The following is a 144,179-nucleotide window of genomic DNA, read 5'->3' as shown; positions in this document are numbered from 1 at the left end:
GAGGTCGCCATCCTTAGGAGTAATTAAACAACATAATACGAGCTTGAATTCCGCCTTGGAATTTGGCTTAAAGCCTCGAGAAGTCAATCGAATCCATACGAGATTCCTTCCGAGTATGCATTGAATTACTTTTTCCTTTTCATTATACTTATCTTTGAAATTAGGATTCTACTCAATCCTTCTTCTTACCAAGCCTAGGCCCCACCCACAAACGCCTAAGTACTAGGGACAACTCCATCCCAAGACTGCCTACATACCCGTTTCGACACGGGATCAAGGCTTAAAGTATGTAGTTCTATTTCCTACTCTATGGTTTGATGTAAACTAATTAGTGGGTATGCAACCCTTTCCAAGGGTCAATGTCCCAGATAGTTTCTCTACGGTTGCTACCCACGGTGGTAGCACTTAAGCAAAGGCTTGAGATGGCCTATTGCTTATGGCCTAAAACAACTAGCTCCTAATACCTATCGTAAGCATCGCCCTTGACCAATTGTCAACCATCAACAATTCTTCGAGATAAAATCAATTTCATAAAAGCATTTCACTCAATCCTTCCTATAGGAGTTTACTATGGTTTAACTCAGCGAATGAAGACCATTTTAGAATTATCTTATTAGTTTATCGATCCAAGGGGGATTACCCGCCCCTTGGATTTTAACTTCCAAGTGTCCCTTATTACTCCCCGACGATTTATAGGGATGATGCCACAAACATCGTTGATGCAACTTTATTAGGCATTAAGTGCAGTAGTTCAACACGATGGCATTACCCGTAAGCGTGACCCACAGACACTGTATATACCGAACGTTGCTAGGTTTTGGTTTCCATCTTCCTTTATTTAGTTTTCTAACTAAGAAGCTTTGAAAAACATCATGCTTGAAAACAATTATGAATTGAATGTGAACAATTAGATATTGCAAAGCTTAATTAATTGAAATAACTACTTGATGAACCACGTGGACTAAAAACCATAATCAAATTATTTAATATTCAAAACTTGAAATGTAACTTGCATAATAATGACAATTATGAAACTTGCATATTAATAATTAAACATGTAACTTGCATGGAGATGGAAACATCAATAAATGTAATCAATGTATAGAAATTTGCATGAAGCGAGGGTAGTGTAAGTTACATGCAAGGTTAAGCAATGTGTTGATTGAGAATAATCGCTTATAAAGTCACTAGTCCCCAAAATAGAATTTAGCTTAGACATTTGGTTCAAATCATATTAATATGGATTAATTGCTAAGTGAATCTTAAAAAGATCTAATTATAAATTTTGGTATAACTTAATTTACTTATTATAAATTTGCTAAAATTAATTATAAATCTACTAAGGGTAATTAAATTTTAAATTTATCTAAGTTAAATTTTATTAAACTAAAATTTGGATAATTTTTTTTTAACAAAATAACAAATTGCCATGAGTTTGACTTTTTTTGAAATGGCTTTTAAAAAGGCAAGTGGGAGTGGAGACCCACGGGTCCCATCACCACTGCGGAGGTAATAACTCCGCTCCCATCTCCTGCAACGGTCCGATATTCTGTGCAACGTACGAAGTACTGTTTCGTGCACTATATCGAATATAATTCACTTTGCATAAATTTTAATAATACTATATATATATATATATATATATATATATATATATATATATATATATATATATATATATATATATATATATATATATATATATATATATGATGCCCTCCTAAATGGCATAAGGTTAGGAAATGATAAACAACACCAAAGACACAAAAACCGTTAGTGTTAGTCAATCAAAAACTAATCTAAAAAGGCATACCAAAAGAGACACTAAAAGCATGCTAATATATCTAATAAACAAAGAAAAGATTATGAGGCATCTCCAACTGCCTCTTAGCATGGCCTTAGCTTCTTCTCCCTTGTTCCTCTCCTCTCCAAGTTCCAAAATAGTGTAGCTCTCAGCAGCTTTTTGCACTATGGATGCTTATGGAGGATTGAGATTTAATATTAAGCTTCAAATATGAAATGAAAAGCCAAATACTATGCTAGTGATACTAAAATGCAAGATTTTACCAAAAAGACAAGATTTTAGTTATTCTATGCTAAATGCTCTCTAAAAATGTCTATAGCCTAAATGCATACAAGTTTTCAGGATCTGGATTATGAAGGAATGGGCTCTATTTATAGGAAAAATGGAGCAATGGATGGCCAGGATTGAAGGGTTTAATCAAGGGTCAAGCTTGAAAGTTGGGGATCCATGTGCACAATTTGCACCAATAAAATGGTGACAAGTGTCAACATAGGGTTGGGTTGAGAGAAGGGGTTGGAGGCATTGAATGCCTGGGAAGACTTCATGGTTATCTAGAAGGTAAGGGTCAAGTCTAAATTAAGATTACCCACTGGATTAGGAGTTAATCCAAGGATAAACCTTTGTACAAATGATTAAGAGATAATCATGGTCAAAGCATTAAAGGCTTGATGAGACCCTTGGGTTGGGTAGAGGTTGAGTCAAAACAAATGTTTTAACCATGTAGGAGGGTTTGGGTTAACCATTAATGGTTATTGGAGACTTTGTGGATTAAGTGGTTGAAAGTTGGAAGCCTTTAATGGCTATCAAAGACTTTGAGGATTTAAGTGGTTGAATGTTAAAAACCTTTAATGGTTATCCAAGACTTTTAGGCTTTTGAGAAGTGACTTCCCTTTGCTTAGAAATGTGACAATATTTAGGCGATGGATTAGGCTAATTAGGAAGGGGTTAGAAGAATCTAGAAGGGGATTAGATTTTGCAAGTGGATTTGGTGGGTGAGGGAAAATAGGATTTTATTTAAAATAAAAATTCATTTATTTCAATAAATGTGTGCAAGTTGCATTTGTAGGAAAATGCAAGTGGGGTGGGATAATGATTTAAATAAATGTTTTATTTAATTTATTTAAAAGAGGAATAGGGGGATATAATTAAATAAATTGATTTTATTTATTTAATTGATTGGAATTGGATTTAATGAATTAATTAAAATAAATTGAATAATTTATTTAATTAATAGGAGAATGTTTGGAGATGAATTAATTAAATATTAATTTAATTAACTGATGGCTAGTAGATTTTTAATCAAATAAATAGCTAATATTTATTTAATTAAGCTGGACAGATTTGTGTGACTACATTTGCCCCTCTTTGAGACGGTGCGGTTTTATCACGTCGTTTCAAAGAAAGAAAAATTGGTGTCAAGAAATGCCCCATAAAATGTAAATTTAATGGGTGGTATGCCCCCTCGAGAGATGGGCCGAAAAATTTCAAAAAATCAGGCGATCTTTCGAAAAAGAATGAAAATTGGCAGGGTGGTAGAAGAGAAGAAGTTAGGTATATTGGTGAAAAATAGAAGAAATTGGGGAAAACATGGAGAAATGGGGGGCTTGGAAAATTCACGGGGACCACGGCGATGAGCGGGGCGAAGTTACAGTGACGGCGAGGGGTATAAATGGGGTGAAAGGGGTGAAAACAAGATCATTTGTGACCGCGACCAGTTGAAAATAAGATCTCTGAGAGTGACATTTGGAGGAGCAAGGAGTAGCTACGATGCCGATTCCAATCACCGAGCACAGATTCGAGCGAGTCCGACGGTTCCAACGCCCAGAGGACTATGGACCAGCGGTACGCAAATTCGAAAACTTAATTTTCATGCATTTTTGATAGGTTTTTAGCTGAGTCCAAGTCAAGTCGGAGCAAGAGCGCTAGAACTCTGGTTTTGACGCTTTTTCTCCATAAACTAGCGCTATTGTGCTGCAATGGTGCTATTGTGCTCTTGTTTGAGCGCTTTTGTGTTTAATTAGCGCTACTGTATGCAAGTTTTAGCGCTATTGACTAAGTAGCGCTATTGTGGGGTGAATTGAGCGCTATTGATGTTAAAAAGCGCTATGGTATAGCTGGTTTAGCGCGTTTGTAGTTGTAGCACTTTTGTATAGCTTTTTGAGTGCTTTTGTTAGGGTAGTAGCGCTATTGTGTAAAACTAGCGCTTTTGTGGGTAAAATAGCACTTTTGCCTTAGGATAAAGAGATGTCCTAGTGTTGGACAAAATAAATCTCCTGATGCCAATGATTGATGGATGGCGAGGTGTACCGAGGGAGGGGTTCTCTAGTAGTGGGCATGACGCTGCTACATGTGTGGGCATGGGAGCACCTACCAGTGACCCGACTGGTGAGCCTTAGATTCCGTGCGGTGGATCAGCCATACATGTTTACGTACAGTGGGATGATGAGTCAGCCCCACTTGGGGAAGTTAGAGTGGTGGCGGCGAGCATTGGATGACTTAGATGCAGTGATATGGCGGCCATACTTGGAGTGTGAGCCATGGGATGATGATGTAGAGGCACTACCTTATGTGTTCATGACCTGATTCCTCATTGGGAGGACCTCATACCATGTGGAGAGACAGGTGCCTGGACGAGTGATGAGTCAGTTCGGACGGTAGTAGGGACTGCCTAGTGGATCTGGAGAGTATGCATGGGTTATTCGGGAGCGGTATGTATGGGGTCCAGTGCTATCGTATGATCAGGCACTGGCAGAGTTTCGGACACTGCAGGCGAGGCCATGGGATCTACGACCGAGGATCATTGATGCAAGGGTGACAGAGGAGTACACACAGTATCGAGCGGCGCACCCGATCCTACGTATATCGGACCCAGCTGAGCCGATCCCAACATTTGAGGATGAGAGGGGACGGGGACGAGGATGGAGAGCAGGAGGTCGAGGAGGAGATGGAGGAGGAGGAGGAGATGGAGGTGGCAGAGGAGGAGGTGGAGGAGGAGGAGGTGGGTTGGGGATGCCGAGGCAGCGAAGAGGGAGAGGTGGACTACCTCTGCAGATATCACAGGGACCTTTGATGCAGGGAGGAGTGCAGCTGAGTGGGAGGGGGATGGAGAGAGAGATCCCGATGGATAGAGGAGAGGGGATTACTGGAGAGGGTGGTGCAGGGGAGGGACATACTGAGAGGGTGATACAGGTGAGGCAGCGATGGACACCGGAGAGGGAGCTACTGGAGATCTGCGGGATCATATGATAGTTCATTTGCAGACCCGGATAGAGAGGTTAGAGGAGGAGGTAGCAGCTAGGGATGTGCAGCTATTTGCATGAGAGTCAGAGCGGACGGTGGTGCTACGGGAGAGAGATACTGCGGTGGAGAGATTGGCCGAGCTGCAGGAGAGGGTTCGGATTGGATTAGGAGCACAGGGTCCTACAGGGGAGGTGATGAGGGAGATGCGATGAGCGCAGGCAGAGATAGAGTACTGGCGGGGCTTATATGAGCAGGTTGTACCAGTTAGCCAGCGAGCTCTCAGCTATTCGCAGATGCCGCAGGCAAGATCAGAGCGATCACAGAGGATGCAGAGCAGTGGGGGTGTGATGGGTCCTTTGAGGCAGGAGAGATCAGGAGATGCCGGAGGGAGTGGGGGTTCGATGAGGCCTCCACGGAGAGATGGATCAGGTGGTGCAGGCACCAGTGGTGGAGCATGTAGAGGTGGTGGGACAACATCGGGCCAGAGCGGCATTTGAGAGAGCATTTTTGCATACATGTATTGTATCATTGTTTATTCATGGACTATATCTTGGATGGCTCTTGGTAGCCAATTTTGTAGACTTCATTGTACTCTGATATATGAGATGATATATATGAGGAGATCCCATATTGTGATGATATGCATTTGATTATGTATGGATGTTTATGCATGATGATGATTTATTGCTTAGATGGATGTGTGTATATGTATGCATTTTGATGAGATGTTTCTGTTATGCATGTTTTTATGATAATTTATGATGTGGGATACTGACATATGAATGTGATGCAATGCTTTTATGTATGGAATGCTATGATGATGATGTAGGCTTATGATGATTTTATGAACAAGATTTTGATGTTTCCTATTGCAATATAATGATGAGATGATTTATGTGATGATGTTAATGCAATGGTTGAATGAATGATGTTATGTATGAGTATGCATCTAGATGTGTGTAAATGAATGTAATATGGATAAACAAAATGTAAAGTACAAATGTTTATTTGATAATATTTAAATGAATGCATATGTAAAATGGATATATGAAATGGTATGAACCAATGATTTGTAAACAAATGGACTTATGAATCTAAATGCTTAAATATGAGAGTGTGATGATACTATAACTAATATTTTTAATAACTACACCTTAATGCAATTAAAAAGAGGATAATGAATGCGATGTGAAATGAATCCTAAAATGAGCATAATAAAATACTTTAATAATTGGATGAATGAGTGCAATGCTTGAATGTATGCAATGATAAATGATAAAGGATAATGAAATGATGATGGATAATCAACACTATATGAATGCTTAGTAAATGATTTAAAACAATCAAAGACAATTTGATCCTATGAATGAATCTAATTATTTATGATTAATGCAATGATGCAAATATTTTGATGAAAACTAAATGTCAAGAAAACGAACTATAGTAAAAAAATGACATGAATGTTTAATGCAAGATATAACTAAATGTTTAATGGAAGATGCAATTAAATATTTAATGCAAGATGCAACTAAATGTGAGGATGATATGATCATGAGGAATGCAAGGTTTGTAAGACTTTGCGTGATGCATTGATGATGTATCAGAGTACTCGATCGTGATTGTATCTAAGACTAACTTTATTGGTCATTTTTGCATGTAAATCCTACATATGAATGAATGAATGGATGGGTGATATGCAACGGAATGCAAGATATAAACAGATGAGGCGAAATGATGGTCCATAGTGCTCTATTTTCATCATTGAGCTTTAAAATGTTGGAAGAGAATACAAGCATCTTGACATAATGATTCAAGATGACCTGAGTATTCCTTTCATGGATTTTATATAGCAAGTTAATACAAATGACTTGATATAAGGGTCAAGTCGACCAGAGTATTGCTTGCGGAACAGACAAGGATTATCTCCGTTTCATGCATGACTTGGATTGTCCTCCTTGATCTTAGGCTGATCAGATCCTGAGACAAGTGCATACCGTAATAAGAAAATAAAACCTTTATCCAAATTGGATGAGGAGGAAGCAAAGAATGAGCATTGTACCTATAAACAAACAATATATACATAAAGAATAAAAGAATATGGATCCTTGGTAATGGTTCATGTCCATATGGTCGAGGTATACGCTATAGTTAGCAAGCCGTAGTGATCTATGACTACATTTTTGCCTATGATCACGTAGCTTGGTGAACTTCCCACATAGACACCATTAGTACATGCCCCAGAACTTCATCGGAAGTAATGCACAAACGATACAAAACAATGCTGAAAAGATCCCAATACAGATAAACAAATGAATGACTCACGAATCAACCAAGTTTTTGATAGCTTAACCTAATTTTCTTGTCAAAGAAAATGTCACTTTTGTCTTTGTTTTGGTAAGGAAGGATGCATCCTTGTTTAGAGACAGTTTTGGATTGTTGATGTTGATTGATAAGTGGTCATCGTGTGAGTATTATGTCAATGTTTGTTTTGTATCTGATCGGATGAATATGTACAAGGTGTTGCCATGTTTTTTTTTGTTTTTGATTTTCGATTGTTTTTCGATGTTTTTGGATTTTGTGAAACAATTTTGAATGTTTTTGGATTTTGTGAGACAATTTTGAATGTTTTTGGATTTTGTGAGACATTTTTTATTTTGAATGTTTTTGGATTTTGTGAGACATTTTTGAATGTTTTTGCTAATGAATCACCAGTAATGTAGAATCCACTTCCATCATCTAGATTGTAAGGGCATTGCCCCCAAGTTGGACATGATTTATGAAAAAGCGAGATGCCAGACGCATGAAGTACTTTCTTGGATTACAGATCAAATAACAAGCCATGGTTAGATGGATGGATGTGTGTATGTATGAATGTGATTGCAACGAACCTGAAAGATACTGGAGCCATTGCCTTTATGAGTGGCACCTGTTTGCCAGGTTTTCACCATCGCACTTACCCAAGGTGCCACCAGAGTGGTTATTCACTGTTTGGATGCATGATTTTTCTTTACTTTTTGAATGTTTTTGTATTTTCTTCAGGAAATTTTTTGAATGTTTTTGGTATTTTCTGATATGCAGGGGAGTCTGATGGTCTGCACACCTTAAGTATAAAACCGTTTGAGGTGCATGCTATTGATTGGATCTGCGAGCGGTTCTCCTTCTGAAGTAGCCAACTGATATGCCCCGAACCCGAACATAGCAGTGACAACATATGGGCCCAGCCAGTTGGATTCAAGCTTGCCCTGATGTTCTCTGTTTGGTTGGTTGCGAGGATTTTCTCGTAGAACCAGATCACCTACCTCAAATGTACGAGATCTAACTCGGTGATTGTAGCTTCTTCTCATGCGCTGCTGATAGGCTTTGAGATGGTTGTATGCAGCTTGTCGCTTCTCATCAAGTAGCTCCAAGTCCTGAAGGTGTGAGACTCTGTATGCTTCATCATCTATTAGATTATGCAAGGAAACCCGTAGTTATGGTATCTCCACCTCAATAGGTAAGATAGCTTCGGTACCATAGACCAATGAATAAGGAGTTGCGCCTGTAGGGGTCCGAATGCTAGTTCGATATGCCCATAATGCTGGATTTAGTTGAACATGCCAATCACGGCCAGCATCATTGACTATCTTCTTTAGGATTCTTAATATGTTTTTATTGGATGCTTCGGCCTGACCATTGCCTTGTGGGTAATAGGGGGTGGAAAAGCGATGTTGGATATGAAATTTCTCACAAAGTTCACGGACATCCTAATTTTTGAAAGGAAGACCGTTATCTGTGATGATGGACATGGGCACACCATACCGGCAGATGATGTAGTTGAGAATGAATGAGGCGATCTGCTTGCCGGTGACTTGGGTAAGTGGAACAGCTTCGATCCACTTTGTGAAGTATTCGGTAGTGGTAATGATAAATTTATGGCCGTTGGATGAAGATGGATGAATCTTACCCACAAGGTCAAGACCCCATTGACAAAAAGGCCATGGTGTTGTGATTGGTTGCAGTTCCTGTGCTGGTGCATGTATCAAGTTGCCGTGAACTTGACATTTCTTGCATTTCCTGACAAAGTAGTAGGAATCCTTTTCCATAGATGGCCAATAGTATCCAGCTCGCATGATCTTCTTGGCTAGTGATGGACCACTTGAGTGAGTCCCACAAATTCCTTCATGTACCTCTTCCAAAACCTTTGTTATCTCATCCTGTTCCAGACATCGAGCAGTTTGGCGAATGAAGGTTTTACGTTGGTTATTCGATTGGTTGGGAGGAAGGGTGTGATTGCAGAGATAGGTGTAGAACTCACCGTACCATGGGGATTCGGAACCAACAAGGCAACATATCATTTCAGATTCAAGGATATCATAAGCGGGGATCCAAAGCTATTCTACCAAGAACTCGTAGCGTGTTGAATTCTGTGGAAGATCTAGTAGGGATGCGATGGTAGCCATAGCGTCAGCAACTCGATTCTGATCTCTTGGTATCTGCTCAAAAGTGATAGTAGTAAATGATGTCTTTAGATTGTCCACCATTTGCTTATATGGCATGAGTTTATCATCCTTGGTCTGATACTCATCTGTTGCTTGTCGAATGACCAGTTCGGAATCGCCATATACTTGCAGTTCTTGTAATTTCCATTGTATGGCTAGCCTAAGTCTTGTGATCAAGGCCTCATACACTGCTATGTTGTTTGTGCATGGAAATGTGAGCCTGTAAGACTTTGGGATGCTATCACGTTGAGGTGTGATAAACAGAATGCCTGCCCCCGAGCCGTGCCTAGTGTATGAACCATCAAAATATAGCTTCCATGGTTGTACCTTTGTGATCATGAATATCTCTTCATCTGGAAAATTGGAAATGAGGGGATGATCACCTATGAGTGGTGCATCGGCCAACTGATCTGCAATGACCTGCCCTTTGATAGCTTTACGGTCCATATACTCGATGTCAAATTCACTTAGAATCATCACCCATTTGGCCAAGTGACCTATCAATGCTGCTTTGCTAAGTAAGTACTTGAGTGGATCAATCTTTGCGATGAGTTGTACCTTGTGCGTCAACAGATACTGCCGCAGTTTAGTAGTTGCCAGGATTACTGCTAGGCAAGCTTGCTCAATAGGTGTGTAATTGAGTTCATAGCCAACCAGTGTGCGAGAGATGTAGTATACAGCACACTCTTTGCCTTCTGCATTATGTTGTGCCAGTAAGACACCTAATGCTGTACTTGTCGCTGAGATATAAAGTAACATCGGTCTATTTGGATCTGGTGGCATCAGCAATGGTGAATTCATGAGATATTTTTTAAGCGTCTGAAATGCTTGCTGGCATCTGTCATCCCACTGAAAGTGGATGTTCTTGTCTAGCAGGTGTGTGAATGGGTGACACTTATCAGTCAATTGTGCAATGAATCTGCGGATGGATTGAAGCCGCCCTTGTAATGTCCTTAGCTGACTGATATTCTTTAGAGGTGGCATGTCCATGATTGCCTTAACCTTTGCCGGATCAACCTCAATGCCTTTGCTTGAGACAATGTATCCTAGAAGTTTCCCGGAGGTCACTCCAAAGACACATTTCTTTGGGTTGAGTCGAACATGGTATTGTTCCAGTCTATCAAAGATTTTATCTAAGATGTGGAGATGCCCATCTCTAGTAAGTGATTTTGCTAATAAGTCATCCACATAATCTTCCATCATAGTATGCATCATGTCATGGAAGATGGTGGTCATTTCTCTTTGATAGGTCGCTCCTGCATTCTTTAGACCAAAAGCCATTACATTCCAGTAGTATGTGCCCCATGGACATGTGAAGGCTGTCTTATGTTGATCTTCGGGTGTGATCTTTATCTGACTGTAGTCGGAGAAGCCATCCATGAGTGAAAGCATCGCATGTCCTGCTGTTAGATCCACTATGATGTCGATATTTGGTAGGGGGAAATCATCCTTAGGACAGGCCTTATTTAGATCTCTGAAGTCGGTACAAATGTGGATGCCCCCTTTTGGTTTGCCAATTGGCACAATGTTGGAGATCCATTCTGCATAATCAATTGGTCTAATGAAACCAACATCCAGGAGTTTCTTGAGTTCTGTTTTGACTAGCACTGCAATCTGGGGATGCATCTTTCGAAGTTTCTGCTTGACAGGTTTGGCCTCTTCTGCTACGGTGAGGTGATGCATGACTAAATCCGGATCAAGCCCAGGCATGTCTGCATATGACCATGCAAAGTTGATCTGACGCTTTTGGAAGAACTCTAAAAACTTAGGTTGTTCCTCTAGAGTGAGAAGAGATGTCAAATGTATAATATGAGGATTTTCAGGAGTCCCCACATTGTATTCTTTGGTTTCCTCAATGAGAATTGTTGATCGTTCCTGTTGTACATTAGCAGGGAGAATGTCAAACCCTTCATCCTCAAGCGCCTCAGAGAGGTTTTCACCGTCAGATACACTCTTTCTTTTTACTTTTTTCGGATCAAACAGTGCCACAGTGTGGTTTTCACTGAAAGACCCATGTTTTCATTGTTATATTTTTGCAGCTGAAAGGTTTGGCATCCGCCCCGAAGTATGCTGCGCTATTAAGTTCAATGGCGAATCCAGCTTTGTGATCCCCGCTTGGTAGGTTATCCCTTAATTCCAAAAAGTCAATGATACCTCATCGTTTTGGAAGAGGTCAAGACATGGAGGATTTGATTGGTTCCATTCGATGAGTTCAGGGTGGATAATGGGCATTACATCATCGATCAGGTTAATTTCATTAGAGGTATCAGTGAGGGTTAAGACAGTGTGGTGAAGGTTGTTGATGGTACTCTCCCTGTCAGAATTAGGTGTAGGATGAGACGTAGGGTCTGTGGAGGATATTTCCAGCTCAGGTACCCAAGTGCTCTTTATTTGTGCTTCTCCGTAAATAGGGATATCTTTGTGTGGTGGAGGTGGTGATGTGTCTTCCTCATCTGAAGTGTTAAGCTGTACAAAATCAAATTCCCACTCATGTGAGTCGGTCTCTGAATCACTTTCCAGCATCCGATTGCTATACCATACTGGGATGTCTTTTGAGTTAAATACTGCAGGCGTGATGGGTTGATGTACCTTTGTAGTGATCAGTGCTGCAGGAATTTTGATGGGGATTAAAGGATTTGTTACTGGAAGTATCGACAGTGTTGACTTAGTGGCTTCTGTTGGAACGACTGGTGCCATAGATGTTGCTGCGGGTTCTGATATAGTTGCTGCTGCTATTGGTGTTATTGATGTGATGGCTACTGTGGATGGGATTACTGGTTTGATTGGTGGGATGAAAGACATTAGTGACGGTTGCGGTGGGGTTGTGAGCCTCGATGGGGCAGTGGGGATAGTGCTTGATGGTGCTTTGATTATGAAAGGTGTCCTCTTTGTAGTAGGTGGGCAAAATGGTTTGCTGGGTTTTCCTTTGAATTTGAGTTTAGGAAGGATCTCTTTTTCAAAGCCTAGGCCTGTATTACCTTTGGGCTTGAATTCTGGCAGCAGAGGTTCATGTCGTCCTTGTTTGCAATATCCCAAAGCACTTTGACCATCATATCCCATTCTTTGCATAATGAGCAGGCCTTTGCCATACTGTTTCATAGGAAGTGTAACTTGCGGTTTATCAGTGGTGATGGGATCTTTATAGATCCATTCCGCTAGGTCCTCATCTTGTGTCTCTTCCTCTTGAATCTTTCCAAGGATGAAAGGCGTCAAGGCACATGCAGGCGTGATTAGTGGTTGCTGGAGTAACTGTTGTGGTTTACCATGTGTTCTAGGAGAAGTGGGCATTTGTCCCACACAAAAGAGTTGACTCAAGTTGTATTCTCCAAGACCTTCCTCTGCTACTTTCATTTTAAGTTTTTCTTGCTTGGGTATAGGGGTGTTTGAACTGGCAAGAGAGGCAGGACTTACATATGATGTGGAGGAAATGGCTTCCCTATTATTAGGAACAGTAATCTCCGATTGATGGTTGATATTATGACAAAAAGCAAAGGGATTTGCATCGCCCAGGATTGTGATCTCTGTACCGTTATGTGGGAACTTGATACATTGATGGTAGGTAGATGGAACAGCTTGCATGGCATGTATCCAAGGTCTCCCTAATAATAGATTATATGACAGAGGAAGGTCCAGAACCTGACAAATTATGTGCTTTACCACAGGGCCGACTCAGATTGGTAGTACCACAGCTCCTTTGGATGAACGCTCTGCATCATCATAGGCCTTGATGGTGATCTTCTTGCGAGGATCCACTGATTCTATTGCATATCCCAATGCTATGACCAACTGTAGTGTACAAATGTTTAGGCCTGCTCCATTATCTATCAAGACTCGCTTGATCCTGTGTTGGTTGATAAAGCCTTCAATGTGTAGCGAAGCATTATGAGGTTGCTGGAAGGAAGAGTTGTCACTTTCGAAAAAAGTGAGACAAGGTGATGACTTTAGATTTCCAACCATGGCTTGAAATTGGTCCGTATTCAGGTTTGCAAGGACTGACGCCTCTTGGAGTGCTTGATCCAAGATAGTTTTATGAGATGGCGATAGGCACAATAGCTCTAAAATGGATATAAGCGCAGGCGTTTTATCTAATTGTTCCACAAGATTGTACTGCTTCGGGACGGAGGTGGTGCCCTGTGGAGCTGCCTTGATGGTGACCTTGCCACGACGTGTAACAACATTGCAATTTGAGGTGGGATTTTTGAAGGTGATAGTTGCAATTTGTTCACTGGCATCATACAGATGATTTACAGTGTAGTTATACGCAGCCTGCGTATAATCAGTGGTATCAGTGCCTCACGGGGAAGTGGAAGGACCCCTTTGATCTTGTGATGGAAGTGGATTCTTGAACATCAGATGATCATTATTGGTTGTTTTTGGGTCATGTCCTTCAATTTCAATTTCTCCTCGATCAATAAGATCCTGAATGAGATCTTTCAATCGGTGACAATTACTTGTCTTGTGTCCTCTTCCTTGATGGAACTCACAGTGTTCAGTATCTCTCCACCATGCCGGTTTGACCTAAGGCTCATAGTTGGATAGTTTAGGTAGAGTGACCAAATTCTAAGAAATGAGTTGTCACAACACTGTTTCAATGGGTTCCCCTAAGGGAGTGTATGTGCGTTTTTGTTTTTGTGGACAAGGTCTTGGTTCATCATGAGATGTGATGCGACCTTGATTAGGAGGAACATTTGTGTTATTCTGAGGTGGAGGATTTTGTCCTGCAAACCGAACCACAGGTTGTGCATTTTGGATAGTTCGAGCATCCACAACCCCATTGTTGATGATATTCTTGTTCTTGTTTCAGAAGTTCGGTTTATCACTATTGAAGCGCGGGCGAGGACCATCTTTTGGTTCATTACAGATTTTGATGAGTCCTTTCTTGATGAGTGTCCTTTCACATTTTAAACCCTTGGTGATCATATCGTTAAAGGAGTCTGTGTCTTCGACATCTAGGTGAAATTCCATTTCTTCGTTTAAGTTGGAAATGAATATTTCCACTAGTTCTCGTTCAGGTAACTGAAGAGAACATCTGCTAGACATTTGGCGCCATCGTTGCAGGAATACTGAGAATGATTCACCTAGTTTTTGTTTGGTGTTGCATAGATTAGCCATGGTGATGTCGCGTTCAATGTTATAAGAGTAATGAGATAGGAACTTCTGGATGAGTTCCTCAAATGTTCTAATGTCACCTGGTAGTCGGGAAAACCATGATGTGGTTGTTCCTCCCAAACATTGGGGAAAAAGGTGCATTAGGTATGTGTCTTCATATGCCACTTCAAGACAAGCGGAATGAAATTCTCGGACATGATCACGGGGATCCCCCTTTCCTCTATATTTTTCAAATTTGGGTGTTTTGAATCCTCGGGGAAAGGGTGGCATATAAAGATTCCTATCAAACGGATAGGGACAGATGTCGTTAAGTGAGAATTGATTGGTCTTAACACCACTATGGAGTTGTTGGGCGAGATTCTCAATTTGTTGCCACAACATCTCCATTTCATTTAGAGGAGGAGGTGGTGGGTTACCTCGAGGAATGTTATATCTGATGTGATTTCTACCTCTTTCCTCCTCATGGTGACTTTGTCTTTCTGATGCTTGTCTTAATTGGGCAAGATCAAAGTCAGAGGGGAGTTTGGTTCCTTCTTGAGCGAGTTTTAAGAAGTGAGCATCCGCATTGCTCCTGAGTATTTCATCAAACAATCTGTTAAAGTGAGGGTTATGCTGAGCCCTTTCGATTGTTGCAGGAGTGGGAGTACTTGGGTTTTCGTCATATATATTTCCTCCAAGTGCTTCTTGAAATTCATTAAGATTTTCGTCTTCTTCTTCCTCAATTTCTATTTCTCGTTGCCTTGACCGTGATCGGGTTTGAGCCATTTTGCTTACAAGTTTTTGTTTGAAGTTGATTGAAGATGATGATGAGTTGTTGATGAAATGAAAGATTGATGATTGGTGATTTGTGTTGTATGTGGGTCTCTAGCACTTTAAGGTAGATGTAACCGAAATTCCTTCTTTGAATTGCTTGTTTGTTTGAGGAGTTTGGATGTGATAAGGTGTAGAGAAATCTGAGATGTGTTACAGATTTTGATTACCTAGTAATGAGAGGATTCACTCATGAACTAGTTTTACCCTACGTAGATGTGTCTCTTAGGATGAGCTTATCCTAGATGTAGAAACAATCTAAAAGTGATGTGATGTTTTTGATTCAAGCAATATTTAAAAAGGAATCTTGGGACAAGAACCTCTTAATGTTTTGAGAGTTGGGATGGATTGATGATGGAATAATGATGTATGAATGAGATGATGGATGAAACGTTTTCAACTTTCAATAAAAACTTTGTGTTATGAATGGGACAAACTCTATCTCTTCCCTTTCGGGTGTTGGTGGTATTTCTCGAGCTGTGTTGTAGGTGATGCAGACGTTTGGGAAGAAATTGGGATTAATCTTTCCTCCTTGATTTTTGTGATAACTTAGAGCTCTATATTGCATAAAAGCTCTACGGTTCAATGATTCTGAATCAAATTCGTTTGTTTTACCTTGAAGGTATAGACGCATGTGATGCAGAAAGACTCTATGTGAGACAAAGATTTGTCTATTTATATAGAAGAATTTCCTCCTTTTGATCAAAGCCTTTGAGCTTAATGGTCTTCTTTTCAAGTTGATATTCTGATGACTCTTCTTCTTTCGCAAGATGTGAAGAATGGTCATAAAATGTGACTCTTTGTTGTTTGCACTTTGTTTTTGGTATTTTTGGTTTTTTTGTTGAGAAATGTTGGATGAATACTTTGTTTTTGAAAGTGATTTTCTGATTTTTCTGTGACAAGAAAACAAAGCAAGCACACAAACACAAGAATGTTGCCCCCAAAGGCACAAATGAGTATGGGTCTAGATCAACCCAATCCTTGGACTTGTATATGACCCTTCCTTTAGATGTATTTTAAGGTGTATTTCCAAAGCCTGAAGTCGGCTCAATTTGCACTAGGTCTTTAAAACGAACACACTTCAAACACTTTTTATCCCTAAGGTCAAATGGTCAGTTGTGATAAATTTAGCCCACATCTTGATATTTCTTCGACTTTGGTACTACATACCTTATGAATCCCGCCGTGGCAGGTAAGGATGTGATATACTAAGTCTTGCACAAGCATAACAAATAGATGATCCCTGTGATGGGGGAGTCACCACTTTTATTAAGCCACAAGTGACTTTTCAAAAAGCTATGTTTCTACTCAAGGAAATATGTATGGTGAGTATCTTGGGAGCAAAACCATCTATGCTCTTGCACTAAATTATACCTCAAATATCCTCAATCAATAGAACCGGTGGGCTACTACTTAAAGGTGTTTAGTCATGTTCGATGTTTTTGGACATAAGTTCATTCTGCAATGACTCACTTAAGAGCCTTGTAACTGGTGGTGGGGCCCATTTGTCTTTTCGACCAGTTACACTGTAGGAACAGCTATACCCAAGGCTACAACTTTCGCTCTCACCTGATTTCTATAGCGGCTCGAAGGATTTACCGCTCGAGGTCGTTCCCAAGAGTATTGATCCCTTGGCAGGCCTCTCTTAAAAAGATAAAATGTGAGTGTTACTAACACTTTTCTCTTGCACCTAGGACCACGAAAGCCAAGGGAGAGGATAGTGTGTGTTAGAGGTAGGACCACTCGACTGACTTTTGTGCACAGGCGTGCCAAACACGTAAAACACTTGTTTTTTTTAATCCATCATGTCAAAATGTGGTCTAACTATTTGGAGATGTTGCTCCAACAGGCATGGTGTTCTTTTTAACTTAAAAAGCAATGTGTTGTGTAATCTAGAACTCAAAAAATCCTGGTCAACTTAATGGAAAACACGTTTGTTTTGAAGTAAAATTTGTTTTTGCAAAAATCAAAACAAGTGGTTTGTTCTTTTTACTTGCCCAAAATTGAAGTGTGGCTTGTGATTTTTAGATTTGATGCAAGGAAAGAAACTTTTGTTTGTTGATTTTAAACACCAAAATAAAGATGAATCCTAACTAGAAAACAATGAAAATTTGTTGTTTTGTGTTTTTCAATTTTATTTTTTTTTTAGCACCAAAGGACAAATTTGTGATTTTTATGGTGAGTTTTTAACCTGCATGAACAAAAACAAGTTAGTAAAATCAACGTTCAAGGGGGGGCTTCCACAAGCCTAAGAATTTCCATTTTTTTGGGGTTACAATGCAATTTTTATAACATTCTGTTGCAATAGCGCTAGTCTGCGTTTTAAATAGAAGCGCTAATTTACACAGTAGCGCTAGTCAGCGTTTACAGAAGCGCTAATTTACACAGTAGCGCTGAAAGAACAGGAGAGACAGAGAGGCAAAAGCGCTAGAATGTTTCCAATAGCGCTATAAAAATAGCATAAGCGCTAGAACAATGTCAACAGCGCTGAAAATTTTACAGTAGCGCTATTGTATGGACAATAGCGCTGAAAGAAAAAGTGTCGGTAGCGCTAGAACGTGTTGAATAGCGTCGAAGCGCGACCTGTGTGTCACTTTCAACAAGCAAACATGTTAGTTAAAAAAAAAAGATATGTTTTTGGTGCTTCGATTCACGTCGGGTTCACCAAATGATGCCCTCCTAAATGGCACAAGGTTAGCAAATGATAAACAACACCAAAGACACAAAAACCGTTAGTGTTAGTCAATCAAAAACTAATCTAAAAAGGCATACCAAAAGAGACACTAAAAACATGCTAATATATCTAATAAACAAAGCAAAGATTATGAGGCATCTCCAACTGCCTCTTAGCATGGCCTTAGCTTCTTCTCCCTTGTTCCTCTCCTCTCCAAGTTCCAAAATAGTGTAGCTCTCAGCAGCTTTTTGCACTATGGATGCTTATGGAGGATTGAGATTTAATATTAAGCTTCAAATATGAAATGAAAAGCCAAATACTATGCTAGTGATGCTAAAATGATTGATTTTACCAAAAAGACAAGATTTTAGTTATGCTATGCTAAATGCTCTCTTAAAATGCCTATAGCTTAAATGCATACAAGTTTTCAGGATCTAGATTATGAAGGAATGGGCTCTATTTATAAGAAAAATGGAGCAATGGATGGCCAGGATTGAAAGGTTTAATCAAGGGTCAAGCTTGAAAGTTGGGGATCCATGTGCACAATTTGCACCAATAAAATGGTGACAAGTGTCAACATAGGGTTGGGTTGAGAGAAGGGGTTGGAGGCATTAAATGCCTGAGGAGACCTCATGGTTATCTAGAAGGTAAGGGTCAAGCCTAAATTAGGATTACCCACTGGATTAGGAGTTGATCCAGGGATAAACCTTTGTGCAAATGATTAAGAGATAATCATGGTCAAAGCATTAAAGGCTTGATGAGACCCTTGGGTTGGTAGAGGTTGAGTCAAAACAAATGTTTTAACCATGTAGGAGGGTTTGGGTTAACCATTAATGGTTATTGGAGACTTTGTGGATTAAGTGGTTGAAAGTTGGAAGCCTTTAATGGCTATCAAAGACTTTGAGGATTTAAGTGGTTGAATCTTGAAAACCTTTAATGGTTATCCAAGACTTTTAGGCTTTTGAGAAGTGACTTCCCTTTGCTTAGGAATGTGACAATATTTAGGGGATGGATTAGGCTAATTAGGAAGGGGTTAGAAGAATCTAGAAGGGGATTAGATTTTGCAAGTGGATTTGGTGGGTGAGGGAAAATAGGATTTTATTTAAAATAAAAATTCATTTATTTCAATAAATGTGTGCAAGTTGCATTTGTAGGAAAATGCAAGTGGGGTGGGGATAATGATTTAAATAAATGTTTTATTTAATTTATTTAAAAGAGGAATAGGGGGATATAATTAAATAAATTGATTTTATTTATTTAATTGATTGGAATTGGATTTAATGAATTAATTAAAATAAATTGAATAATTTATTTAATTAATAGGAGAATGTTTGGAGATGAATTAATTAAATATTAATTTAATTAACTGATGGCTAGTAGATTTTTAATCAAATAAATAGCGAATATTTATTTAATTAAGCTGGACAGATTTGCGTGACTACAGTATATATATATGTATACATATCTATATATGTATACATATCTATATATGTATACATATATGTATACATATATGTATACATATCTATATATGTATACATATATGTATACATATATGTATACATATATACACACTTATATATACATACATATATAGATACATATATACATATATACATATCTATATATACATATATATGTATGTATGTACATATATATATATATATATACATATATATATATATATATATACATATATATATATATATATATACATATATATATATATATATATATATATATATATATATATATATATATATATATATATATATATATAGTTTTTCATTCCAGTTTATTAAATAGCATAAAAGAAGAATGTATAAATAGATATATGTATAAGAGGAAAACTGTTAATGTAAGAGTGAGAATAATACTTTAATTACAGGGATGAAAATAAAACAGAGAAATAGTTTGTTTCAGTGATGTACAGATAACCAATTTATCACAGAGCTGGGAAATACAAAGCTTTCAAAGAAGATTTTTAGGAGTTAATATTCACAGAAAGGGATTTATATTTTATTTCCACAGAGTACAACAAATTTTATATTTTATTTCCAGACGTCTTTCTATTCACAGGGCTCTTAAGGAATTAAGATTCATGAACAAATCTACATTCAGAAAGAGAAATGGATTTATTTCTACATTCACACAGAGAAGTATAAAACTAGATATAGGTGAAATAAAAATATTAATGTAAACAATGAGAATAAGGGTTTATTCACAAGAATGAATAACACAGAGGATTATTCACAGAGAGATTTATATCTTATTATCAGACATTTTCTGTTCGTAGGGAAGTAAGATTTTAATGCAAGAAAAGAAATACATTTAAATTTCCAAACCAGTAATGAATTTGAGAGAAGAAAAGTAAGAACTGATATTTTCTAAAAAAAATTAACCAAATGATAAAGCTATCTTTCACATGCAAGCAAGATTTGATATTTCTTCTCTAAAGAAAAATTAAACAAGTAAATAAGCTATCTTTCACATGCAAGTAAGATCTGATATTTCTTCTCTAAAGAAAAATTACACAAATAATAAGCTATCTTTTTCAATATTATCCCTAAAGAAGGATTTACCACAAAAGAAAATTTTATAAAGGAAGATCTAGAAGTTATATTTTGGATGATACCATTTTCTCATATGAGAATGTGAAATAACAAGAAGAGAACCTAGCTTATTGAAGTTCGATGTTGAATCCTCTCCAACCTTCTAGCTATCCTCCTTAGATCCTTCCTTGCCACTTGAGAGAAATCTTTCAAACAATTTAAGAATCCTACAACCAAAATGTAACTACCAAAGGAAGACCCTACTACCAACAACAAGCAAATTTGGGAAATTTTCTTCAAAAAAAACAATAAACTCCCTTTGAAAACTTGCATACAATTTATAAGAAAAATCCTTCAATTCCACTATCTAGAGAATTTAATTAAAAATGAGATTCTTTTCCAATATTGGACTCATGCAAATTGATTAAAAACCTAGTGGGGGGAGTTACGTGCAAGGCATTGAAGATTCCTCTAGAAGCTTCTAATTCCTCCTACAACATGTGCCATAATTGGGAGTGGGGAAATAAAATAAATTTAAAAATAATGCCTTTGAATTATATTCTCCAAGTGTGTGTGTGTGTGTGTCCATTTTTATTCTTTTATATTATTTATTCAATCATTTTCAATAGCTCAACCAAAAATTATATAATAGAATTGTATCAAATCAAAAAGTGATAAAGGAGGGTTGTGATAGGAGGAAAGTGCCATTTGCTGCGATGAATTGTACAAGGTGTAGTTTTTGATATTCCAAAAGTGTAACGGGAGAGCATACATACTTTGATTTGCTTGGGTTAAAGATGAAAATAAAAGTCAGTAAGTGATTTAATTGATCTTCAATATAACACAAAGACATAAGAAGAGAGAATACACACTGCTTACTCCAAGATACATTAAATAATGCACACTAAACGTTAAATCAAGTGTGCATCTAATATTAGTAAAATATTAATACCTTGGATAAATATAGTTATGTACAACCACAACTATGTTAGTAGTATAAATATTATCTTTGGCCAATATTTCAAGCTACACAAATGGTATTAGACTACAAAAAATGGTTGGCTGAAATTCTTAAAAATTGTTGGTGCTAGTGTGTTGGAGACTATGAAAGCACCAAAACATAGGGAAAACATGTTAATCAATGTAGGCATAAAAAAAAATTACAGAATCATTGAATAGAATAGGCATTGAAACACAATACAAAAGCGCTAAAAGAAATGCAAAAACACTAAAACCAAAAAATATTAAAAATAAATTATTATACTTAAAATGTGTAGGCGCAAATTGATAGGCTAGAAGTGTTAATCCCATCACAAAGGTGCTAAAACACAAGTCAAATGTATTGATAGACATGGAAGAAGTGTTAAGTCTAGTTGAAATGATGATTGTATGAAAAATAGGTTATTCTTACAAAATAGATATTTAAAATGACCAAAAGAAATTCAAACAACTAAAAAAAATACACAAGATTATAAACCTACAAGAACAAGAGAAAAAGATTAAAAATACTTAAAAATGTAAGCATTTAAATACAAAGCATAGCCACTGAGCATTTAAGAAGTGCTAAAATATAGAGTGAAATTGCTAATCTTGAAGTAGAAACATTAAAACATAGAACACAGGTGCTAATTTTGAGCCCAAGACAAGAGCAACTAGAAAAATTTATGAAAAATGATGGGGTTAGAACACCAGGTCTGACAGAATGAAAAAAAACAAGGATAAAATATAAAGATTCTAATATTTATTAGAATCATTTATCTTGTTTCTTCTTTTTCTCCTCCACTTGAGAAAAATTAGAGTGTACCCAATAGCTCCACTTAATGTTTTAATGGGCAGAATGTGGTTTCTTAGTAAATTAAGGAAACATAATGATAGCATATAAGTAGATGCTCAAATGGGATCAAAGGTATCCGATTTATATATTTTCCATGAGGAAAATCAAGCACCAAGATGCATTATCTTGATTAATGGAGGGCTGGGATTTGAAGGAGATGAAGGCATGGATTAAAGGCCCAACGTTGTGGAATTCTCATAAGAGGAATAAATGTGTAAGAACTATATGTGCTTACACATGTGTGAGCACATCACATGTAAGAAATAGGGTGGCTTATGAAAGGGATTTAACAACTAGGATTAAATAAATAGGGATTGAGGATGATGTTGTCTAACTCCATCTATTTTAAATAAATTGATGCGGAAAGGACATGCATTCAACTCAATAGACCAACATATATCTTATCAAGCAATTTATTGACTTACATGTGTTACATTTAATTTTTTTCAACTAGAGAATCATATTTTCTTAGATTGTGCATGTGCAGTTGAGTATTCTAAGATTTCCTATCAATTGCGTATAGGAGATTTAACTTAAGGTAATCCTATTGGAAACAAACTTAACATATAACATAATTACCTAGTGAAAAACTTAACTATACAATAGTTGCTATAGATATATGCTTCTATTGACTTTTACTATGTTGCATCCAGATGTATACAACTAATTTCTAGATGATTGTTGATAACAATTAATCACATTAGCATGAATAGAGAGATACAACTTAAGAATTAATCACATTAGCATCAATAGAGAGATACAACTTAACAATTTACTCTAATATTAGAATTAATCTAAACTATGAGTATTGTTGTTACCTTAAGTGGCCCTGGCTTGAGCAACTACAATTCCAAAATATTTGTATCAAATCTTAGAGTTCTATTGAATGAATCCATTGCTTATTGTATTTCAGAAAGAATAACACAAATTGATAACATAATATTGACTTAAAAAGTCATTAGTTACCAAATATACTAACTTACTTGACTCTAATAGAATCTAACATATATACAAGATCCTAAGAGTTTGATTATTCTTGGACTCGAAATAACTTAGAACAAATGTCAACTCCCTCAAAGACACAGGTAGATGACTTATTCTAATCCTAAGCAACAATAAGAACTTCATTATGCATAGGTGTAAGTGTTATAATCATCTTACAACTCTACATCATGAAGAAGGCAATTATAACTAGAAATGTGCGAGATTGGGAAACAATGATTTATGAACTGCGATCTACCATTACCACAAATATATCCTCATTATCATGATTGTATTTATTCCTCACAACATTAAAATTAAAATGATTTGTAAATAAACCACTACCTCCATCAATTGCAAAGGATTGAATGAGATGTAGATGATCATCATTTTGTTGTGGGTTGACATTCATCCTTTGTTGCATGTTAGTTTACTTCAAAAGCATCTCATCATCATTAATAACCATAATTAACATAAAAATCTACCATATTACATACATAGACAAATATATGCAATGATTTATCAATATAATATATATCATCCTTAATGCTTTAATACTTAAGATAGAAAAGTTTAGATAATGTCTTAAAAGTATCCAAAATGTCATCAAAATATAAAACTAAAAGGAAATGAGGACGATTTCAAGACTCATCACACCCCCTAACTAAGCATCTTGTTTGTCCTCAAACAATTTAGGGCCTTTGGTTATATTGTGGCACAATGAATCTATAGTTGATCAAATTAGTCGCTCCCCCTTGCTTCAAACAAAATCCTTTTTTGTTACGATTCTCTCTCCCATTTGACCTACTCTGATACTTCTTGTGCTTACTTCCTTCCTCACCAATGTGGAATTGGATATAGGAGAAGGGAAGGATGAAATGTTTGTGGAAACCAAGTAATCTAATTTTCAAGAGATGCCCTAATCTACCAATATGCTTTGAAAACTAATGCTACATAGTTGAAAACAAAGTGGGGCTCTTTTCTTTTTAGTTCCTTAGTCAATTAATTCATATGTTTTGTGAGAATCCTAGTTCCTCTCTACTTTCCCCTAAAGCCAATTCCTTGAATCAATTATAATATTTGTCTTTACATAACAAAACCTTTTTCCGCACCCTTGGTTTGTCTATTAACTCAATCTATTTCCCCACCATCCAACTAGGGTTTGTTGTCTCTACACTAATTTTAAGGGCAAGTGATTTCTCCCTTTCAAGATAATGTTGTAATAATAGGCCTCTTTGATGTTCATTTAGATAAATGATTGTAATGATTTCATTTGAACATCTCCCTTAAACATTAGTGGGTTCTAGGTAGTGTTATATGGGACAAATATATCATGTAAATAAAAATTAACATAGTTGGTCTTCCATGTTAAGAGTGGCCTTCAGGTAAGCAAATAAAAATGAATTTGGCATGGACAATGAAATAGGAGATCATTGATTTGTCACAACCCTCCTTTATCACCTTTTTGATTTAAATACAAAACTCTATTATATTCCTTGGATAAATTATTGAATGAATATTGTAAGGGAATAAAAATAATGAACCACACACACATGGAAAATACAAATATATTTTTAATTTGTTATTTAATTTCCCTCACCCAAATTAAGGCACATGTTGTAGGAGGAATAGGAAGCTTCTAGAGGCTTCTCCACCTCCTTGCATGTAACTCCTCCCACTAAGCCTAATCAATTTGCATGGAGGCCAAATTGGGAGAGAATCTCTTTTTTTCAATTAAAAATTAGGTAGTGGGAATTTGAAATTTCTTTTATAAAATAGGTACAAGTTTCAAAATGGGTGTTGGCTATTCCATAAGAAATTCTGCAAGTTAAATTCTCCTTTGTAGTCCATTTTCATTGGCAGCCAAGATTTTGTTGGGAGGATTTCTCTTCAATTTGGAGGATCAAGGAAGACTCTACACCATTTTGCAAGCACCCAGGTTCCTTCAAGCTTAGTTTTGTGCATCTTATTCTTGTTGCAGATTAGATTAGATTAAATTATTTTATGAAAAATGAAATTCATTTGTGTTTTGATAAGAAATTAGTTTTCAGATTTTGATAAGAAATAGATTAAAATGTTTGATAAAAAGTAGATTAAATTGTTTGATTCATTGTTTAAATTCTTGATAAGAAATTAGTTTCAGATTTTGTAGAGAATGAAATTCATTGTTGATAAGAAATTAGTTTCGGATTTTGTAGAGAATGAGATTCATTGTTTAAATTCTTGATAAGAAATTAGTTTCAGATTTTGTGGAGAATGGAATTCATTATTTAAATTCTTGATAGGAAATTAGTTTCAGATTTTGTAGAGAATGAAATTCATTGTTGATAAGAAATTAGTTTCAGATTTTGTAGAGAATGAAATTCATTGTTGATAAGAAATTAGTTTCAGATTTTGTAGAGAATGAGATTCATTGTTTTAAATTCTTGATAAGAAATTAGTTTCAGATTTTGTAGAGAATGAGATTCATTGTTTAAAATCTTAATAAGAAATTAGTTTCAGTTTTGAAAGGAGTAGATTAAATGGTTTAGGAGAATAGAGTCACTTGATGAAAATTAGATTCATTGTCTTCAGTTTATTTTTGATAAAAATTAGATCTCCCTGTGTGTACAAACAATTTTCTCTTTTCTCTGTGAACGAATCTCCCTGTGTGTATAAATAAATCATCTCCCTTCTTTGTGAACAGATCTCCCTATGTGTACAAACAAATTTACTTCTTTCCCTGTGAATAGATCTCCCTGTGTAGGAAACAAAAGAAATGAAAGAAAAAGATATAAACTATTCCTTTCTCTGTGAAAGAATCTCCCTGTGTGAAAAACAAAAGGAATGAAAAAGAAATAAACTATCTCTTTATCTGTGAATGAATCTCCCTGTGTAGAAAACAAAAGAAATGGAAAAAAAAAAAAGAGAAGAAGAACCCCTCTGGTTACTGCTTCATTTTGTCCCTGAAATTAATCTACAACATTGTCATTTATCTATTACTTACCCTACTCTGAGTAATCTTCAATAATTTAAAAAAAAATTATAATACTCCTGTATAAGAAAAATGATAATAATAATATTATAACATATATATATTTATACACACACACACACACACACACACACACATATATATATATAAATAAATAACCAAAAAGAAAGAAATCATATCGAACGTTAAGAAAAATCGCTCAAATCCCCGTAACGCACGGCGTTCCACGTAGAAAGGATGGCAGTGCATGGACGGTTACATAGTAACCGTCGCAGGGTACGAAGGGGCCCGCAGGGTCCCCTCATCCCTGCGGACCTGCGCATGCAGGGCTGCAGGGGTGATGGGACCCGTGGTCCCCACCCCGCACCCTAATTACTACCAATCAAAAAAATAAGTTATTTAATAAAAAAAAAAAAAGTTCTTTTCCTTTTTAATTGTGAATTGGAATTTTAAAATTGGATTCTTTTTTTATATATGTAAATTAATACACTATGACAGTTACTATTTGTTATATAATTAAATTTCTTTTTATTGATAGAAATGGCATTTAAGAAATAATGAATTCTTTTTTTTTGTGTAAGCTTTATGATATCGTATTTTGACTTAGGAATTTTTTTTTTTTTTTGGGCTAATATGTAGCAAGTTCATAATTAAATTGCCCTTAGTAAGTTTTGAAATTGTAGACTATATTCTTTTAAAAAATTAAGTTACTCAACCCATTAAGAATCATTGGGACACTTGATTGGTCCTTAGGGATTAACTTACAATACAAATGCTTAGATTTAATCGTTATTTTGGACTCGTTAAATCTTCTTACGTCATGCAAATTTTTTCATAGATTAATTGCTTTTATTAATGGTTCATAGCATGCGAACTATTTATAGGATAATTATATCTTTCATGCAATTACTATTATGCAAGTTTCATTGATATGCAAATTACACTTCAAGTAGTTACTTCAATTATTTACGCTTTCATTTTTGTTATTCGTAGTTAGAAAACTAAATAAAGGAAGTTGGAAAAACCAGAACTAGCAGCGTTCGGTATATATGGTGCCTCTGGGTCACGCTTACGGGTAATGTCGTCATGTTGAACTACTGCACTTAACGCCTAATAAAGCTGCATTAACGACGTCTGTGGCATTGTCCCTATAAATCGTCAGGGAGTAATAAGGGACATTTGGAAGTTAAAGTCCGAGGGGCGGGTAATCCCCCTTGGACCGATAATTTAATAAGATAACTTTTAAATGAATTTCACATTCGTTGAGATAAACCATAGTAAACCCCTCTTAGGGATGGTCGAGTTAAAAGCTCTCATGAAATTTACTTTCTTTATTTATTTATTCATCTCGAAGGGATATTGGTGATTTGCAATTGGGTGACGCTCATGATAAGTATTAGGATCTAGTTATTTTGTTTAGGCCACAAGCAATAGGCCATCTTGAGCCTTCGCTTAAGTGCTACCATCGTGGGTAGCAATCGCAGAGAAACTGTCTGGGACACTGACCCTAGAAAGGGTTGCGTACCCACAAATCAGTTTACATCAAACCATAGATTAGAAAATAGAACTACATACTTTACGCCTTGATCCCGTGCCGAAGCGGGTATGTAGGCAATCTTGGGACGGAGTTGTCCCTCGTACTCAGGCATTCGTGGGTGGGGTCTAGGCTTGGTTGAGTAAGAATCCTAAATGAAAAATAAGATAATCAATTTAATTCAATGCATACTCGGAAGGAATCCCGTATGGATTCGCTTGACTTCCCGAGGCTTTAAGCCAAATTCCGAGGCGGAATTCAAGCTTGTGTTATTTTTTAATTACTCCTAAGGATGGCGACCTCGGTGCATTCTTGTTAGAAGAATGTAGTACTTAGTGAGTGGCTCAGGACCCAAATGGTCCCGATGAGTCTAAGTCTCTGGCCAGAGCATTTCCTATCCCGTTTGGATGGATGTCTACCCCGTATGGGTAGATGCCTATCCCGTATTGGATAGATGGAAATTTTACGTCCCGTATGGACAATTGCCTAACCCGTATGGTTAGAAGCTCATCCCGAATGGATGAATGCCTAATCCTAATTGGATGGATGCCCAGAGTATGCAATTGAATAAAACATAATAAAAAAATAATAATACTCAATTTTTGTTGAATCAATTTTGGTGGGTTATTGCATGAAATAGGAAATGAAGATGGGTTATTACATGATTGATAGGCCAAATTGAAAATTCATAAACTATTCTTTCAAAAATAAGGCATAAACCCTAGCAGGTGGCTTACATCTCATAAGCTGAACAATTATGTTAGCCATTTGATTAATTTTGACCATTAATTTCTTAATTTTTGAAATTTTCCTCTCAATTTCTCTTTCATGCTACATTGTTCTTTTGTTCGCTCCTTTTTCCATTCTTCTTTTAGTTAAACAATTTCTTCCATCTTATCCCACAATTTTATTCCAGAAGTGACAAGTTTTGTTGGAGTTACAAGTTTTGTTGGAGGTTTCTCTTCTGACCAAAATTTGGAGTATTCATGTTTATTTCAATGATGATCATTTGAACCAATTTATCCAAACTTGTCCCTACTGCTAGTAAGCATGTAGCTAGTTCTCCAACTCTTTTACTTTATTATCCAACCCTATTTCCTTTTGTTGACCTACTCTTTTAATTGCTCTTCTAATTCTTTAATTTTTTGAAGAGTTGCCTGCAACTCACTAATTTACTCTTCGCCTTCACAAAAACAAATCATTTTCATCCTCCAAATGTGTTCCTTCATTAGGGTCAATAGAGGAAGCATGTTCCTCTTGTTTTATTGGATTTCAAAGAGGTTTTCTTCTTTCTTTATTGTAAAAAGGTCTTCTTTAGTTTCTGACTTCGAGCTTGTGTTGAGATATATACATTGCATACTTTTTTTATTATTACATATTTGTCTTTACCATAAAAATATTCTTCTATTTAGAATGTGTCTTTCTTCTTGTAGCCTCTTTTGGTGTTAGGTGGTGTAAACAGTGCCTTGATTTCTTGTGCCTTTTTTTTTCTTTTTGGCTGCAAAAGAGGAAGATGTACACTTCCTCTTATGTTTTTTTAAGTAATAGAGGCGTTCTCTTTGGAAACAGGGTTCTCAAACCTTTATGATGCTACGAGATACTCCCCAGAGGTTTTAGGTTGATTTTACTTCATCTATGTCTCTAGTTCATCATTGCTATGAGTAGGTGAGGCAAATGGTGGCAAGATGTTACATGTTCCTCTTTCTCTTCTTCTAGTGACTCATTTACCTCATGTGTCCTATTCTACTCATCTAGCTTGAGCCTCAAGGGTCTATCATTGTCATTTATATTATTGCATGCACAAAAATCTTCCCAAGATTTTCTCAAGTAACATCTAAGAATTTGGCATTAAGACTTCTTTTGATCAACAAGATGACTAAATAGTGATGAGATAGAGCTAACTAGTTTCCCTTCTTATATTCATCGAACATTCTTTTCTAACATATTATAAAATAAATTGGGAACACTTACAAGCCTAAGATGGCAAACATTACTTAAGAAATTAAAAGGTATTGTATGTAACAATGAATGTCTACCATCACATGTAAGTATCTAATTACATGCAAAATTGTGGCTGCTCATAACTAGGAGTTGAAATTGTCACCAGGGCATTCAAATTTAGCTTGAGCTACAATAAGATCAACTCTAATTGGAAATTCTTCCCTCATTGCAGGCAACCTAAAAACTTCTATAATTGCTACTTGTGAGGCATCAAACCTAAATCCGCTGACCATGGATTCACTATTTTGTAACGTCCTTGCAAACTGATTTGTCTAGGTAAATTATACCCATCCCCCTCACTCAATAATAGGGAAGCAATCTCCATCTATCAACATTGGTGTGTGGTCTACTGGTTCTCCTCTAATAATGTCTCCACCCATTCTGCATTTATGTAGCTCACTTCTGAATTCCCCTACAACCTTTTCATTGTTGTTCCTTATTCCCGTCCTTTTTGACTAGCTACAATTGATTGCATCAAATTAGGATCTTATTGAAATGATCTTGGGGTTATTGATATAGGGTCCAAGTGGCAACAATGTTGTTGGTACCTTCAATTGATATATCTGAAGGTGTGATTTTATTGGAGTGATAGTGTGTATGTGCGGATGATTTTATTTTATTTTTTTTGGCTGATAAAATATTCCTACAAAATATTAGCTACTAAGGCCATATATAGATGTGGGAATGGATGATTCAATGGTTATTTAAGGTGAGGTGTTCAATGTTGAATCTGGTAATACTGATGGTGGTACAAATTGTTGCTGTAAAGTTTGTAGAAACTCATCTTCATTTAATGGATTGTTTTAGAGTTTCAAATGATGCCAATTTACCATTAAATAAAATATGATGATGTCAATTGTTGTAAGTTGTATTGTTCCATTTGAAAACAAAATGTTTTATTTCATAAGGACCCAACCACCTTGTTTGCAATTTACCCTCATGTTCCTTAAATCTAGAATCATAGAGAACTCCTATTCTCCAATAGATTTTTATGTAATGGTTTGCTTCTAGTTGTAACTCATCTAGAGCATTAAGCTAGTGCAATCTATCCTTTTGAGCTTTAGAGAGATCCATTTCCAATTGCACAATTGTTTTGAGTGTTTTGTGTTCAAATTCAATGGGGAGGACAACCTTTTTCACGTATACTTGTCCATATGGTGTAAAGCTCGTAATTATTTTCTAGGTTGTCCTATAAGCCTAGACAAATTCTAAAATCCTTGTTTCCCAATATTTCCTATGTAGTTTTATTGTCTTGGTGAGGATGGCTTCAATCTCTATGTTTCTAACCTCCACTTGTTCAATTGATTGTGGGCGGTAAGGAGTTGATTTATTGTACTTGACCTCATATTCCTTGACCACATGAGCAATCATATTTGAGGCAAATTGTGGCCCTTGATTTGTGACTATCTCCCTAAGCACTCCATATATTGTGAAGATCTCCTCATATAAGAATTTTGCTACTTTTCTATCTCTAGCAAATTGTAGGGCTTTAAATTGTACCCACTTGCTAAGATAATCAACAAATACCAATATATACTCCTTATTGTTGGAAGTTGGTTCTAATGGTCCAATGCAGTCAAGATCCCACTCATCCAAGGGTGAAATTACCAATTGTAGTGTAGGGGCATTTCATCACTTGTTGTAGGTTTATCCATCCTTTGACAATGATCACATCTTCTTGTATATTGAGATGCATATTTATGTAGTATTGGTCAATAATATCTAGTATTTAGGATCTTAAGGGTTGTTATTTTGGTTCTAAAGTGCCCTACAAAAGACTCATTACAACATGCCTTAAGAATATTAGAAACTTAATCTTCCCTTATACACCTACACAACATTATTAGATCCTATGTAAAATAGATAGTCAATCACACATGAATGCGAAAAGACGTGTTCAACCAAATGATGTCTCTCTCTTGGTGATAGATGAGGAGGTGTCTTACCTACAACCAAATAGTTTTCTATATTTTCATGCCAAGGTGTGTGCATCATTAAGAAAAAGAGGTTTTCATCAAGAAAATAATCATCTGCAACTACTTTTCTTTCAATATTTATCCTGGAGAGAAAATTAGCTACCATATTTACTTTGCCCAACTTATCTATAATAGTGATCAAATTCCTATAGCAATGATATCCATCTTAGAAGACATCTACTAACCACTGGTTTGTTCATCCAGTATTGTATTGTTGTATGATTAGTATAAACAAAAATAAGATAACCAGTGATATAGACTCTAAATTTGTTAATTGTACATGCTACAAATGGCATTGCCTTTTCCATAGCAATGTAATTAAGCTCATCAACTTGTGAATTTTTACTCTTATAGTAAATAACATACTCCAAAGTTCCTTCTTTCTAGCATAAAATAACTCCTATAACAAGGCATCTATATGAATGTGAAAAGGAACTATCTAATTAGGCCCTCTCAAAACATGTTTCTTTGTGAGAGATGCTTTTAGATCCTTAAAAGCTTCTTGGCAAGTAGGTGTCCATTCATACTCAATGTCCTTAGATAGTAGGAAAAATAAGGGAGCTACTATCTTACTAAAATCTTTATGTATCTCTTGTAATATCTTGTATGGGGAAGACATTTTTTGACATCTTTATGCTTTTGTGGTACAGGTAGAGTTGAGATCACTTCTATTTTATTAGGATCCACCTGAATTCCTTTGCTTGACAAAAAGATGTCCCAAAACCACCCCTTCATCATCATCTAACATTTATCATGACTAAGAGAGAGATTATGGTCTTGGAACCTTTTAAGAACTTTTCCAAGTTTGCTAATACTTATTCATAAGAATCTCTATAGGTAGTGAAGTCATCCATATATACCTCCATAAAATCATTGGAAAAAGTATGAAAAATATACTGAAAACAACCCTTTGGAATGTTGCAAGAGAATTACATAGTATGAATGGTAGGACTGAGTAGGCATAGATACCCCATAGACATGTAAAGGTTGTTTTATCTTGATCTTCAGGGCCTATTTTAATCTGATTATAGTCATTGAACCCATCTAGAAAAGAAAAGTATTTCTTTCCTACCAATGAATCTAACATTCGATCAATAAAGGGAAAAGGGAAATGATCCTTCCTTGTGACTACATTTAATTTTGTGTAGTCAAAACATACTTTCAATTTACCTCTTTTATTAGGTACTATTACCAATGGGGATACCCACTTATTGTCTAATATTTGATATATAAATTATGCTTCCAACATTTTTTATAATTCAATTTTCATGATAACTCTGAATATTGGATCCATCCTACATTGGAGTTACCTTACTGATTTGTATTCCTCATTGATGTATATTCTATGCACACATAAATTAGGATCTATGCCTTTCATATCATTATAATCCCAAGCAAATTCAACTAAGTGAGATTGTAGCATTTTCAACAATTCAGACTATTGGGATATTGTCAATTCATTGTTGACATAAGTGTTTTTCCAAGTGACATTTCAATCGATGTTATAGAATTCATGATAGAAGAAATGATAAATTCATGGAATATTTCAATTGATAGATTAAGGTTACAACAATGTGAGAGTAATTCATGGAATATTTGTGAAGTGGGTGCAATTGTTGTCATAACTAATATATTATACAATGGGAAATTCATAATGATAAGCATTGGTCTTGTTGCGAGTCCATTTCATAAGGATTTTGCATAATACTGGCAAGAATTTCGTCCTCATCTTGAATATTCACCTTTGGGATTCATTCAATAGTCATGAGTGTTTCAAGAGAGTATTGGTCATCATCTTCTGAATTTGACCAAATACGCTACTCTAAGTTAGCATAGAGTTGTGCAGGTGAGTAGAGGACCAATTTTTTTGTTACATTTCCATTAAAAATTATCATATAGACTGACATACATTCAATAAAGGCATCTATTGTGGCCAACCATGATCATCCTAAGATTAATGGGTGTCCATCTAGGTTGAACTTAGGTTGTAGGACCATGAAATCTATTCGATATTCCCATGAGTCAAGTGTGATTACTAAATAATCAATCATAACTTTTGGTTTGACTATTGACCAATGTGTGTATTGTGACATTGTGGGTGTAGGCCTTAAATCCATTAGTTGAAGATTATTCATTATTTCTCTAGTCATCACATTTACTGTTGCTCCAAGATCAATTAGAATCTTAATGAGTGTGCCATTAATCTTCACATCTACCACAGGACTACTAAGGTTTGAATTTTTTGGGACAACTAGGTTGCCTAACATAATATCGACTAACTGTCCTATATGACATGAACAATCTAAGGGTCCTTGCATCTTATACCTAGATTTTTGAGGCATAATTGCCTTACAATTTTGGTGTAGTTTGGCACATATTTAATAGCTTAGATCAAAAGAATTTTGATACAAACATTCTTCAAATAACTCAAGAAGCCAAATCTAGGTTCAAGATGAATTTTTTGAATATTCAACCTTTCTAGAAATGAAGGTTCCTTTCTTGTGCTTCTATTTGTGGCTTATTTTGTTGAGGCTTCTCATTCATATGGTTATGAATTTCAATGGTTGGTTCTTCATCAAGAAGTTCTATAATATATGGAGATGATGGTCCAACAAGCATTTCCATTGAACGTAGGTGGACATCACTAACTTCAACAACATAGATTGGCTTCCTAATTTAAGATCAACTTTGTAAGATAGTTTGCATGTTGAAGTTGGTCCAACATGTTATACACCAAGGATATCTATTTGAAACGAGGATCTTATTTAATTCTTTGTAGTCAATACACATACTCCGAGAACCAGTTCTCTTGTGTCATTACATTAAGTTAGCCACAAGGTAGAGTACTAGAATATGGCCCCTTATTCTAGCAATCTTGAAGTTGTTTTTTGACCTCATTTTTTTTTTAAAGTGATTGTAATATGATTTTTGATAAAAGAGATTTTGGTAGGAATTAAATCTCACATTCCACATCTCTTCTTAGTGATAACCTCCTTAGCTTATTAAATATTTCCGAAAAAGATGATAAGATTCATCCAAGACTTCCAATTTAGAGTTAGTCAAAGCAAAATTATCAAATCCTCCTTTTGTATATTTCAACAAAAGTAAAAATAATTGCTTAGTTGCTCAAATTAATTTTATATCTTAATATGAGCTTCTTAATATGAAATATGTGTCTTGCTTTTAGTACTCTTTGATGTAATTGATTTCATCTTTGACCTATTTGTATTTGTTGAAACTTATCATAATAATCATGTTTAACACAAATATGGACTACAAAGCATTATGTACAAGCATAAGATTGAATTATATTTGCATCTATTTCATCAATGTATTGTAAATTTACAACATATTTAGAATTTGCATTTTTTGTTATCTATTTCTGTATACCTTGGGTGAGGATGTTCATATGTCTCAAGAGGAAGCCCTTTAACCAGTTCTTCTAAAATTAGATTGCATTGTGAATCAAAACCTACTAAGGCATTAATTGTTTTCTTTATTTGTAGTTTCGATATAAAATTGTATTTTATTCTTTAATTTTATCTTTATCTTGTGTTAAGTCATATACATCTAAACCTATCATCTTTCAAAACGAGGAATTATATATATCCAATTCATTAATGTGTTGTGCATTTCTATCAAATTGAAATTTATATTTTTTTGTTGCCCATATTTTGACTTTTTGTAACCCAACCCAAAGGATATGAGTGATGATAGTCCTATGTTTTAATACCAAGCTTCTTTTACTATTTCTTCTAAAATTGAATTGATCAAGAACTACCAAAGCATTAACCATTGTTTTCTTTACTTGCACTTTCAAAATTATAAGTTTGTTCATCTCCTAAATTTATCTTTATCTTTTTGTTGGTGAATATGCATTCAAACATATCATTTATATCAACCTATCTAATTTAATTTATTTTGTATTGTCACCATGAACTTTTTAAAGTCCCTCTTTATACTCGTTTTATTTTTAACAACTTTCAATATTTTTACATTTCAATTAATTTACAATTAGTACAATGATTTTAATCTGTCTATATACCAATATTAACATTTTTTACTTTTGGCATGCATATTATTTTGTTTGGGAGACTCTTATCACCTCTTTTACTACATGATATGTTTGGAACATGCTTCATCCTAGTCCTTGAGATTGGTTGTTACTACCCTCCCATGAATGTAGGTGGGGATCATTCAAAAAAACATGTAGGCCCATCATCTTCTTCCAAGCCCATATCATTCAATATGGCTTACCTCTGTGTAACTCTAATAATACATGATGTTTTGTTCACTTGCCTATAATATAAAGATTTAATCTTTTAATCAATTTTTTGATCTACTAGAATTAAAATTCCTACAAACTAAATTGGTCAATTCTTAACAACTACTCACATTTTCACACTTTACTATATAATTTTTCTACCATATGAAAAAAGTAACCTTTTATTTAAATTTATTTTTCTATTAATTTTATATACTTCAATATATTTTTACTATAAATCCAACAATTCCACATTAATTTTTCTATCAAGATTTTTAATTTCAATTTTTATTTCTACTTTAAATTAGGTTTGATCCAATTGCCCCACTTTAAATAGGTTTGGTCCTTTTGCCCCACTAGAAATGGTTCCTTCAAGAACTTCTCACTTTTCATATATATTTTTCTCTAACACAATACTAATTTTATTAGCTAGAGTTTTTACTAATCACTTAAAAAAAAGTTCCCTCACGTGCCTTCATATGTGCTGCTTTTGTTAACCCCACTATTGTTGATTATCAATCACATTTCAATGACTTCCCCATACAGTCACACGTACATTTTATTCTTTCATTGGGCTTTATGTGCTCTAATAACTGTGATAAAAAAATGCACTTCATAATCCACAAAATATCAAAATCACTTCGATACCAAAATTCATATTTACCCTCTTTATGTGCTCTAATAACTGTGATAAAAAAATAACCTCTTTATGTGCTCTAGTAACTGTGATAAAAAAATACACTTCATAATCCACAAAATATCAAAATCACTTCGATACCAGAATTCATATTTACCCTCTTAAAATGGTATATATATAGGAATGGATCAAAAAATGACTCAGAAATTTGCCCTAAAAACCCTATGAAGGAAAAAATTCCTCATCTACTCTTGATAGAATAAATTGAAAGAAGAAGCACAGAAGATGAAAGCAACAATAATTTTTGCTTAACTACACTATAAAACCTCCATAAACTATGAATAACTAAATTCTTCTACTTCTCTTCAATGCAACATTCAAATCTTCTATCTCATGTCAAATTACACACCCTGCACCTTTATTTATAGTTGTTGGTGATGCTGAAACATTTCTCTACACCTAATGAGTTCTTGACGCATGTAAAAAGTTCTCAAACATGGTGGAAAAAAAGTAGAGTGAGCAGATAACAATCTTATGTGTAGTGTCATGGTTCAATCAATTTGCATTCTCAAGAAAAGAAATTCTAAATTCGTTTCCCAACCATAGGCCAAACCCTTCTGAAACCGTTCTCCATTTCAGATTCCCAATTTGGATATTTCATGGATAAAGATCAACTCAGTTCACTCATAAGTTCCATTTCCACTCGATTAAATATGCTGAACACCCATTTCTGTGGACCCAAAAAACAATACTTGAACATTCCATAAAAGAAGGAAAGTTGTATACGAAATAAAAAATAAAGAATAAGATCATACTAGTGTTCTTGAGTTCATAATCTTCTAGTTTAAAGAATGAGATCTACAAGGTTATACATATTATGTTACATCAACTTTTGAAGTTTTGTGATGGAATGCCACCACCTTATACCGAAATTTTTAATTAAAATAATAATAAATGAACAATTTTCAGATCAAATGATAAGTTAGATACATTTCATCTAGTTCTTAAATTTGTAAGGAACACTGCATTCGTGAATCACAAAATTCGCTATGCTTGCGTAAGCCCTTCAGGAATGCTTTCATTTTCATGCTCCTTTCCAAGAAATTTCCGAAGTGCATAGAACACTGCTGAGTGGAATCCTGCCGCATTGTCTAGGAAAGCGAAGTGACCAGCCTACATGCAGAAAGCATGGCATGTTAGTAATCATTTTCGATGCTGCATATTTTTTCCATGATCCCTTAAAATGGCAACACAGTAGTCTAAATTTATCGAAATTATTATTATCTATAAACTTATTTTCCTTTTGCATAACTACAACAAAGCTATTGAATGGATATTTTTTCATGATTTTCATGCTATGCATCATTTATGAAACGATCAGAAGTATATCAGAAAAAAATACTAACTCGAGGAAGTCTTATGATCTCAACAGGAACATTCATATTTTTACGAGCTTCCTGTGCTCCTTCAAAGTCCATCCAATCATGATAACCATATATGAAAGTGGTTGGTACCTTCCACTCTGGTGCACTACAGAAAACAAATAGATTCAACAGCAAGCAATTCAGAAGATACGGTAGTTTAAAGTTCATCAAAATGATGTTTTCCGCTCCACAAATTACCTTAAAAGATACAGGACATCGATTGATTTTATTTTTTAAATATAGAAATCAAAATAATTGAAGGTAAATTGGAAACAGTGATGCTGAAGCTTGGGTCAGATATGTAACCATTCTAAAAGCGGTTTTCGAGAAAATGCTCCAAACGAAAATATATGCTTCAGGCACAACTCCCCAGATGCTCTTGCAGCTAATGTATGATAGAAATAATCTGAAATTTACCAGAAGAACAAGTTAGAGTCAACGCAAACAGCTTAACAGAAAACAGTGGAAGTTCATTGTCCAGTTTCCCGTCACCATACTCAGCAATACAAAGTTTTAAAAAATCTTGAATAAGGAGTCCTGAATACATGACTACCTGAAAGCAAGTTGGATTCTTCATCATTCAACATGTCACCAGCTGAGTGAGTTCCAAATCGAGAAGTTGTGTATTTTTGCACCAAATTTGGACCCCAAGGCCCTAGACCCCTACATAGACACAAATTATAAGCAATGAAAATAAAACCTTTGCAGGGCACATAACATTGCAATCGTTGCAAGACTCGGGCTAAGTGTAACAACCTATACTGTTTAGCACATCTAACTATCAAATATACAACACATATGTATCGGACCAGATAAACTCGAAAGAGTCCATCACATCTGGAGTGTTGAATTCATGAATGCCACTGAAAATCACTGAATTTACCATAAAGAAAACAAACAAGAACTGTGGAGCTCCTGAAATGTCAAATATCATTATAATGCCAGCTAACAGACTTCGATTCCCAACAACAATACAAAATACGATGCTGAAAGATTCAGATTCTGGAAAAGAAAATATATCTTAGCCTTTTGTCATGTTCCCGTATCAGTTCTGTCAATAGCTTCATCGATTTTCTTGCCTATGGAGGCAATAGTAGTTGATATGTCAATATGTAATTAATATTAATTAAGTGTTTACTCAATAAAGGTATTTAATTGTATTTAACCAATGGTAATATTTAATTGCTTATTTAAAGAATTGTAATGCCTGATCGGATGAATAATTTATAGTTAGCATTAATAATATTGATATGGGGAAGAGATGCATTGGTCTAGGGGCACAGCCCTTGCTAACTGACAGACATGTCTCTACTGATCCATGCGACCCTCAGAATAGTCATGACTATACACGGGCAGAGAAAGGGTACAAAGGACATCTTCCATCACAGAATTGAGGCATCGAAGATCCCAGAAGTTAATAATACAGAACTGCGCTCAGTTAAGGAAATTGAATTGCATCTTAAGCAATCGAATCTGTTAACAGGCAGTTTGACAGTATTGCTATTATCATCTCTGACAGCAGACAGGTATGCTGTGTCTAGTTTATTAATATTTTCTTATAGTTATATTACAATAAGTCCATTTGAGAATAAGCATATACATAGTTATAAAGTAATCAATTTCATCTGATTTTCCATTTCATCGTTAATATATAATAGTAATAGGAAATCAGTTATATAAATCAGTTATGGCTAATTCCATTATGTATGAATATATGTTCATAATACAGTGAGATATTAATATATTCATAGGGAGAGGTGTGGCGTTGTTAGGGAGAGGTGGAGTAAATCCATCCCTAGAGCTCCAAGGGTGAATGGACTGGTGTTCCTGAAATCTGGGCTTCATTATGGAGGTGGTGTCATTGCGCCCTAGACAAGTAAATCCCCATCCAGGGTTGAGGATTAGAAAAGGGAACTAAGAATTAGGGCTTGAATATAGCCAATATCAAATTATATTATGAATAATTATGATTCTTTAGTTTAATTAATTAATTTAAGGTATAATAATGCATAGTGATGTATGTTAGTCATTGGGAATTGGCAGCCTCCTAGAAGTGGACATTACAATTGGTATCATAGCATAATCCTGCCATCCTGTGAAAGGTAGTCAATGCAAACCTACCAAAGAAGGGGAACTACTTCCATCATGGGTGAACAATTAGGCAACGAAATGAGAACTTTCATGGAACAGACCCATCAAACCCTCATGAGCCAAAATGAAAGAATTGAAAGATCAAACCAAGCACTACTCCAAGCCTTGCACAACATGGGAAATTCGAAAGGAAATTTTAAGAAATTTGAAAAACAATCTGTGTTAAAATTTTTCTGAAAATCATGTTTCTCTTTGTGCGATTTTTTTTTGCCTTGCGTTTTTCCTTAAGGCAGTATTTTCTGCCCGACGTGACTCCTTTCTATGCGACAAAATCCTCTGCAACCGCTGCCATCAGCTTTGTGCCTATCGTGACCTCTCGCACAACCTTTATACACATGATTTTTTGCGTTTTTTGGCATATTGTGGCAGGTTTTCTTTTTGCAACTCTCACGATTTTTCATGTTTGTTTCCGGGGATATTTTGCGTTAGTGTCAGTGTGCACGCAACAAAATTTCTTTTACATGCAGCTCGCAATTTCTTTGCACTCTCCCGTGACGAATTCCTCTATCTTTTCATGCGATCTTTTTCGTGTTTTTTGGGCATTTTTTGTCTCTGCGACGCCATTTTGTGCGCTTTTTAAAAAAAATCGCAGCATGTGCTTTCGGGCAGCTTTGTTCTACAGATTTCTCTTTCTGTGATCTGCTTCTTTCCGTGATTTTTTCCGACCTTGCTTAAGGCTCCAAACGACTAGGGTTTTATCAAAATCCTCAAATTTTGTGGTCGGAATCAAATTTCACCTACATATTCTTTGTGGGTTTTTGCAAGGATTTCTGGGTCTTCATCAGATTTTTTTGGGTCAGCCAGAAATTTTTCTTGAAATTTGTGCCAATCATACTTCATCTATTTTTTGAAGTCCGTACCTGCATTTGCCTCCATTTTTTGCATTGGGATTTGTGCCTTGGATTTTGTTCTATTGCCTTGTTGATTTTCATTTTTCGTGCATTGGGAAGCGTGCAAGATGGCATCATTGACCAACTTAATGTTGGAAGGAAGTCAGAGATTCAATGGCAAGAATTATAACACCTGGAAGCAACGCATGTTGACAATCTTCGAATATCATCACCTTAATGATCTTGTTTTGGGAAAATTGTCTTGTCCTACTACAGCCAAACAGGACCAGGACAAGTTTGATGAGCAGAATCGGGAAGTCGTCGTTCTCCTCAAGATCTCCATCACAGATGACCCGTTGCCTCAGATTCCCTCTAGCAAATCAGCATTAGATATTTTGAAGCACTTGAAGGAATTGCATGAGACGTTCGACAAAAGCCGAGCATTCTTCCTAAAAAACCCGTTGTTCTCCATCATGATGGATGAACATATGTCCTTACATGAGCATCTCACAAAGATTAAGGACATTTGAGATAAACTCGAAGCTATTGCTCGGAAAATGGAGGAAGAGGATATGGCAGTCATTACCTTGAAGAGTCTACCAAAATCCTATGAGCACTTCATAGAAACTCTCAACGTTACCTCAACAAATGTTGATTTGAAATTTCTAGAGTTGTGCACCAAACTTCTACACCAGGATCGTTGGAAACAACAGTTTGGTAGCAGTGCCACTTCGTCCTCCTCAGAGCAAGCCTTTGCAGCCAAATCCTTTCACAAGGATAAAGGAAAATCTCAGTCATCTTAGTCATCTCAACAGAAGGGCTCTAGTAAGTCTCAAGATGGTTCTAAGAAGAAGGTTCAATGCAACTACTGTCATAAATATGGCCATATGCTAAAGGATTGTCGCAATAGGATAGCTTCTAAACAACGAAACCAAGGAGGGTCTCATCCTAAAGCCAATACCGTTGAGCACACAGAGCTGAAAGAGTCTACTTTTTACACCTTCATGGCTAAAAGACCTATAGATCATGTGAAGTCTTTTGGCTGGTATATAGATTCTAGTGCATCTCGGCATTTCACTCACAGGCATGATTGGTTTTCAGAATTCTCTCCCTATACTGATTCAATAATTTTTGGAGGAGGTGAAGAGTATACCATTGTCAGCAAAGGCAATGTTCAGATACAGTCTGGTGGGAGGAATCTCATTTTCCTCAATGTATACTACAATCCTGGCATGGAACTGAACCCTCTCTCTGTGAGTCAAATTATGCGGCATTCTCCTCAGCTTGATGTGATTTTCAATTCCCGCAAGTGTTTGATTGTTGATCATGCGAAACACACTACTGTAGTTGTTGGCATCGAGGATCACGATCTATACAAACTTGTGGATACGGGTGATTCTCTTGAGCATGCTTTTGCAGCTAAATCCTCCTCTATCACCAGTCTATGGCATGAACGATATGGTCACCTAAACATTCACTACCTTGCTCATCTTGTTAGGGAACATTTAGTACATGGCCTACCTAAAATTCAAACTCAGAATCAGCAAGTTTGTGAAGCTTGTCAAGCTAGGAGGCAGCACAAGACACCGTTCAAGGATGGTGACTATGGCGAGCCTCTAAGGTACTAAAGTTGGTCCACGTTGATGTATGTGGTCCAATGAATACACCTTCTGTTACTGGGTGCAGATATTTCTTGCTTTTTGTTGATGATTTTAGTTGTAAAATGTGGGTGTACTTTCTTAGACAAAAATCAGATGTGTTTCCTGTATTTCAAAAATTTAAGGCCTTAGTAGAAAAAGAGTTTGGTTGTTCTATTATTACTCTAAGGTTTGATAATGGGGGGGAGTTTTGTTCTATTGCTTTCTCCACTTTTTGTGATACACATGGCATATAACGTTAGTTAACCACACCACACAACCCTCAACAAAAAGGCGTTGTAGAACGTTGCAACCGCACCATTACATAAATGGCTAGGTCAATGTTGGAACACAAGAATGTTCCTAAGAAGTATTGGGCAGAAGCAGTATACACTGCAATTTATCTCCTTAATCAGTCTCCCACACATGCTATTAAGGGGAAGACTCCTCAGGAAGCCTGGACTAGTCGCAAACCCAGGATCAGTCATTTGAAAGTTTTTGACTCTTTAGCATATGTATGGATTCTAGATGCCAAGTGCTCCAAGTTGGATTCCAAGAGTCAAAAGCTTATGTTTACAAGGTACAGTGACAACCACAAGGCTTATCGGCTGATTGATGTAGACACTGATTGTGTTATCTTCAATCATGATGTTGTCTTTGATGAAGAACGAGGACCGTTTCGACTTTCCTTGTCTGAGCAGAATTCTGAGGATCATCCTTTGAAGGCTTCTGATTTGGGTGTCCGTCTTCCATTTGGTTCACTTGATGGGAGGGATGACGCAAATTTTGAATTTGATGATGCACTACTTGAATTTCCTCCGGATGATGCTAATCTTCCACCTGTTTTAGGTCCTATAACTCCTCCAGTTCCAATGTAATGTCCCTGCTAGTTAGAGATCACTATCCTGCAAAACAGATTGTTAGAATACAACAGACATATAAATATATATTTAATTTAAATTGCAATCTAACTTAAAAATACTTAATTAACATAATCATAATTTTAATCTAATAAAAAGGATACGAATGCCATACAAAGGTATGTCCTTAGGCGGCCGTGAAGCTCGCCTTCTTGGAACCCATCTTGGTTCCAAGCCCTCCAGGAAGTCGAAGGTGAATTCGACTCCTGTCTTGAATGTAATTTCTTACATCCAAGCCCTCTAGGAAATCAAAGGTTAATTCGATCCCTGTCTTGGGTGTAACCTCTTACACCCAAGCCATCCAAGGAAGACCGTATGTCCATTCCTTGCCTTGGGTGATGCATCCCACCACCCAAGTCCTCAGAGGGGACCGGCCAGATCCGTCTCTTCTTAGTCAACCAAGCCATACATATGCATATAGATACTCAGTATATACTGCGCTAGGGATTATCATAATCCCTCCTTTAGACTAAGGGAGTTTCCTCCCTATAGCCTCCATCATGTGATAACATTCATAATATATTTTTGCCTTTATTACTATTTTCCTATTCCATATTCCATATGTACATATTCCTGATTTAACATGTATTTTCTACATATTTTCCTTAAAAATGTCCATTAACCCATATTCACATATATTCCTACTAAGCATTGACATATATTCGTTAGCGTATATTAGTACAAGTTCACTAACCTACACTTTATACTTATTCCTTAATACCTAAAATCCATTCATTGATGTGTTTATTAAAGCATTTATTATCATAAATACATTAATTACATTTATTACCTACCTTTATTACCTATTGATTAGAGTAATCATTTGTTAATGCATTTATTATAATATTCATTATTTACATGCATTCATTACTTATATTATAGTATTACTTATTTACTTCCATTAAAATATACAATAATTAACATTACATAAACCTTACCTATATTCAATGCTACATGTATGTATTACATATTAATTAACTATATCCTTTCGTACTTGGTAATATTTTACCCCTTACCTATTTGCCCGCAGCAGAAGTTCTGTCCACTGAAAATCTGCACCGCTCTACCTCCCATCCTCCCCTCCTATCTCTGCGGTTGCCTCTCTTTAATACCCGTGAAGGGTTGTACCCAAAGAAACGGGGCTCGGACTCGGCAAGGCCAACTCGGACTCGGACTCGGGACTCGGCGTCAGACTCGGCTCCAGACTCGGCTAGACTCGGGAAAGTGAAAAACTCAAGAAATTTAGAGATTTTTAAATATTTAAAACTTATTTCAGACACCCTTTATTGAATACACCTTAAAGACACAATAACATCATCAAACTCGGCTCATTTGATTACATACACAGTATACATCAATCACATTAGCATAAACGCAAATTGTAGCTGAAGAAAATAACAAACATAGATATATAAATATTGTCAAATGTATACAATATTACAAAACTCATGGAATAAAAAATCCATGTCATCATATGATCATCATCAAATGTTTCATACAAATACCAAAGGTAAATACAACTACAAGTCTATGGCTTAGAGGAGCCTGCACCCTCTGGCCCCAGCCCCCTGCGAAGGCGTCTAAGGTAGGTCCTGGATGATTCGACTGCCATAGCCGCTCCCCGTGACACCATGCCATGCTCACCAACATCAGGAACATCCGTGTCACTATCTGCCTCTGAATCTCCTGTCTGTGCTCGTGCTCTCCGCTCCTCCTCTGCCATGGCTACAGTCTCAACCTCTATATCTACCTGGTCGATCCAATCAATGTCAGACTCGGAGGTTAAATTTTCTCTACTTCTATCGACGCAGTTTCCCCATATTTTTCGACGGGGGTTTGGGGGCAGCGCCCCCAAGGTGGGGTCAAGGGGCAGCGCCCCTTGCATGCTCCCTGTCGCGATACAGGGCAAGGTCGAGGGGCAGCGCCCCGCGAGGCCAAAAAAACTTATTACAAGTCTGAATTAGGGTTTCTTTGAGAGTCTTCCTTAGGGCCTGGTTTTGCTCTTGTTGCTAATTGGGTCTTGCTTGGTGAGTGAGTATCATTCTTGAAGGTCCAAGCTAGGTCAAGTTGCTGAGTGATAAAGTCTGGAATGTCATCCTGATCTTCAAATGCCCTGAAATTTGGCTAAGTCTGGAATGTCCTGATCCTGAAATTTGACTAAGTCTGGAAAACTGAAGAATCGTCCAAAAACTAGATTTTGCAATATAACTCCTGGAGGCCCGAAACCACTCTCAAACATCCTGACAGTATATATGGAATATAACTTAAAGTATAAGTGACTTTCTTCTTTCTTATACTTAAATGTTATATTCCATAAAATAATCCTGACGGAGAGACCAAAATGTCAAATTTTGCCCTTCCAAAAAAACTTATTACTTTTAAAAAAAACTTTTTAAAATGTTTTTTTTTTTGTCATTTTATTAACCCAGCCAGTAGCCGAGTCTGGGGCTCAGGACTCGCCGAGTCTGGCGAGTTTACTCTCCAGACTCGGCCGAGTCCGAGTCCGAGCCCTTGGGACTCGTTTGGCCTGACTCGGACTCGGACTCGCCGAGTTTGGGCGATTTCGGGCGAGTCTCGTTTCTCTGGTTGTACCCTTCCACGGTCCCCTTCCGCATGATGGGGTGTGGTGGTAATTGCAGCCCTCGCACCTCTTCATGCGGGGGTGATTGGGGGTGGGGCGGAGGGGGTTGTTATAATCTATTAGGGGTATAGTTACGTGTGCCTTTTTAGAATGTGTTTAAATAATTAATAACTTCCTCTTTATTATATATATTTACATGTATAGTAAATAATACCCCCTTTATTATATATTTAAAATAATAAATAAACATCCTTTATTATATTATATATATATTTAAATACATTACATATTAAATAACACTTTCCTTTATTATATCTTAAATATATTTCCTCTATTTAATATATTACTTGTATTATCGTATTAATCATGTATTTAAAATAATCTTATTTAGTTGATTCATATCCTTACATTATTAAATAACCTTACATCAGGGTGATGACGTAGGGGTTATTACATCCAAACAATTTCTCTCAATAACAATTAATTCTGGCGTCATTAAAATTAGAGAGCCTATGTAGCACAAGTAAAATAGTAAAATGCAGTCTTTACTATTAATCATTATTTATCTTATAATTTGCACTGCTCTACCAATAAACATAGGGTTTTAGAAAATAAATTTATAAATACTTTCCTTTCACTGTGAAAGAATATATTTAGCTAGCACCTTTTCTTTGCTCTCACTATACTAAATGAAATAATTTGTTTTTCTATTGTTTAGGATTTAAAAAGCATTCTAAATTATAAAGGGAGATAAATGGGAAAATCAAAATTCTAAATTGCAACATTCTAAAAAATTCTTTCACACTCACATCAAAGACAAAGAAGATATCCACTCAACAAATATTTATACAAAATGTGGAAAAGCTGCATAATAAAGTATTCCAGCTCTCACCGAACAATCTTTTGTGGAGTGAAATTGGTCTCCCAAAAATGGTTCAGTATTTTGCCCTTCCATGTTGTTTTAAACTTTACTATCCACTCATACTTTTGATCTGACTCTAAAGAGAAACCAGCAGGACCAACCAATATTAGGTGCTGAACATGCCCTGGGTGCTGCAAAAGAACAATTATTTTCAACTAGGAGATAAATATGTGGCAATCCTCAAATTTGAAAATAACTGATAAAAATATCACCTTAATAGCATATTTTGCAGCCACATAACCCCCAAGAGAATGACCTAGTAAAATGAAGTTATCTAGATTTTTGGCTTTACGCCATGCTTCAAATGAATCAATGAACCAGGATTCTGTTTCTGTTTTAATTCAAAACACCAGCATGGAATATCAAATTAGTAACAGTCTAGTGATTTATAGCACCTCAAACAGTCTGCACACATAATCCACACTGCATGCTAAGGAAAACAAAAAAAATAGGCAAAAAAGCATATTATTTTTATAAGAAATAGAAAAAACAGCTTGATATATACAGTGAATAATTTCTTTTTTCTTCTATATTTGCAACTGTCAGCACATAGGAACTCCTTACATATCAATGACCTTAACACATTAATTTATTAATTCCAACTACTCGGTTAGCCTACCTAACAATTATTCACAATATCATATTAGATGGCTTCCAAGGCCCTTTACATAGCTATTTGACCTCTTTTATATTCTTCAAAAATATGTGGCTCCTTTCTATTCAATCACGCAGTATTGGAGTCAATTTAGCACTTAATTTACCATTTTTTGAGCTGTACTATTTGTAAAGATTGCAGAATGTAAGTGTAACTGGATTCGGTGCAATTTTAATCTCTACTACATGCATACCAATTGTAGAGCTTGACCTAAATCCGCTCAATGATTATTTGGTATCATTAAAACAACCTGACCTAAATTTACTTAATAATCACTTGTATAGATTATTGCACCCTTGCACATGGTTTTGAATCTTGATCAAGTAGTGGTTGCAATGATAAAGCACCCATTAACTCTGATAACTCTGACTTTGAGAAATCCTATAAAAATCTACGTTGAAAGTTTACCATATGGTGTCTGAATATATATTCTAAAAGAAAAACATAAATATTGCATAACAAACATTATTACAAAGGAAAAAAGATAAAGTTATTTATTTTTACAAATAAAGAACTTACACCCTTACAGCCTCTATGATTAAGAGTGAAGAGAGAGAACAATCACTCGACATTTTGGAAAAATATAATTTGGCATATGATTTATCGTTTATGAAACATTGGTTTGTTAAGTTTTTATGATCAGATTAGATAGAAGATAATTCGATCAAAAGGTGCACAGCATGTACCCTGGGAAAACCCTCCAATATGAGGGAGAAAAACCCAGCTATAAATCTCTTATAATTAATGAAGTGAATGAATACAATATGGCTATCACACAGCTAGATATGAGGCCACCAACAAGGCCGATCTGTAACTATAATGGTGCCAATTATTATATTGACTTTGATCTCCTTGATGAAGATGATGAATACGCCCAAGTCTGAATGTAGTGTGAAGGAGAGCCGAAAATCTGCTGCTTCGAACTGCTGTAGATGACTCGATCTGCTTACTATGTTATTTGATACTTGTGGAGAGAGGGAGTCGATCTATATGTACCCATACGTGGGTGATTCCAAGCAACATGTCTATTCCAAGAGTCGTCTTATCATTAACCAACACGTCTCTTCACCAAGGATCCGTTTCATTATAACTAACACGTCTTTTCACCAAGGGTGGCGAGTTTAACAATTGGTTATATTTCAAAACATTTTATTTAATTTACAAATGCAAAGTCGACATCATATAAATTGAACCTATAAATGTCTAAGGCCTATAGGCCAATTAGACATTTATATTGACTATGTCGGCCTGAAGGAATCCGACCATAGCTATAATAACATTAACATGATTGAAGATAAAAGAAGTGTTCCCATAAGTGGAGGAATGCCAATAAGGGATACTTCACGGAAAAAACAATTGACAAGAGACACATGCATATGCACAATTAGGCTAAAAATTGTAAGGATATGTAATGATGCAAAGGCTATAAAATATCCAATTTACAAGCATTGTTAATTTATCAATTGTATAACAAGGTTATCAAAAGAGATTTGTACTTTTGGGCCTTTGGCCTTTTGCAACTCACTCCAAGGAGTTATATTAGAAAAACTAAATCGTGAATCTCTATTTTGGATTGCTGTTATAATATGGATGTCCATATGAAATAGTAAATCGTTGCTTCCTTAAGGTATGGTGATCTTTATATTCTAATCTTTGAAAGAATTTGCCTTTGATTGGAAATGCTATAGTCCTGAAGCCTCAGCTTCCTACATTAGCAACTCTAAAATGAATCGCCTAAATCCTCACTTAACATGTATTTGTAAGCTTGAAAATCAAAACGAAGCTGAGAAAAGAGGGTTCAGATTATATTATAACTAAGAAAAAAACAATAGCTGAATAAAGGAAAAATAGGAGAGTGGCCAACTCAACTTAATAAAGACAGAATAGAGTTTAATTTAAGACAATAGAAGGTTAACATTTGTTTCCTCAAATAAGGATTTCCAAGGTTCAAGGACGTTTCTAAGCTCCAGAAAAGGAAGTAAAATCTTGTGAATGTTGACACTAGCTGAGGAGGTTATTCTTGATTTACCTGAAATGCTTTTATATGTTTCTGGCCAACCGGGAGTAATAGGTTATTAACTTATTTACCATGTAGAATTTACATGATTGAAAACATTTTAGAAGACCGAGAGGATTCCAACTTGTTTGCTATTGTTTTCAATGCCATTTGCATGTTTCCAGGACCATTTTCATGTTTCTGACACCATTTGTCTTTCCAATACCATTTCTCGCTTTCTAATATTGTTTTTCATATTAATTATATTGTTTCCTTCAGAAGTTTATCCCAAAGCTCTTGTCATTTCCTAACCCTAGTCAGCTTCCATCATTTCCTAATCCCAGTCCTCTAGAAATCAAATACTGGTGTATAACATAGAAAGACCCACGCAGGAAATTCAGAGGATTAGAGAGGCCATAAAGATGGCCAGATGTTCTTTGCTGGAATTTGGCCCTAGTTTACTTTCACAATCCTACAACAACTTCCTATTGCAATCTGCATAAGGCCTTAATTACACAGCTTTGTTTTTCACTCAGTCCACATGGTTTGGCCCATGCATGTTAACATACTTGCAAGTAAATCTTTCTGACTTTATGCACATTTGCATGTTTTATCCGTAGTTTGAATTTGAACCATATGCTTGGGATACAAACTTTCCATTGGCAGGGATATGTGTGGAAATTCAGCATGCCCTAGAGACGGCTTCTATTTTCTTTCTTATGATTAAGGATCTTGAATGCAACAAGTGAATTTTTTATGCACCCATTTAGTCATGAACTTATTGAGTATAACACATGGGTGAAGCCACATACGATCCACTTTTAAAAGAGGGATAAGGAACAAAAGTGGCATTACTGCCTAGGATTACATTACTCAATTTCTCTATTTCTAGAATCAAACTCACTTTATTATCTTGCACATTTAGTTGTTTCTCTATGATGTGATTTCACATAAAGGCAAACAATTGTCCTTTGGATGTGCTCTCTTGGTCAAGAGACCAAAATAGGCAATGAGCTGCCCACAAGAGTATTAATAGAGTTGATCGAAGAAAAAATCAATATAACTATGTTTCTAGATGTGGAAAATGATCCTATAACAAAAGAAACTAGATATAAGCCTTAAATGGTAGTACATGATTGTCCTTTGTCTACTTAATCTACTATATCAGAAAACGTATTTTTCTCTAAAATTCTATACATCTCGTGATGGTTAGGAAAAAATTTTAAATATGGCTGCAACTGTTAAATTTTTAAATTTTTAATAGCATATTAGCATATCTATTATGATGCTTGTAAACTAAATTCAAGGATATATAAACATGATCCATAGAACCCTTTGCATCTAGGATAAAGATCAATTGATATCTTGTATGGTGTTAAGGGCATTGGATCCATTAGATTGTTTAATATATGTAGTGCATTGCACAAAAAATGTTAGATGGGCAAGAAATGGACCATGGTGTTGAGATAAACCTATGTCACTCGACAAGTGGAAACTAAGGCTTCAAAAGAGGAACCTTCATCCAATTGCCTAAAACCCCAAATTTATATGTAGGTTAATTTTACAATAACAAGCTGAAGGCAATAAATTTAGCAACATAAAATCTAAGTATCATCACCAAACAAACTACATATATAGACTGTAATGGAAGAAGAAATCCCAAGACAATCCTTTCTCACTACACTCCCCTTATATGAATAGGTGTATTGGTTTCTAACTAACATATACGTTACTATGATCCTGGTTATTGGGTTGCACTGAAACAAGTGACCAAGATTTTGCATATGTAAGTACCTAAACCATTCCATGAGCAATCTGACTGATTGTTGGAACAAGGAATAGGACACATAGAAGTGACTTTACAAACAAAAAGAAAATCAGTCTTGTTTTGAGATGGTTTTAATAAGCGATGGCCATAGCAGAGTCTTGAATAATTAAAATGTGTTCAAAAAACTAATAGACATAAGAGTTTTGATTACTTTGTCTCAAGGCACAAAGAGGCTTTACTCAGGGGATTCTACCATTCCCGAGTTCCTATAAGATACCTCAATCACTAGACCCATTGTCTATGGGGCCAACAAAATATAATTTGTAATCCATTACCAATCTCCCTTACCCAAGAATTAAATACAGCAATTCTGTCCAAGAAAGACAACAAGGCCAGAGTTTAGCATATCCTTTTAGTTGCTGCAAAAGAAGGCCATTATAGAAATATTAAATAAAAATTGGTTAATTTACTTGTTGTAATGTGCAATTGTCTAAGGACAATGTGGGTGATAATGAATAGGGCTCACCAAATTCTTTTTGAAACAATGAGTATTCAAGTGTCTAAAGAACCTATACAGCTGCCCCTAGATTAACAGAAACAGTCAAGTTCTCTCAAAAAACAAATCATAAAGAGAGTTTTTCCAGGAGAGAAATCAAATTTGAACACAACAGATGAATGTAAATACACAGCCTCAATTGGAAGATATATCATTACAAGAGTGACTTGAAATGTTGAAGACTTATATCTTCTACACAGTATAAAAAGAAAAATAAAGGCCCTTAACTAATTGATGTTCATTCTAAGAAAATGATTTCTTTGGTGTTCATGCATATCATAAAAGATACGAAAATTCCAAAGTTGAATATACTTTGTATTACTTACAGTTCATTACAAAGACTAGCTAAAAATGATTTTTCCATATAAAATTCTCACTGAGTTTCGCAGGTACAATTCCACGTTAATGACCAAGTCAACTAATTCCAATTATGTCAATTGCAAAACAAGGTAGAATGATAAGCCAATTCTTTTAGCACCAAAATGTAGAATGGAATGGCATATGAAGAAATGAAAATTAAGTAAATGAAAACAATAGAAGATAACATATTCTTATTCCAATATACATGGCATGAGGCTTTTACTCATCAAGTATTGTTGAGGATCAATTAAGAAGCACTTGCTCTTTCTTTCTAAACTTTACATTTAACATCACTGAGCCTCCACACCATTTTCAACGAAAGAAATTGTATGCAATAGGCAATGAAAAAGAGCAAAATCATCTAGAAATGACTCCTAAAAGTGAGTCTAACTTCTATCATCTTCTTGCACAGTAATTCCAGTTTCTCTGAAAGGAATGCAGAATGATTTTTAATTTCTCAGTAAAGCTGATAATCTCTACGTCAATGTAGTGATCAAATAGAAAATATTTCTTGTTCCCAAGCTGGGAGACAATGAGCCATATAGATCAGCTTATTCCGAGTCTCCTGTTTTCCATTATTTGAGTCGGCGTTTCAAACAGCATTTTGTCATTTTCTTTAACTCTTTTTGAAAAATTCAAGAAATCAATAGTGAAACAATTTATAATTCCAATTAATTGATACAGACTTTCATAATGCAGAGAATATTGCACCAAGTGTTATGTAACTGGCTTTCAATAACTGTCAACTATACATGGATTATTTATATTGAATTTCCTACTTTCCATTGCTGATCTCAGCCTTTTAAAATTGTGAGGATCATCAGAACTCAAACAAGAGAAAGCACATTTCTATTGTAGTCAAAGACGTTCATTGTGTTGATTTTGTAACTAGGTTAGGAAAATAAATAGGATTCGGAATGCCTTAAGGCATCATCCGAATCCTTATAGGGCAGGGCCCTATCTATTGTATTTATGTGTAAAACAAATAGGGCTGGCCCCTTTATATCCTACACGCCAAACATAAAAGAAACTCATGCTTCCATTATAGGGCCGACCCTATATTGAAATGTACGAAGTTAAGCCTACACTCCAAACATGTGGACCTATCCACATCATTGTTATATGCAAAAATGGTTTTAGCGCCCAAGGTTAAATGGGCCGACTTAGAGATAAGTAAAAAGATGAACCTCATATATATTCCAGCCACTTGCAAGGCTTAAAGATACATTCACATTACATTCGGATTTGAGAGGTGTGAAATATCTCTGCTCCTTATAGTGTGAATTCTTCCTCCATAGGTCAGCAAGGAAGGTGCGAAACACTTCTGTTGGTGATGCGAAATACTACAATCTGCTGCAAAGAATAGCGAACAAGCTGAAGCCCTTGAATCACACACAAATTGGCCGTTAAGAGATAAGTTTGGTTTCAGCTGATAATTGTGCCCTAGCTGGGTTGTTATTGTACTTACAATTCAATATATCATAATCAGATCTGAGGATCTGTTGTTGCTGGGTTTTTCTTCCTAGAGGGAGGTTTTCCCAGGGTACTTGTCTGTTTGTGTTCATTTTTGCTTATCTCTATTTATCAGCAAACAATCTAATTAGGAGCTAATTCTGATTTCTGGGTTCTTATATTAATTTGAAAGGCTAATTTCAACATGGTATCAGAGCTCTAGGTTCGTATAGAGGTTGTGATCAGATTTGTGCTCCTATCTAACCTGCTGTTCAAAAGTTTAGTCCTCATGGCTTCTTATATTAGGGCTGAAGATAGGTTGGAAGGTCACACAAACTACTCTTCTTGGAAGGTCAGGATAATGATAGCATTGAATGATCTTGCTGAATATGTTAGCAAGAATGCTAAGGAACTTGAGAATGAAAGTGAGAAAGAAGCTTGGAAGAAGAAGGACTTCCAAGCTCAAAGGATAATAATAGACTCCATCAAAAATCACTTGGTGCCATCCATCTCCTTGAAGAAGACCGCTAAGGAGATGTTCACCACATTGGAAAAGATGTACGAAGTCAACAATACCAGCTACATACTTGCGTTAAGGAATCAGCTCTCTTACATCAAATTAGAGAAAGAAGAACCTGTTGCTGCTTGCTTCATGAGAATCTCTGAGCTAAGAGATCAGCTTGCTACAGTTGGGAAGAGCGTTGAAGACAGTGACTTATCTATGACTGCCCTAAATGGTCTTCCTCCCTCTTGGGAACCGTTTGTTCAAGGAATCAGTGCCAGAGTTGAGCTTCCTAAGTTTGATCAGTTAATGGGAGATTGCATTCAAGAAGAGTCTCGGCTGGCTGCAAAAGGAAAGATTAAGAACCCCTATGATGAGCAACATGTCCTCTTGGCTAAGAAGGAAGGCAACCATTGGAAGAAGAATGATCTCAAGAGAAATAGAGATTTCAGATCTGCTACCCCTCATTCAAGGAAGAGACCAAGTGACTTATCTCACATCCGATGCTTCCGATGCAACAAGCTTGGCCACTTTGCAAGGGATTGTCAAACTCAGATCGAGCAAGAAGATGCAAACAAATGAAGTATCAAATCATGAAGATTTCCTCCTTTGATCTATTGGTTCGTTGATCTATCTGTTAGTTAAAATTCTGATCTTGTTGTTTTATTTCAGTAATAATATATTAGGAAACTAATCCTTACAGTTGATCTATTGGAAAATTATTGGTTTACAAGCATGATCCATGAAGGCCCACTTCAGCCCTTGCCTTCGGATCGAGATTTGAAAGTCTACTCTAACTTTCTCATTATTAAGGATACAAATTGATGAACTCTATTTAGATTTAGGATTGGTTCCAACCTTAAGTCAGGAAATTTGTTGTGGATTTATTAGCTAGAAAGGCTTTTAGAGGGAGCCTCATGTTTTCTTGATTTTGCTAAGTTCTAATCATTGTGTTTCAGATAATGAAATTGATATGTCTAAATGAATTACTTGATTATTGCAAAATGTTTGTTTTATGATGATACTAACCATGATACACTGGGTGTATCATCCACCCTCTGCGGAGTGCAAGGTGGTAGTTCTCTCTCACCCTCTGCGGAGTGCAAGGTGAGTCCACCCTCTGCAGAGTGCAAGGTGGCAGTTCTTTCCACCCTCTGCGGAGTGCAAGGTGGCGGTTATTTCTCACCCTCTGCGGAGTGCAAGGTGAGTTCACCCTCTGCGGTGTGCAAGGTGACAAATTGTCCTTCTCTGGGAGAAGTTTATGTATCCTCTGCGGTTGTGCATGATTTATGTTATATGGTTATGTATATCTTTGAGTATTAATTATTGCAGGTGTGCCTATGGAAAGGTCTCTTTCATCCTCGGTGGATGTGCATGATGAAAGATAATGGTGTTATATGCAGGTTCCCAGGAAAGTGTGAAGTTCTGAAGCGTTGGCTTCTTCCTCTGCAGGCATTGCTAGAGAAGAACATGTAAAGGTTCATTGTAATGTAATTGCGTGATCAAATCAAGAATTGTATATTGATTGAACTATTAGGGCTGGGCCCTAATCCTAAAACTTGTAAAATGCCATGGATTTGTCCATGTGAATTTGGTTATGTATTTATTTTCCTCCCTAGTTAAGAGGGAGTGTTGATTTTGTAACTAGGTTAGGAAAATAAATAGGATTCAGATTGCCTTAAGGCATCATCTGAATCCTTATAGGGCAGGGCCCTATCTATTGTATTTATGTGTAAAACAAATAGGGCTGGCCCCTTTATATCCTACACGCCAAACATAAAAGAAACTCATGCTTCCATTATAGGGCCAACCCTATATTGAAATGTACGAAGTTAAGCCTACACTCCAAACGTGTGGACCTATCCACATCATTGTTATATGCAAAAATGGTTTTAGCGCCCAAGGTTAAATGGGCCGACTTAGAGATAAGTAAAAAGATGAACCTTATATATATTCCAGCCACTTGCAAGGCTTAAAGATACGTTCACATTACATGCGGATTTGAGAGGTGCGAAATATCTCTGCTCCTTATAGTGCGAATTCTTCCTCCATAGGTCAGCAAGGAAGGTGCGAAACACTTCTGTTGGTGATGCAAAATACTACAGTCTGCTGCAAAGAATAGCAAACAAGCTGAAGCCCTTGAATCACACACAAATTGGCCGTTAAGAGATAAGTTTGGTTTCAGCTGATAATTGTGCCCTAGCTGGGTTGTTATTGTACTTACAATTCAATATATCATAATCAGATCTGAGGATCTGTTGTTGCTGGGTTTTTTCTCCTAGAGGGAGGTTTTCCTAGGGTACTTGTGTCTTTGTGTTCATTTTTGCTTATCTCTATTTATCAGCAAACAATCTAATTAGGAGCTAATTCTGATTTCTGGGTTCTTATATTAATCTGAAAGGCTAATTTCAACACATTGAGTGTGAAATCTTTTCTCACTTGAAGCTTGTGAACTTCTTAATAGCACCTATGGCTGGACAGTTCAAGTTGTGCTTAATGCACATACTATGAAATGTCAGTTCATTGAGATCAAAGCAACCCTCAAAAACATGCAAAACAAGACCATTGAACTGACAGAACTAAACAAGGATGCTAGATATGCAGTTGAGAATTCAAATACAAATGTTGGAAGTGAAAAGCTAAAATACAGAAGTGCTTTACTGAATCAAACTCATCAAGACGTAACAGACCACGTTCAAACAACTTGTGTCCAGGACAGTTCCCAAAGAGTAGCCTGGTTCTCAGACTTCATTTATTATTGCCCCTATTTCTCACTAGTTGTAGATTAAGTTGTGCTTTTACATAGAGCAAACAATTTCTTTTACTAAATGGAAGGCACTTTGTTTGTGGTAAATACTAACTATATGGGAAAAGAATGGATAATTGCAGAATTTGTAAGCAGATCGACATCATAGTTTAGTTAGCCTATGGAGTATGAGACATGAGTCAAAAGAAGAAAATTGAAAATTTGCAATTGCTTAACCTGGTTCAGCAGGTTGAAATTTAATTTTATAATAATCAAAATTAAAAGACTGTCAAGGACTGGTTGTCTTGAACACAAATTTACAATCATGGTCTATGACAGAATCCACCTTACCTTCTGTGCTTTCACATGTAAAGTCTGGTCGACTTGATGCACCCCATCTGCCAGGAAAACCCCAACAAATAATTTTAATGAGCAGTTTTCAAAGCAATCATCATGTCAAGTTTTCAGAGCATGTCATTTGATCTTACAAAATCTTTATGATGAAAGATTATGTGAGACATGCAATCTGTTGACTTACAATTTTCAATAAAAAATAAGTGATGCACAAAACACAATGATAAGCACATTAGCCACATGTGAACCATGTAGTTAGCCTCATCCAAGCGAAAACTTTACAGGAAACTTTTGGCAATTAACCAATATTTTACCATTGTTATGAAAAATAAATTTATCAAAGTACAACCCAGCTTTTTACATAAAAATTCCCTAAGTTAACCAAATTCAAAAAAGTGAAAAAATATTAATCATTTGAGTTTTTTGAGTAATAAATAATAAATTAATTTTTCACATAAAATTGAAAGTTTTAAAATGAGTGAAATTTTAAACTTTCTGCTAAAATTTTCCAACCAGGTATTGATTTAACATTTTGTCAAAAATTAGATTTACCAACCAGTAATGTTTTCCACAAGCATATACCAAATATTTAATATATATTATGTTTAACTAATTTTACCATACTAGCAAGTTTTAGTGTTTTACATGATAATGCATTAAGCATTTTTAATAATAGTAACATTACACCTGAAAACCCACGATTAATCTTGAGTAATCATGACTCGCCACATTTGCCATGCCATTTCCTGAATTTTTTAAGAAGTGGCTTTGATTTTTTTTATATACCTGTTTTGGCTCATTTTTACACACAAACAAAAAAATACAAAGCAAAAGCATCCTAAACAGTTTTGGTTTAAGGTTAGGGTTAAGTTTTTTTAATTTTTCTTTTACTTCGAATAGATTTCTTCTAGAAATTAAATTTCAATCAAAACGACCATTTTATTTAATTTCTATCCTACTGAAGGTTTTAGTGACAAACATAGTGCTGCCCATAAAATATTACGTCATGTTTCATGATAGAAAGGCCTACTATTTTAGGGCCAGCCATTTGTTTTTTACATAATCCCTCAGAGGTCAAAGTAAAATAATTGTTTTCCTATTCAAGGGTTAATAGAAACCCTGGTGCAGGAAGGCAAGCTAAATTTTGATGGTCAGCTAGTTATGTGTTTAGAGATACTTCGGGTACTTTCTTGATAGGGGGTTCCCAAAATCTTGGTACCAAACTAATAATGAAGCAAAGTGGGAGGCACTTCTAGCTAGGCTAATGTTAGTATATTATAAAGGATACCATAATGTTATGGTGGAAGGTGATTCACTGATTGTTTGATCAAGCTAGAAGCTTCGCTACATTATAGAGGAAGTCCTGATATGGATCAAGAAATTTGATTTTGTCAAGATATGTCATTTCTGAGAGAAACAAATCTGTAGACTTATTGGCTAACCGACATAGACCTGACAAATATTTCTTCTTTGGAAAGTTGTGACATGTGAGATTGGGAAGGGATTATTGAGCTCAATGAAGAGGACCATCCCCTATGATTTGAAGGTGATCCCATCATATGTCATAGGATTTCATTTATTTGCATTGTCAATGAAGGGTGATGTGTTGTGTTGGATGTGATAATTCACACATGCTTCATCCAAGCAAACTTGAGGCATCTCTTGCAATTATGATATATTATGGACAATGGGCTATGGGAATTTAAGTATTTCACATATGGTGGCTCCCCACTGGGTGTTTCTAATTGCATGGTGTGCTAGCATTTTTTGCTTTGGCTCAACGTTGGTGTTGTTGCAGTGTGTGTGAATGTGCTGGTGTAGTTTTCATGGAAGGAGGTGGCAATGGGTCTTCCGTGATCCTCTCTGCATGGGGTGCGTCTCAGAACACAGATTGAAGCAGATATTTCATTGCCTTAATGCATCTCTACTCTAAGTGGTGAAATCCATTCTAGGACAAGATGGCATTGTTGATAATGAAATACTACATTCTAGAGAAACAATATTAACATATTTCAAAGAAAAGTTGGGAGCAGTGGTGCAAATTGAATTCAGAAGAGAGAAGCTTCACTCGACTAGCCAACTCGGGAAACTCGCCTGACTCGTGGTGAGTTTTGATACTTTGGATATTGTAGAGGGTCCAAGCTTAGAGGAATAGGGTATAATGCAGCCCAAGGGAGCTTCGGTTGATCATTAGCTCAAGACAATGACGGATGACATTCTTGCCCCAATTGTGATGTCAGCAATTTAACAGAATGGTCTCAAGATTTACAACAAATGATTAAGCACTTAGTGATTCCACACAACAAAGGTTTATTGGAGGTGGTAAGTGGACACACAATCCCTCATGTGGGACATGACCTCCTACAATGCTCTATGCGATAAGAAGAAAGTATCAAAGGATATAATTGGATGGGTTGGAAGACTCAGCTATGCTGGCAAAGGTCAAGGCAACGGTAGTTTCCAGGTCTGGTGTTTATAATAGGACCTACTATAGATGGAGGACAGCTACATGCTTCTCTAATCACTGCATTGGGGTTTATCTGAAACTTCATGATTGGCTGCTCTTTGGTATGGTTAATGACCCTTGCTTTGGTAAGGTATTTGGGTGGCTTTGTGCTGTTTTGATTTCTCGGAAAAGCTGATCTATATCCCCCAACTATGCCTGTTCGGGTTGTTCATCCTGGTCTTTCTCTTTTGTCTAGCATTCTGGCTGGTCTTTTTATGTTTCTAGTTCCTTTGCTTTGCTTGTGCATTTGCCTCTTGCATTCCACTGGGGGCTGTTCACACAAGCTTCTTGTTTTCTCTTTGGTATATTTTCTCTAGTAATGTTTTAAAGCTGGGACCTATTGTGACCTTTTCACACATCACCCCATTGCTAACGGGGACCCCCTCTTTTCCGGCTTTCTGTGTTGTTAGGTTAGGGTTTTGGCTGCTTAGTGGGCAATTTTGTATTTCTCGTGCCTGAGTCTCGGAGTTTTGATCATGCCTAGTGCCATTTAGGGTTTTTGAGGTTATAGGATCAAGCACGTGAAAATTGAGATTTCTAGATGATCCTAGTTTTGTCTAAGTGTAGACCTTTTTTGGAGGGTTAACGTGTTTTTAAATGTCCTTGTCGGTGATTTTAAGTGCTAAGGTGTTTTCAGACTTTTTGGAGTTGTTTTCTCACTCCTAGAGAATTATTCAAGTTGATTACGCACTTTATCCCGATAGTTTTCCTTGTGTTACGCTCCATTTTTTGACGAATTTGCCTAAGTCCAATTGAGTTTTATTGAATTTCAGGTTTCTAAGTGGTTATGAGTGGAAAAATCATCATTTTCCGAAGTAAAATCCATATTCTAAGGGTTAAAGGGTCAAAATTCCATGCTAGAGGTGCTTTTCCCCTCATATTCCTGACTACCCATGGTTTTCCCCACTCAAAATCCGAACTGGACATGGATTTCCCCTAAAATCCATACTTGCCTCAATTTTCCACCACTGATAATCCATGTTAGGGTCATTTTTGCCCTGGAAGCCTTTGAATTTGACTAAGTGTCAGGATTTATCCTGACTAGCCACGTTTTTCCACCAAGGAGGTATGGAATGTTAATGTAAATAGCTAATGTCAGACTCCTTCAGGACCAACGCAATTGTCCAAGACAATTTCACGTCGATTTAATAAAACAATTAAAGACAACAATTAAGAGTTGTATAAATATAATGTGCCGATATCATTTAATAACCAAAACCCACCACCCTTGGTACGTGTAATGAAGAGACACGATGCTTATGGTGGACGACTCTTGGAAGAGTCGTGATGGTTAAAAGAACATATCGGGTGTATATAAGACGTGGTCTCCATCCGCCAAAGGCATCGAATGATTATTACATAAAGCAAATCAGACATATATTATTCTATAGCAGTTCCACAAACACCAGTTCGTGTTCTTCTATAACAAGACTGATTTCATTCTTCAGCAACGCGCTCTTATCATCAAAGGACATTAATTGATATAGAAGGAAGACCGATAAAGAAGAGATCATTATATAGCAGTCTTCAATTATACTATAGTTCGAATTGTTCATTGCAGTCTAGGGTGAATGCATTTTGTCACATTGCTTCAAAGTGTGAAGCATCTCATTGTAAAAACTCGTCATATTATTGAAAGTAATTGAGACTCCTTGTTGCTGGGTTTTTAACCTTCAAGAGGAAGGTTTTCCCAGGATAAACCTTGTGCAGTTGTATTTGATTTACTGTCTATCTAATCTGATCATAAAACTTAACATGGTATTAGAGCCTCGGTGAAAGAAGATCGTGGTCAGATTCTATACAACCTCTAAGTATTTTCTCATCTCTCTCCATCGAGCAATATCTCTAAGTCTCGAAAATGGTGAACGGTCTTAAAGTCGAAGATAGGCTTGAAGGCGCATCTAACTTCACCTCATGGAAGTTTAGAGTGCTCATTGCAATTGAAGAAAATGATTTTCTTCAATTCATAGAGAAGGATTTATCCGAACCTGAAGATCATGAGGAGAAACTGCAATTCAAGAAGAATGCAATCAAGGCAAAGAAGATATTAATCAACTCCGTGAGGGATCACTTGGTGCTTCTCATCTCCAAGATGACAACTGCAAGAGATATGTTCAAGACCTTGGAGGGTTTATATGAGATTAACAACGTAAGTAGGGCTCTTGCCTTGAGACAGCAACTCCACCAAGTGAAGATGGCAAAAGGAGATTCAATCATCACCTACTTCATGAAAATTTCAGAATTGAGAGATCAACTATGCGCAATTGGAGATCAAGTGATAGATAAAGACCTTGTTATGCTAGGCTTGAATGGTTTGCCTCATTCATGGAAGCCATTTATCCAAAGCATAAGTGGAAGGTCAAAATTACCTAAGTTCGATCAACTTCGTGCAGATTGTATTCAAGAAGAATCAAGATTGACTGCAAGAGGAATCGTCAAGAGTTCTCAAAATGAAGATACACATGTTCTTGCCACTCAATCTACCAAGAAACGAAAGTATTGGAAGAAGGGCAACTTCAAAAAGAATAGAGATTTCAAATCAAATTTTGCACCTGATTCTAGGAAGAGGAAGAAAGCTCTCTCTTGCATCCAGTTGTTAAGGTGTGACAAGTTTGGTCACTTTGCAAAGGATTGTTTGACAAGACCTAATCATCAAGGAGCAAACTTCAATGAAGTCTCATCTCAGAAGGAGAATGAAGATAACTCCAATGGTTTTCTTTTCATATCGACATTATCAAGCAATGTTCCTACAAACAATGATACATGGTTAATTGATAGTGGAGCCTCTCAACATATCACTGATCATCGGGAGCACCTTTCTGATCTAGTGGAGAAAGAGTAACATCTTCAAGTCATTATTGGGGATGATGCTCGCTATGTTGTAAGAAGAGTTGGTGCTACATCTCTAAAACTTGAATCTAGAGTTTCTCTACACCTAAGTGATGTATTGTTCGTACCAGGGATCAAGAGGAACCTTGTGTCTATTTCAGCCTCGGAGGATAAGGGATATCAAATTGCATTTTCTAAAGGAAGAGTTCTTGCTTGGCCTAAGAACTCCAGTATCAAGATTGCTCATGTGATCGAAAATCGACATGAGAGTTTATACAAACTCTCTACTCTCCCAGTTCAAGCTCTTATTCATGATTCTTCCAATTCCAACGAACTCTGGCACAGAAGACTTGGACATCTTCACTTCAGGGCTCTTCCATCTTTGGAGAAGATGGTAAAAGCTATTCCTAAACTTATTCATGTAAATGATGGTACTTGTAAAGATTGTGCTATGGGTAAAAATATTAATAGTCCTTTTCATAGCAGTGAAAGTAGGTCTAAAGAAATACTAGATCTTGTACATTCAAATTTATGCAGTCCAATGTCAATTCCATCCCTAAGTGGATGTTTGTATTATATAACTTTTATAGATGACTACTCTAGGAAGACTTGGATTTATTTTTTAAGATCTAAAGAGTCTAACGAAGTCCTAGGTAGGTTTAAAGAGTTTAAAGCTCTTGTAGAAAACAACTCTGGGAGGAAAATTAAAATTCTAAGGTCTGATAATGGAGGTGAATACACCTCGGGTAGCTTTCATGATTTTTGTATTGAGGCAGGGATCAAGAGGGAGTTCTGTGTTCCTTACAACCCCCAACAAAATGGGGTTGCTGAAAGGAAGAACATATCTATAGTTGAAGTTGCAGAAGCTATGATTCGTGATCAAGACCTTCAAATTTTTCTATGGGCAAAAGCCTCTAGAACAACAGTGTATGTTCAGAATGGATGTCCCCATCGGATATTACAAAATATGACTCCTAAAGAAGCCTTCTTAGGTATCAAGCCTGATATCAGCCACCTAAGAATATTTGGTTGTCCTGTGTATGTTCATATTCTCAAGGACAAGAGAACCAAGTTGGAGCCTTCTGGCAAGAAAGGAATATTTGTAGGCTACAACAAAACCTCCAAAGCCTACTGTATTTACATTCCTGAACAGAAGCAAATAGAGGTTAGCAAGAACATCACATTTGAGGAAGATGTTGCATTCAGGAAATCAAAAGGCTCATGCATGGAGATAGATGATGAGACTCCTCAAGACATGGATGTTGATCATGCTCCTGAGATTCAGAGGGAGACTACAAACCCTGATGTGAGTAATGATCCAATTGAACCCTTGGATCCCACTGATGGGCCCAGAGATATTCTTGTGTCTCGAAAGAGACCTCTTTGGGCGCAAAACACTATGCAGGAAGCAGAACAGTTTGCCGCTCCTAGAGGAACATTCAGAGAAAGCAAAAGACCACAAAGATTTTCTAGTTATGTTGCATTAATGTGTAATCTTATTGAGTCTGAACCTTCTAGTATAGAGGAAGCCACAAAACAAGAAGTTTGGAAAGATGCAATGGATGAGGAGTATCAATCCATTCTCAAGAACGATGTGTGGGATATTGTGCCTAGACCAAAAGGGAAGTTTGTTGTATCTTCCAAGTGGTTGTATAATTTAAAACATGCAGCTGATGGCAGCATTGAAAAGTACAAGGCTAGATTTGTGGCTTGTGGCTTCTCTCAACCAGAGGGAATACACTACGAAGAAACATTTGCCCCTGTTGCTCGCTATACTTCCATTAGAACCATCATTGCCATTGCAGCAACAAAGGGATGGAAGTTGCATCAGATGGATGTGAAGACTACCTTTCTCAATGGTGTGATTGAAGAAGAAGTCTACATCGAGCAACCTGAGGGGTTTGTGATTCATGGGAAAGAGTCTCATGTGTGTAAATTGAAGAAAGCCCTATATGGTCTTAAACAGGCTCCTCGGGCTTGGTATGAAAGAATTGACAGATACTTAGTGGGTTTGGGTTTCTGCAAAAATGATGCTGATCCAAACTTTTACTTCAAGGTATTCAATGGTGATATGTTGATCTTGGTACTTTATGTTGATGACCTATTTGTTACGAGAAGATCGTCTCATTGATAGATGCAAGAAGGAGTTGACTTCAAAATTTGAGATGAAGGACTTAGGACTTATGCACTTCTTTCTAGGGTTGGAGGTGTGGCAGAGGCCCAATGGGATTATCCTAAGTCAAGGAAAATATACCATCGATATCTTGAAGAGATTTGGAATGACAGATTGTAAATCTATGTCCACACCAATGGAAACTAACTTGAAGAAATTAAGGGAAGCTGCAGCTAGTTCAGATCTTGTGGATCCTACTATGTATAGGCAATTGATTGGGTCCCTGATGTATCTAGTTAACACTAAACCAGATATTTGCTATGCAGTAAGTGCACTTAGCCAGTTCATGAGTGAACCTAGACAGATACATCTAGTTGCAGTCAAGCATATCTTGAGATACTTGCGTGGCACAGTTGGATATGGCTTGAAATACTCTTCCAGTATGGCCCTGATTCTAGAAGGATATTTTGATTCAAATTGGGTAGGGAGTGTTATTGATCGAAAGAGCACTTATGGTTGTTGCTTCAGCTTGGGATCTGCTATGAATTCCTGGTGTAGCAGGAAGCAATCTTCAGTAGCTCTAAGCACTGCAGAGGCAGAATACATTATAGCATGTGTAGCAACTCGCAAACCAGTATGGCTTCATAAGCTCCTTGCAGGATTGTTTGGTCAATCATTGGAGCCTACCATCATACATTGTGATAACCAAAGCTGTGTAAAGTTTTCAGTCAATCTAGTATTTCATGACAGAACGAAACATGTAGAGATTTAGTACCACTATATCAGAGATATGGTACAAAGGAATGTTGTTCAGTTGAGATACATTTGTACTGAGGAACAGATGGCTGACATTTTCACCAAGCCTCTTGCGAAAGTGAAATTTGTGCATTTTCGAGACAAGCTTGGAATTGTGGAAAATGAAGTGCTTGCTGAGAGGGAGTCTCAGCATCAGTAATTACTTGATATATATTATAATCCATTCTTCCATGTGAGAGAAGTTTGAGGTACAAGCCCTTGTCATGCATTCTTCTCTGTGAGAGAAGTTTGAGGTATCAACCCTTGTTGAGCATTCTTCTCTATGAGGGATGTTTGAGGTATTAGCCCTTATTATGCATTCTTCTATGAGAGAAGTTTGAGGTATTAGCCCTTGTTGTGCATTCTTCTCTGTGAAGAGAAGTTTGAGGTTTCAGCCCTTGTTCCACCCTCTGCGAGTAGGTATGGTGGATCCACCCTCTGCGAGTAGCCATGGTGGATGTCACTATGTGACTCTGTTATCAAGAAGGACTCCTCCCTAGCTAAGAGGGAGTGTTAATGTAAATAGCTAATGTCGGACTCCTTCAGGACCGACGCAATTGTCCAAGACAATTTCATGTCGATTTAATAAAACAATTAAAGACAACAATTAAGAGTTGTATAAATATATTGTGTCGATATCATTTAATAACCAAAACCCGCCACCCTTGGTACGTGTAATGAAGAGACACGATGTTTATGGTGGATGACTCTTGGAAGAGTCGTGATAGTTAAAAGAACATATCAGGTGTATATAAGACGTGATCTCCATCCACCAAAGGCATCGAATGATTATTACATAAAGCAGATCAGACATATATTATTCTACAACAGTTCCACAAACACCAGTTCGTGTTCTTCTATAACAAGACTAATTTCATTCTTCAACAACATGCTCTTATCATCAAAGGACATTAATTGATATAGAAGGAAGATCGATAAAGAAGAGATCACTATATAGCAACCTTCAATTATACTATAGTTCGAATTGTTCATTGCAATCTAGGGTGAATGCATTTTGTCACATAGCTTCAAAGTGTGAAGCATCTCATTGTAAAAACTCTTGTCATATTATTGAAAGTAATTGAGACTCCTTGTTGCTGGGCTTTTTACCTTCAAGAGGAAGGTTTTCCCAGGATAAACCTTGTGCAGTTGTATTTGATTTACTGTCTATCTAATCTGATCATAAAACTTAACATGGACAAGGTTGCTGATGATGTTTGCATTCATTCCACACCTGGGTCGATTTTCCACCAGGAATTTGTGACATGATTTTGAGGATTTTTTGTTCGGATTTTTATCCAGACTCATAGCGATTTTCCACTAAGAGTGCATTTCATAATTTTGAGTCCGAATTTTCATCCAGACTGAGGTCGATTTTCCACCAGGGAGTATTTTTGTGAATGAAGAGAATTTTGAGTCTGGATCCTTTATCCATGCCCAAGTCGATTTTCCCCTCGCCCATTTTATGTGAATTTTGATGAGGATTTTTGTCCACACTGAAATCGATTTTCCCTTGTGGGGAAAATTTTGATATTTTAATGGGATTTTTTAATCCCTACTCCAATCAATTTTCCCTTATGACTCAATTTTTGACTTGAATTGAAATATTTTAATAAATGAGCCCTATTTTAATTTATTTTTTAATGATGATTGACGATTATTTAAAATTTAAAAACAAAATTAAATAATTTGCAATGAGCATTTAATGTTTTTACTCTTCTAGAAGCAAGTTAGTTTTGTTAAGCAAGTATAAGAGTAAAAGTGAGAGACAAAAGCAAGTATAAGAGAGGAGTCTCCAGCATTATTTTATTGTTAAATTTGCCAAGTGTCTCCATGCAAGGCGATTTTTCTCTCTTATTGGCGAATTTTGGCGAAGTGTTTTGGTAAAGCGATTGATTGAGGATTCTTTTCTCCTCCATTTTTTCCAGCTTAGCAACCTTTTGGTGGCTGCCATTAATGGCTTAGTGCCACGATTTTCCAAGTGTGGCGCTATTTTTGGTGTGTTTGGCGATTTTGGTGAATGGTAGCGATTTTGGTATTGGTGAACTTTGGCGATTTTTCCTCGACTCCACCATCATTGCTTCTGTTCTCAGACCTCCCTTGTGCAGATTGTGTGCAGATTGAAGTAAATTTTGAAGACATTTTCAGACTTAAGTGTTTGGCGCCATAATTGGAAAAATACGATTTTGATTTAGCAAGTGTTTGTGCCATTGTTTGGGTGGATTCCATGCATATTTGGTCTCCTCCATCACTCCCTACTTGCTGATGTGTTGCAGACCTGGGTTTATTCTCCATTGTTGCAGCTGGTTCGACCTCCATAGCTGGCTGGAAAATCAATTTTCAGACTTATATCTTGTTCCCAACTAAGTCCTGCCTTAGGCAATTTTATCCGAAGGGCTGATTGGAGGCATTCTCAATCAATTTTCAGAGTTATCTTCCATTGTTGCAGATCTGAAACTCCATTGTAGGGGGCTATCCTCAGAAAACAATTTTTTCCAGCCACTTACCTACCTTGCGATTTCACTTGGGAAGCATTCTTGCTTCATTCCGGAGTTTATTTCTGAGTATTTTATCATTCCTAAGGATGCTGGTAAGTCTGAAAACTTCATTTCCAGATTTGTCTTCAAACAAAGTTTTCATTTCCAACCCTACATACATGCTCAGATTTCTTATGTTTGCCTTGGAAGATTGATTCTCATCAAATTTGTGTAGATCTAGGTGATTGCAACATGTTTTAAAAGTTTAATTTTTCAGGTTGTCTTCAGATTTTGTTGACCTCCATTGTTGACTACAGAAAGTGTCCTCAGACATACTTTGTGTGAAAACACAACCTTTCACACCTTTCCTTAGTCACTGTTGATCTGGTATACTCCTTTGCACTTTAGTTTACACAATATCTAAGTATAAGGAGGTGTTAATGAATTTCATTAGGGTTTCATACCCTAACGTTGTCACATTTTGAATCTGATTGTTAAGTTCTACCAAGAGTGTGGACTATTTTCCTGACTTCATGCTCTAATTAGCTTAAAATCTTTAGGAAGTCAAGAATTCTATTAAGAATATTATTTATTTTCCTAAGTTCTAACTTCAAGCTTAGTACATGTGCGATGTCGAAGTCCGGATTTAAGGAAAGAAAAGAACAACAGAGGATACTGAAGACTGGATTCTATCCAGAGCCCAAGATATCATCCAGATTGAAAGGAGATTATGGATACAAACACGCATTTCCTGAACCTGAACCTGATGCAACAGTAGATGTTCGGAGTCGAAAATCAGATCCCTTCCCCAACATATGTAAACATTATGAAGAGTGGTATTTTTCATGCCGCTAGATTTCCACAGTCCACACAGTGCAGTGAGCTTATCCTGGAGTGTGCACGATGTTATGATCATTGCTCGCGAATGATCAAAACTCCCAAGGGCGTTGTTATTGCCTACCTTCCTAAGGATGTGATTGCTGAGGTGTTTGAAATTCTACGTGGAGCAGATATGAAGGATGCAACTAAGGATGAATATAAAGAGCGGTACATGAAGAAGATGGATGCGTGTAAGAGTATGATAAACAAAGAGTGGATGATTGAGCCTAGGCTTCATCATTCCAAGGCTATCAAGACACTCGTGTGCACAGACTTCAAAGAGGAATATAGTGACTTAGTATTCCTGCTTAACAGAGTGATGGGGATGCCGCAGGGTGCAATATTCGATGGATGGATGTTCTATTTCAACAAGGATTGTCCTAGAGGGACATTGGTAAATTGGTCTAGAATCATAAGAGACAATCTAGACTTTCAGCTGAGGAATGTAGAGCAGTCCAAGTAATTCGCCCTGATTTCCTACTTGATAACCTGCTTGCACGGTTCGTTTCAAACAAAGGATTGATATGCAGAGGTGAAGTCGGGAATAGACAAGGACAATTCAGGAGTCACGAGTGCTATCCCCAGCTGAACATGTATAGAATTGAAGATTATAAGAGAGTGAATGATGTATTCACCATGTACATCACACGGATGCTACAAGGCGGAATCCACAGAAGATTGTCCAAGGAGGCAACAGAGCTAATAGAGAAATATGGATTGTGGTATATTTAGTTTCCCACTTTCACGTACCTTAGGATTCATGGGTTTCAATCCGAACCCTATAGGCTTCCTAAGTATCCGTCCGACAGAATGATCTTGTTGGAAGTGGTGAGACAACTTCTAGAGTTTGATTCCATTCAGAGAGAGAAGCATAGGACAGGCATGACATTCCCTATTTCAGTTGGGAAGACATCATAAGTTTTTCAGTTTGCCTTAACTGTTAGCATTGTGAGTGAGGAGCTTGCATTCTATCGATTTGCAACCTTCAAGAAAAGAGAAAGATTTGATCCCGATAAGAAAGTTGGAAGGATCAGGGGAGAGAAGTTCATCGACAAGGTAGACATAGAAGATTATTGGGCCGACCTAATGGAAGAGCAAGTAGTGAAGAGACAAATGTGGTCCAGAATGTCAATGGATTTCATGAGGAAGTGTGAACTTTTCCTCATTCTTGATCAGGTGTTAGATGACAGGGATCATACACATCCACGGCATGAGAATGAGATGAAGAAGGCAATCTTATTGCCTAATTGGTCAGAAATCAGAAGAGATTGATCTGAATGTATTGATGAGAGAGGCCTTGAGTATCTCCCATACATGGGTAGATATTAAGATGAATAAGTTAGTTGATATGGGTGTTTCCTACACTTATGAAGAGATGAAGTTGGAAGAGTTTGCTTCCGAAGATGATCAGAGGACTATCAGTGATGTCAAGATTCATGCAGACGAAGAGAGTCAAGCTCCCAAGAGAAGGAAAAACACGTCAGGAGGAGTCAAGGGTAGAGAGAAGAAGATTGAGGAGGTGAAGAAGAAGAAACAAAAGACTATCATTCCCACACCTATCATTCCTTCACCGCCTCTCAGTATCTCATCAATTAAGGTGATTGAAATAACAGAACAAAATAAGGAAACTCAATAATGTTCCAACACAGTGATACTACCAGAAAATATTCAGGAATTACATGCCACATGTAATATCCCAGTTATTTTTTTAATTTTTTTTAAGGCCAACAATAAACATCAAAAAGAAATTAACCCGTTAAGGTTAAAAATCATAAACTGAAACATGTTGGGAAAGGAACCCTTCCACTTTCTCATCACCAAGTGCCCAATGTGGGAAGGTGAGAGCATACAATGTTGAGGGGATCATTAGCTTAAGAAACTGAAATACAATGCAATGCTTGGGCGGCAAGTCAACCCTTTCCGCTTATCCAGCGGGAAAACAAGGAAACTTGGCGGTGAACCAGCCAAGTAAGATACACAAAATAAGAATCACTCAACTGCAATATTTCAGCAGGAGGATTGCAATTACATAACAACCTCAACTCGACCGCTTATGCAACGGGAGGACCATTACACATAACTATCACTCGAGAAATTACAAATTTGCTTGATAGTAGGCGGCAAGCCAGCCTCTTCCACTTTTTCAGTGGGATGAGAATTACAAAGCAAAACTGGATAGTAGTACTACTACTTAACCTTACAAAAATAGAGATAAGAGAAGGAGAGTAATGCAGATTATCACAATAAGAACATGACTTTCTGCTAAAACCAATCTGCAGGCTGGAATTGCAAATCAGCAACCTATGAAAATGCTAAAAAGCTCATAACTTCCTCAATATACATCCAAATCACCTCAAACCAGTCCCAAACCCACAATATATCAAGTGCAACAACAACCAACCAAAACCATGTTACCAAAAACCCCTCTTTAATTTGGCACGCATCCCATTGCAAACAGATAACCCACGCCTAGCCTAAGAATTTCGATTTGGTCTAGGAAATTCAAAGCTTAATTAAAATTACTATAAACTCACAAAATGTATCGCCATTGCTGGGAAGGAGGATAGAGCTGATACCCATAACCGTCAGTCGCTTCAGCAGAGAGATGTGATTGAAAATGTACTTCAGCCACAAGCAAAACCAGCAAGTCTCTAGAATCACTTCAACACCAAAAATGACTATGGCAAGCTCTAAGAATGTAGTAGAATACAACACACAACTAGGTACTAAGTTTCAAGTATGAAACCGGGAAGCACTAGGGAGATGCACTCCAAAGCCTCAAGTTCTGTCGCCAAACCAGCAGCATAACATTACAAATTTTCAAGATGCAGCAAATGGGAGTCCAAGGCTCTTAATTATAACTTCTCACCATCAAATCTAAATGCAAATTCCTTCAAACTCAACTCCTTTCATTTGCATTTTAATTCACCTCATGTGGACCCCAAGTGTAGCGCCATTTCCCACAAGTCAAACTTCACGCCAAAGGCATGGACCCACGTTAAACAATTTGGCAAATATTAGAGATGCAATATAAAAATAATATTCCTCTAAGTAATTTCGACATCCCTTATTACAAATGAATTTCGCCCAACTTAGGAGATAATAGACATTAATCCCAAATTCCATAAATCAGTAGCAATTAATCAGATTAATTAAATATTAAACCTTAGGATAAGGAAATAATATTTAATTGCGTTACATATGACTCTCGTACTGATTACTGTCAAAACCAGGATGAAACTGAGCCAGGAAGACCACTGAACTTGTAGGATCAGGAACCTGTCCACTGCCAGAAATAGAATTATGCCATACTACCACTTACTAAAAATAGTAAGTAAAGAACTAATGCTCCGAAAAACATGATCTTCGTGCCCCATGACAAAGCATGGAGAGCTCAGTAAGACAGTATCACCAGAATAGCCATTCCTTGACTTACTAAAAATAGTAAGTCCTTGCTTCATCAATGTTGGACCCTCACTCTTCATTCCACCTAGCCTACGGGTCTCAGGAATAGGCTAATGGACCACTGGAAGGTCATCAATGAGAAGGGGGCATTATAGTCCGCCCTCCCCAAAATTGCTTGTCCTCAAGCAACTGTAAGGCTGGATGCAGTAAAATCTCCTCATTTTCGCACCAGATATTGCCTGAACTTCGCAAGGGCGTGCATTATGGCAAGCATTTCCTTGTCATAAATTGAATACAGTCTTTCAGGACCTCTCAACTTCCTGCTCTCAAAGACTATAGGATGCGTACCCTGCATGAGGACCGCACCAACACCTTCTCCAGATGCATTACACTGTAGCTCAAACAGCTTGGTGAAATCAGGCAATGCTAAAACAGGGCAGGAACTCATGATCCTTTTAAACTGCTCAAATACTGTCTGTGCCTTTTCGGACCATTCAAAAGCTCCTTTCTTTGTAAAATCTGTGAGGGGGGCAGCCAACTTTGAATATCCCTTCACAAACCCCCTATAAAATCCACACAATCCCAAAAAACCCCACAAATGTTGTTATGTTCTCAGGAGTAGGCCAATCAATGATGGCTCTAATCTTTTCAGGATCCACCTTCACACCTCCTGCACTGATGATGTGACCGAGGTAGAGCAACTCTTCCACCCCAAACTCACATTTGGACTCCTTGGCAAACAGGGATTTGGATTCCAATATGCTTAACACTTCATCCAACTATTGTAAATGTTCTTTCCAAGATTTGTTGAATATGAGTATGTCATCAAAGAATATCAAAACAAACTTCCTTAGCTGTTCTTGGAAGATTCTGTTCATGCATGATTGAAATGTCGCGGGTGCATTAGTCAAGCCAAAGGGCATGACTAGGAACTCAAAATGCCCAAAGTGGCATCTGAAAGCGGTCTTCTCCATATCTGATGCTCTCATTCTAATCTGATGATACCCCGACCTAAGGTCAATCTTGGAAAAGAACATTGCTCCATGTAGCTCATCAATGAGCTCATCAATCCTCAGAATAGGATACCGAGTCTTGATGGTTTTCTGATTCAGGGCTCTGTAATCCACACACATGCGCATGGTCCCATCCTTCTTCCTCACCAAAACAACAGCCGAAGCAAAGGGGCTTTTTCTAGGCCGGATGTAACCCATGTCAAGCAATTACTGAATTGCTTTCTCAATCTCATCTTTCTGCTTCTTAGGATATCGGTAAGGAGTAGTCATGACTAGCTTAGCTCCTTCTTCAAGCTCAATAATGTGTTCGACACCTCTCTCAGGGGGTTTGCCAGGAGGTGGGTTTTCAAACACCTTGCTACTCTTGGTTATCAAAGCTTGAATGTCCTCAGGATAGTTCCTATTCTCTTTTTGTGGTTTTGAGGGCATGACCATGATCTTATTTCTATCAGTGATCATTGCTTGAATATCTGAGGAATAGCTGCCCTTATCCACCAATGGATTGGAAGGCATTATCAAACACTTTGCTGCCCACTCCACTTGATTATGGCGGATCAGCCTTTCAATTCTTTTCAAGGATACCACTTTAAGTCCCCCATGTGGCATTCCTCTCAACACTACCTTCTTCCCTTCCGACATGAATTTCAGCTCCATGGTTTGTAAGTTTAGAGTGATCTCCCCAAGAGATCTCAGCCATTGAATTCCGAGGACTGCATCATCAATCCCACCAATGCTCACCACAAAGAAATCATCTCTGATTTCATGATTTCCCAACTTCAGAGATGTTGGAAATCATTCGGTTATAGGATATAGTGGAGTCATCTGCTACCATGACTTTGAAGCCCTCAACTTCTTCTGCCACTAATCCCCTTTTTGCCACAATCCTCTCATCAATGATGTTATGTGTTGCACCTGTGTCAATGAGAGCAATGACACAATGCTCTCCAATCACACCCTGAACTCTAAAAGATTAATTTTTATAAATGCTCGAGAGTTGAGCAACCACTCCTCTATCTTCTGACCCAAATTCAGGCCCTTCAGGAGCCTCTTCATACTCGCTGTCCTTAACTTCAGTTTGTTGTTCTGAAATTTCAGAATCTGATCCATCTGCAGAACATCACTCCATCTGATGCAAATTCCCCTTTCCATGACACTTATGTTTGGGGGCCCATGGTTCTCTGCAAGAGTAACAAAGATTTTTCAAGAGATGAAAGAAGGAGAGTAACGCAGATTTCTACAGCAAGAATATAATTTTCTGTTACAATCAATCTGCAAGCTGAAAGTACAAAACAGTAGCCCATGGAAACACCCAAATGCTCATAACTCCCTCATTTTCCATCCAATTTGACTCAAACCAGTCCCAAACCCACTGCAATTCACTCACAACAACAACCAATCAAAACCACAACGCAACAATTATTTGGCACACATCCCAACGCAAGCACAAAACCCAACGCTAGACCTGGGAAGTTCGATTTTGTCTAGAAAAATCATTGCTGAATTAAACTTGCTAAAAACTTACACAATGTATCGCCATGGCTGGGAAGGAAGGATGAGCCGGTACCCAGAATGATGGAGTCACTTGGTTAAGAGGTGTGAGCAAAATATACTTTCAGCAATCCCGTGACCAGCAACCAGAAAACACTCAAATCCCACATAGAACACTCCACAATCTGCAACTCATTCACCCACAGCATTGGGAATACAAGGACACAGCTAGGTACTATCTTGCAAGTACGAAACTTAGACTTAGCTAGGAAGTCATACTTCAAAGCTCAGATTTTCAGTAGCCAAACCGATAGCATAACGATGCAATTTTCAAAGATGTCTCAAATGAGAGCCCAAGGCTCTTATTTATAACTCTTCAACAACCAAAATCAAATGCAAATTCCTCCAAACGCCACTCCTTCATTTGCATTTCATTTCACCCAAGTGTAGGGCCACTTTTCATAAGTCAAACCTCACGCCAAAAGGGAAGGGACCCACATTAATTACTTGGCAAATAATGGAGATGCAATATAACATACTATTCCTCTAAAATATTTCGCCATCCCATAGTACACATGAGTTTCGCCAAACACTTAGGATAAAATAGGCATTAATCCCAATTTTAATAAATCGGTCGCAAATAATCAGATTAATTAAATATTAAACCTTAAGATATGGAAATAATATTTAATTATGTCGCATATGACTCTCGTACTGATTATTAACACAACTAGGATGAAACTGAGCTAGGACGACCACAGAACTGCTGCAGAATCAGAACCCTGTCTACTGCCAAAAATAGAATTGTGCCACACTGCCACTTACTAAAAACAGTAAGTCAAGAACTAATACTCAGAAAAGCATGATCATCGCGTCTAGAGGCAAAACATGGAGAGCTCAGTAGGACAGTAACACCAGAATGGCCATTCCCTGACTTACTAAAAATAGTAAGTCCTCGTTTCATCAATGCTAGACCCCTCATTCTTCATTCCACCTAGCCTACGGGTCTCAGGAATAGGCTAATGGACCACTGAAAGGTCATCAGTGAGAAGGGGACATTACATGCTCAGTCGAGGAAGGCTGAAATGGTCCTTGATCTTCATCAAAGACAACATCACGACTGAAGATAAGACGATCAATGTCTACATCAATCAGCTGGTAGGCCTTATGGTTGTCACTGTATCCTGTAAACATAAGCTTCTGACTCTTGGAATCCAACTTAGAGCACTTGGCATCTGGAATCCAAACATATGCAAGTGAGCCAAAAACTTTCAGATGCCTAATCCTGGGTTTGCGACTAGTCCATACTTCCTCAAGGCGGCGATATTCGAAAATTATAACACTGTCCAGTTATTCCTCAAGGTGGCAATATTCGAAAATTGTCAACATGCACTGCTTCCAAGTGTTATAATTCTTGCCATTAAATCATTGACTTCCTTCCAACATCAAGTTGGTCAATGATGCCACTTTGCACATTTCCCAATGCACGAAAAACTGGAAAATCTGAAAAGGCGTGAATCTAAAATAGAGGCGGAATCAGGTACAGACTTCGAAAAAGATTAAGTATGACTGACACGGATTTCGAGAAAAAAATTTGGCTGACCCAGAAAAATCCGACAAAGACCTAGAAGAGTTCTTGAAAAACCCACAAGGAATCTAAAATCTGAATGCAGATCTGATGGCTCAAAAATTGAGGCACGGAAAGCAATGCACCCAGAAAAATCTAATGACCCAGTTGAGGTCTCGTAAAACCCACCAAGAATTTGTGGTTTAAAATTTATTCCGACCAGAAAAACGAAGGATTTTGATAAAACCCTAGTCGGATCAGTCAAAAAATTTATATTTGCCACAAAAAATAGGGGTTACAACCCTAGTCATCGCCGAAAAAAATCCTCCACAATTATTTCAACGCCAAAAAAATCCTCCAAAATTATTTCCATTGCCAAAAAAATTTTGCAGAAGCTGAAAGAAAAACACGCGCGAAGAAGGAAAGACATGACACGATTTTAAAAATCGCGCAGGTCGAAATAAACCCTCACGTGAAAGCAGATACGTCGCGCGGACAAAGGGTAAAATAAAAACACAAGCCAAAGTTGCAGGTCGCGCGTGTGGGAGGAGAGGTCGCGGGTCGCGCCATAGGAGAAACGCGCAGCAAAACAAAAGCCTTCACCCAAAAGAAGCCATTGTCAGGAAAAAAAACGTAGGTCAAAGAAATACAGATCGCAAAAAAATGGGAACAAAACCCTCGTCACGCCACAGTATGCCCAAAAAAATCACGTATGAGGTCGCGATAGGCACAAAAAATGGCGGAAGTTGCAAAACTTTTTTTTTTTTTTCGAAAAACGTTTTTCAAAAACTTAAAAAATTTCTTAGAAAAACGATTTTTTCTTTTTTAAGATGGCTCTAATACCATATTACGGAAAATGTAATTGGTAAAAAACTGATTGTTGTATTTACGAATGATCATGAAGATCATTATAAAGAATTACAAGGAATTACAAAATAGAAAGTTTCTAACAAGAAACTAAAATTACAATATATCACATAATTGAGCATTAATAATTAACTTAGAAAAATATAACTGATGATACTTCCCCTCCTCATTGGTCTATTGATAAAGTTATGAAAGTTCATAATATTGGCATCTGGAAAAATGTATATTCTAAACCTCTTTTCATTTAAATTGAAATGTTAAAGTTTATGTTCGTATCTACTAGTTTTGCTCATAGCGTAGATCTTTGTTTAATTCAAGATTTCAGTTTCAGATCAATGTTAATGTTAAGAAAAAAAAATTGCAAGCTTTTTCTTTTCTTTTCTGCTTGAATAGATGTAAAAGTTGTTATTTCAAATTTGCATAGGTTGTTGCATGTTACATAAAGTGGCAGACCCGCACAACAAACTTGGAGGTGATCTTTTCAATAAGAAAAAGATTAAATTTAAAATTGCTTCTTTTTTATGGGTATGTAGGTCTTTCTGTATAATGATTAGAATGATGTTGCACCTTAATTGTCTATTAATGAAAGTCTCACATGCTTGAGCCCAGTTTTTGGTTCATAGGTGTTGTAATCCTGTCTATGGTGAATCAGTGATGATGGTAGCCGGTTGTGAATGTCTATATATAACTGCAAACATGAGTTTGCTTGGTGTTTTTCTTGGTAATTTAGATGACCAAATTGCTGGTCTGTCCAGCATTTTAATTTTTAATTAAATCTTTCTGTGTAGCTTTAATCTATGAATAATTTTGACGAATTTGAAGGTTTTGGGCCCCTTTAGCAACATTTTTTGTCTTGATCTAATGATTCAATAGAATTATAGGTTATTGCTTTGCTGAATTAAAAATGAGGCCTCTATAATAGTTATGTGTAAGGCTGATGTAGAGGAGTAAACAATGTAACATAACCGTGGATGAGTGAATGATATCAGCCATCATCCACTCATCAACATTATGGTCACATGTGAAGATAGCCCTTACTTCCTTAGAGCTACTGATTGTTTAGGGCACCACAAGGATGCTAATCTTTAATTCCAAAACCTTAAGAGATGCTATTGAGGAGGTTGGGCTAGAGAATGTGGTGCAACTAGTGAAAAATGCAATGTGTGCAAAACAACATGGAAATTGATTGGAGCAGCCTACAAACATATATGGTGGACTCCTTGTTTTGTGCATAACATGAATAATGCACTCAAAGACATGGACAAAATCAGAAGGATCAAAAAGGTGGTTAAGGATGCTAGAGATGTGCCGATGCTTAACTTCATTTGCAACCATCATACTTCACATGCACTCTTTAGGACCTTCTCTAAGAAGGAATTTTTCGAGCTTGTAGAGACTAGATATGTCTCATACTCCATTCTTTTGCACAAGAGACAATGGAATTAATGGTCATGACAACAGACTGGAATCAATGGCTTGATTCTAAGTCAGAGTAGGGGAGGAGAGTAAAAGATGGCTGAAGAGTGACACATTTTGGGCTGATGTGAGATGCATAGTTGTCATCATTATTCCAATCTTTAGAGTTATTAGATATGGGGATGCAAATGCACCTAGCCTTGGAGAGGTGTATAACTGTATTGATAGTATGCTTGACCAAATGAAGGCCATTGTACAAGAGAAAGACCCCACTTTAGAGTTCTCGAATGAACATATTTAGCCAATCATTCATTGCTGATGGAAGAAACAAAACACTCCATTGCACATAGTTCCTATACATCAAACCCAAAATGATAGTGCAAAAGCCTAGCCAAGTTACCCTTATATAGGATGTTGACATGAAGGCAAGGTTCATGAAAACCATTTAGAAGATGTATGATTTTATACAAGCTATCATCCTTCATACTGATTTGACAAAATTTGCCACTGTTAGGGGGTATTCAAATGAAGCCAAGATGAACAAGGAGACTAAAGCATAGGAGGATCTAATTCTATGGTGGACTATGCATGGATCTGATTCTTTGACAGCCACACTAGCCATCTGTTTGCTATCCCAAGCCTCTAGTTCTTTAGCTACCAAGAGAAACTAATCTACTTATAGTTTCATCCATTTTATTAAGAGGAACAAACTTACCTCTAGGAGGGCAAGAAGTTTGTAGTTGAACATAGCACCTTGTGTCTCATTGACTACAACGTGCTTATGTACAAGGAAAGACCAACAACCCAATGGGATGCAGAACCAAATGAGCCAGCATAAGTTGATGAAGAAGCAGCACAAATAGGGTTGGTAGGTATTGCTTTGGAAGAGTTTGGCATGGACTTTGGGAATGAATAATGATTCAAGGCATTGGACCATTGACCAATTGTATTTTGAGAGTAATCATTTTGAATATATATATTATTCAAAGCAATATGTTCGAGGATTTCAAAGTTTCATATGTTATTCCTTGTACATAACTATTTTCTTAAGTACTATATATATATATTTGCATTGTCATCTTCAAATCTAGGCTCTCGGTTTCCCCATCCTTAAGTCACAACCCCACATCCCACCATCCCAAGATAATAAATAACACATAGTCAAGCCTCAATTAGAAGTATGCAAAGTTGATATTGTTCTTCTCCAAGAATCTAAATTAAACAATGATGAGGGTTTTCATCGATTAAAAAGGTGGCAAAAACAGAACAGTGAATTTGTGGAAGCAAATAGTGCCTCCAAGGGCCTTGTTATCTTGTGATCTCCTATTTCTATCAAAGCAGAAATTATCGGAATAGGTCAAAATTGAGAGGTGTGTAAAATTGTAAGCCCCAATTCCAATTTGAGCTTTTTGCTTTTTAATATATGTAGGCTTGTTGGACTCATTCCCCAGAAAACAGTTTGGGAATACTTCTTGGCCTCTCTTCAACCTATGGACCACAAACTGATCATCCTTGGGGGTGACATCAATGTGATTCTACCATTGATGATAACTGAGGTGGTCTTCTTCAAAGGAATCAGTTTTATATAGATTTCCAACACTTTGTTGATAGACAACAATTGATTGATTTAACACCAAGGTATGGTACTTACACCTAGACAAACAAGGGACTAGGTTTCAGCAATATTGCAAAAAGGTTAGATAGGTTCCTAATTAGTAATTCGTTGATGAATAACAATAGTATTTAGGAAAGCTTGATTCTACCTATCTCAAGCTCTAAGCACTTTCCTATTCTTTTCCAAATTTTGGAAGACAAACCATTAGTCAGATTCCTCTTCAAATTTGAAAAAATGTGGCTTAGAGATGAATACTTTGAATCTTGCGAAATCTTGGTGGGAGAATGCACCCACGGTGAAAGGTTGAAAATGTACGTTTTGGTAAGGAAACAGAGGCAACTCAAAGGATGTTTGAAATAGTGGAGTTGGAACTCATTCAAAAATACCTTTGTTTAGAAAGTAGGAGCGGAAGGGAGCTTCTCAGTCTAAGCCTGGGTATGCAAACCTGGGAACGGATCAATAAGTTTTCCTTCAAGAAAAGGCATTGTTGGCTAAGTATTTGAAAATTCTCACGAGAGAAGAATTTTTTTGGAAACAAAAATCTAAAGAATCTTGGCTAGAGGATGGGATTCTAAAAACTCCACCAGACCTATTGCAGATTTCTCACTGTATTATATTTTAAAGGTTCCATTTTACATGCTATTAGGATACACATTTCATCTAGCATCAAGTTTTCTGTTACCTTGCAGCCAACACAAATCACTCCAAGGGTAAAAACTCATTATATAAACACCACTCCAGATCATTTGAAAGGCAATGAAGGGAGTTAGCATTATTCATAGATTCGGGTTAGCATTCGAGTTCACATATTGATTAGAGATTTTGGTGGTAAAACTAGTCATATGAGAATTTTGTTATTTGCACATTGTTGTTCACATGTATCGTTGAAGGCCAAGGCCTCATGTTGTAAGACAATTACAGCAAATTGCAATGTAATTCAAGATTGGAAATCAATAAGATCTATTTCCAGTATTCATTGTATAAATTGAGTTTCACTATGTCTGTTTATATGATTGCGTGCATGGTTGGATAATCCTTAATTGGACCCTCCACCCATGACTTATCAAGATACCCTCTAAAACAATAAAGGATATGAACCATGTGATGCTGAAATTTTTATGGCAAGGACTACAGATCAAAAGAAGATCTCTCATATAGCCTAGGACATAGTTTATTCTCTAAAATCAAATGGAGAGGTCAATTTGAGACATTCCGAAATTCAAAACAGAGTGCTAGGTGCAAAGCTTGTGTGGCTAATGTTTGCCAATCCAAACCTCTTATGGACTAAGATTCTTGGGAAGCCATCTCAAACTTTACAATGGTTGATCCTCACACGTTGAATTTTATGCTAAATTGTAGATCCATAATAACCAATCACTTGACCTTTGGAAGTCAAGCAACCTTCAAGCAAATTTTTAGGAAGAATATTGGAATGGGTACCCCTCCCTTGCTAACAAGCTTCATCTTGCGAAAGCTAAGGAAACACTTTCTCTAATGTGTGAGACTTCAAAGTCAAAAACTATCTTTTATATTCAAGTGTCAATGTGTGGTTGAAAGGAAGTGGAAAGATTGTTCAAGTTTTAAAATCCTAGTGTAAGATTTGGCTATGGAGATAGCCACCCAAGATCTAAAGGTGTAATGGAAAGCACAAAGAACCAAAAGATCAATATGACAAATATAAACCATATACCTATCAAAGAATTCATATAGAATATGATCACTGTGTGTGTACATGAATGAGCAACCCTTGGTTATATAGGCCAAAGTGACACATTGGCCAAAATAAGGTTATAACGTGTCTTAATCTTATGATATGAGACATCAAGTGAAAATTCCCTAAATGTGCCCTAAGTAAACTTGAGCAATAAAGTGTGAAAAGGACCAAATGGTGAAACCACTTAGGAATATAACCCTGTTCAAACCAAGACCTAGACTACCAAAATTGCATTATTGAATAAAAAATTGTCATGTGAGAGAACCTTGACAAAGGGAAGAGGATGATTTGACGAAATGGATTTTCTTGAAAACCAACCAATACTTTGCCAAACTTAAGTACAAAGTGGCTTCCTCTCTTCCAATCGAAGAGGAGCGGCCAACAGAAAATAGATGGAATAAGGTGTGCTTCCCTTGGAGCTTTCTCATGGGCAACCCTACATAAGAAAATCCTCATGGCTAATCGATTGAAGCAGATTGGTTATGACGGTCTCTGTTAGTGTATCTTATGCAGGGAGAGGGAAGAATCAATAAATCATCTCTTTGTAAGTTGTCGCTTCACTATGGAATACTGGAAATGATTAAGAATCAAGTTGGGATGGTCAAGAGCCCCCACTCAACAATATTCTAGATTTGTTCAAGTCGTGGCCATGGGTACAATAAAAATCAATATATTCAATTTTGTTGACCATCTGCCTCTCAATGGTCATTTGGGAAATCTTGGAGGAAAAAAATCCTTGTCTATATACTCTTTCCTAGTCAAAATTGAAATTTCAATTGTCAAAGTAGTGATGGATTGATGAAGGATAAATCAATCAAGAAGAAATATTTTTTGGGATCAACAGATAAATAAAAAATGGTTAAATCTGACAATGCTGACCATGTTTGGAGCTTGTGGAGTTAAGTCTAATTAAAATCCCAGGATGGGGTTAATTTGGTCTACTTCTCCACTTGGCCATCTCAAAATTAAACTTTGATAGAGCATCTTGAGGAAATCCCAGTCCCTCTGAATTTGATTGCATTATGTAGAATGAAGCAAATTCTCTGGATTAGAAAGCATCAAAAAAATGAACTAACAACAAAACAAAAGTGCGGGCTCTCATTCTGGGTTTGCAGGTTTGTGCAAATTTTGGACTTTCTTCAACTATTTTGGAAAGAGACTCCATAATTATTGTCAATGCCATCAAAAAGAGGTATTCTTCGAACTATATAGTGGCAAGTATCTTACAAAATGTATCACCTTTATTAGACACCTTAGACTTCTTATTGGTTCAACATTGCTACCAAGAGATCAATCAAGAAGTGGATCCATAATAAACAATGTAGTGGATAAAGATAAAGACTTAATTATTGATATTCTCCTAAAGCCTTGGAAGGATTTGGATAACACTTCAACCACCTCTCCATATCTACCAATCATAACACCTCTTAAGATGAAACAAAGGATGGCAAAGCAATGATGACCAGTGATATGTGTAAAGTGGCAGGTGAAGTAACTGTGACAGAGGTAGGTTAATCACTGCTCATTTTATTTATAGTTTCCTTCACCTGTTCAATACAGCCTCTGGATAGTTATATAAATGTAAAGAAAGTTCTTATTTACAAGTTTTTCAGTGTATAATCCCTGGCTGTTCAGCAGGGTGGGATGGTAAGTAGATGCTCCCCACATGGAGTGAATTGAGTTTGTTGAATTTACACTGCACACCTGATAAAAGGTTTGATGCAAAACCTTGCATTTATATTGTCTAAGTTTAATACAGAGGTATGGTCCCCTAGACCACAATTAATGTACCAAAAAAAACAAAACCTCCATAATTAGCCACATCATTAATTAAGAAAAAAACTTCTATGCTTTTTCTATAAGATAAGATGCATTGGCAAGGATTGTTTGACATTTGTGCTTGGTCGTGAGGTTAAAACCCCAGCAGTACAAGATTTGAACAATATATACATGAAAGGTAAAGTGAAAATCGTCGCTTGATTTTACAAAAGAGGTCTCAATTTCAACTTGATGTGCTACAGAGGTTGACCTTAATATCGCCTTGGCCTTTACCTTATATTTCTTATTTTCCTATATGTAATGGAATGATATATGATAATATGATAAATCTACTACACATATAAATTGATAGGAATTATTTTTCTATTATATTCAATATCTAACTTAAACTCAATTAACCATATGCAACCTCAAAATACCCTATCATACCCTATCATACTCAGATATTAGAATAATTACTTGTCCTTCCTACGAAAATTTCCTATTAGCAAATTCAGATTGTTTGATACCAACAAGAACTTTAAAAAAAATGCAAAATATAGTTATTAGATTACACACCCTAATTGGTCAATAGCAATGACTCTGAATCGAGTGGCAAGCACATCAAAATTACGGAAGAACAAACCCTGAGAAGCCCCATAACCATGAACCATCACCAAAGTTGGCGCACTGCTACCATTGTCAGCAGTAGACTCAAAGGTCACTGTATTAATAAATCGAGGCTCGCTACTTGAAGATCTGAACCATGACACCTTTGATCCTGGCGGTCCACTGCCAATGTTGACCTGCTCTTGCACATATGGAGTCCTGAGAAATTTAGCAAACATTCAAGTTAAATTCAGCAAAACTTAGTTCAAATTACACAAATACTTGAAGTTACAACCTAAGACATGAAATCTTACAGGAATTTTAAAAACCTACTTCAAACAATAACAGATGTTTGCAGCAATTTCCTACTACATGAACTATTAAAGGAAATTTAGTTTAAAACTGGAAAATAAATTCAAGAAGAATTCCACGAAAATTTATCTCAAATTATACAGATACTTTAAATGATAAGAAACCTTAAAGGAAATTCTTTTCGATAAGTGGACTTTCAATATTCCAATGAAATTCCACTTAATTTCCTCTTTTTTAAATAAACTAAGACATAAATATTGTATTAGAAGCAAACATCTTTAAATTATCATGATATATTCCAATATTTATTTTCTAAGCAAGGTTTCCAACATTTTCTTGAACATATCATGACTTTTTCAAAATATCTATAACCAGAAATTTCACCAATGTAAATGATTCACAATATGTCACTTGGTAATATTACAGTAAATTACCCGTGTTTATGGGGCTAGACAAGTTAATATGTCCTATGGGGTCAGGAGGGATGTCAAGTGGAAGCCTTCAAATTAGGGATGGATTAAAATCAACTTCGATGGGGCATCTAGGGGAAACCTGAGATGGGCTGGTGTTGGATGTGTGATCAGAAGTCATGAAGGAAAGATTCTAAAGATGGTGGGGAAGAGATCAGGTCCCACTACGAATAATGAAGCGGAGTTTCAAGCAGCATGTTGATGTGTGTTTTAGGCACATAACATTCAAAATAAAATACCAAAGCACTTTACCCTCTCTTGAACAAAATCACCTCAGATGCTAAGGGTAAGATCAACTAAAATAATTCCAAGGTTTATACATGGCAGGTCTTGACGAGTGGGTAACTCAATGGTCGATGTGAATTGCTGTTTTCACTTGGGGACTTGCACAAATGTTCGAATCAACTTCATAGATCATGGATAGGGAATGGGTGCGCTGATAACTTAGGATATGGCAATGTAGCTCTGGACTTGAGACTTACTAAAAAAATGGGCAAAAGGAATAGAGTTCAGGAAATCTATTCTAAGCCTAGGAATGTAGGAAATGATGAACAAATTTAGTGGAATCAAACTAGGCAAGGTCTCACAAACAGGTTTTGACACAAGCTTAGTGCAATCATCTAAGGTATACTTATTGATTTTCAAATTACTGCCATCAAACATTGACACCATCCAAGTTGTGCATATCAAGGGACACACAATAATTGAAGTTAAGCTTGCATAAATTTCCAGTTGACCACACAAGGAAGACTTACCAACGGCAAGAAGCTAGTGGTATGGATTAAGGATTCCACACAAATATACTAAACAAATCTTCCACTCAATGTAAAAAACATGAAAACAAATTCTAATCTAACTTGGAGGAATTGAGAACTTTGAATGCAAAAAGAACACTTGAAAGACAAAATCACCATCAGGTCGAACAATGATTTATATTCAAATAGCTGCAGCATATACCAACAATTCTACAAAAACTCTCTTACAAATGAGAAGCAATGAGGTATATATAGAGTCTCATACAAAATGGATGGCCAAGATTAAAACTAAATCAAGGGCCAAGATCATGCTAACGAAACCCTAGAATTGCCCAAATTAGGGTTTACATAAAAAATGGAGCCACCAACATATGGCCCAATAGAAAGATACCTAGTCATCAAATAGGGAATCTTCTAGAAGATTCCTCTCTGCACCTCTCTCTCTCCTAGCATACTCCAAGAATCTAGCCAATACAGAATCTAACTCCTCTGTGGAAATGCTAGGTAAGGTATTCTACTATAAATCAATCACGTCCAACGCATCCGAGCAAGCATCCAAAGTGTTCGCCCAATCTAGCATGAGCTTCTGCGAACCATGTACATGAATCAACAAAGAGACCAAATCATCCATTTGACTCTTCTTCAAAGAGTCCAACTGACAAAAATACATAAGTTTCATCTTGTCTCTTAATTCGGCCAAGTGTAAACCACTAGCATCATTGACATCAACCCCCAATAACTCCTCTATTGAGGTAAGGATCTTCAACTGAATATCGTGAATTGATCCTTCCATCTCTGCACAACTCAGTTGTGCGCTCTCATAAGCTGATTTTTTCATGGCCAATGAACAATACTAGCCATGGAAATCGTATCTATCTCCATTGTGCACAACATTCTCCCTGACCAACGTGGACTTATGAACCTTTTTCAAAGCCTTGAGGCGTGGAATAGTCTTCTCTTGAATAGGCCTGAATTCTTCCCAAACTCCTCCAAAATATTGGATTCTGAACATGAGCCCTGTTGTCCTGTCAAATGCTTGGGCAAACTGAGTAAGGAAATCATCCACCTGTCTCTTTGTATTCTCAATCCATTTCTCCACCTCCGAGAGTATATCTCGCTGCCTCATAATGTGAATGTAGTCCACGGTCAACTGCAATAGGGGAAATAAGGGTGGGATTCTCACGCCTTATCCCTGCAATGTACTCTCTAAGTCTGATATTCTCTTCTTTGTACTTCTCCTTTTCTTCAATCTCTCTATCTAATCTCACACTGATTGCCCTAAGGTTATCACCGACCTCCTGAAATTCCTACTCTCTTGTAGTACGGCCGAGGGCAACAGAAGTAATCTGGAAATCCATGGGAGTAGCAATGTCTGCTATCACACCTGCAATAAGAACAGCCGCCTGCGCAATTCGCATTCCTGTCTCATCTCTAGCTATGTGTGACAAAATCTCAGCTCTCTTAGGCTCTTTCTCCTTATTGCTCCTAGCTAAGTAGCCATCAACGTCATCAATAGCCTATGCCTCTATCATTTTCTTACTTTTCTCCATACTCTTCATCAGCCAATCAGGAATAGCGGCCATCTCCATACCATCATCAAGACACATATTTCGATCAAGCTCTCTCAATGCGGAGATAACATCGTCATCATCATCAGGATTATTCCTCATCAAATCATATACATTCTTCCCCAAACTAACCTCCAAAAGGACAGTTGGGGATCCCGGTTGATAATCATCCTCATTAGGTGGAGCAGATGTCGCTGTGGCATGTAAATCTTGAATATTCTCTGGTAGTATCACTGTGTTGGAACATTGCTCGAACTCCCTGTTATGTTCTGGCATTTCAACTTCCTTGATTGATGAGATACTGAGAGGTGGTGAAGGAATGATAGGCAAAGGAATAGAAGTCTTTTGTTTCTTCTTCTTCACCTCCTCAATCTTCTTCCCTCTAGCCTTGACTTCTCTTGGTGTGTTCTTCCTTCTCTTGGGAGCTTGACTCTCCTCATCCGCATGAATCCTGACATCACTGATAGTCCTCTGATCATCCTTGGAAGCGGATTCCTCCTGTTTCATCTTTTCATAAGTGAAGGAGACACCCATATCAACTAGCTTATTCATCTGAATATCCACCCATGCTCAGGAGAAACTCAAGACCTCTCTCATCAATACACTCAAATCTATTTCTTTTGATTCTGACCAATTAGGCAATAGAATCGTCTTCTTCATTTCATTTTCATATTGTGGATGTGTATGATCCCTGTCATCTAACACTTGGTCAGGAATGAGAAAAAGTCCACACTTCCTCATGAAATCCATTGACATCCTGGACCACATTCGTCTCTTCACTGCCTACTCGTCCATCAGGTTGGCCCAATAATCTTCTATGTCTACCTTGTGGATGAACTTCTCTCCCCTGATCCTTCCAACTTTCTTATCTGGATCAAACCTTGCTCTTTTCTTATATGTTGCAAATCGATAGAATGCAAGTTCCTCACTTGTTGTGCTGGCTGCTAAGGCAGACTGGCAAACCTCCAACGTTTTCCCAACTGAAATAGGAAATGTCATGCCCATTCTGTGCTTTTCCTTCTAGATAGAATCAAACTCCAGAAGCTGTGTCACCACTTCCAACAAGATCACTCTGTCAGAAGGATACCTAAGAAGACTGTAGGGTTTGGATTGAAACCCATGAATCCTAAGGTATGTGAAAGTGAGAAACTGTATATACCACAATCCATATTTCTCTTTCATCTTTGTTGCCTCCTTGGACAACCTCCTGTGGACTCCACCTTGCAGCATCCGCGTAATGTAAATTGTGAATACATCATTCACTCTCTTATAATCTTCAATTCTATACATGTTCAGTTGTGGATAGCACTCATAACTCTTGAATTGTCCTTGTCCATTCCCGACTTCACCTCTACAAATCAATCCTTTGTATGTAACAAACCATGCAAGAAGGTACACCAAATAGGAAGTCATGGCGAATGACTTGGACCGCTCTACATTCCTCAATTGAAAGTCTAGATTGTCACTTATGATTCCAGACCAATTTAAAAATATTCCTTTTAGACAATCCTGGATGAAATAGAACATCCATTCATCGTATATTGCACCCTGCGACATCCCCATCACTTGGTTAAGCAGAATACTAAATCACTATATTCCTCTTTGAAGTCTATGCACATGAGTGTCTTGGGAGCCTTGGAATGATGAGTCCTAGGCTCGATCATCCACTCCTTATTCACCATGGTCTTGCACGCATCCACCTTCTTCTTATATCGGTCTTCATATTCATCTTTAGTTATATCCTTCATGTCTGCTCCACGTGGAATTCCAAACACCTCAGCAATCGCATCCTCAGCAAGGTAGGCAATGACGACACCCTTAGGAATCTTAAATTCAAGAGCGAGGATCATAACATCATGCACACTCCAAGATAAGCTCACTACAATATATGGATTGCGGAAATCCAACGGCCTGATAAATGCCACTCTTCATAATGTTCACATAGGCTGGGGAAAGAATCTGGCTTCCAGTTCCGAACATACGCAACCACATCTGGTTCATGTTCAGGAAATGCATGTTCATGTCTGTTATCTCCTTCCATCTTGATGACATCTTGGATTCTGGATAGAATCCAGTCTCAAGTATCTTTTTTTGTTCTCTCCTTTCCTTGAGCCCAGACTTCGACATTGCACCTGTACGAAGCTTGAAGTTAGAACTTAGGAAAATAAATAATATTCTAGACAAAATTCCTAACTTCTTATTGATTTAGACTAATTTGGGTATGGAAATCAAGAAATAATCCACACTCTTGATAGATTTCAACAATTGAATACAAAAATGTGACAAGGTTGGGGTATAAAACCCTAATTAAGTTCATCAAAAATCAAGAACTTTTAGACCAAAGTCTGAAAACGCCTCTTTATACTTAGAAATTATGTTCAAATTAGAATGCAAAGGAGTATACCGGATCAACAATGACTAAGGAAAAGGTGTGAAAGGTTGTGTTTTCACACAAAACCAAGTTTGAAGACACCTTCCGAAGTCAACAATGGCTGCCAGCAAATCTGAAGACAACCTGCAACTTCACAAATTAATCTCTAAAAAACATGTTGCAATCACCCAAATATGCACAAACTTGATGAAAATCAATTTTTGATGATGAAAGCAATCATATCCAAGAATGTAGGTATGGCTGGTAAAAGTTTAATTTTCTGAGGACAAGTCTGAAAATGGATTACTTCAGACTTACCAGAACTTTGGAAAGTGATTAAAATCCCTGAAAATGATTGACAAATGACAAAGGAATGGACTCCAAGCAAAATTGCCAAAGGTGAGGTGGTTGGAAATGAAAATCTCTGAGGACAGCAGCCAATAATGGAATTTGCAGACCTGCAACAACTCTGAATAACTCTGAAAATGGACTGAAAATGACCTCCAATCAACCTCTAGACAAAATCGCCTAAGGCACAAATGGGCTGGGAACACAATGTAGGTCTGAAAAATGAATTTTCCAGCCAGCTATGGAGTCACACAAGTCTGAAAATCTGCAACCTTAGGTTTGACAACAAAACACCAGTAATCTACAAAAATGGCAGCACACACCCAAGGAGGAAAAATCGCCAAATTTGGAGGTAAGAACCTCCAAACACAAAAATCGCCTTCTCTCCAAAAAATCGCCAACTTCACAAAAAATCGCTATCCTCCAAAAAAAATCATGGCAAAAGATAGCAATGGCAACCACCGCCAGCTGGAGGAAAAATCGCCCTCGCATTAATACTTGGCAAATATAATGATAAAATAATGCTGGGATATCCTCCTTTAAACTTGCTTTCACCATCAACTTTCACCACACAAGCAATGTGGGATAAAAAAAACTTGCTCTTATACTTGCCGGGCAAAAATCAATTTGCTTCTAGAAGGTTAAAATCATTAAATGTTCATTGCAAATCATTAATTGTTTTTTATTTATTTTAAATAATCGTTGCTTTTCACCAAAAACAATTAAATGAGGCTCATTTATTAAAATATTTCAAAATTTAAATTAAATGGCCAATTGGGGAAAACCAATTTAGGTAGGGATTGAAAAAATCCCATTTAAAATCATTTAAAAACGTCAAAATTATCCCCTTAGGGAAAATCGATCCTAGTAGAGATGAAAATCCCTATCAAAATTCATCAACGTGCACAAAATTGGGGTCCAGGGGAAAATCGATCTTAGTCTGGAATGAAAATTCCACTTAAAACTTCGTCATTCAACACAAAAATGCCCCTGGTGGAAAATCGACCCTAGTCTGGAGTCTCGACATTCATCCAGACACGAAAATATCAAAATAACCCTCAGTGGAAAATTGTCATGCATCTGGAATGAATATCCACACAATAATCCTCAAAATCTTGTCACAAAAGGCCCGGTGGAAAATCAATCCAGGTGTGGAGTCATCACAAACGTCATCCGCAACCTTATCCATACTCCCAGTGGAAAAACGAGGGTAGTCAAGACAAAATCCTAACACTTAGTCAAAATCAAAGCATCCCGAGGAAAATCGACCCTAGTATGGATTCTCAATGGTGGAAAAATGGGCTGGATTTTGAGTGGGGGAAAATCATGGGTAGTCACGAATATGAGGGGAAAAGCACCTCTAGTGTGGAATTTTGACCTTTAAACCCTTAGAATATGAATTTTCATCTGGAAAATGATGATTTTTCCACTCAAAATCACTAGGAAACTTCAAAACTCAATAAAACTCACCTGGACTTAAGCAAATTTGCCAAAATTTTGAGCAAGAAAAAAAGGAAACCTTGATTTCAATGCACACACTTGATTTCTCAAGGTTGGTGACTTGATTCAGTTTGCGAAGTCATTTTTACTTTGAATCTATCTTCTGTCATTTGGGTTGTTTTGTGGGGTATATACTGGAGATTTTGGGGTTGAATCCAGATAGTCATCCTTGAAATGTTCAGGAACATTTCCCAACCGAGTCGCCATTTGTTGCGCATATCGCACACCCATCCCCGTCTTGGACAGGGACCCCAATTTGTGCCTTTCTGTCCTTGCGGAAGAGGAAGGGGATATGAAGGGTCAAGTGCCACTAAAACCAAATTCAGCCTCTAGGGCCATATTGCGAACTTCAAACTCCCCAATTCTTGCAAAGTCGCCTAAATGTGAAGAAAGAGTTAAAGCCTGCAAAGACATTGAAATGCCGATTTTCGCCAAATGGGGGTTAAAAGATAAAAATATCAAAACTTTGAAAAAGGTCACAAACCCCCGAAATCCGCCAACAATGGATAAATTGCGAAAGTTTTCGAAAGACTATTTCGCCGAAGTTCATGAGAATGTCGAAATTTTATAAAAGTTTGCAAAGAGACGTTATCCCCCCCGAAGTTCGCGATGTATGGAAAAGGAAATTCACAAGGTTTTGAAAGTTTTGCAGACTCTCCTTAATCGCCAAAGTTTGGAAAAACCATTCAAAACCCGAAATAGCGAGCTGAAGGTAAATCACGCCATAGTTAAAACCTTGCAAAAAGGTATGAAAATGCCGAAATTCACACTATAGGCGTAAATGCCAAAAGTTTAGAAAGTTTGCAAAATAGGTGAAAACCCCAATTTTCGCTAACTAGGGATAAAAAGAAAAACTTTTAAAGTGCTAAAATAAAAGGTTGGCAAACTGGCTAAAATCACCGAAATTCGCATTTCAGGGGGGAATTGTGAAAAGTTTTAAAGAGTTTTCAAAATGCTCTATTTCGCCGAAGTTCGCATAGAGGGAGAAATTTTAAAAAGTTGTGAAAGTTTGCAAAAAAAAACCTAAATCCCGGAATTCGCCAATAAGGTGTAAAGTGCGAAATTTATTAAGTTTGCAAACCATGTCAAATTGCCGAGGTTTTCAACTTAGAGAAATCGCGAGGGAAAAATTTGAAAAGACCCTCCAAAACGCCAAAGTCGCGAACTAACGTGAAGTTGCAAAAGTTTTTGTAAAGTTTGCAAAGAGCCTAAAATCACCGAAGTTCGAAGACTAAGGCGAAGTAGCAATGTTTTAAGTTTGAAAACCCCACCCTCATATCCCAAAATTTGCATGCAACAGAAAGAAAATCGCAATTTTTATAAAGTTTGCGTTAAACCACTAAATTGTCGAACTTCGGCTAGGTCTAAAATCGCGAAAAAGTTTTAAAGAGTTTACAAACCCTCTAAGGTCACCGAAATTTCACCCAAGAAAGGAAATCGAAGAGTGAAGGTTTGCAAAAGCTCTCAAAAACCCAAAGTTCATAACCTAGAGGAAAGTCGCGATTTTGTAAGGTTTAAATAAAAGAGACCTCATTCGCCGAAATCGCAACCTGAGGGTAAATCACGAAATATATCCTTGCGAAGACCATAAGCCCCAATTTCAACGCCCAAGGGAAAACGTAGAGTTTGAAGGTTTGTTGAAGGAGAGCAAATCGCCCAAGGGTTAAACGCAGAAGTTAAAAGTCTAAAGAACCATCCAAAACCCCCATATTTGCTGATTTTCGGGAAATAAAGGAAAACTTTTTAAAATAGAAAGGCATTAAGTTACCAAGTTTGCAAAAACACGTCTTGAGCCGAAGTTCGGCAAATAGAAGCAAAAGGTAAAATTGTTGAAACCAAGTTCGCAAAGTGGCTTTTAGCCCGAAAATGCCAATGCCGAAAGGGGCGTTAAACTTAGATATTTTCAAAACCAACTTGTAGGCCGAAATTGAACAATAGGGCAAAATCACTTTTTCGCCAGTTAGCCAAAAAGCTTTAGTGGATTCAGATCGCCCAAACATCATCAAGACCAAGGATCAGATTTCACGTTTGAAGAGAACACGGCATTTCAAGATACACCTCACAAAGAACTTCTCGGGCTAGATGACATTAAAATTTAATATTTGTTAAGTTAAATTATTTATCTTTTCAATTGATTTATTAAAATGAAATTGACTGTTTGCAGGTCGCAGGACGTCATCGCAGAAAACCAAGAGCCAGGCACTGAAAGCTGGAAGAGAAAAGGATGTAGGAACGCGCTGCAAGAGCGCGAGATTTGAACCGGGCATTAGGAAGCGTGTCGCCGGACAGCAAGCTCAAGTCCACCACCGGGACCAAAGACCACTCCGAGTACAGCAATCATGCGTTCTCCGGAAAAGCACACAGCTCGATTTAATTCCAGAAGGTTCAGTTTATGTAAATTGAAACTGTTTTATTGAAAAAATTGCCTATGGGTCCCGCGCAAGATATTTTTGTGGACAGTTATGTCCAACTACCGGATAGACTCAAAATAATGCCAAAACAGTTGTAGGTAGTTGAAATTGTGGTTGGTTGGATAACTGAGAATTGATTGGGCATGGGTTAAGGCTGCCAGCTTTTGGATGGCAGGTTGCAGCCCTTGGATGCAGTCAATCCTAGCCTCTTATTCAATATTGTAAATTCTATAAAAGGCAGAGGCCTTTCTTTTGTAAAGGGTTAGATGGTTAGATAGTTAGACAGTTAGAGAGAATTTTGTAGTTAGAATTTTGTAGTTCGATTTTAGAAGTTAGAATAGATTAGATTTTAAGCATAGCATAGAGATGCTGCAAAAATTGTTGTAATGCAGCTGAAGCAAATATATGAACATTGAAATATGGTGTTTGTTGTCTTTGTTTTAGTCTGTTTGCATGGTTTCTTTCAGCTGGTTAATTTTAGAGTGCAAGGATTTTAATGGTGAAGCGTGGAGGCGTATTTGATGCATTTCTGGTTCATACCATTGGGGGTCTGCTAATTGTAGGTCACCGTGCATGGTTAGTCTGAACCCAAACCGTGCTTAGTTCAACTGCAGGTGTTCGTCTTAGGCTGCGCCAGAATTGGATGCCTAAAACGAGTGTCTCCGGTCTGAAAATCCTTCATCCCTTGGAGCTTGCACCGTTTTTGTCTAGTTGTGAGGATATCTCTGGCGAAACAAGAACTGGTTTATTGAAATTTGTCTACCCACTACATCAATTGTTATCATCCTTGTCCTTAGGCTTCCTGAACCCTTCCCTTTTGATTTTATTTCGTAGTCTGAGAATCGCAGCAGACTAGCTTGTTGCAAATCGTAAGTCCCCTTGTGCTCCTAGCAAATCACATCAACCGTTGAGCTATCCTGCAGTCAAGACTTGGCAATCGAAAGCTTGAGGTCGTCCCCATTGATCAAATTGAAACAGCATTAGGGATTTCCTTATCTCAAGAGAGGATAGGATACTTGACGAGTACATTCTATTCTGCGTTGGCCAGATGAAGTCGCAAGTTCAGCGATTTTAGACACGTCAACACATCCCCAAGTGAATGGCACACATTGTGTTGCCATAGCATCACTTCCCACACAATCTCCCACGCCTAGAATGGGTGGACGGGACAGAAACTTTATGAAACAAGGTGCTTCATTTAAGGTATGTACGCTAGCAGGTCACCTCATGATGATGCCTGGCCTATGTAGTATCGAGCAGATGGGTGGCGTCGCTGCGTAACTTGTAATGGCTACCATGGATACCTCCATTTGTTTAAAAGCAAAGAAACGGCAAATAGTGTTTTTTTGGCAATGTATTCGAGAAAAGGCTTATGGAGGTGTTCAAAACCAAAGCAGAGGTGGTTTACATGCTTTAAGACTAGTCTTGGGAGATGAATACCTAAGTGGGAATGGCCGATATTGAATGAATTATGATATCGGGTCTATGTTCTTTGCCATGTTGCTCAATGTTGGGGAAGCGAAGAAGACAGTGGAAGCTCTCATTACCAAGCTTGTCTGGTCTCAGTGGTGCAGGGGTCTGGGGGACTTTTTGAAGCACACCATCCTAGGGCGAGTTCTCACCTCGGACGGCAACATGAGGCCAAAGTTGGGGGAAGAGGATGATGATCTACTACAGCTATTTGTGGTGTGGGGAGTTGGCATGGGCATGGCTGAACGAAGGTGTGAAGTTCGAGTGGGCATCAAACTCTTGAAAGGGTGTGTGGAAGGTGTTGAGGTGGGTGATGGCAACTAGTCAAATACTTTGATTGAAGAAGATGACAACGCTCCAAAGGACTACGTAGGGTAATCAAGGGTAATGAACTTGGAAGAATGGCCATGGCCATTCTTCCTATTTGCAAGGCATTTCTAATGAATTCAAAATAGATTGCTAAGGGAATTTGCTATCATATACTAATAAAATATTACTAGTAGAAATGCAATAAATTTACTTACAAGTGGTTGCAATAACTTGATTTCTGCAATATATATATAGCTATTCCTAATTTATATTCTAAGCTTATTCTTTACACTTATTTCAAAACAATATTCTTTTTGAAACAATATTTATTTTCAAAAGCTATTGTGTCTCAATTTCACTTGATTTCTGAATTTTGTAATTGTCCAATTGATTGCTCCATCAAATGAGATTTCTCTCCTTTTATATCTCGCTTAGTGGAGGGAGTCATACCCCTTTATTTGGTAAGGGATGCCTCTCTTCATCAAGCACCACATGAAGGTAATGTTTGGTAATCACTGCCTGAAGACCTTTCATCTAGTCGGCCTCCTTTGGTAAATAGCCAATTGGAATTATTTCTTTTTTACTATATCTTAGTCGGCCTCTTAATGACTTCTATGTTACTGACTAGGAAAATTATTAATGGAGGTTGTGATTTGTTTTGTGAAAGCACTGTCTTGGGGGCATGGCAGTGTTGATGTGTTTTTTAGGCACAATCAAACACAGAATAAAATACCAAGGTATCTTATCCTCGCTTGAGCAAAGTCCTCTCAAATGCTAAACAATGTGATCAAGTGGAAGACTGCAAGGTTCTTCATGTCGGGTCACGACTTGTGGATAAGCACAGTTGGTCGTTGTGATTGATGGTAATCCAAGGGGACTTACATTGAATACCTGAATTACTAGAACTTAGATTCTAATTACTTGCATGGAGAAAAAAAAAGCGGCGAAAAAGATGGGTTTAGGAAGACTACGCTACTCCCAAGAATGCAAGAGACAATGAACGATTAGATGAAATTCAACCAAGCTTTGCTTCACCATCAACGAACAACTCCACAAAGCTAGTGTGATCTCCTAAGGTAGGCACGTGATGTTCAAATTACTATCAACAACAAAGACATCAACAAGGCAATGCATATCCAAGTGTGAATAGCAATTGAAGTTAAGCTCATTGAGAATTCCAGTTGACCACACAAGGCAAACTTACAATCAGCAAATTGCTAGTGGTATGGATAAACGAATTTCATCATTAATCATTCACAACTCCTTTCATTCATCTAATTACTCATCATCTAACATGAAGATCCAACAAGAAACCATGCACTTGTAAAGAAACAACACATTCCACCATAACTTCAATGAAAAGGAAGTTTATTTACAACGTTGGCAACAATTTCTCCTCCTAGTCTACTCTAGCTGCTATTTACTATTCGCTATTAACCTCCTATTCACTATTTCTCACACTATTGACTATTAACTATTAACCTTTACAAATGAGGAGAGTGAGCCTTTTATAATGCTCTCTTTACAATGAATGGCTTGGATTGATCCACAATCAACGGCCAAGATTACAAGATGAAAACCCCAATTAGGGTTTGTTAAAACAACTCCCTCTGGCCAATGAGAAAATTACATTTAGGTTCAATGCTGAATGTGAACCAATAGAAAACGGGGGTAGGTACATTGGAGTTTGTGCCCTCATGGACGAATCAGGTGCATTGCATCTGGACATGCTGATGTGGAACTCCTTGATTTGGTGAGTGGTGACTAGGATAACACCTCAATCTGTTGTTTGATCTTGAAATTTCTTGTCTTTGACTTGAATTCCTTGGTGTAGTTCTTGACTTCACGTTGGGGAATCCTTGATTTCTCGTGACTTTCTTGATGATGTTTGATCTTGAAATTCCTTGTATCAAAACCTTCAATCTGCTTATTGGGGATGACCTTGATATGATGCAGGTCTGATTTTCAACTACAAGTCAAGTCTGATATCCACTTTATAGATTAGTCTTGCAAGTCTGATTTTTCTGTTCAAGTTTGCTCAAATGGATGTCAAAGTTGGCTTCAACTTCAGATTCAACTTTTTGCTGATGGTATCTGCCTCTAATGATGAAGAAGTTTGCTTGGATTGATACTCTTATTGCTGGATTAAATCATCTTGAAGTCCCATTCATTTTGTTTTGATCTTTGATTCTGATTGCTGAAGTTGTCCTTTCAGTTGCTAGGCCGACTCAGTGAGGTTTTGCACAAAATTTCGTAATCTCCTATAGAGCCAACTTAGTGACTTCTTAAACATTTTCATTTTAGTTTGAATCTTTAGCGCCAAAAAATATTTATTCAAGTGATCTTTTCAATGAGCAAGAAAAGAAATTTGCTTCAATATGGGAGCAATGGAAATCGTTCCTATTGAGGAGCAATGGAAGTGGACTTCGCTCCAATTGAGGAGCAAAGGAAGTCGCTCCTAAAGTTCGCTCCAAAATGGAGGCAATGGAAGTACCTTTAAAAAAGTTCACTCCTAGACTTGACCAATGAAATCCGCTTCAAGACTTGGGCAAAGGAAATCCGCTTCAAGACTTAGGCAAAGGAAGTGAAGTTCACTTCAAATCATAAGCAATGGAAGTTGTTTGAAAAGTTCACTCCTAACCAAGAGCAATGGAAGTTCACTCTTCTTAACCACATCTTCATGCGACCCACCTCTTGATAAAGTGCAATCAATCCACTTTGATAGTAAAGGAAGAAATTCGCTCCAAGCAAAGGAAGTTCGCTTCAAAACACAAACAAGGGAGGTGAACTTCGCTCCTAAGGAGGAGCAATGGAAATGCAATAAAAAGTTCGCTTCTATCCAAGAACAAAGGAAGTGCAAGCAAAAGTCTGCTTCTCTTGATGAGCAAAAGAAATGCAATTTGCTCCTAATGAAGGGCAATGGAAATTGCTCCTAGACTTAAGCAAAGGAAGGACATTAAACTTTCTATCTCCATCTTGCTGTTAGCCTCCTTTTTTATCAACTTGTCATTTTCATCAATTAATACCTCAAGGTTTTTGTTCTCCACGCGTGTAGATGCATCAAATTATCATTAAAATATGCTTTGGAAGCCATTTCGCTCTCATGAAGGAGCAAAAGAAGACAAGTTTGCTCCAATTGAGGAGCAATGGAAGTGCACTTCGCTCTCATGAAGGAGCAAAGGAAGTGACTTCAAATCACCATCTCCAGTAGGTCTTTAGTACCTTTTCATCAATTTGCCCCCTTTTGCAGATTCATACCTTGAGGTTCTTGTTCTCAATGTGTCTAAGTTGATCAGCTCACCTCTTAGAAGGCAGAGGAAGTCATGTCGCTCCTTCAAGGGAACAAAGGAAGTGATATCACTCCATTGAGGGAGCAAAGGAAGTATAGCTGCTCCTGCCAAGGGGCAATGGAAGTAGGATCGCTGATACATAGCATGAAACATTATTGATTTTGATAACATATGATTCTTCCACCAGCTAATATGTAATTCCTTTTGCTACTTCAAAAAAAATGTGCAACATTCTCCTCTGGTGTACCAACTAACACACCATGCCCTAGATTAAGGATATGTTTGTTTCTCCCAACTTTAGTCACTGTATCATAAATTCGTTTTCGATAAAATCTTTTGATCCAAAAAGTGCACCAGGATCCACATTTCCCTTCACATGCAACATTTTCTCCCAGTCCTTTCTTACTTCTGCCATATCAACCTTCCAATCTAGACTAATAACATCAACACCAGCTAAGTAAAGCCTTTCCAGTAATCCTCCAGATTCACTAGCATACCAAAATTAAAAGCAAGCTCAGATGGGTTCTTTTCACTGAATCCAAAATGTGTTTCAAGTAAGGAAGACTGAATTCTCCAAAAGCCACTGGACTAAGCTCTGTTGCCCAAGAATCAGAAATCTGAACCACTTGAGCTCCACTATCAACTTGATATTGAATATATTTTACCATAGATTCTGCAAATATTTTCAGCAATGCATGGAGAACCTTGGGTGATTGAAATGCCATTTGCTTTATTTTTGCAAAATGCTTAGAAGAGCCACCTTCTATGACATAAGAGGCTAGTGTAAATGGAGCTCATACAAATCCTAGAACTGTGGCTTCATTTTTTACCTCTTCTCGCAAGATTGAGAGTGTCTCGCCAGCATATAGCACAGATTCTTGTGGAACAAACTCCCTCACTTCAGCCAGATCACCTAAGGTCTTGATTGGATTGAAATTAACTGGACCTTTTCCTTTAATAATGTCAAAAGGAATATTCGTTTTCTCACATTCTCGATAACTCCTGAAAGTAGGAAAAGCAAACTCCTTGTCATATCTGAGTCCTTCGTTCTCCTTGTATTGCATGTGAAACTTGAATTCCTAATTGATCTCCTTTGTTCCATGCTCCATGTATCCTACTACCTCCCTTGGACCTGGAAAATAAACGCATTTTGATCAAGATACTGGAAAGAAAACAATATTTTCTCAAATCTGGAAATGAATTCCAAATCTGATTTTCCCTACTTGACCTCTAATTTTCATCATACTTGCCCTGAATTTGTACTTTTGTATTGTCATTATTTCTGCTCTTTTTTCATGATCTGATTATGCAGAAATTTGCCTTTGATGTCTGATTTCACCTTATTTGAATTTAAATATCCAGTGTTCTTGTTTAAATGACAGGTCCCTTGTTTCAAAGGCCAGCTTCCTTATTCCTTGAGGTCACACCTTGCTTAATGTGTCATCGTAGATTTTAAGGAGTTTAGGCATGTGTCATAACTAGAAGTCAAAGAGAATGGTGAGGTGGATGCTCCTCTTTTTTATGAAAACTTTTGAATATCCTTAAGTCCTTCTTGCGCAGTCACCTTCTTGGTATCCTTGTGCTTGCCGGTGAAATCCTTCCTCTTGAATGCCATGCTTGCCTTGTGTTGCATCCCATCTTGATGTAATCTTGAATGTGCTTCCTCACTCCTCGCTTTGATTCTCCAATCAGACCTGGAAAATAAAACATTTTGAATCATATTGATGAAATAACAAAATTAACTGAATCAATACACCCTTATCACACCAAAAGAAGAATTTCGGACCTTTTGAGTACCAGTGGAAGGAAGTCCACTCCTAAGGGGGAGCAAAGGAAGTGTGCTTCGCTCCTAAGGGGGGAACGAAGGAAATCTTTATCTACTTAACCAAATTTTCACTCTTGCAATCTGCCTCTTGATGAAGTGTGATCAGACCTCTTGGAGGATGAAGGAAACTTTGCATAATTGGTGAAACTTCATTCAAGGGATTCCTCAGTCTAATCCTCCTCGCGTATCTTGCTCAAATTGACCTTGTTTGACACCCTATCTCCATCTCACACATTGTTTCTATGAGGTCAAAGGAAGTGACTGCCAATGCCATGGAAGTGCAAAGGAAGTCATTTCGCTCCAACGAGGGCAAAGGAAGTGAGGTCACTCCTGCCAGGGAGCAAAGGATATTTCCCCATACTTAGTCAAATTTTGCCCAACTAACCTTCCTTACCTACTATGCTCAGATTGACGCCAATTGACCTCTTTCCAACATAAGGAGAGAGAAATGACTCTACCACTATCTAGCTACCTGAGAAGATGCACTTCTTCAAACGAAAGGCTCATAGCGAAAGATTCTACAACTACTAGCAGTTAAGCTAAGACAACCAATCTAGAAAGCGAAAAAGTGGGGTTCCCCATTTGTCATGGGGTGATGTGTGAAAACGTCACAACAGGCAGTGCAACCTTCTCAACATTGTTTAGATTAGCATGATCAAAAATTCTACTCCTTGCCGAGTGGCATCTTCCATACGAAAATTCTTCCATTTAACCAAATATTCTAGAATAACCTTATTCCTTAATTTCTTCTCTCACATATCAAGGATAGCCTTAGGTTCCAAAATCAATTTTACTTCATCATCAAGTGGGGGTAACTTCAAACATGGTGTAAAATGTTGACCTGACACCACCTTGTGGTGAGATACATTAAAGACATTATGAATTCAACTATTCACTAGTAACTCCAATCCATAAGAAACTTTGCCAATCCTTCGTACAACTTTATATGGTTCATAGGATTGTGGCTTGAGCTTCTCAACTCCACTCCCCTTTATAGAAGATTGTTTATAGGGTTGCAATCTTAGGAAGACTAAGTCTCCCACTTCAAAGGTTCTTTTAGATCTTCAACAATCAGCATATATCTTTTGTTGATGTTGTGTGTGATGCAAGTTGTCCTTAAGTGTGTTTAAAATATCTATGCATTGTTGCACCAAGTCTCTTGAACCTGGGACTCAACTTTCAATAAAAATTAAATCTCCAAATGATGTCACCTCATACCCATATAATTAATGCCCTGAAAAGACTCATTCCTATTGACATGTGATGAGTGGTACTGTGATAATAATCCTCGAGATATAGCCATTTGATCCATGCAGTTTTCTACCTTGTGATAGTGTTTTGTAAATGTCCCTCACGCCATTTATTGACAATCTCAGTCTACCCATCGATTTGGGGGTGGTAACTGGTGTTGGGGGTAAGTTCGGTTCCAACCAACTTGAAGAGCTCTTGCCAACATATACTAAGGAATCTGCTATCTTTGTCACTAACAATAATCCTAGGTAGCCCATTTAGTTTGAATATTTCCTTAAAGAAGAGATTTGCCACCTACGGTTCTCTATATGAAGAGGATATTGCAAGAAAATGGGCATACTTTGTTAGTCGATCCACCACCACAAATATACAATATTTCCCTTGTACCTTTGGGAATCCAGTAATGAAATCCATTGAAATGCTCTCCCATTTTATATTTGGTATGGGTAAAGGTTGTAATAATCCTATCAGAAATGTCTATTTTGCCTTGTTCTTTTGGCATACCATACACTTGCTAATATGTTTCAAGATATTCCCTTTGATACCTTTTGAAGAAAATCTCTCCCTCATTTGTCTGTGTTTTGCAGTAACCTTGATGTCCTACTAAAGGTGCGTCATGGTATGCTCTCGTAATCTATTCTTTCATTTTTGATCCTAGGACAATATGTATTCTATCTTTGTAAAGGATGAGCTCCTCTACCACCTTATATTTGTCATCTTGCAATTTCCCTTCCAAAATGTCATTTGCCAATGCATCCTTGGTATATTCTGCAAAGATTGAATTCTTCCAGTCTGCAAAGATGTCCATCATAGAGTACAGATGAGGTCTTCGAGATAGAGTATCAACCACAACATTGTTCTTCCCTTTCATGTATTCAATGTCAAAGTTGTAGGCTTGCAACCTGCTAACTCACTTTTGTCATCTATCATTCAAATCTTTTTGTTTCATGAAGAATATTAGGCTATTATAGTCAGTTTTGACAATAAACCTTCCACAAAACAAATATTGCCTAAATTTAGCTAAGGTGTGCATGATAGCTAACATTTCCTTATCATAAATGAGTAGTTTCTTTTTTATTCTTTAAGTTTGCATCTCTCAAATGCTATTAGGTGTTTGTTTTGCATTAGTACAACCCCAACACCTTCCCTAAAAGCATCGCACTTTAGCTCAAACATAGTGAGAAGTTTCGAATGGCTAACACTAGGCAAGAACTCATTATTTCTTTGAGTTCTTCAAAGGCTTGTTGGGCCTTTGCACTCCATGAGAAAGCACCATTCTTGGTTAGGTGGTTCAATGGAGCAATTAGTCTTGAAAAACCCTTACCAAATCTTCTAAAATAGCTGCAAAGCCATAGAAATCCTCTTAGATGAGTTAAGGTTCTTGGTTTTAGCCAATCTATTATTGCATTGATCTTTTCTTCATATATGCTAACTCCTTGGGAGTTGATTTTGTGCCGTAAATACAAAATCTCGTCTATTCCAAATTCACACTTGGTTATCTTAACAAATAATGACTATTGTTCAAGTATCCCCAATGCTTCATCAATGTGTCTTAAGTGGTCTTCCCAGGTTTTGCTATAAGTCAACATGTCATTGAAGAATACCAAGAGGTATTTCCTTAATTGTTTGCTAAACAGGTAGTTCATGCAAGATTGGAAAGTAGTGGGGACATTGGTTAGTCTGAATGGTAAGACTAGGAATTCGAGATGCTAGGAATTCCACCATGGCTCACGAATACAAGAAGTAAAATCGTTAAGGTATTAGGATGATGAGTAGATAAGGGTCAAAGGCACCTTATTGTTGAAGTGAATCAATAGTAAGAGGTGAGAGGTTGATATGATGGAGGGGAATAGTGTAAAGCCCTCACTAGGTATGCCACCTCATGATGATGGTGGAGGACCATCGGTTAAGGACCACATGGGGCCACAGGCAATAAGGTCTTGTTGTTGGGCCTAGGGTAGAGGATACTTGGGGCACCTCATCATGTCTTCCAACTCAATCCTCGTTATGGTTAAGTTTCCATGTAATTGTCGATATTTAAAATATGATCCGAACTAGCTATCCATTTCAACACTCCCTCTTAGCTAGAGAGGATTCTATGAATAATCAAGTCTCAAAGTGGCTACCACCATGGCTACTCCCATGGATGAAACAAATGATACGTTCACCATAGCTACTCCTAGAGGGTGAATGAACTCATCATGGAATTTCTTCCATGATACCCACCATACCTACTCGCAGAGGGTGGAACCACCATGCCTACTCGCAGACGGTGGAATTTCTTCAATGATGCCCACCATACCTACTCGCAGAGGGTGGGTCCACCATGCCTACTCGCAAAGGGTGGAACGAGGGCTTTCACCTCAAACTTCTCCTAGAGAAGAATGCATCACCACCATGCCTACTCGCAGAGGGTGGAACGAAAACTATTACACAAAAGATGAGGCTTCCTCTGAAGCTGAAAGAAACTGGCTCTCTCTGAAGCTAAAGATGTCAAGCTCCCTCTAGCATTTCCTCCTTTTAGAAAAGGAAGTCTTCATTTGACCTTTGCTCCTCCTGAGATGTCCCTATGCCAATTTCTACAGAAGAAGCAAGAGGAGTGGACCTGAATTTGCAATCCCAAGCAAAATGACCATACTTGTCACACTTAAAGCACTGGATGTGAGATAAGTCCTTCTTCCTTTTTGACTTAGGGGCAGGATCTGAATCTCTGTCTCTATCCCACTTCCTTCCTTTGCCTTTAACCATATGCGAAGCAAGGACTTGATTGTCTACATCATAATGATCACGCTCAATTCCTCTTGCTATCAATCGTGACTCTTCTTGTATGCAATCTGCTCTCAAACGATCGAATTTGGGAAGATCTAATCTTGCACTAATTCCTTGAATGTAAGACTCCCCAAGATGTCCGAAGACCATTGAGAGCAAGCATGGTCAGGTCACTGTCGGCAACAACCTTCCCAATGGATGAGAGTTGATCTCTCAAATCAGAAATCCTCATGAAGTATGCAAGGACGGATTCACCTTTCATCATCTTGATGTGATGAAGCTGCTGCTTCAAAGCTAGGGCACGGCTGGTGTTGTTGATTTTGTACATCTCTTCCAATGTCTTGAACATTTCGTTGGCAGTCTTCAGCTTAGAGATGATAGGTACAATACGATCCTTCACGGAGTCAACCAGCATTCTCTAAGCTTGAAAATCTTTCTTCCTCCATGAAGTCTTTTCCTCTTCTGCCTCAGGTTCAATGGATGATCTCTCCACAAAGTCTGCAAGATCACTTCCATTTAATGCAAGCATGATTCGGAATCTCCATGACGTGAAGTTGGATGCACCATCCAATCTATCTTCAACCCTGAGACAGTTCAACATTTTGAATGAAGTGATAAGAACAAATGGAGGAGGAACGACTACAATCAATCTGATTACCCCTAATTCGAACTTGGCTCTGCTACCATGTTGAGTTTAGGCAATCAGATGTTAATCTAGTTACTTAAATTAGAATCAGACTAATAATAAGCAGAAATAACAATAAAGTACACAACACAAGACACAAGTACCCTCGGAAAAACTCCCTCTTGGAGGAAAAACCCAGCATCAAAGATTCAGATCAGTTCCTTAATTTATAAGCAGATTACATGAATCAGATTACTTATCTGGTTGTAGTGCCAATCTAGGGCAGTCTAAACCAAGTATATGCAGCTGTAGTATATCTTCAGAGAGAGCAGAATATTGACACCACTTGGAGAAGGAGATCGCTGAAGTATAGAACACAACCTTGCTCAGCAAGCTGTCCAATGGATTCGCTCAAGGATCGGATAGACTTGCAGCAGCATGAAGATTTATATCGCTTTCTTCCTATAAGTTCGCTGACTGAATTTGCATAAGGCTAACGGCACTTGATGAAGATGATACGTTGTGTTTGAAGTGTAGAATGAATCTTGTTTGTATACAAGATTCATCTTCAAGTTTTCCAAGTCAGCTTTAACCAAATTGCCGCTATTTTACATATTTTAGTTTGCTCTTTTGGCGCCCAATTTGGGGCCTACATAACTTGCAAGTTGTAACACGTTTCCTTTTTGAGCTCAGCCCTATTAGACATGAATCGCTTAACCATGCGTTTTATTTTGGGCCCAGCCCTATTAGACATGAATCGCTTAACCTTATTACAATATGATAATATTTTAATTGCCACAAGGCAACATTAAAATATGATCCGAACTAGCTATCCATTTCAACAAAAATGACATCTAAAGGTTGTTTTGGGAACATCTTTCCTCATCCTAATTTGATGATACCCAGAACGTAGGTCTATTGTTGAGAAGTACATTGCCCCATGAAGTTCATCAATTAACTCATCAACACTAGGTATGGGGTAACAGTTATTTATGGATTTTTTTATTAAGGGCCATATAATCTATACACATTCTCATAGGGCCACCCTTCTTTCTTACTAATATTGTAGAGGAAGCAAAAGGGCTGGAACTAGGTTAAATATGTCCCATTTCAAGTAAAAATTTAATGGTTTTCTCAATTTCTTCTTTATATTTTCTCAAGTGGCAGTAGGTTGTGATAATAACAAGTTTGACCCCTTCTTCTAGCTCTATAGTATGTTCAAAACCCCTCTTAGGAGGCAGCCCTAGTGGAATGTCTTTAAAGAACACCTTATGTTTGTTTAGAATAGATTGATTTGTTGACATGTATATTCTTTCCTCCATTGGGTGAAGATCTATCATGTATCATGCATTGTGCTGCCCACTCCCACTAGTCCATGCCTAAAAGCTCTTTCCATTCTTTTGGATGATACTACCCTTGGGGTCCCATCTAATAGTTCTTGAAGAATTACTTCTTGTCCATTGTCTTGGAAACAAAGTTCCATCTTTTGTAAGTCTTGGTAATATCTTCCTAAGGAATGTAACCATTGGATGCCCAATACCACATTCATGTCACCCATGTTTGCCACGTAGAAGTCCTCCTTTATTTGATGTCTCCCTAATGTGATGCTTAGCTGTTGGATTCTTTGTGTGCATGGAGTAGTGAATCCATCTGCCATGACCACCTTGAAGCCTTCAAAGTTTTCAGTTTCCAATTTCAATCTTGTCACTAAACCTTCATCAATGAAGTTATGGGTGCCACCACTATCCACTAGGACAATCACTTTTTGTCATTTTAGAACACTATGGATTCTGAAGGGTGATATTTGGGTGCTCTCAAGAGTGTGGCTAATGTACCACTTGCATCCTCATCATCATCCTACTTCCTTTTCTTCCTTTGGGTTTCAATTTTTTCTTCACTCATCTCTTCGTCTGATATTGCTTCTAAGTTGTGTACTTGTCCTCTTTTTGCACACCTATGTCTGTATGTCCATTTCTCCTTACAAAGAAAACATAACTCTTTCTTTCGTAGTTCTATCTTGTCTTCCTTTGTAATGTGGGATCAAGGAGGAAATGTCTTTGGTTGCCATTTTTTCTTATAGGAGAGTTGGGTATGTGTGCTTGAAGGTTTATATTCTTTGACTAGATTTTGTCCTTTGTTGATGTGGCTTCTAACCTTAAAGGATCAAGAGCCCCTATCGAGCAATAAATTGACTCTTTTAATCCCTCAATAAATAGGGACATGAGCCTACACTCGGTAATACTTGGCACCATAACTGAAATTCTTTGGAATTCCACCACATAATCTTCTATTGAATCCTATTGCTTTAATTGGGTCAACTCCTTGAAATGTCTTTCGAGATGCTTTTGATCAAATCGATCAATACTTTTTATGTAAACTCATCATAGGTTTTCACATTTTGGTCCCTTGGGTGGCAATTCCATAATGCCGCCAATCGTGTGCAACTCCCTCTTAAGTGTAGAATGGCAAATTTAATAGCATCTTCTTTTGCCATGGGGCTAAGGGAGAAGTATGTGTCTAGTTTTTTAATCCATGCACGTGCGGTGACTTTCCCCGATCCATCGAAATTGGGAAGAGACATTTTGCTGACTCTTTGTTGTAATTTTTTGTTGGGTTGCTTTCTTTCTCTTCTAGATGCGTTTCTTTTCCTTGCCTCACAATATTCTCTAAATGGGATATGTCTTCTTAAGTCAGGGTCAATTCTCAAGTATGCTTCTACACACTCGTTAAGGTCAGTGGTAGCTAGGTTGTGTTCTTCTTCTTCTCTTGGTTGTTCTTCCCTAGGTAAGAAGGAAGGTCTTGTTAGTCTAGGTGATGATCTTAGTGGTGTTTTGTTGTTTTCGGAATGATTGGAATTGACATCTCCTCCATTGGTTGAGTTAGGCCTAAGAGTATTGATTGAGTTGTTCATGTTTTGAAGGGTTTGGAGAAGCAGTTGTGTTGTGTTCTCTTGTCGTTCCATAAAGGCCCTCAATTCATTTCCTAGAATAAACTCATGGTCACCCATTGTATTGCCTCTAATCAGGTTTCTACTTGCCTCTAGTTTTATCCTCCCTCTTTCCAAGGCTCTTTGAGCCCTTTGGCTTGATTGCATATACTCCTCTTTTTGATTCTCAGGCTACTAGGATCAAGGCTCTAATATCAATTGTAATGTCCCTTCTTGGGATATTCCCAATTTTTGTCCTAAAACAAAAATTCAATTCCTTCTTAAGTTGAAAAATGCAATTCATTTACAAATATAACTTTATAATAATATTACCAATTGCAATGCACAATATAAAATAATCCTGGTTTAGGTCCTACAAAGAAAATTAATGAATACACATTGATATTAAAAATCATTAAGTATTAAGAATCCGTGATAACATCTAAATCCACAAAGTATTGAAATTAAATATCAAGAATCTATGATAACATTTAAATCCATATAAGCATCATTCATATTTAAATCAAAATACCTCAATATCATTAACATTTATTCCAAGGCATATTCCTATAGTCAATCATATTAGGAATTCGTTGGAAATGCTTGCAAACTGCAATCTCAAGTATGGTCATCCTTGTTGCGAGAGCGTGGAATGATTTTTTATTTGTTCCATCCCTCAGTCCACCTTGGAGGCTAGTCATCCTCGACCAAGCCCAAGAGCACAAAAAGGATTTCTTGACTACCAACCCACAAGCATGGCAGGACCTCCAATCCATCCATCTCGGGGTGGCGTGCTTGATAAGACACATGAAGACTGCCCTCCTCAACCAAGACCAAGAGCACAAAATGGATTTCTGGTCCATTCGGCCTCCTGGCCCACGAGCTTGGGAGGACCTCCAATCCATCACCTCAAGGTGGCATACTTGATGAAGAATGACCAGTACTTCATCTCTCATGAACTCAAAAGGTTAGCCATCCTTCCTATTTGCAAGGCATTTCTAATAAATTCATTATAGATTGCAAAGGTAATTTGCTATTATATGCTAATAAAATATTATTAGTGGAAATGCAATAGATTTACTTACAAGTGGTTGCAATAACTTGATTTCTGATATATATATACTGTAATTGTCCAATTGATGCCTGCCTCAAATGAGCTTTCTCTCCTTCTATATCTCCCTTAGTGAAGGGAGTTGTACCTCTTCATTCGGTAAGGGATGGCTCTCGTCATCAAGCGATACATGAAGGTAATGTTTGGTAATTGCTGCCTTAAGACCTTTTATCTAGTCAGCCTCCTTTGGTAAATAGCTGATTTGGAATTATTTCTTTTTAATTATATCTTATCCAGACTCTTGATGACTTCTATGTTATCAACTAGGAAAATTATTAATGGAGGCTACGATTTGCTTTGTGAGAGCACTGTCTTCATGGCGAAGGCATGAAAAACAACGAACACTGCTGCCATTATTCATTAGGAAAATTATTAATGGAGGCTACGATTTGTTTTGTGAGAGCACTGTCTTCATGGCGGAGGCATGAAAAACAACGAACGCTGCTGTCATTATTTATGACTCATAAGCATAGTCATTACTAGACAAAACTGTCATAAGATTATGCTATCCTTTGACTTGTCATCATTGTTGCTAACAAATGTCTCTACTTGACAATGGATTTTGTCATCATTATTTCATTTGTAAAATTATTATATGATTGAGGTAATTGTTTGGGAATTTTCATTATTACAGATCATCTTATGATTACAGATCAATAACATTCTGTCATTATTTTGACCTATACAATCTTGATCAGTATGGTGTTCAGTAGCAACACTATTAGTACTGTGATCAATTGATATGAGCATCAATACTGTTGTCAATATTATAGGATATATTTTTTTATCAAAGTGATTAATATGAAATGTTGTTAAGACAGGACATTACTGTCCTAAAATGCTAGGCATGAATGTTGCCACTGCTGTAAACTTAAGAGGTATTTGAAGAGGTTAGGGAGACTTTTGTTGTCAACTGCACTTACCATTTTGTATATAATGTATTCTCTTTGACTTGATAGTTAAGGAGAATGGTAGGGCTAATGAGATGTATTTACTTTAGTTGCATTTTACTGCACTTAATATTCATTATCATTCTGTCAGAGTTATTTATTAACATTGTTAAAGACATTTATATTACAACTATCTGTACTGAGCAATATGAAAATTAATGAGAAAAATCCATAGTTAAATTTATAATGTACACTCTTGTTTACTTTCACTCGAATTCTTTATGTAATCAGAATGGCTTCAAATGTAAAATGCATTTTTCAGGTTCCCAATAATTTTCCAGTTTTTTTCAATAATTTCCTGAGAAATTGAAAATATCTTTATCTTTTCGGATGCCAATAAATTCCCAACAATTTTTGCTTCTCGGTATTAATATTGGGAAAGAGATGTACAGAAGGCAGCTTGAGGGGAACAAAATCAAGTCAGATTCAAAATTCAATAGAGAACTGCAGTAGGCATATGATGGACAAAAGGATACTCAATTATAGTCATGACGCATAACCTACTACATGAAATCTTTATGGAAAGTTCATTCTGAAAGTAGACAGCCAAATTTTGACAAGATTATAGTCCAAATCACAAAGACATTTATAGTCATAATCTAATGCAGGAAATAACCAAGGAGATTTTGTTTCAAACTTGTAGGACCAAAATTCTTGTGAAATTCCATGAAATTCAGTTTATTTGCATAATTTTTTGTACTCATAACCTGATATATTCAATATCTTTAAGGAAAATATTATTTTAAACTAGAAGAAAAAACTCTGGCATAGAATGGTAGTTGTGCATGGATATATTTCATAGTTCCACAGAGTTTCCTGATGGGGGGACGGGTTTCGTGGACCAGGGGACCAAGGGCCTAAATTTGGGGACGGCGGGTGGACGATGGGGGGACGGCGGCGGAGCAGTGGTAGGGGAGTGGTGCTGATATAAAAATAGAGGTGATTGAAAGGCAAAATCTGCAATATAACATCTCTATGAGTGCCCCATGAAAGGCCAACTAGTTTTCACGAAGTTAAAGGTTGCAATTAGTATGTAACGGCATGTGCCATATAGCAAGCGACCCAGCGCATCCCCGACAAAGGTGGCAGAAGTGGTGGTGTTGTAGGGGGACATTTCCCCCAAGTCCCCAAGTCTCGGAAACGTCCCCCTACACGGGATGCAGGTTTGTTTTGAGGGGACACATCCCCTTGGAACACTGATATATTTACAAACAAGAACATGAAATCTTGTAAAATATATTTATTTTATAACTGGATGCCAATCCAGTAAAGTTTCAAAAAAAATTATTTCAATTGCATTAATATTTGCCACCATAAGACAATACAAAAACACATAAATAAAGTTTTTAATTTTAAAACTGATGCCCATAATTCTAGTAAATTACAAAAAAAGTTGTCCAAATTGCAAAGAAATTTGCTCGCATAACCTAGTTGATGAAATCTTACAATAGAATTATTTTAAAACTCAATTCCCAAAATTCCAGTGAAATCCATGAATAATATAAGTTATGCAAAAGTTACGGTTATAACCTAGCATATAAATATAAGAAGAATATATTTTTATAACTAGGTACAAAGGCTTGTGGTTAGATTGTAAAGATGCTTGACTGTTTAAGAGCTTACCAGAGTTCCACTCTTGCAGATCATAAGCAATTAGCTCAGGTGTGAGCCCCAGGCAACAATTTGACAAATTAAATTAATTCAAATCACCCAAACATTGACCAAAATCACTAAAACTGGGTCTTCAATGTTGCAAATCTTGTTTCGATTCTTTGGAAGTGAAAATGAGGGATAGAGGACCAGTTTACCATATTTGAGGCTTTTTTCTTTATTTCTGGGAGTTAAATTATCAAGTGGTGAGTCTCCCAAGTCTTACTCTCTGAAAACTATGCCTCAAACATTTGGTTCTTAACCAAAGAAGCTCGTCCTGAGAAAAAGACTCTTTGAGAAAGTTAGTCACACATGTTGAATGGAAAGACATTAACTGTCAAGTCATCTGAACTTTCATAATGGGGCCTCCAAGTTCAAATCTGCAGCAGAGAAGTTAGATTTTGAAATTGAATAGAATAGTTCATATGGCATATCTCATCCATATAAATATGATCAGAACAAGTAGATAGCCTTGGTAGGGCTCATAGATCAATGTTGGATTAATTAAACCAAATTTTATCTCATCCCGTCTCTAATAAGATCTTAATTTTGTCCAGTGAACTGATTGAGGGGCAAGGCTATCTCAATGTCACAAACAAGATCAATATCCGAGCCCATCTAGGATAGATCCTTGTATTTAGGCTAAGTTACCAGGTTCCTCCGTCCAATTTGAGGCCAGGTCCAGGGCTGGGCCAGCTCTAGGTTCACCCAAGGTGTGCCTCGGGCTCCTTGGATTCCCTATGGGTCATAAAATTAGGACAGACCTAGACGTACCAAACAAAACCTATTGGCCACCCAACCAAAAAACTAAAAAAATCACTTCCAAACATTTTTAAAAACAAACCTATTCTAATACCTAATGTCATCCTAAACTAAGGACATGACTTCTTTTGCCTCATTTCATAAACATAAGAGAGTAAAACAACTAATCCCTCCAAGAAGTTATTGTTTGTTTTTGAAAGTTTACTATGTTTCTTGAAGGTGAAAGATATGGTAGAGAAATACCTACACCAACAAGAAAGAAAGAGCTACACACAAAATATTTATCTATCAAAAGTGAGTGAATGAATCTTGTAATTTTTTTCAAGATTTTTCAAACTTTTAATGTTTTTTAAGACCTTTTATACATAATATAGGGGTCATAATGCCATTTTATTTAAAAGTTGTAGGGTTGTAAATTTGTAATGTTTTTTTTGTTTTTGTTTTGTTATGTTCATACAGAATGGTTGATAGTTCTAATTTACTTGCCCCACATGTAGAGAGCTCATTAAATTTGATACAACATCACCTATTTGGCGACATAAAACCATGATTGAACAACTTCCTAGTGGTGGCGGTAATCTTTGTTGTGGTAGCCAATGTAGAATGAGTATAAGAGCTCATATAATTCAGTGAAAGCTAACCTATGCCCTCTTATGACTTAAGCCTAAGAATTTGTCTAGAGCTAAATTAAAAGGGTTATGAAAGCAACAAATAATGGGATATATTAAAGAACAAGAGGATGCCAACATAGTGAGTAATAAATCAAAGGAAAGAGTACATCCACCTTCCAAGAAAGGATTTCAAAAACCTTGTAATGGCTTATCAGAATCGGCCAATCCACATCCTTTCATGCCACCATTTTCCAAGAACAGAATACCCACTTTCTTTTGCATCAAGGAGTCAATTTGAAAAGGCTTTCAAGAATGAAGCAAGAGAGGTTGCATATGAGAGCATTGCTCATTGCATTTATGGCAATGGGCTTTCTTTAAAACTTGTAGATCACCATATGGGTGAGATAGGGTGCCAACAATTGCCAATGGACTTGTTGTGACCTAATCACACATCACCCCATCTCAGATAGGGACCCCCTAGCTTTTAGGCCCCTTTGGTCGTTTGGTCCTGGTTTTTTGTGTTTTGGTGGCAGTCTCGTCAGTCTCTCCGCTATGCAGATGTTCGGGGGTCATTTGAAGTTGATCTGCTTCTCGTTTGAGCAAGTTTGGTGAAGTCTAGGGCCTATTCTGTCTTTTCTAGGGTTTCTGCCTTTCATCCTAGATTTTAGGGGTTTTTGTTAGGGTTTTGAAAAAAATCAGGACCATGCAAAGAGCCTCCCGGTAAAATTTGAGCCAAAACGGAGCAACTTTCTATTTTTAGAAAGTTCCTATTTTTTAGGTATTTTTCTGAGTCCCGAAATGTCATCATTTTGCCAAAAATCAAAATTACTATTTTTAGTAATTTCTATTTTTAGTAAGTTTCTATTTATAGTAAGTCATTCCTGCACCCTGTCTAGGGATCTAACGCTGACACTTTGAAGGTTTCTATTTTTGGAAAGTCAGTACTAACAGGATCAGTCGGACAAGGTGACAAAGATCAGACATTTGTAGATATCTCTAATTTCGGAAAGTCAGAAAGCAGACAGAGGAAGCAAAAAATGGTTAAGTGTTGGAAGCCCATGCCTGAAATAGAAAGCTCGAAAATTCACCCAAGTTCAGGAAGACACTTCAAAATCACAAGGAGATCAAAATATTCTAAGATTGAATGATGAATTCCAAGAATCCATGCCAGGGTGAAAATTCCACCCAAAGGAGTAATTGGGCGCCAAAGTGGTTTTCTCATGGAAAATTCACAAATCAATGAATTCCTTCCCCCAGTGAAAATTCCACCCTAGACCAAGGATGGGCGCTAGAATGGGGAATGCAAGGAGAAATGGACAAATGGCAAGAATCCATCACCTATGCAAAATTCCGCCCCAGCCTTGTGGAGGGCGCTAAACAGGAGAAGACATGGACAATTCACAAAACAATGAATTTCTCCCTCAAGAGGAATTTCCGCCCCAGCCTTGTGGAAGGCGCCAGAATGGAGAGTGCATGGAGAAACAGGCAAATTGCAAAAGTCCTTGACCAAGGGTGAAATGCGCCCTAGCCTAATGTAAGGCGCCAAAGTGGGGGGTGCAAGAAATCTTTGAAATTGTTGAAATTCCCTTCCAAGTGTCAAATGCGCCCTAGCCTGATAGAAGGCACCAAAATGGACATGCCAAGGATAATAAGAAAAGACATGAATTCCTTGCCTTGTTGGAAATAGCGCCCAAGGGTTAGCTATGGCGCCAAATGGAGGTAATGGAGGAACATTCAAACATGAAAATCCTCCCTCTTAATGAAATTCCTCCCTCTTAAAGAAATTGCACCCAAATGAGGAGTGTTGAAATGGCCAAGTCAAGGAGAATCAAGGAAATGATGATAAAATTCCAAGACACAGTGAATTCCACGCCCAAGCTAAAAAATTGAAATTTTGCCTAAGGCATGAAAACCAAGAGGTCAAGGAGGAATCAAAAAGCAAAATTCCCCTCGGACAAATTTTTGAATTTGCTATTTTTAGACACCAAATCTCGACGGAATGTGGAAAATTTTATAGATTCAGAATCGTGGTGAAATTCTCCATCCAATGAACCTAGCTCCTAAATTTTAGGAGGATCCCTAAAAAATAGGGATGTTGAAAAGAGACGTGGAAATTCCTTCAAAAGCAGAAGACAACAAGTTAAGATGAAATCAAACAAATACTGAGAAGATCCTTCAATTTCCCTCCAAAATTGGAAAGAGTGAAAATCAACGAGTTGGCGAAGAGAATCTTCCAAGTATGACGCATGACTTGGTGCATTTAAGGAAATTTCTAAATTCAAACTCACTCACATGGGAAGTTTCTTCTGCATGGCGTAGTAATTGGGGAAAGTATGCACATCATGAATGCAATTGCTAATTTAATGCCTCTTAAGAATTCTATATAAGTTTGGATAGACATTTCATTTCTCACGTGCAAGATTCATGAAAGAAGAAGTGGAGAAGTGAAGAGTGGTCATACTTAGTCTCCGTTTTCATCATTTTCAAGGTGCTTCTAGGATGGCGGAATCGAGCAAGGCAGCTACTCTCTCCAAGCAAGCATTGATCAAGGCGGAAATGAAAGGTTTCCTTCCCCATTCTCGGCTGAATTCAAGATGGGAAGAAATCAGTGATACTAATTTAGGCACATTCAATTTGGATGCATTCAAGATCAGAATGTTCGGGACAGCAGAGCACAATCCATCACCAACAGCTGTCAAAATTGTCAAAAGCGGAATTGTTGCGGCAGCTAGTTTTCCTCCTGCTATTCAGTGCCCGGACTTGGTCCAGGAATGTGCAACACATTATAATTTGGAGCGAAAGACAATCTCAACACCTGATGGCAAGTTACTGGCAACACTGACTCTGGAGTCAATTAATGAGGCTTTCGGAATTCCTTCGCACTATTCCATGACAAACAGGACCAACAACGGAGCTCAGGCAGTATATGAAGCAGGTCCTACCAGGTGTGCTGATTTGATTAACAAGCAGTGGTTGCTGAAGCCTAGGGTGCATGCTTCCAAGATGCCAAAAACTCTCACCATCTTCGAGTTCAAGCAGGAGTATGTGGACCTGATCAAAATGCTAAGCAGAGTAATGGGATGTCCACATTCTGTGAACTTTGAGACCTGGATGTTCTTCTACATAGGCAAGATCATGAATTCAAATGTGTTGATCGACTGGGCCAGATTGATCAGTCACTACTTGCACGAGCAGTTGAAAAACTTATAAGAAAAAAGGTCCCAGTCCTTTTTCATGAGCTCCTACCTGTTCTATATGCTTGTGCAAAGAGGAGGATTTGATGGGCTGCCAGCAAGAGGAATCATGGGTTGCAGACCATCTCACCTGAAAGTGCACGAGTGTTATCCCCAACTACATCTTCACAATGTCAATTCTTACAGGTTGGCAAATGACACCTTCACCATGTACTTGACACGGCTTATGCAAAAGAAGTTGCACGTAAGAGTGTCACCACAAGCAAATGCCTTGGTCCAAAAGTATTGAGCTGTGTTCTTGCAATTTCCTAAATTCACCTACATTAGGACGCAAGGATTCTCATTCTAGTCATACAAGTTGCCAAGATATCCATCAGACAAGCTTGTATTGTTGGAGCTCATGAGACAGTTGACCGATTGCAAAAGAAGAAAAAGCAATCAATTGAATTTCCAGTTGTCTTAGGAGACTTCATGGAAATATGTCCACGCTTGGAAGCCGCTGAAAGTGCAGCAGGGGAATTGGCTTTCTATCATCTGCCATTTTATACATCTAGGGCCCAATATGATCCTTACTGCCAAATCAGAAAGGTCGTTGGCGTCAAATTCATACACAAGTTTCACTTAGAAGATTATTGGGCAGGTGTCGAGGACGGCCTTGAGGTCCGGAAGAGAATGCATTCCAAATTGCCCCTTGACACCATCAAGATAAGTGAAATTTATCAGGTGCTAGATCAGGTCAAGGAAGATGCAGATTTGATACAACCTGAATTCGAGAAAGAAAAGGATCAGCCTATTCAGTTGCCAGATTGGTCGGAGCCCGAGGTGGAAGATTTGAGTATCTTAGCTAGACCGGTACTGAAATTCACCAAGCACTGGATTGACAGGCAGATAAGGAGGTTGGCGGAAGGGAATGTTCATCTGACATATCAGCTAATGGGAAGTCTAGAATCCCACAATGAGGCAACTGAAGGCTCTTCGCAGGTTCAAGAAGGAAGGGAAGTTTGGATGGATAAAGGAAAAAATGCCCAAAAGAGACCAAGGACAGCAAAGAATAAGGATATCCAACAGGAAATCCCACAGGAAGTCCAGCAGGAAGAACCTCCACAAAAGAAAGCAAGGACGGAAAGAGATCACTCACCAGCAAATTCCTCGAGTGTGCAGGAGGTAGAGATGTTTCCACATACCACAAGTCCACTTCCAGAGAGCATTCTGGCACCAGATATACTCAGCATCAACACTTCACAGGGACACCATCGGCCAAGAAGTCAAAGGCAAGAAAGTCCCCCTCATCAGGAAGAGGCTCGCTAGGATAGCTTCGTGGAAGCTTTCCTTGGTGAAATGGAGGAAGAGTCGCAGGAACAGTAGCACGTAGAGGATCATAGTCACTCCATCCCCACTCCGGATTGGCTAGTGGGAAGGATGACAAGAGAATCAAAAAGGGAAACTGATCCTGCTCGAGAGTTAGAAGAATTATTGAAAAGGATGGATCAGCCAGCAGAAAAGAAGGCTCCCCGAAAATTTTCCAAGGTTGTTAGGGGAGAATCTGGATCCCGGACCTTGCATGTTGTTGAACCTACAGTGGATAAAGACAAAAATGAGTTCAGGCAAGAGGATTATGTTATCAAACAGATTGATCTTGGCCATGCTTCCATAGGTCAAGTCATGGGAGACTTTGAAGAATCTTCCTTCGCCATGAAGGAGAAACTGCTGAAATCAAAGGCGAAATGTAAGCGGCTGTGGGAAGAAAGTAGAGTCCTATGCGAGTACGTCAGGAGTTTCAAAAGGCCCCTCAAGGAAGTAGGTCCTTCATTCACTCCCCCTTCCTCCCTTCCTAAGGAAGTGGTTGATGATGCAGAGGTTATTAGAGCGATGGCGCAAAATTCCAGGGAATGGGTAGAGGATGTTTATACCAAAGCAGGATAATTCATTGAAGACCTAGCTCTACTTCATTCAAAGTTCGTGACCCTCCTAAACAGACTAGAGACAACAGAAGGATTATGGGAGGATGTGCACATTTACCAGGACTTAACCATTCCACAACTCAGGGCTCTGACGAAGGTTCCAAGGCAAATTATGGTTGACGGGAAAGTGATTCAGAAAAATGAAGCTTATGACTTTCCCCAATGGTTCTACGTCGTTTGCTCAAGAAAAAACACCTTCGATAAATTCAGTGTAGACTCCTTTACTTTGAAAGAGTCCATCAGAAGGGTGCAGGAGGAAATCATTAGTGCAATTGAGGCATTGTTCGTAAGGAAACTCAATGACGGTGGAATAACAGTGAGCTCCCTAAAATCTCAGTTGCACGACTTCTTCTTCGTAGGTTCATTCCCCAAAGAGCATTTTGCAAATGTTTCTTCATTCTCTGGTATAATGAAGAAGACATAGGAAGTCATGATGGAGCGGGAAGTTTTTCAATTGCTGGAAGTCGTCGTTAGCAAATTCATTGCATATGCCATAAATGAGCGAGATAATGGTCATCCATTCTTGGACGAGAATCTTTTAGTTGAATAGTGGTGGCATATTTACTATTGGGGCATTTTGACTAAGTGTGGGTCCAGTCAATGCATGTCGTCGTTGGATGAGGAATCCTCTTGCATGTAGCCTCCTCATTTATGGTTTTATGACAGATTCTCCGTGCATGTCGTCGTCACATGAAGAATGATGGACATTTATTCCTTGCATGGAGGTGTTTATTATATTTTGGGCATAATCAGCATCATGGGGCGCATTTAATGTGCTAGTGGGCGCTATTTTAGGCTTTTGAATTAATTGTATATGGGCATGATGGGTTATTAATTACCGATTCCCACCTTGTTGCATCGAGTGGGGAATCTTCTAGGGTGAAACCCTAATTAGGGTTTGCATGTAGCCAAGGCCAGAAGCCTATATAAAGGGGTGACCCCCCTCATTTGTAAGAGAGGAGAGATTATTATCTGAGATTGTTGCATCAGGATTGTGAAGTAGCCAACTTAATACATTGTTCGATTTTGATGGTGTATTCTTGTTCTATTTTGGCAATCTGCATGGTCTTGCTCTCTTCAATTAGATTAGATTTGCTTATATGTTGTTAAAAGAACTGGATTTGATAGGAGTGCTTGTTGCAGAATCCGAGCTCATACTTTTGGTGTACAGCTGATTGTTGTACACCGTGCAAAGTTAGCCTTAGCGCTTTTGATGTGTATATGCTTAACTTCGATCATCAGTAGAGATTGTTTGATTCGATGGTCCATATTGATGATTTGAAAAACCTCTATGCACCCTTTGAAGATTGCACCACCTTCGCGTAGTTGTGCTCTGCTAGTGAAACGAAGCGTGGTTTGATTTTGCATGAGTGATCCCATCTCCTGTTCTTAGGATTAGATTAGCTTTAGCATAGTCTTCTCTACCCTACTCTTATTTACTTTCCGCATAATTCAAAAAATCCAAAAGATCTAAAACTAGAGCTTTCATTGCAAATCATCCGTGCAGAAATCTTTGAGCTTGCATGAGTCTTCTCAAATTGAACACACGTAAGGTCCCTTGGGTTATCAGCAAACCCATCAAACATCTGAGTCACGTCCACGCACTAAACGAACCTTGAAATTAGCCGTTTGAACTTTAAGAAATCCTAGCATACGGACTAATCTTGATCAAGAAAGGATAAGGTGACCGTTGGTGACTTTATTCTGTGTTAGACGTTGTCCTAAAAAACATGTCAACAGGACCTAATGATTACATTAATCCTAGCTATGAAAAGGTGCACACCACCTTATTGGCTAAGGAAAAAGCTTTCATAGAGGCATCATTTAGAGAAATCAAGGATACATGGCCTAAAAGAAGTGCATCCATCATTTTTGATGAATGGAAAGATTGCAAAACTAGAGAACTAATCAATGTGATTGCAATGACCCCTAAAAGGTTGATGTTTTTGAAAGCCCTAGATTGTGAGATATTACAAAATTTTGGTCTCTATTGAGAAACCTCTCCTTCCAAATCAATGTTGCCATCATGACTTGGGTTGCCATTTCTCTATCATCTAGATGTTGATCAAAATTCTACGCAAGAAAATCTTCAAGAGAGATTACACATGCTGAAAATGAGATTAATGATCAGAATCATCCCCCCTTCCGATTTAGCCAATGGAAGATGAACACCTAAATTCATAATCAAACAGCTTGTAGGCTTTATGATTCTCACTATACCTTGTGAGCATCAATTTCTGACTCTTTGAATTCAACTCAGTTCTCATTGCAACTGGAATCCACATGTATGTAATAACTAAAAACCTTCAAACGACTCACCTTAAGTTTCCTCCCAAACCATGCTTTCTCTAGGATCTTCTCCTTCACTGCTTGTGTCGAAGACCTATTCAAAAGATAAACAACAATGTAAACTGCCTCAACCCAAAACTTCTTGGGAACACTGTTGTTCTCCAACATACAACAACCCATCTCTATAATTGTATAGTTCCTTCTCTCAACTACTCCATTCTGTTGTGGACTATAAGGGGTTGTGAATTGACATTTAACTCTATGTTTAGCACAAAAGTTAGTGAATTCGTTTGAACATAATTCACCTCCATTATCAAACCTAAGAGTGATTATTGAACAAATACTCTTTTTCTACTAATGCTTTGAACTCCTGGAATTCCTTAAACACTTCTAATTTTGTTTATCGAAAAACCACCAACATTTTCATATTAAAATCATCAACAAACAAGAGAAAATATTGGCAACAATGATCAATGCTATATTCATTGGTCCACAAACATTTGCATGAATCAATTGCAAGACTCTCAAGGCTCTCCAAGCCTGTCGATCTGAAAAAAGAGTCCTTTGCTACTTCCCTGCTTGGCAAGCTTTGTAAACACCTTGTATCTATTGTTGGATTTTAGGTAAACCTTCAACCATATTATCTCAAGCCAACTGAGAGAGATAAGATAGGTTGAGATGCCCATAATGTTGATACCACAGTGTAGTGATGTCTAATGCACTCTTGGCTACCCATGCACATTCCTTTAATTATCTAGTATCAACTAGTCGATACAACCCATGATCTTCTATGCCAACTGTGGTGGTTTTTTTGGACTCCTTATCAACAATATAGTGTAGTGATATCTAATGCACTCTTGGCTACCCATGCACATTCCTGAAGTTCTCTAGTATCAACTAGCTAATACAACCCATGATCTTCTATGCCATCTGTAGTGGTTTTCTTGGACTCGTTATCAACAATTTAGCACTTATGTGTGCTAATTATGACGTCCAACTTGTGACAATGGCACATAATTTGACTCGCTAAGAGTGAATTGAGCCCCATGCTCAACACATAGTATACATTGACGAATATAAAAAAATTCCCTCTAGAGGTTATCTAAACATTGCCTCTGCCAACAACTATATACTCCTCACCATCATCAAAAATCGTTCAATTTGAGCAAGTCATGTACTCAGTGAGCCATCCCTTCCCATGAGTAAAATGACAAGACGCTCTAGAATCAACGTACCATGCAGAAGACTTTGCCTAATTTGCTGGTTGTGTGGCCATGTAAGCATAAAAGGTTAACTCCTTTTGCTCAAAATGCTCTATGACATAAGCCTTTTGTGAAGACCCTCTCAAGTTGGATTTCTTTTCAGCCAACTGCTTCCTGCAGTGCTTCTTCATATGAACAAGTTTACCACAGTAGTGACATGTGATATTTTTGAGATTCTTTGAAGTATCATCATATTTTCCTTGACCTTTCTTTTGAGGCCACTTGCCTTTGCCCTTGTCCTTGGTTGGAAAGGCCTATTCCACACTCAATGTTTCACTCTACTACCAAATTGCTTCTTCCATTTGTCCTGCTACAAGTGGGTGTTGCACAAATTTTTGAACCTTGGGTCAACATTGGTAGATGAGATATTGAGTGTTTCTATGAAGTGCTCATATGTCTATAGCAAGCTCTTCAGTGTAATTGTTAATTATGTAACGTCGATCGTACTATTTCATGCTTCCGATATATATATATATATTTGATTACATATACTAATATGTTAACGTTAACTAATGATAAATAAAACCAAAGTTAACTTATCGTGTTTGACCAATGGTTACACCGTTCATGGTATCGGGTGGTAAAGCAATTCTCAAACAAGTCGCACTCCTTCCAATCGGGTAAGTAAACAATGACTAGTTTATATACTGTGGTGAGAGGTATGTAGGGAAGAGATGTGTCTTCCCATGTGGGAAAACATATCTCTTCACTACGTAACCCCTCATCCACTTATGTAGCATGCTTACATGGGAAGACATATCTCTTCACTACGTAACCCCTCATCCACTTATGTAGCATGCTTACATTGAGAAGGATGCACACACCGAAATTGATAAGTGTGGTGCATCTTTAAAACACGCTATAGCAGATAAAATACAACTTTCAGATCACATCTCCATCTCTTCTATTTTGATCACAAAATTTTGAAAGAACTTAACATGGTATCAGAGCGAAGTTAAGGAAGATCATATTAAAATTTTGTAACGATCTCATAAACTTTCACCAGGCTCTTGCTAAGATCACACTCCTATAATCCTAATGGCAACTGGAGTTAGGTTTGAAGATAGATTAGATGGAGCATCAAATTTTGCATCTTGGAAATTCAGGATCATGCTTGTTTTGAAAGAAAATAAAATTGAGTCCCATGTCAAAAGTGAAATTCCTGAACCCTCTGATGATACAGAGAAAATTCAATGGAGCAAGGACAGTGAGAAGGCCCTTGAGATAATTGTGGATTCAGTAAGAGACCACATTGTACCAGTCATTTCTAAATATGAGACGGCCTTTCAAATGTTCAAAGCACTAGCTAACATTTATGAAATCAACAACACTAGCAAGGTTCCTGTTGTGACGTTTTCACACATCGCCCCATTGCAAATGGGGACCCTTGCTTTTTTTGCTTTTTAGGGTTTGTTCTTTAGGTTTTTTAGGGTTTTGTCGGTTAGCCTTTGCATTTTGAGTGCTGTCGGGGTGATCACATGGATAGCAAGTCCGGCTTGAGTGAGGTCCTGATCCTGAAATTTGGCTAAGTCTGGAATGTCCTGATCCTGAAATTTGACTAAGTTTGGAAACTGAAAAACCTCAAAAAACTAGATTTTGCAATATAACTCCTGGAGGTCTGAAACCACTCTCAAACATCCTGAAAGTATATATGGAATATAACTTAAAGTATAAGAAGGAAATGTCACTTATACTTAAATGTTATATTCCATTAAAATTGTCCTGATAGAGAGATCGAAAAGTCAAATTTCGCACCTGTCCTTCTCCAAGGGTCCAGAGCGAAAAGCGCTCCTGTCCCTCTCCAAGGGTCCAAGGCGAATCGCTCATGTCCCTCACCAAGGGTCCAGAGCGAAAAAGCTTAGTGGAGTCATTCCTGACCTTGTTTGGACGAATTGAGACATCAAAGGCATGGTGAAGGACGAAATGAGCATGATAGAGCATCCAGACTTGATCAAAAACAATGAAATGATGAAGTTTTTGCCTAGAAGGTCAAATTCGCTCCTGGTCCCTGACTGAAGGACCAGAGCGATTTTCTTTATATGCACAATTTTAGACCTTTTTTGGACATTAACTTTTATTCATGGCATTAAGTAAGATGATATCTTCCTTAGCCAAGACTTTTTTTGATGAAAATTGTAACGATTTGGCCTAGAGAGCAAATTTCGCTCCTGTCCCTCAGTGAAGGACCGGAGCTTAAAGTCTGACATTGCTTTGTCCTCGCAGGATTTTAACGACTTGATGATTTGAAGAAGTCCAAAGAGATGCATTTTACCAAATGAATATAACTTGAAGTGCCGTCGTGAAGAAAAATGAACCAAAATGCAAAAATCGCTCCTGTCCCTCAGTCAGGGACCAGGGCGAAGTTCTTTGTAGCTCCCGTCCCTCTCCAAGGGACCAGAGCGAAGTTCTTCAAAGATCAAGCAAATTTTATGTTTGAAGGCAAGAAAGGAGGTGAGTTGAACCCGTTGAAGATAAATTGAAGATTACAAAGCGTCAACAAGGGACCTAAATGCTCAAGTTCGCTCCCGTCCCTCAGGAAGGGACCAGAGCGATTTTTGTCTTAGATGATTTTCTTGCCAAGTTTGAAAGGGTCTCAAGGCATGGATGAGTGAAAAGGTACATTAAGAGACCATTGAAGATAAATTTTGAAGGAGATAAGATGAAATGAAGCCTACAGGACCAATATCGCTCCTGTCCCTCTCCAAGGGACCAGGGCGATATGATGATTATATTGCCGTTCCTCCAAATTCAAGACACTCCAAGACAAAGAACAAGGTGGCAAGGACGTTTCGAGGTGTTTCAATCAAGCATAAAGCATCAAAGGTTGCAACATTGAAAGAATTGCACCAAGACACCTAGTTCGCTCCTGTCCCTCAGGAAGGGACCAGAGCGAAATCCTCATGAAGGCCTAGATTTCGAAAGTTAGACAAGTATCAAGTGATTAAGAAGGATCAAGGGACTTCATCTCGCATTATGAAAGCGATGGCAAGTTGATGGAAGCAAGGACAAACCTAAAATCTTAAAGTTCGCTCTTGTCCCTCTCCAAGGGACCAGAGCGATGTCCATCATATTGGCCAAATCTCTCAAAATTTATGTTAAGTCAAGATTTTACAAGGTGGTAAAAGGTCCAAGGCATGATTAGGAGATGATATACAAAGGCTTCAAACGTTAAAAGATCATCAAATCGAACAAAGAGGCTATATCGCTCCTGTCCCTCTCCAAGGGACCAGGGCGATTTGCATAGGATCATTCATTTTTCTCCAAAATCAAGACAAGGCAAGGATAGGCAAGATCAAGGACGCCATTTGGAAAGCGATGAACAAGAAGCAAAGATCGAAAGTTTGCCAATTTGAGCCAGGACATAAGGATCGCTCCTATCCCTCTTCAAGGGACCAGGGCGATATTTGCCAAAACACTTGTTATCCTTTAAAGATCACGTCGAAGCAAAGTTGCACAAGGTTTAAAACATCATTTGGAAGGCGATACAAAGGAGGTGGACATTAAAATGTTACTAATTTGAGCTTGAAATGGAGAAAACATCTAGATCGCTCCTGTCCCTCTCCAAGGGACCAGGGCGATAATGGTCATAAAAGGCATTTGTTCACATAAGCAAGACACTCAAGCTCGAAGGACCCAACGAAAGTGGCAAATTCAACGTGGAGATGAGGACTTTGAACGTTAAAATTGCAAGAATCAAGACCAAGATGATGGATCGCTCCTGTCCCTCAGTCAGGGACCAGGGCGATGAGGTTTGTATTTTTTTATTTTTTTTATTTTTTTTCATCTTCCCATTTTGGCTCCAAAACAAGCAATTGAATTTATTTTAAATGCTAAATTCGATAGGTTTTGAAAATTTAATTAAGTGGCATTTAAAAATAGCGCATGGCCCTTTATTAATTAATTTTTGCCTTTTAAAAATCGAATTTATTTAAAATTATAGGCACTAAATTAATTAATTATAAATAAAAATGGGGCGCTTGATTTAAAATTTGTTTCATTTTAAATTTGTCTTATTTACCAAAGTCGGCCTAAGATCAATATGAAGGTAAGCGCCTATAAAGGGAAGGTGGTTTATTCATTTCAAATCATCATTTAACATCCTTCATTAGCATGCGATTTGGAGAATACAAAGGAGGTGCGAAATTGTCATTCAAGAGGAGGGCGCAGACATCATCAAAGGAGTGCGAGCTTAGTCTCAAGTTGGGCAAACTTGCCAAAGACCACGTCAAAGATATCCTCAAGGGTGATGAATTGATAAAGGGATCGTTCATTTAAAGGAGATCACGTTGAAGCCATCTAATTTTGATTTTGCCTAGGCGAATTCCTTTATTTTGCATTCTAGTGTTAGCTCTCAAGAGAGGTATGGCGATATGGATTTATTGTTTTGATTTTGAACGTTGATCGTCATAGCTTAAATTTTGAATTTTGAATTTTGAATTGTAATAGCTCAATCGTTTTTTAGGAAATAATAACTCAAGGATTTATTATGAAGTTTCCTAAAAATTAATTTAATCTATGTTATTCATTGCAAAATCATGTTCCTAATTTTGAAATGTTGTGTAGGCATCAAATGGAGATCTCATCAAGGAAAATCAAGCCGGATCAAGGACGGTCTTCGCCGGGACGATCAAGCAAGGACAAGGACGACCTTCTTTGGACTAACATCATCAAGGGCAACCTCTTCCAATCCAGTGTTCCAAGGCGAGGTACATCATCATCCTGCACATCGAGGACACATGGAGTTAGAACAAGGGCTCGTTGAAGAAGTAAATAGTTCCAGATGAATTAATTAAAGCAAGCTTCTCAACAACATCAACTTGAATATTTACCAGGTTACAAGTGTCAGATGAGGTGGCATCCTAGTCATCACGTCTCCAATCAGTGAGGTCCATCTCAGTATGTCCAGATTCAATGTACTTAATTCATGGAAGGTGACACAAACTCCGATGTACCTACCCTGGCTATCCATTGGTCGATTTTTCCAGAGAGGACATGTGTCCAAGCAATATAATTTTATCATTGGTCAAGCATTAAATGTTATGTAATGGTTGTAACAAACCCTAATTAGGGTTTTCATTGTTGAATCTTGGCCATTGATCTCGAATTGATCTAAGCCATCAAATTGTATTGTGGGCACTATATAAGCCCAGGCATTTCATTTGTAAAAGCTAATTAGCAATAAGTTAGAGATAGCATGTAAATAGTTGGAAGAGTTAGAATATAGTTGATAGAATAGTAATTAGAGTAGAATAGGAGGACAATGCAAGAAATTGTTGCCATTGATTGTAAACAAACTCCATTTTCATTGAAGTAATGGTGAAGTGTGTCGTTTCTTGCAATTTGCATGGTTTCTTGTTGAGTCTTCAATCCTAGATGGTAGATGATTAGATGAATGGAGGAAATGCGATTGATTAATGGTGGAATTCGTATATCCATACTACTAGCAGTTCGTTGATTGCAGACTTGCCTTGTGTAGTCAACTGGAATCATTCAGCTTAAGCTCAATTTCAATTTGTCGCTTCTTCATTGATATGCATCAACTTGATGGTGTCTATGCCTGCGGTGATGATTTGAACATCATAAAGCTTCCCTTAGAAGATCGCACTAGCCTTGTGGAGATGGTCCATTGATGTCAAAACAAGACCTAGTTAGAGTTTCATCAAAAATCAATCATTGCTCCTACATTCTTAGTATTAGGATTAGATCCTCTCTTCGCCCTCCCCCTTTTTCCATTTTTTTCAAATCTAAGTTAGTCAGAGCTTGTGTTCTAGCAAAGCAGATCGGAAGTTCAATCATCAAATGTAAGTCCCCTTGTGATTCCAGCAAATCACATCATATCACGGCGAGCTTATCCACACATAGAGACCCTACATCAAGGAACCTTGAAGTTTCTCCGATTGATCCTTTTCGCGATATCTTCAGCATTCGGAAACTTTATTCAAGAGAGGATAAGGTACCCTTGGGTATTTTATTCTGTGTTAGGCTGTGTACAAAATACACGTCAACAGTTCCTCACCCTAAAGAATCAACTACACCATATAAAGATGAATAAAGGAGAAACAGTTACATCCTATTTCTTGAGGATCACTGAGCTTAGGGATCAACTATCCACTATTGGACATCTAGTAGACAACAAAGAACTTGCTATGATGGCCCTAAATGGACTTCCTACCTCATGGGAATCGTTCATTCAAGGAATCAGTGCTCGTTCTAAATTTCTTAAGTTTGATGATTGAAAACCGATTGCATTCAAGAGGAATCTCGGCTTGTCACAAGAGGAATAAAACAAAACAATGGTAATGAAGACATTCAAGTTCTAAACTCTAATTCCCACAAGAAAGGAAAGAATAAGAACTTTAAGAGAAAGAGGGACAACAACTCAAATGGGAAGAGGTCTTCAAAGAAGAAGAGAGACATTTCTGAAGTACAATGTTTTAGATGTGACCAATATGGGCACTATGCAATGAAGTGTCCAGACAAGATCAAACAACAAGCTTCAATGGCAAAAATTAAGAAAGGGAGTAATTCCGAGAAGCTAGTCTTCTACTCAACCCTTTCTAGTCAAGTCACCTCCAGTTTCAACACATGGGTGATTGACAGCGTAGCATCTTGACACATCACTGGATTTCGTGAGCACCTAGATACACTTGTGGAAAGTTCAAATGAAGAAGTGACAATTGGTGATGACTCAAATTATCCAGTTATGGGAATAGGAACCTGCAATATCAACCTAAAGTCAAGCATATCCCTACAACTGACTGGAGTTCTATTTGTACCTGGTGTAAAGAGAAACCTTGTCTCAATTTCTGCACTTGAATATAAGGGTTACAAATTAACCTTTATGGAAGGAAAGGTACTTGCTTGGCCAAAGAACTCCACCATCTAGAAAGCCCACACCATTGGAGTAAGACAAGGGAGCCTCTACAGACTTTGCACCACTCCACCTCTAGGCTTGATTCATGAGACTTTAGATTCGAATGAACTTTGGCACAGAAGATTAGGGCACCTTCATTTCCATGCCCTACCTAAGATAGAGAAGATGGTGATCGGCTTACCCAAGCTAAGTCAAAAAATCTGAAGGAGCCTACAAAGGGTGTGCCTTGGGAAAGAATACTAAAGGGTCTTTTAATTCTAGCAACAGTAAATCCAAAAACGTATTAGAATTAGTTCATTCTGATTTATGTGAACCCATGTTTGTACCCTCATTAGGGGGATTTTTATATTATGTAATATTTGTAGATGATTATTCTAGGAAGACCTGGATATATTTTCTGAGGTACAAAGAGTCTGAAGAAATCCTTTCTAAATTTAAGGAATTCAAAGCTCTTGCAAAAAATATGATAGGTAAAAAAATCATAACCTTAAGAATAGACAATGGGGGGGAATACACTTCTGATATGTTTAAAGATTACTGTATAAATGTTGGGATTAAGAGGGAGTTAACTATACCTTATAACCCACAACAAAATGGGGTAGCTGAAAGAAAGAATAGGACTACAGTAGAAGCTGCTAGGGCTATGTTGTTTGACCAAAATATAGAAACCCCATTTTGGGCTGAAGCATCTAGGACAGCTGTGTACATTCAAAATAGATGTCCCCATTCTCTTCTTGACAATAAAACCCCTGAAGAAGCCTTTACTGGCAACAAACCTGACATAAGTCATTTCTAGATCTTTGGGTGTCCAGTCTATATTCATGTCCCCAAAGAAAAGAGGTCAAAGTTAGAACCTTTTGGAAAGAAAGGAGTATTTGTTGGGTACAGTGAAACCTCTAAAACCTACAGAATATACATACTTGGTCAAAGACAAATTGAACTAAGAAGAGATGTCATCTTTCAGGAAGACATAGCATTCAAGAGGTCCAAAAGCTCTAATGAATTAGAACACCAGGATCCTCCTACAAGCTTGGATGAGGATTCCACCCCTGAGATTCAGAGGGAGACCCCTGAAGATGTTGAGCATGAAGTTCAAGGCTTATCTTTAGAAGAAAATTATCCCGAAACTAGGAAGAAGACCACTTTGGGCTAAAAAGATGCTTCAAGAAGCTGAAAATTATGCTGCTCCAAAAGGGACCTTCAGAGAAAGTAAGAGACCTAACCTATTTTCCAGTTATACTACCTTGATGAGTGAGATCATTGATGCAGAACCTTCCTATGTTGGAGATGCACTCAAGCATCAAGTTTGGAAAGATAATATGTCAGAAGAGTATCAGTCAATTCTGAAAAATGATGTCCAGGATATTGTGCCTAGGCCTAAAGGCAAATCTGTGGTATCTTCTAAATGGCTCTTCAAAATCAAACATGCAGCAGATGGCAGCATTGAGAAGCACAAAGCAAGGTTTGTTGTCAAAGGTTTCTCACAGAAAGAAGGTATTGACTATGAAGAGACATTTGCTCCTGTTGCCAGATACACTTCTGTCTGAGCCGTTTTGGCTATTGCAGCATCTAAAGGATGGAAAGTCCATCAAATGGATGTCAAGACTGCTTTTTTGAATGGTAAGATTGAAGAAGTTTATTTGGAGCAACCTGAAGGTTTTGTGATTCATAAGGCTGAATCACATGTCTGCAGATTAAAGAAAGCTCTTTATGGACTGAAACAAGCCCCCAGAGCATGGTATAAAAGAATTGATCACTATCTCTTGGAATTACGGTTTTTCAAGAATGAAGCAGATCCAAATCTCTACTACAAGGTAATCAATGGTGAATTATTAATTCTTATTCTTTACGTTGATGATCTACTAATCACAGGAGAGGATAATTGTATTTCTCTATGTAAAAAAGAATTAGCCTTTGAGTTTGATATGAAACATTTAGAAATTCTTCACTACTTCCTTGGATTGGAAGTTTGGCAGCAGGCAGATGGTATAATCCTTAATCAAGGAAAATACACCATTGATATACTCAAGAGATTTAGAATGTTGGATTGTAGATCCATGACAACACCTATGGAGACAAATCTGCATAAGCTAAAGGAAACAGCTGCAGAATCTGAGTTTGCAAATCCTACACTCTACAAACAGATTATTGGATCTCTGATGTATTTGGTAAACACAAGACCTGATATATGTTATGTTGTAAATGCACTAAGTCAATTCATGTGTGAACCCAGGGAAATACATCTTGTTGTTGCAAAGCATATTCTGAGATATCTTCGAGGAACTATTGGTTTTGGTTGAAATATAAACATGTAGAACTTGACCTTCATGGATTCACTGATTCTGATTGGGCTGGATGCATAGTTGACAAGAAAAGCACATTAGGATGTTGCTTGAGTTTAGGATCAGGAATGATCTCATGGATATGTAGAAAACAGTCTTCAGTTGCTCAGAGTTCTACAGAAGCTGAATACATTGCAGCCTCCATGGGACCAAGAGAAGTTGTATGGCTCCGGAAATTGCTTGTAGGACTGTTTGGTCAGCCCTTAAATCCTACTGTCATCTACTGTGACAATCAGAGTTGCATCAAGCTTTCAATGAATCCAGTATTTCATGACAGGTCTAAACACATTGAGGTTCCTTATCACTATGTTTGAGATATGGTGGAAAGGAATGTGATCCAACTGAATTATATTAGTACAGGTGATCAGATTGCAGACATTCTTACCAAAAATGAACACTTTAGAGAAAAACTTGGTATGGTTGAAAATGTTATTTAATTTTGAGAGATAGTCTCATTTATTCTGATATACTAATATATTTAAAGATGTTTAGTGTGTAAACTCTTTTATTTGTCATGTGTGTGACTCCATGACTGCATGGGCCTTCTGTGAACATTATTGAAGGCTGGCGACTTTTCAATAATGAACACTTGTTTCAAATTGATATTGTAAGGTGACGATTTTACAATTATCAATTTAACTATCTTGATGGATATCATGTGGCTTGATATCTGTGGACATGTCATGATAGTATATATATCTCTGAGACATTATGGTAGATATCTATTGGTTGATATCATTAAATAAACCATAATTATGATAGAGATCTTCATGGTGAATATTATGAACATAATATTCGTGGACATGCCATGAAATCATTATCAGTATGGTAGGCATCATGTGACTTGATGCCAGTGCACATACCTTACTTGATAACTATGAGTTATGGTGAGTATCATGAGACTTGATATTCATTGTTGAACCATATCTCTGAATATCACTATGGTGCGATATCTCCTCTCTTCACAATCAATGGATGAATTGTGATGTTTTCTCTAACATGAAATGTGTCCTCCCTAGTTAAGAGGGAATGTTAATTATGTAACGTCGGTTGTACTATTTCATGCTTCCGATATATATATTAATTTGATTACAAATACTAATATGTTAACGTTAACTAATGATAAATAAAACCAAAGTTAACTTATCGCGTTTGACCAACGATTACACCGTTCATGGTATCGGGTGGTAAAGCAATTCTCAAACAAGTCGCACTCCTTCTGATCAAGTAAGTAAACAATGACTAGTTTATATACTGTGGTGAGAGGTACGTAGGGAAGAGATGTGTCTTCCCATGTGAGAAGACATATCTCTTCACTACATAAACCCTCATCCACTTATATAGCATGCTTACATTGAGAAGGATGCACACACCGAAATTGATAAGTGTGGTGCATCTTTAAAACATGCTATAGCAGATAAAATACAACTTTCAGATCACATCTCCATCTCTTCTATTTTGATCACAAAATTTTGAAAGAACTTAACAGTAATTACCACCATGTCTTCTTCCATATTGTGACAAATGGTTGTAAACTGATCACGAATGTCCTTGATCTTCATCAGCTGTTCCTACAAGGAATCTCATACATCATGATGGAGAAAAGCATATTCTTAAGAAATACGGCCCTACCTTTATCTAACATCTTGTGCAGATCTCACAGGTCCTTCCAAATCTCTGTAGAGGTTTTGCCTAATGGAACCTCTAAAAGAATTTTATATGTTACTAATAAATTAATGAGCATGACAGCTTCACAATTATGCCCATCGAACTTGTCCTAGTCTTTACCCGCAACTATTGGTCGAGTTTCAGTACTAAGGAGGACGATCTTGTCAAGACACATATACTTGAAGATCGTGAGCATTCCTTGTTTCATGTGTTGTAATTTTTGCCAATGAAGCTCTAGCTACATTCCAAAATGATGTTGGGTAATGATGCCATCCCTCCCACAGTTCAAAATCATAGAAAACAAAGAAACTCCCTACTTTTGAAAGAAGACCACTGAAATTTTTAGGAAAAAAATTTCAAAACCTGACCAGCAATCAACACCCACAATTTTATAAAAAAATCATCAAAAATCTTCAACTGAATTCAGAAAATTTTGGAAATTGTAGATGAAACACTAGGTGGCACCAAAAAGATTTTAAAAACCACAATTTTGTCTAAAAATCATAAAAAATATTGCAGAAACTTGCCTAAAACCCTACGTGTCACTAGAAAAAAATGGTAGGAAAACCTTCCGTACCCATGTTTTTTATGAAAAATCGTTCAAAAAAATCTGCAAAAAATCAAGTTGCAGTTTTCAAAGATAAAAAAACCCAAAGGCTGTGGCAGAGAAATCTGTTGCCCAGATAAAAAAATCACATGGCCACTTCTACAAGTCAAAAAGCTCCCTTCGATTACAGAAAAATCCCTTTGTGCACCATGATTTTATTAAAAAAACCGTCCAAAAATCTGATGAAATCACCACCAAAAAATAGGTTAAACAGGCACATGCTTTTCCAAACAAACAATGGATGTGATTTTCTAATGATTAAATTGCAATTTTGCTGCAGAAATGAACATGCAATTTTACCAAAAAAATTTGCCATAGTTTCTGCTAAACAGAAATATGATTTTCAAAAAAAATTCCACATTTTTTTTGAAAAATCTGCCAAATTCTTCAAGGAAAAAATTATTATAGCTCAAATATACTATATAAAAATCTCTTAGCATTTGCTTTGTCTTTGAAATATCATAGCTCAAAGACACTTTCTTTGCTGAGGAAGGTGCCACCATATAAGGATGAAGAGTTTGCTGCTGGCTACAAGACTACATTCAGAAAAATATTTCAAGATATAGATATATAGAATCATGATGTTTGCACTTTTCAAGACACGTACAGAAAAGATGCTCATGAATGGTGGTACATAAATGGTCAAGGCTCTATTTATATGGAACCTCTTACGATAAAAATTCTCTCTAAAACCTCCCATTTCAAGCTAAAGTATTTTCATATATTTTATAACATGGAATATTGTGTTATGAATATTTTCAAATCAGTAATCAATTTGCAAGATAAAACCAAAGGGAGTTACCAACTATTTTTAGCAGATGGAATCTATGACAACCTAGTTATGACAGCATAAAATAAAGAGAAAAATTTCAATAAAACAAGTGGAGGAAACCTTCAAGGCCCAAATGAATGTTATTATTCATATGCTTTCAAGATTTAAAATTATTAAATGGTGGGAGTAACAAAATGGGCACAGAAAGTTATTATTGGGAGGATACTTTTAGCAATTTTAATTAAAAAAGGGAGAAAAAGTGTCAGAACATTTTTGAACAACCATGTGTGTTGGGAAGTAAAAAGAATATGTTAAGAGGTCATTTACAGGTTTGGAGCCATGCATGAAGAAAAATTAAGAAAAAAAGCAAGAAGATAGCTCCGGGCCTCCAGCAATGCATACTTAGCTCTAACTTGCAGGTTTTCAACAAATAGTTAGATGTTCTTTGTTGCTGCAATATTCCAGACTTGCTAAGCCTGACATTTCTGTTGTAAAACAGTCTATGTTACTATAACAAAAGTTTTAAAAAGTTGCATGGTGAAGAAAACAAGTTTCTACGTCAATAAGATCATCCAATTTGAAACTTTAACTTCAGATTGCAGTGAAGTTGCACAGTTGAGAATTGTTGTCCCAGTCCAAATGATTGTTGTATAATAGTCCTTGCTGCTGTAACAAAAGATCTTGAAGCCGTTGTTTGACTGTATTTCAAATTTGTAAACATTTTTTTTATGAAAATTATTTTAAAAGGTGTTATTTGCATTCACTTTGTATAGCTTTAAAGAGTGCAATTGTTGTGTAAAAATGCTTTTGAGGGGGAGTACCCTTCATAAAATTTTTCAATTTTATGTTATGAGAATGTGTGTTGAGGGAAGCACCTTGCATCGTGGGTGCACATTAAGCAAAGCTAGCCAGAGTTGCTTGGGTCCAAACATAGTCCAAGGTGTTGGACAAAAGACAAGCCTGGTCCGACCTGTCTGACTTCACAGAAGACACGCAGCAATATCACAATGAGGACCAGGGCTTAAGGTCCCTGGATCTAATCAAGCAGGGACAGAATTGATTGGTCTAAGTAGAGTCCAAAAAAGTGCTGGGCAAAATTAAACTGAAAAGGAGGCAATAACCTCAAAGGGCTTGTAGCCAGATGCATATGGAATGTCTTAGGTTCAAGTTTTACTTAATCAATCACTATGGGGAAGCAAAATTGTCCAATAAGGTGAATTGGTTGGATGTCTCCAAGAATGCTTTCAGCTGGTGGAGGACCGCCAGCGTTATTTCATTCTATAAAAAGAACCAAAAAAAAAATTGAAAAAATCCCCCTTGTTAATATGACCTTAAGCAGAATGAAATCCTGATTCCCCTCTACTTTAAAAAGATGAGCAAAGGAAACTTACTGCACAATTACAGCATACTACTATTGATTAATTTCATACAAATTGAACTCACTTGACGATAGAGAGGAGTCTCCGTTCGGAGGCAATTATATGCTGTGTAGAGGTGGGAATCCATCTAAGAAAAACAGGCCAGCGAACAATTGATGGAGTTCTTCCGTCATTTATTCTGTTAGTGGAAGATTCTGCTACTGTACCTGCTGTTGTTTTACTAATTTCTTCGGCCATTTTGGACACAAGTCTTACGCTCCTCCGCCAGCTGACCTGCATACCTGTGATGTATTTTTATGTATGCATAGTCTTGAGCAACAAGTAATTATATGGAACCCTCTTCTGGTCAACCTTGTGGCGGGTCATGGGAAACACGCAAAAATGATTGAAAATAGAGAAATGTTCCGCCGGCGGCTATTGTTAGTGCGGTCAAAAAGAGACAACTGACAGCATTCATCATATTAAAAGATTGAATGAGTGTTATTAACGACAAGGTCAAATTGGAATCTATGGGTAGTTAGCAAAGTAAAGCATAAAGATTCAAAAGTATAAAGATTCCAAAATATTAAGTCTATTAAACTTCTATTTTCTTTGCATTTTGGATCATTTACTCTTTGTTATCTTTTTTCTTGGAAGAGATTACTCAAGGTGTTTATCTTTAGCGTTTCAATATAGGGGAGAGGATCCGGTAGTTGTGCACCCTAACTTCACGCTTCTCAAAATCTTATGTGGAAATTTAAAATCACTCCGAATTTTTTATAGCAGCGTACTTGGCCAGTCCCATGCTTATAACTAAGGTTTCAGGGCCACATCATCAAATATGATGCCACATTAGCATGGTTTTTGCCAAGGTGTCCAAAACAGCCCCAAAAAAAAGTGAGACCAATAGGTGTGCAAAAGGGCCCCAATACTTGTGCAGTTGATGTGGCATCACATGATTGGTTACTTTTCACAACAAATGATATATTTCATTCAATTATTGGTACTTATCATACAACGGTTGGTGCAATGTTGTACAAAAGTTGGACATTAAATCACCAAGTATGGGGGTATTAAATCAACAACTTCTATCACAAGAATTGGAACGCGCTCAACTATTGGGTCCTTTCTCCTAGTTGATCTGAATAATCATTTTTGCTTCCAAGAGATTACTCAAGGTGCTTACCTCGTTTCAATATAGTTGATATGAATATCCTTGTAAGCTACACATTCCATAATGTAATTACATTCTATCTATACGACTCCTTAGGTGCAATATCTACCTCTTCTTTTTGTCCACTCTTCTTTAGGTATCATCCATCTTTCAGTTTCACATCTAAGTTGATGTGAGCTGGTTCTTATTTGAGCAATTAACATTTTTATTTTCTATTTTATTTCCATACCTATGTAGTTATTTTGCATATGGTCATGTGTGAGATTGAAATGTTTGATATGGTATTATTTTTTTCTCTCGAGTTGTCATGTCCACGTGCTTTCTTTGAATTTTTCTTGTATGTACTTTTCTACAATCTCTTGTACTAATATCCCACTTATTCATCCATTTAATATTTTGCTTCATCCATATGCTTTTCTTTCTATCTACTTTTTTAATCTCTAATATTATTCAATTCCAATTTAAAATTTGTATGTGCAATAGTTATTTATTACACACATGGTTTCCTTGTTAAACTATTAAAAGAAATATAAAGGGATAAAGCCTAAGGTTTCAAGATGGTGAAGTATTTTGTGAGTGTAGGTTTGTTTTTCACTTGTATGTAAGTTTTTGTTATTAATAAAAATAGGTTTCGAAGGGGTTTTCAATTTTTTATGGTAAATAGATTTGCAATTAAAGATAGGTTAAAATATACTAAAAAGTCTGTAATAGTGACAAAAAAAAATTAATGAACAAAATAGAACACAAAAGCATAAGAAACATAAAATAAAGGCCTAATAACAAATGTTTCATGATTCTAGTTGCCTCCTAGTTTGACAAGTCCCAACAAATCTTTCTTCTCTTTTTCATGAGATTTTGTCTTACTAGCTTTCGTTTTTAGTGTTAGGGCCATCATGTCCACTTTTATCCCTCGTAATAGCTTTGTCAATCTCCTAATGTAAATGACTTTCATGGAGTTTCTTAAGATTGTTAGTGAGAATTTCAATACCAAATGTATTGTTCTAAATCATGCATTTGTTGATCTATACAACATGCTCAAAATTGTCTTTTATGGTCATCAATTCATTCTCCATAAAAGTCACCCTATCATTAACATCTTGTTTCCACTTCTCCACTGCAACCATTTTAGCCTTAAATTCACCATCGATATTAAATGGGTTGTTTTCAATCCTATCCATCTTAGGGATAGCCTCCAAACTTTGCAAAATGTTTTTATCATCCTCTCTTGAAGGCTAAATATGAACCCACATTTTCTTCTACAACACTTCCAACCTAATATTAATATACTTTTATTTAAGTTTGTTTAGGTTAATAAAATGAGTATTAGTGCTAATAGAGCATGAACTACCATTATTTTTTATGGGAGTTAATTTTTTATATTTTTGGAGTCTTATGTATTCCTTCCATTGGTCATGTTTGTCATCTCCCTCTCACTTACCCCATTTATTCTCACTCTCCTAACTTATTTCGATATGCTTTTACATTCTTGTAGCTTCTTCTTTTTTGAGTTCTCTTGATGTTATTTGGATTCATGAGCATTTGCATTACTCTCTTGGAGACTAACTTTGTAATGTGTTTTGATTTGTTAAATCGTTTGTATTTACGATTTTATAGCATCTATTTCCTTTAGTAGTTTTGGGTTTTTATCTATTTTACAAATTTTGACACATTTAAGTTTTGTAATCTCAATTGCTAAAGATTTGGATTTTTATTTTCTATTTTGTGTAATTTGTATTTATTAATATATTTGATTGAGGTCATCAAGATATTTCTCTTCCTTGGACATTTTTCTATACGAAGTTGGTTGAATTGAGTTTATATTGTTTATGCCTATGAGTCTTGGGAGAGTTATGTATCTAAGGAAGTATTTGGGCATTAATGTTTGTGCAAGACAATTCCATCCTCTATAAGGTAGTAAATCAGTGTATGATCAGCTCATGAGATAGTGACTTGAGGAGGAGATCCCTAACCCTCGTATATTTTTCACTCATTTTGTTTATTTGTGTCAATTGTTGTTTTCTACACTTTTAATTGTGTTTTCTTCTCTCTAATTGGTTGTATATGCTTCAATTCATGTTATTTGTACTTGACATCATTAAACTTGTGATAATGCTATCACGATTCAACTGTTTAGATTTCGAGTCAAACTCATTGGCCCATGATTCATGAGTAGTGGCTCACAAGAGCCCATCTCTCATGAGAATGAATGGTACACATAGTACTCATTACATCTAAGTGATGCTCACAGAGGTGAAGCATTGGTCCTTCCTGGGAGGTCACCCATCCCAGTACTACTCCAATTCAAGCACACTTAACCACGAAGTTTCCTCCAAGGTTAAACCCACTCGGCTTGCAACCTCATTTGCAAAACCTTCAACAAGTGTTGTGCCTTATGAACCATTCATTATAGAGCCCATTTAGCTCATCAAGTGATAAGTAGGAGACATTTTTCTACAGCAAGTCAAATTGTGATATTGCTATCAGGATTCAACTAAATAGTTTTTGAGTCAAAATCATTGACCCATGATTCATGAGTAGTGGTTCACAAGAACCCATCTCTCATGAGAATGAATGGTACACTTAGCACTCATTGCATCTAGGTGATGCTCACATAGGTGAAGCACTGGTCCTTTCTGGGAGGTCGCCCATCCCAATACTACTCCAACTTGAGCGTGCTTAACCATGAAGTTTCATCCAAGGTTAAACCCACTCGGCTTGCAACCCCATTTACAAAACCTTCAGCAAGTGTTGTGCCTTATGAACCATTCATTATAGAGACCCTTTAGCTCATCAAGTGATAAGTAGGAGACAATTTTCCACAGCAAGTCAAATTGTGATATTGCTATCAAGATTCAATTGTGTAGTTTTTGAGTCAAACTCATTGACCCATGATTCATGAGTAGTTGTTCACAAGACCCTCACAAGACCCCATCTCTCATGAGAATGAATGGTACACTTAGAAATCATTGCATCTAGGTGATGCTCATAGAGGTGAAGCATTGGCCAATGAGTTTGACTAAAAAACTACACAGTTGAATCCTAATAGCAATATCGCAATTTGACCTGCTATGGAAAAATGTCTCCTACTTATCATCATTAAAATTATTATAGAGGGATGTGTTTTCCCTCATTTTTGATAAGAAACAAGTTATAATATTGATACACACTAAGTGTTGATGGAGTGTGTAGTAGATTATCTATTTTATGGATAAGATTGATGTCAAAGGAAGTCCTCTTGGATTTTTGGGATGGTTGTTTGTGTGATTATATTTATATATTTATTCTCTTTAATAGATCAACTATGACATGTCAACAAGAGATAAATTCCAAAGATTGGATATGGAATAATAAACATGGACCCACACCTTTAAATTAAGAATAAAGATTTCTCAAGCTAGAAAAAAATGTGGTGTGTTTCTCTGTGCATGGAAGATTGGTCATGGAGAAATGGAGGTCCCTTTGGAGAATCCTAAAGCTAAGGAATAATTAGTTTCTCATGAAAAGTATAATCCCATGGTGAGGACAGACTTCCAACACCTTTATTCAAAGTTGTGATAAATATAGATATTTTGTCTCTAGAATGAGTTTCAAGTGTCAAAATGTGTGGCTAATGATTGGCACACTTTGAGATATACATCAATATCAATCGTGTTCGTGAAGAACAACAAATATCCTCTATTAGATTATTATTAGAAAAACATACTCTTGGTTTGGAATTTATGCCCATTACTTGACTTGAAAGATAACACGTATTTGTTGTTAAGATAAATTTAAGAAAATAATCAAATTGTAACATTATCCCATGTAATAAAGAGGAGAGGTCCATTGTGAAAAAATTAAAAGAAAAAATAATTCCAATTATATAAGAGTAGACAAGTGGATTTCATAAAAGCCCATTAAATATAAATGAAAAGGGATGTATAAGAGGAGGGCATTTTGATGAAATGCATAGGTAGTCTTTATAGTCATCTAAGGAGGCTTGTATGCAATCAAAGCCTAAGGATAGAAGTTATGTTTGTTCTTATGCTCACTTTATAGAGATGGGCATAGAAAAAAGTCAATCCTCTCTTCAAATACATGAAAAAATAAGTTGAATTAAACAACAAAGGTAAATGAGAAGGTGAACTTGGTGCTTTTACTACTACTAAATATAATAACATTGTTAACTTTCTCATATTAATGGTTGTAAGAGTTGATATAAAATACTCTAAAACCATGCAATAATTGGCTATACAGATAGTTACCCAAGATCAAGGAGGTTTAATGAAAGCAAAAGAGATACACGACATATAACAATTATATTCTACCAATAGATGCAAATATTCAATATGATTATAGCATTCTTAATTGCACAATTAAACCCTTGTGTATATATAATCAAGGGTAAGATATAAGGCAAGGGTCAGTGCAAGAAGATGAGTCCACTTTTTGGCCAAAAAGTGGAAGTGTTTTCCCTGATTTTTAGATTTTCTCTCATTTGAGCTTAAATTTTGAAACACTTAGAGATTGAATCTTGGAAAAAGTCAGTAATATAAAAGATATCCCTCTGAGTGTACTTTCCAAATATATAATTTATTTTAATACCCACATAATAAAAAATAACTTTTTAAATGGAGTTCTGAAAACTATGTTTTAAAAATGCCTGTTTCAGGACCATACCATGCATGTGTACGACCCACACTTTTTGACACAATTAAAATTATTTTCTCAAACCGTTTTGGGAAATGGTTTATAACACACTGAAGATTGATAAGCATATTTTTCTGTATTTTTTTTTCTAATATTTTTTTTTTAATTAATTTTTTAATGGTCGTAATTATCGTTTTAAGAATTTGATGTGTACGACCCACATAATTTGATGTAAACTTAACATTTTTTGAATTTTTTTTTTTTAAATACAAAAGAATTTAGTGTAGATTGATGACATATAATTTTTTTTCCAAAATTCTTTAAAATAAAAAAGTTATTAAATTAACAAAATTAGTTAATATTTCAAATTTATTGACCCGATTTAGTATAAATTAACTGAAAAATAGTTAAAATAATCAATTTTTAAATAAATTTACATATTTAGAATCTAGATAGTATAATCTGAAATGGGTTTTAATTTCGTATAAAAATTCTCTGATTAGAGGCGCGTAAACTATTTCTGAAGTTCATATTTGCGCTTTCATTCATGGAGATTTGAATTTGCAGGTCCATGTCTCAGGTGTGGCTATCCCAGGCCTATCCCGGGCCTAATCCCGAGCCAAGTGGCGGGCTGTGGAATCAACTTCCACAAAACGGGCCCCCATTTTCAAACAAGGGCGGCTTGTGGGAAAAAAAGGAAAAATGTCATTTAGAAACGGGGGCCCGCTTTTAAACAAAACGGGGGCCCGTTTTTAGAAACAGGCCCCCGTTTCTAAAAAACGGGCCCCCGTTTTGTTTAAAAGCGGGCCCTCATTTTAGAACAAAATGGGGGCCCATTTTTTTTGCTTCGGACCCCCGTTACCTTTCGGCTCGGGAGCCCGAAGCACAAACGGGCCCCCGTTTTTTGAAAATGAGCCCTCGTTTATAAGAGCGCATTTTCCAACGCACGGACTTCCGCGAATTTGTGACTCATTACCTTGCACTTGCCCGCAACATGCAATTTTGGCATTTGCCTTAATCTTATGAATTGAGACATAAAAAGTAAATTCCCTAAGAATTCCCTAAGGTGAAAAGGACCTAAAAGTGAGGTAATTAGGTAATGTACCTCATTCACACAAACAAACCCCCTTAAGTGTAACTTATAGATAATGAGAAAAAATATGGGTTTAGGATATGATGATTGATGGGATATAATATCGTATCTTTAACCCCTACGGTCCAAAGAAGGGATTTATTTGTAGTTGACCTGGTTACAGATCTTGATGTGCTCATTCTTGAGCAACTTGTAAATAGTGATTCTTAAAGAAGTTCTTTTTGTAGAAGTTATTCAATGACTAGAAATTCTATTAATATTCCAAGCACCATAAACAAGACATATACTGATTATAATACTAAAGAAGCCTCTACTTCATGTTCAAAATTTCCTCTCAAAAGAAAACTGTCTTTTGGTCAATCCACAAATCTTATCCTTCTAGGTCTCCAATGGCAACACTCTCAGACTTAAGTAGTAATCCAAAACCTATGTATGCCTTGGCAAAGCAAGCTAACCTAAAACTTGCTCTAACTCCTAAATAAGATGAAGAAATTGAGTAGGATAAGAAAGGAAAAGGGATTAAAATAAGAAAAATACCAAAAAGAGCAGCAATGATCAAAGAATCTCACCCAAGATCAAAAGGAGAGAAAAACACTAATTTTTAGTTTTAAATTGCAGGAAAAAGAGAGGATCTTACTAGATATGAACCAAGAAGATGGTCAACCCCTTAATCTTTTACAATTCTTAATGAAGACTCCAAACTTTGGAGGAGATATGAGTCAAGATTACACACCAAAATTAGCGAGAAATGGAAAAATTATGAGGCCCTAAGAAATTGTCTTGCTTAGTGGAATTTTTTAGCATAGGTTAATATTGATGGTTTACCTATTGATGTTTCAAAAAATTTGCAAGTTTGTGAAAATAATAATGTTAAGATAGATGTTGTACATATATCCAAC

The 144,179-nt window shown here is 37.2% G+C and overlaps 2 protein-coding genes and 1 pseudogene across 4 annotated transcripts; 1 reads left to right on the top strand and 2 right to left on the bottom strand.

Annotated features, from left to right (window-relative positions):
* Nucleotides 1-37,620: 37,620 nt before the first annotated feature.
* On the bottom strand, nt 37,621-136,829 carry LOC131044508 (probable 1-acylglycerol-3-phosphate O-acyltransferase). The gene is made up of 9 exons (XM_057977845.2): nt 136,470-136,829; nt 84,744-84,992; nt 57,720-57,766; nt 47,546-47,664; nt 47,304-47,464; nt 38,846-38,955; nt 38,599-38,698; nt 38,275-38,398; nt 37,621-38,041 (listed from the first exon to the last, which is right to left on the bottom strand). Exons 1-9 carry the CDS (start codon nt 136,682-136,684, stop codon nt 37,916-37,918), a joined length of 1,251 nt encoding a protein of 416 aa, XP_057833828.1. The 5' UTR covers nt 136,685-136,829; the 3' UTR covers nt 37,621-37,915.
* On the top strand, nt 39,448-110,975 carry LOC131044509 (uncharacterized). 3 transcript variants are annotated; one of them, XM_057977848.2, is made up of 2 exons: nt 39,448-39,818; nt 110,352-110,975. In XM_057977848.2, exons 1-2 carry the CDS (start codon nt 39,595-39,597, stop codon nt 110,413-110,415), a joined length of 288 nt encoding a protein of 95 aa, XP_057833831.1. In that variant the 5' UTR covers nt 39,448-39,594; the 3' UTR covers nt 110,416-110,975. The 3 variants fall into 3 exon arrangements, with proteins under 3 accessions (XP_057833831.1, XP_057833830.1, XP_057833829.1); XM_057977847.1 differs by lacking the exon at nt 110,352-110,975 and adding an exon at nt 96,916-97,037; XM_057977846.1 differs by lacking the exon at nt 110,352-110,975 and adding an exon at nt 94,262-94,541.
* LOC131044604 (uroporphyrinogen decarboxylase, chloroplastic-like) lies at nt 99,770-100,641 on the bottom strand (annotated as a pseudogene).
* Nucleotides 136,830-144,179: the final 7,350 nt, after the last annotated feature.

This window comes from Cryptomeria japonica, chromosome 9 (assembly GCF_030272615.1).
Source record: "Cryptomeria japonica chromosome 9, Sugi_1.0, whole genome shotgun sequence".
NCBI classification, from domain to species: Eukaryota; Viridiplantae; Streptophyta; class Pinopsida; order Cupressales; family Cupressaceae; genus Cryptomeria; species Cryptomeria japonica.
Note: the sequence above shows the minus strand (reverse complement) of the source record. Positions and strands in the feature narration are given on the sequence as shown.

Excerpts from the sequence above, each read along its gene's own strand:
- LOC131044509 (XM_057977846.1), top strand. The coding sequence starts at position 39,595 with ATGTCTCTACTGATCCATGCGACCCTCAGAATAGTCATGACTATACAC. Across the intron at positions 39,819-94,261 it reads TCATCTCTGACAGCAGACAG|GTCGCAGGACGTCATCGCAG; the intron begins GTATGCTGTGTC and ends GACTGTTTGCAG.
- LOC131044508 (XM_057977845.2), bottom strand. The coding sequence starts at position 136,684 with ATGCAGGTCAGCTGGCGGAGGAGCGTAAGACTTGTGTCCAAAATGGCC. Across the intron at positions 57,767-84,743 it reads ATTGCTATTGACCAATTAGG|ATGGGGTGCATCAAGTCGAC; the intron begins GTGTGTAATCTA and ends TTTTCCTGGCAG. Across the intron at positions 38,399-38,598 it reads CGAAAACCGCTTTTAGAATG|TGCACCAGAGTGGAAGGTAC; the intron begins GTTACATATCTG and ends TGTTTTCTGTAG.